This window comes from Aquila chrysaetos, chromosome Z (assembly GCF_900496995.4).
Source record: "Aquila chrysaetos chrysaetos chromosome Z, bAquChr1.4, whole genome shotgun sequence".
NCBI lineage: Eukaryota > Metazoa > Chordata > Aves > Accipitriformes > Accipitridae > Aquila > Aquila chrysaetos.
Genome location: NC_044030.1, coordinates 31,142,573 through 31,286,751, shown reverse-complemented (window position 1 = coordinate 31,286,751; position 144,179 = coordinate 31,142,573). Strand labels below are relative to the sequence as shown.

At 44.6% G+C, this 144,179-nt stretch overlaps 1 protein-coding gene across 7 annotated transcripts; it reads left to right on the top strand.

Moving 5' to 3' along the window:
* Window positions 1–31,462: 31,462 nt before the first annotated feature.
* Window positions 31,463–124,258, top strand: TRABD2A (TraB domain containing 2A). Of its 7 annotated transcripts, none has more exons than XM_030005607.1 (7): window positions 31,463–31,611; window positions 38,564–39,124; window positions 83,514–83,660; window positions 85,844–86,018; window positions 99,888–99,978; window positions 123,488–123,656; window positions 124,067–124,258. In XM_030005607.1, the coding sequence occupies exons 1-7, from the start codon at window positions 31,507–31,509 to the stop codon at window positions 124,193–124,195; spliced, it is 1,377 nt and encodes a 458-aa protein (XP_029861467.1). In that variant the 5' UTR covers window positions 31,463–31,506; the 3' UTR covers window positions 124,196–124,258. The 7 variants fall into 7 exon arrangements, with proteins under 7 accessions (XP_029861467.1, XP_029861464.1, XP_029861468.1 ...); XM_030005604.1 differs by having other exon boundaries at window positions 123,488–123,743; XM_030005608.1 differs by having other exon boundaries at window positions 123,488–123,720; window positions 124,067–124,236.
* The last annotated feature ends 19,921 nt before the right edge of the window (window positions 124,259–144,179 follow it).

Below are 144,179 nucleotides of genomic sequence, written 5' to 3'. Positions count from 1 at the left end.
GTGTTGACAGTGAGTGTAAAACTGACGATGTTTCACTCATTCAGACAAAAGTTTCCTCAGAAGACACAAGTGAGCAATGCAGTTCTTCATCTGTATCATGAAATGGCTTCAGCTGGATAGCATTCCCATTTTGCTTTATAAATATCCACCCTCTTCTGGGTAACAGCAGCATAAGCTGTTCTACCTACTGGAACCTCCTTAACTTCACCTACTTCCTATTTCAGAAGTAAAATGGGTTTTCTTTCCCAAAAGCTCCAAAGTCACACAATGAGGGAGTATAATGGCCTGTGGCTGTTCAGCACTGAGCTGAACACCCGCATAATTCCTGGAGAGAGCAGAGTACACAGGTACAGGATCCTTGGGTGCTGGCTTGCGGAGCGGAGGGTGCAAACCAGCAAGCAGAGAGTGCTGGGTAGAATAACAAATCAACCCAAAAGGTAGCCAGGCACTTTTTGCTGCTCTGGTTTTCTGCTGTGAGCCACCTCCCCTCTGCCAGTACTCTAGGTCCTTCTCTCTGGAAACAGAAAAAAGCAAACACTCTTGTTTCTGATCTCCAGCCTGATGGGCATAGCATCCTCCTGAGTGGCCCCGACTTGCATGGAGCAGGAAATTACAATGCTGAACAGGGCACTGCTAGGGGTTTTGACCTCATCTTCAAATAATGTAGGTGACAAGTTTGAAAATTGATCTCCATCCCACCTAGGGCTATTGGCACCTGTGCACACCAGTGCCTGGCCACACTGTGCAATGCTGAGTAACTCAGTTCTGCTTATGCCTGTAGCCACTGCCAAGGCCAGTGGGACCTGCATCTGCGTCCTCTGGCACTGAAGGCTGGAGGTGAGCATGCGGCTCCAGCATGTGTAGCCTCAGCTTCAAGGATTTGGGTGACCCTGTCATCTTCAAAGTGGGATTTTAGTTTTCCAAGTTGCTTTCAATTTCTGAAGAACGTAGCCCAGGCTCTCCACTAGCGCAAACTGATACAGCTCCTCCCACCCAGCAGGGTCCTGGCCTAGCACTGTCTGTCTCCATTATTCACTGCTCAGTCCCCTTCCTGCTCTGCCCATAGCCAGCTCATCTATTCAGTGAGCACTTGGGGGAGGAAAGTGGGGCATTCTGATTTATAAGTGTAAATTAAGGCATAGAAGTGCAGTTTTAGATTTTTCTAGCTCTACATAAAAGACAGTGTCTCTCCCTCAGGATTTCTGCCTGCCAGTATTGGGGAAGTGGGCTGCGGGTCAGATCGTGTGGCCCTCCAGAAAAAATGCTGCTCACATTATTCACTGGGAATTGTCTGCTTTCGTCTGCAGGAAATAAGCAGTTAATATTTTCATATGATCACCTCAGATGGCCCTTCTGCATTTGCAGCATGGTGGGACTGTGCCTAGGACTTGATTTCTGTGCAAAACAGTAATATGTCCCCACCTTGATCAGCCCCACTGCCTTTTCTGCTCAGATCCTGTGTCCAGGCAAAGACTGTTAAGGGAAGATTCCTGTCTCCTCGCTGCAAACGGGGAGGAACAGGTGGAGCACGCACATAGAGCAGCTCCACTTTCTCTTCCTTCACAGCCAGGGTAGCAGAGCCCAAGTGCACAGGATTTTCGTTGGGTAACAGTGAAGCAATACAACTGGTGAGAAAGGACCAGCAGTTACCCCTTTTCCAGGAGGTAGCTGTTTACCTGCTGCTGTCTGTTTAGGTCTGTACCTAAAGCTACCTTCAAATTAAGACTCTCTGTTGTAGTCTGATCTGTGCCCAAAGGAAATGCAGGAAGTTTTTCTGTCTGCCAAAAATTTTTGTGAATCTAACGACCATATGAGAAGAGGTGCAGTAGCTTTGGGACAGCTCACCCTGCAAAGGATGTGTATACAGAAAAAACATTTGGTATGGTCCTACAAATACAGTAAAGGGGCATCTTCCTCAGGGTTTTGCTCACACATGATTCCATATTCCTTATGCAGCAGTAGACACGAATTGGTCCTGCCACTCACCAGCAAGTGAATTTGAGTGGTGTAAGTAGTTTATGCAGAGAGAGTGTGCAGACCTTGACTCCAAGCTTATGTACACATAATACCTGAGGTAGCGTGAGCACTGCTGGCAGTGCTCTGAGACAGCATGAAGCCTTGGGAGAACCCATTCCAGCCTACAATCTTCCCAAGCAGATTTTCACTTCCTCTGTGAGCACCAGGTTATCTAAATCTACTGTTGCTTATTTTCATGAATAGCCAGAGATGTAATGCACCCTACACCATCCCACAGAGACTGAATCCCTGTCCTGAGAGTGCCCTCACAGGCAGAGTTGACACTGTGACTCAGCTCTAAGTGCAGGGCTATATACACTGCAGGAAAAGGCAGGTCCCATACCTCCTCCTGCTTTTCCACTTTTGTTTCTTTTCTCCAGCAGCTAGAGAGACTCCAATGCCCAAGCACCAGACAAGGTGTTTGCATAGAACAGTAGCATGTGCTGTTCAGCAACCCTTTTTGTATCTTCCCCAAGGAAAAGGCTTGCAGACCTGGGAACAGAGACAACATGAGAGGAGCCACTGAGTGCAATAGTGATGGAAGGTTTACAGAATGACTTTGTAATTAGGGGCTGGGCATGGCTGGTCCCACCAGAAAGCTCAACTCTTCTCTCCCCAGAAGTGTGCGCCCTGGCAGCTCACAGTAAAGGTGACTGTGCACACAGGCTCACAGTTGCCACAGAAGTTGTCTGTGCCCCACTGCACAGCACCCTTGGCCTGTCCTCTGGCCATCCCGGCTGCAGACTCACACTCTGGCCCTGGCAGTATGTCTGCCTCTCCTCTGGTGGAGAGCTGGAGGGACCTGCCTGACCTTTGCACACAGAGTTGGTGTATGGGATGTGCTCGTGCGTAATCTTCAGGTGGACGGTGGGGAGATCATAGGGAAGTGCATGTGGGTGGGATGCAAAGTGCAACCACGTGCCAAGCAGCCCCCCTGCAAGGGGGAGACGTGCACAAGCAGCAGTGGTCCCACTGGAGAAGGAGACCACATTCCCCACAGAAGAAGCAAGCACCAGCTGGGAATTCCTGGGAGGCAGATGCACCGCAATGGGAGGGTGACACCACCAACTGCAATTGTGCATTATCTTTCAGAGCAGTGGTTTATTTGAAACCTGTTTCCAACTGACCTGACAAATTCATTTCCAAGGCAACAACAGATGGCAGCAGACAGATGGCTCAGTAATTTCAAAGCCTCTCCAGAGAAAGGAAGTGTCACTATAAGCCTGCACTATCTTGACATTAGGAATGAATGGGATCTTAACATCTGCATTAGCTGAAAACAGTGTTAGGAAGACATGTTGTAGGCTGGCTTTTTGTAGTTACTCTCACGGTCTCCACTGGCACAGCTCCATGATTCTCAAACCTTCTCCTTACCTCAAAATGGTATTTTGGGCCAACATTTAAATGACTTATTTTGGCTGTAGATGTTTTCTCTGCATCATCTTGGTCAAACCACGTTGTTGCTTGATGCTTCAGTTTCTTGTCTGCAAAACATAGGTAAATATCCTCCACTGGTCCTGTGCTTTTAGATTGCAGACTCCTTGACAGAGAATTTTTCCATATTTTCCTTTTTTTTTTTTTTTTTTCTTTTCCTTTCATGGTGCTGGGCTCTACTTTGGCTAGAACCTTACGCCATGCAAGAAACAATGGTTGGAGGGCTGGATTCCTTTGCTACCAACTGATGAGTAAGGGTACCTCAACTTAGACTGCTTTTTTGTTATCTTTGCCTTGCTTTATTGTTTTTTTCTTATTTATGCTGGTAAGTGTTTGCTTTTCCTTGTTGCAGTTTTACTGCTGCCTGTCCCCTCCCAAGAATGAACTGACTCTTTTGATAGTTTTTTTTCCATTTTCCCTTTCTCTTGGATATTTTGTTGCTGTAGCTTTTTGAAAGAATTAAGTTTGTCCTCCCCTCTGCATCCTCATTGCATGGTAGAAGGCCCATCAAATGCTAGAACCAATAAATAAAACATTCCTTTCCTTTCCTAGAAGTGACCTCTTCTTACTAAAACCGGGTTGCATTCATACTCAGCTCTGACCTGTCCTCCAGAGTACATGCAACTTGCTCATCTTCTGAAAAGGTAATGAAACATGATCAAAAGGAATCAAAGGGCTGGCTCTGTCTTGTCATCTGGTGCATACCCATTAAGCAGAGTCTGGAGAGGGGAGGCTTGTGGCACAGCATAAATTCTGTTTGGGGTTAAATGGAGAGATGAAGTCGTGGTCATGGATAAGCACCTTATTTCTCTCACCTGGGGTAAATCACAGCTCAACCCAGTGGAGCTATATACTTATGAAGTTTGTGTAACTGAAAGGTGCATCAGACCAGTTTTCCTTTTTCCAGGAAGCCCAGTGCCTCCATACCATTGTGGCTGTTCTGCTGGGGTTAGAAAGCAGTTGGCTATCCCGAACTTCCCCTTCTCCTTTGCTAGTGAGAGCAAACTTGGCCAATCAGAGCTGCTGGAGTTACAGAGAAGGTATGGCTTCATCTAGTGGTGATTGAGGCTGGGCTGAGCTCAGGCCCAGAACTTCATTAGGGTTTCAAAAGTAGGAAGGGTAGGGGGTGACAGTGTGGGGGTACTCTGCAGTCAGAGGGAATAATAATAAGGAATAATAATAATAATAATAATAAAGGTATAGACAAAATGGAGGTGAGAAGATCCTCATTATCATTGAGTAGAAAATTACATCAGACACAGAAGGAGAAAGCAAACAGTGTGAGGTTTATTGTCCTGTGGGAGGATGCAAATGGAGTGAGGAAAAGAACCAGTCCTTAGTATGAAGCCCAGGAACAGTGACATAACCTGAACAAAGCAAGGGATGAGCTGAGGAGCAAAACCAGGCTATGCCCATTGAAACTAGCATGCAGAAAATGAGTGTGCTGAACTTTAGCAGTTACCACAGGGCTGTTCAATGATCAGAAAACCCTTGGGTGGCTATCGCAATGCAGACCCCCCGGACACAAAAGGGTAGACCACCCTGAAAGGAAGCCTGACTAGTGTCTGTATGCAAAGGTGGATTTGGCACAGCTGTGACACGAAGGGGAAGAGGTGTGCTAGGATGGAAATGACAGGCCACTGCAAGCCTCCCATAGTGCGGAAGGGGGTTATATCTGCCTTTTGAGATAGAGAGGTCTGGCAAAACTCTGGCTCTGCTTGCCACTGCAGAAAGCATATACAAAGGCAGGAGATGCTGGGAGCAATGCCATTTTGTCCCCAGCGTTTACCAAAGTGTTCTTACTGGCCTGCTACCTCTCATCTTTTCCCATCAGGGCTCAGCAGTAAGAGCTAGCCTGCTTACAAAATGTACTGTAAGATCAAGCAGGATCTAGGGGCTGATGGATATCATTATGTCCCTCTAGCAGAGGCCTACTGTTGTTCATCCAAGTGATGGTTTTGATCCTGGGCTAGTAGCTGGATGAGGTGTGTGGGCTTCCACTGAGAGCAATGGTGTCTCCTATACAATAGAGTCTGCCTTGCCAGTTGAAGGAGGGACGTATAAAAAGGTGTATGAGTAACTGTGGGAGTTGGCACAAGCTACTGTAGATGGGAAAACACCAGTCCCTGGGTGGAGTTAATTCCAAACCTAGAAGTACAGGGACTGAAAAGCACTGTTTGTGGACTGGGAGAAGGGCAGGGGAAAAAGTATAGCAGCCTGACCTTCTGGGAAACCAGCACTGCATAAATTGCAGTCTCAGCTCCAGAAAACATGCAGCTGACTCTACGCAAGCCATGAAATTAGAGAATTAACTGCTGGATCCATTGGAGAGATTTGAAATAAAATGGAGACATCCTGAAAATATTCAATAAAACCAAATGCAGGCTGTTGATGCAATTATGGCTTCCATCATCAGAAACAAAGCAGGGGAGCCCAGTAACTGCTTCAAAGATGTTGGCAAAAATGATGCAGCTGAAGCCACGTTATTTTTCTAAAGTATGTTACTGACTTGTTGTCCCCCAAAAATGAGATTTTCCACCAGAATTCTACCTCCAGCCAGGAGCCTTCCCTCAGTACACAGGGAGCAGGTGCTGGTCTTGCCAGGCACCTGGCTGTGAGGGTAATTGAATAGTGCAGCAGAGCAGGTTTGGGACTTACCAGCACTTGAGGGCTTTAAAATGAGATTAGACAGTTCTTTTAAAAAATCAGCTGCAATCTAGCCTCTAAGGAAAATGCTATTGCTGGATTAATTTTTTCTGGGTGTTTAACAGGCAAAGGGGTAGGGCAAACACATCGTCTCTGTACCCAGTGTGGTATTGGCAAGCCTTGACCACGTGCTTGGGAGCCTGGTGATCACCACGGTTAAGAAACGGAATTAACTCATTCACCTTCTCCTATTTAAGCTTCCTTAGAGAAGGCTTTAAAGTTTCCAGGTGCAAGCAAGTCAGACAAGAGCTAGACTTGATAAGACACTCCTCCGTACATACAGAGGTTATCAGTGGTCCTGCACACAGTCACACCAGGTGTGAACTCTTTCCACTTGGGAAAGGGCAAGTAACTCTCTTCCCAGTCAGTGAAGGTGACTTGTTGGTAGTATGTTTTGTGCATATGTCCAGAACTTGGCATCAGCCTTGTGAGTTTGCCTTTTATTTCTGATAAGTCAGAATCAGATAACTCATTGGAAGAGGAATGACCATGGTAGATGTTGGGGAATTTTTATGGTACCCCTCGAGGTGAATGAAACACATGTTTGTGCTTAAATATAAAAGAAAAATTTAACGAACTATGCACTGGACAGAGTCCTACAGCAACAACCCATTCTACATGGAGTCTGCAAAGATGCATCACAAGCAGATCCCTTATATACACTCGCAGCAGCACCAATCCCAAGAGCGGTTGCACGGGGCACCTCAGCCCAGCTGTGGGTCCATCCCCCAGCCCAGCTCTGCTGCCTGAAGGTGGCTCCCGAGCTTGTCCCTGACTGCTTCCATTCCAGGATACCTACTAGACAATGCTGAGGCTGTTTCTTATCTCATCACCAAGGGAAACTTCACTCCCTTGCAAGGAGTGCTTCTGTCTCTGGCATTCCTGCTTCCAGCCAGTTTAACCCCTTCTTATAGTTGGGCCTTCTTGCCCTCCGTGTCACATCATTCTTCAGTCACAAATTACCACTGCTGAGCAGTTACAATTAGATTTTCCTTTGTAGATCAAACTGGCTGATGAAGGGGACTTGTTAGACTCCTAAAAAATATTCCTGAGCATCATTTTAAGTAGGGGGACAGAGACTCTGAAGTGGGTTTTGTGTCAAGAGAAGAGCCAATGTATGCTTGTTTTGATCAGTACTGTTAAGGAGATGGGCTGCAGCCATTCACAATTTCAGGCCTGCTTTGGAAAAGGGGAGCTGAGGCCAGGCTGTTGCAATTGTTTGGGAGGCACTAGACACAGCATGTGCAAATCAGCACATGCACAGACCGGCTGTGACATGTCATGTACCCCCACCTCTGACCCCTGTGGTGTAAAACGGCACTGACATAAGCCTCAGAGAGGCTATGTGCATTGCCCAAGGTCACACAGGACGTGTGTCTGAGCTGGAAATGGTGTCCTAGTCCCCTGGGACACCACATCTCAACAATACCAGCCTTCCAGCTACCCTTAGCCTGGCTTTTCTCTGCTTAAACACTAGCACGTGTTCTCATTTCCCCTGTAATAAATTAGCAAGAAATATCTTATTCTCTGACAGAAAAACCATCTTTCTCAGCCTGCTGTGTGTTTAGACCACTGTCAGTCTCCTGAATAAATTGATACAATGACTCTGCTGAATTTTTAAATCCTTATGGAAAAGAACCATTATAGTTTTTATGTGTGTGTGCATGTCCATTAACTCAACACGTCCCCAAGGAAGATGGGAGCTGTTAGCCCTGAATAGGCACTGGACTTCCAGGCGGTGAGAGGCAGGGCTGCTGGTGCCTTGCTAGCATCATGCATTTCTCTACCACCTTGCAGGCGAGGAAATTCTGCTGTGGAGCATGCTGGCTTGCACTGCCCAGGGTGGTAATCTTATCCTCCCGTGGGCAGGGGCAATGCAGCCCACCGTGCCCCTAGGCAAGGAACTGATCTGCAAGGAGTGAGTTTGAAGAGCACAGGTCAGAGCAGTGCCCATGCAGCCATCCCAGTGGTACACAGAGGACAGCTGCCCTTACATGCCGTTATCTTCTTTATGGCTACGCTATTTTAAAAACTGGTGTATCTTCATTCTTTCGAAGGTGTGGTATCCCTGTGTTGCTCCGGATTTGCTGTGCTCTCATGCCAGTCTCCAGTAAAGACCAGAGCTGATGGCTTCTAGGACCGCTAAGCTCTTGCTCTGCAGGCTCAGTTGCCTGTAAGCTGCTGTCGCACTAACCACAAAAATTTCAGTGAAACAGGTGGTGCCATCTACTGGGAATCGGGATTTTTACTTCTGTTTGGTTCACAGACAAGACCGTGGAATCTGATCTAATGCCATCAGTCAGACTCCCTCCAGGCTTTATCTGGCATCTTTGCAGCAAGATGTTCATGGGCAGGAGGCAAAACCCATTCCTACTGTCACCATTACAAGTCAGGATCTGAATTCACTCTGTCTGCATAGAAATTTCTGCGGGGCTCTGGTGTGGCATCTCCCCACCACAAATTACTGATGTAAGAGCACATGAAAGGGCCAGGAAGAATTGCTTCTGGCTTTTTGACCAGGGGGAGAAAATATTCATCCTGCTGTGGCAGAGTGGAGATTAAATGCCCTGAGCTGTGACAGACATGTAGGGTGTTAGAGAGGGCTGATAGCAGGTGAAAGCATTGAGCTTGCAAAAGAGTTTTTGGAGAGACTCTCTGTTCTTTTTTTACCCAAGGTATTTTCCAAAAAACTTGATAGAATGCCCTTATAAAATGGGGCACTAACCTCTGTCTCAGTCCCTAAAGTGTCCAAGGAGCAGGGAGCTCTGGGGCCTGGGGACGTTTTGGAGTCCCCCTGTCCAAACACTTGAGATATTGGATGTGGCCATAGTTTTAGTTGTGAAGCAGATTGGTTCAGACTGCTCAGCAGTCCATGTGTCCTTCCAAACAGCAATTTCTCTTTGCTGTTCAATGAGATACAAGTTTTCTGGTCCATAATACACATAGCCAAACATTGAGTCAGGCTTTGCTGCAGCACACTGCCATTTGGTCAGATCCCTAGATAGCTAGAAACTTTAACAAACCATTTGCTGCTGGCTTAAGTTTGTCCCCATTTAATTCAGTGGGAGTTTCATCTCTGATTTCTGTGGGAGAATTATGTTGAATGCCTTATTAAAATCCCTTCTGAACTGTAACTTTCTCTCTTTGTAATGTTTCAAGCCTTCTTCCGTGCATCCATGTATTGCTAACAGCTTTTATCTAACAAGCAAGAAAGCAATTAATTCCTAATATTTTAAATGATGTCTCCAAAAATTATTTTTGATGAGCTATTTGCTGTATTAGAGCTGCAGCCCTCTGTTTTGCTCTCTATAAAAAGTCACAAATTAATCAGGTTGGCCTAGACACAGGATTTCATGAAGGCCATATAAATGCTTAAATGCCCTGCCAAATAGACCTGAGACATTTTCAGAACAACATATTAAGATATGGTTTGATCTTGACTGGATCTGAAGCAGATACAGCATGGAGGTATGAAGGTACACTCCAAACCCTAGTCTAGCAAACTTCTGTTTAAGTGAAATGCGGTCCTGTTAAAGGAGTATCTTGAAAGCAGCTCTTTCCATTGCTCTACTGTGGGCTCAGATGGGTAGGCTTCTTGTCATGTTCAGTGTCCCTTAGCTGGAACAGGACCTTGAAGCTGGATTTCCTCATTGATGTGCTCTTGTTTAAAGATGGACCATTCATCCTTCTGCTCTCTGTTTTGTGGGTTAGTTAGGCTTTTTTTTTAAATCCAGCTGTCTACCCTTGCTGCTCTTACATGTGCCTGAAATAGGTCTCCGATGTCAAAGGGGCTGTTTTGTGTTTGGGTAAGAAAAAGAAAATGAAAAACTACATTAAATTTCTTTGACCCCAAGTGGGTTTTTTTATTCTGAGACAAGTGTCACATATTCAATAGCCCAGATAAAAACTGAGCAGCCTCCTGGTCTGTAAATCTTTCAGTCTTGTGACTTTTTTAGATATAGGTGGGAGAAAAGCCCTTTCAAAATTTCTTACCTCGAAATCCCAGCCTGAAGTACTACTGTTTCTGGAAGAAGCCAAGAACATCTGTAGGAAAATTGCCTTTGGATCTCTTTTGCAACTGATGTGAACAGCTGCTTAATGGGAAGAAGGCAATATTGTCCCAATTCCTGTGCTGCCAGGCTGTTCTAAGAGCTTTAGGGATTTTTATACCTAAGACTGGTTTTCCTCAAACATAGTGACACTTGTAGCCCCCCTCTTAGGAACGCCCAAATGCATACTCCCGTGTGCATAAACTCCCTTGATGTTCTTCCTGTTCTTAATCCTCAACTTTGAAAGGGTTTAAGTGCCCCCTTAAAGGAAGAGCTGGGAAAAATTCTTTATTTGGAGAAGAAATTTAATGCTCCCAGCCTTAGGAAGCAGAAATATACTGCTCTTCTGAAAATCATGCACGAGATGGAGAGGGGACAGGGCAAGAGGAAGTGAAGGGGGTGAGAAGGCTGGGGAGTGCAAGTGGGGACATGACACAAAATTATTTCCTGCTTAACCATGATGTCAGTTTGTGTGTCACAAAGCCTCTTTAGATAGAATTTTAAATGAAAACATGTCTGAATAATTTGTGTGCTTTCTTTCAAAAGGATAAGCAGACTCAGAAAAAAAAATGTTTCTTTCTGCTAGAAGTGGTTTAATTTTGAACTGTGAGGCCTGATGCCATTCTTATTTATGTAGCTTTCACATACATGAAAATAGTTTCACTGGCTCTAAAAAAGTTGCTCCTGATTTGCACCAGTGTCCAGTGTCCCACCCAAAGGAGAGTAAGAAGACTTAGAGGGGAGGAGTGGGAGGGAGCCCAGTGCCAAACAAGAATATTCCCACAGGCTTCAGAGCTGGAGCTTAAAGCAATGTAAAGCATATGTCATATCCCTTGCCCTGTAAGCCAGTGACCTCAGAAACTCCGGTTTATACACCTTCACCCTTCGTTTGCTAAAAGGAAAAGGAAAAGATTGTCATGGTACATTAACATGAAGGCTGTGCGTGCAAGTGGCTCCAGTGAGATTTATAACCATGGAGCTTTCTTTATAAATAGTCCTTGAAACAGTGCTTTGGGAGGGGAGAAGTCAAACTGTCCTCTAGTACCAGATGGAATAAGCTGCTGAGATTTTTTTTTTCTCTTCTTGTTGTGATCCAGGGAGAGTAGAGCTGTTACTTGCCTGAGTTGCCTCACAGAGGCAGTGGTAATACTTACCCTCTGACATTGGTTTATTCCTATGTATCCCTGGAGGATTTGCTGGAGGCAGAGGGGAGTATTGCCTCGTCCTTCCCCTCTGTGAGGAAAAACTTTTACTAAAAGTTGCTGGAGGGAAGTGGATCAGCTGTGAAAAACATGGTATAGGGTATTAGGAGCAATGGAGAGACTTGTACTAGTTTCAAGTGCTTTTGGGCTGAGGATCTAATTCAGCCCAGTACAGGCTGAATTTTGCATGTGTGCTGAAGCCCTGCCAGTGTGGCAGGCGGCAGCAGCGCTTTTCAGCAGCAGCCTGGTTATAAGCATGTGCTAACAAAGCCCTTGTGCCCTAACTCAAATGAATGATTAACTTGTGTCTCCCCAGGCCATGTGGACCATATGCCTTTGCTGGCTAGTGCTGCCTGCTCTGAGAGCATGCTATTCATCTCCCTTAACTCTCCTGACTCTGCCTGAGATGTGACTTTTAATGCTGCTTTCATGACGGCTTTTGCTGAAGGTGGCCTTGTTGGAGAGTAGGCTCTGCTCTGACACGCATGGGGGTCACCAGGAGATGCTCACATATGCACAGGCCAGGCTTTTTGCCACAGGAGCCTCCTCATCTGGTAAAACAAGGGGTATCAAGTGGAGAGCTGAGTGAGTGCAAGACCTTCTGTTTCAACAACATGCTTTGTCATGGCAAATGACGGCACATGTTGCACACACTTCCTCCCACTGCTGACTTTGGGTGGCACCTGTGCCGTCTCTGACAGACAAGGCTTCTCTGGAACTGGCTCACTGCTGGCACCACTTTGGGGAAAATGTGATGAAGTGAGAGTGCAACAACAACATAAATGCTATATTTGAGTTCCACAGAAAAGGACATGCAGGAATTGCGTGATCAAAGGAGCAGTAGGCTGACAGTAATATAATACACAACTTGGAAGTGTTTGCCCTTTGGCTGGTGAGTAAGTTTACATACTGGATATGGTACAACAGAGGGGAAAGGAGGCTGGTGACATCTATCTGCTGTCCTTCCCCAAGAAACACCACTCAGCAAGCATATGTGAAGCTGTGTCAAACTAGCAACCTTTTCATGCTGTGCCTTCTGGTATCTCTGCACAGTAAGTATCTGCATAATTTAAAGAGAAGTGGGGACATCCTAGCCTAAATCCTTCCCTGTCCCTTCTCTGCATGACATCTTTTAGTGGAGCCCTGCACCAGTCCTGCCCGTTCCCCAGCTGGCCAGGCTCGGAGCACCCTGGAGACCCTGGGATGTCATTTCTGGCAGGACTGGGTGAGCTGGGTGCCTTGGAAATTGAAATTCAGGTTAGCAGTATCATGGGACCAATTTGTAAGTGTTGTGGTCAAGTGGCAAACGAGCCTTGTTTCAAATGCAGTGGCTTATGGTCTCCCTTGGCTGTGAAGATGCCTGGCTATGAAAGTCAGCCTTCACACAAATTCTCTCTTGTTCCACTGAGCGCTTGGTCCTGTCTCCCCGTAGCTCTCCCCATACACCAATGTCCCCACCACCTCCGCCATCTTCAGGCCAGCTGGTGGTCCTTCAGTGTTGCTGGGGGCAACAGGGAGCTAGACACAGCTGTAAAGATGCAGTATCTGCTTCTCATTAACTACTAAATGACTTCAAGGATCTTTCCTATCCCCCTTCTTTGGTAGTGAGGGGAGCGCTGCCTGTCACTGCACACCCATCTGTTGCCAGTGTGCTGATGGCACCGCGAAGGGTCCAGGCCCTTCACACGTCCCACACTTCTGTCCTGCAGCTGCTACTGCCTGCAGCACCTCCATCTTCCAGGAAAGTTTCCCTGTGCACAGTCTGTGTGTTACAAAGGGCAAAAGAGCTGCTTGCCCTTGTTGCCTTGCCCTCCCCACATGGGGTTTAGCAGCCTAGGATGGTTGTAGGAGTCCTGAGGAACCCAGTGATGTGAGACTGCAGTATCATGGGGTCAGACTCCCAACTCTGCCTCAGCAAAGCATTGGCACCTGTGTCTAGGTTTTCAGCATATGAAAACCGTTGTTGGCTACTCTTGCATATTTAAGGATTGCAGTGAACAAGGGCCAAGGCAGGGTAAAGCCAAAGGGTTCTCTGTGCTTTTCAGATCTGATAGTTAAAGAGTGCCCATTTGCCTTCTGGGATGACAGCTCCGTGCCTGCAGACTGATTCATGCCATCAACCTGTCTGCTCCCAGGTACAACAACTTGGAATGGATCTGTTTAACTCTTACTGTGGAGGTGACACGCCCTCAGACGCTAAACCCTACTATGTGACTTCTGCAGAGGTCTGTGGAAGTGGCACAGGCTGGAGGGACCTGGTGGGGACAATCCTGCAGGGATGCATTCTCTTGAGGTTTGTCAAGCTGAGAGCACCACACAATATGCACATGGGTTTGGTGTTTTCATCTCCTGCTCTGAGATCATAGAAACCAGAGAGACTAAGAAACTCCTCTCATTTTAAACCCCTTCCTGTTTCACTCTGTTCCCACATGTCTTTGCTTCTTCATGCACTTTTTGTGATCTTTATCACTGTGAGTACATTGTCACAGGCCAGACTTGAAAAGCTGCCTCTAAATGGAAATCACTAAGCAGGAATTCATGTAAAAGACCAAGTGGTGGAGACCTGGTTGCTCATTACCATGCATTGAGCATGTTCCATAATAAAGGAGTTTGAGTGCTTTAGCTTGTCCTCTGGGACATCTCTGTGATGAACAGGTGAAGTCTGATGGTCAATAAGTGTTCAAATGCTATTGAGAAGTCCAGGAAAAAGAGATCAGATTACTTGGTCCTTGCCAAAAGGAGGTTATCCAACAGTTCTCTGAAATGGTTTAATGGTAGTATTCATGGCAGCATGAATGCAGTTTATGCAGAGTTGAGGATTAGCTTCACTTCAGCTGATGGTGGCCTTTGGCTATGGCCGGTTGTGTCAGGAAGTGCAAGTTTGTCTTTGAGAGATATCTGTCTGAAATGGATGAAGGAGTCTGGGCATGTTTGAAGGAGAAAGGGCAAGATGGATCCCTTCTCTGAATGACACACTGGCTACTTCAGTGAGGACCAATGCTGCCTGCTTGCAAGAGTTGAATTTACATCCTTCTGAGTCTGCTATGTAAGTGTCATGGGTGCGGGAAAGGCCAGCAGCCTACCAGTCAGAGAGCACAAATGATGTAGGAGGCATGCTGTTTGAGGCTCCTGAGACAGTCACCATCCCCGCAGCTAGTAAGTATCACTGTTCCCTGCCACAGGCATATAGTTTTGATGAGGTTTTCCTGCCTTCAAAAGTTTTTTGGTGCAGGATTTGATAGCTCCCATGGAGGTAAATAGGACTTTGCATACTTAGTCTACATATTGTCTTCCCAAGCCCAGAGCCACATAGTCCTTGGTGACAAACATGGTTTTCATAAAGCAGCACTGATAACAGCTGTAATCACAGAGAAGAATGTGAAAACTGGATTCATCAAGTACTCAAAAACATACAAAACAAATTCCACTTCTATTTATTTTTCTATCTGATATTTTCAGGCCTGCCTCATGATTTTTCAGGAACCAGAACTGATGGTGCTGATATTGTCAATGCTAAGCTAAAGAGTTCAGTGGTTTTGGTACTGCTGCCAGGCTAGTGGTGTGTCACCCCAGCTGCAGCCCTGAGTGTAGCTGCCCCTTGACTACACAGCACCTTGGACATGTTCTTCAGTGGGCTAGCTGAATGTCCCCACTGAATGAAGAAGCCAGTTTAGCAGCTGTGACTTTGATTTCAAACACAGCCCGCACGCTGATGATAGTCAAAGGTGCCTTTTGAAAGCTAAAACAAAGTTTCCCATGCTTCAGAAATGGCTTCAGGCATTTTCCTTTCAAAGGAGCAACAACTACAATGCAGCCAACTGCAAACCACCACCATCCTAGCTGAGAGTCCCACTTTGTTTTCCATAGGAGACTGCTGCTGTGGCTGACCAAGAGTAAAAGGCATAAATTTATTTACAGTGGATGGAGAAATTTTGTTCTTTTTGCAACATCTGCGAATGATCAGCATCAGGATTCTGTCTGATTGTTGGATAGACAGCAAATCCAAGTTGAAACATCTGTGCGTCAGATATGCATTGCTGCTGATTCATCTGCAAAACACATCAGATGTCAGTTGATTGACTTGCACTTGATTGGGCTGGGTAACCAACCAGTAGGAAAAGAGAAACTACAGAGGACAGTGAGAGTTGTTCCCCCTCACCCCTCCTTCTTTTTAGCTCTACATTTTTGTTCCTCTGTTCACGTTTTTGCAGTTGTTTTTCTTACATGGTGCAGTTATGGTGTTGAATATGGATAGGAGAGTGAAAGCCTACATCTCTAAAAGGCGGGAACACAGCTGTCCTTGGCAAAAATAACAGTTTCTGTGATTACCACCATCAAAAGCATAAATGAAACATGTCATGAAATCTTCCAGAAACTGCTTTGGGATCTCAGCAGGAATACTGGGGAGGGTTTGGGGTATGTTTCTGTAATAGAGATTTGAACACTTTTGGGTGTCTTCTCCTTTGGCTTTTATATCACGTTGAATCAAACACAGTTGTGATACTAGAGTTGTTTGACGCTGAAGTCACATTTTCTGTCTTGCTAATCCCCGATCGCATTTACGCTGGTCAACCCCACTCCTCATTGCTTTCTACTGCTCACTCCCCTGGGTCACGTGCACACGTAGTTGTTGCAGTCTTCATCAGAAATACTCTTGTTCTTCTGGCTGCTCCTTTAGTGACCTCTGGAAGTGCAGACATGCATGATGATGATGAAGAAGACTCTCATTGTTAGTTTTTTGGTGTGATGTGCAAGGTGACGCAGTCTGGCTTATGACTTTTCATATGTGTCATAGCAACCACTGTATCAATCAGTACTGCAAAGTCAGCCTGGAGCTTGGGGCTTATCTCTGCCCTTCCAGCAATTAGTGAGGGATTCAGGCATTCTCACTTCAGTAGCAGGTCTCCTAACAGTGCCTGAGAGGATAAAATAAAAATCTGTCTCACTCACTTGCCTCTACATTGCTTCTGCATCACCAGCCTGTTGCTGCTAGGTCTTCAGGCAGATGTGATCACCCAGACATGATACAGGCAGCAAGTTAGAAGGTGTCAGCTTACAGACATCTTTCTGACTCTAACTGCTGTTGATGTGCCACATCTAGAGAGTCAGCAACCAAATCCTCTGCTGAGATCATGTCATGCCCTACTTCCTTATGCTGCTCTGAGAGCAATGGGAACAGAGTCTTTCTGCACAGGCAATATTAACAAAACTCCAACATTTCTGAGACAGATAGAGATGAAGACTTGCTTTAACAGCCTTGTGGGACTCTGTAGCTATTATAGCTGACAGAGGCGATCTGCCACACAGTTTAAAATCAGAGCCATCACCCCTTTAATGATCTTCCCTCTGCAACTCAAGGATAGCTTGTTAACACAGTACTTCAAACTTCCCAGTATGTCTGTGGTGTCTGGGTAAGTGCTTTGCAGACTGCCTTTTAATCCTGGTAGAAGCAGAGTAGTCATTCAGCAGCTGGCTGGCCCAGCAGATGATTCCCCTCTTCTGTAAGCATCCCCTGCATGAGATCACAGATATCTACATGGGAAAGGAAATCTTCTCATCAAAGGCTGTGGCTCAGGTAAGTGTGCATGAGCTATTTTATTTGTAGCATGTCAGCTGGATGAAGAAACCTCCTTTAGAGGAAAGGTCTTTCTGCATCAAAAAAAAACCAACAGAAAAAACACAAATGGGCGGAAAACTGTGGATCTCGTCAATGCATATAAATACCTGAAGGGAGGGTGTAAATAAGTCAGAGCTAGTCTCTTTACAGTGGTGCCGAGTGACAGGACCAGAGGCAGTGGGCACAAACTGAAAGACAGGAGGCTCCCTCTGAACCTCAGGAAACATTTTTTCACCATGAGGGTAACCGAGTACTGGCACAGGTTGCCCCAGAGAGGTGGTGGATCTCCATCCTTGGAGATACTCAAAAGCCATCTGGACACAGTCCAGGGCAACTGGTTCTAAGTGGCTCTGCCGGACCAGGGAGGTTGGACCAGATGACCTCCAGAGGTCCTTCCAACCTCAGCCAGTCTGTCATTTCGTGACAGTGAGTGAGGGGATCTCTTCAGACCAGTCTGATGTGAGCATGCTCTTCACCCAGATACTGGGAGCAGAGTCCACCAGCTCAGTCACACGTGGCAGTGAAATGCCTTAGGCATTATGCTCTGTTAGCAGTGGTGCTTACTTTTGTACAGCTCCTCTGTGTTAGAGACATGGAAGCACATTAACAACTACCCACATTTAACAACCATGGAAAAATGAGGCACTGGGAAGTTGATATGGGCCATCTAGCTCTAAGACAGCTTCAGAAGCCAATGCACTAGGCAACACCACTTAGTGCATGAGGTGGTTTTGCAATGCTGTCCTTGGGAACAAAGAAGCAATGCATTCCAGTATTTTCTCCCATGAAAACTCTGAGACATCTTCCTTTTACTTCTGCCCTTTATGCCTGGGGACAGTTTGACTGGTACGTGACAAAGGTGAGATTGCTGAAAGATTGCCCAGCTCAGATCTAATAAATCACATAAAAGTAGAAAAGAAACAGAATGGAAGATGTTCCCAAATAATCAGCAGTAGTAACAACCTGTTACAATCTCTTATACTTGAAATACAAGCAAAGATTTGGTCACTTTTGTTTCAGAACTGAGTAACTCTGCAGTACAAACAAAATGAAAAACCAGCAAGAACGTTTCCCTTCCACTATGTGGGGGAAATGTGCTCCAGATGCTTGCAGTCTGTTGGTAACAAACAACAGTGTCATGGACTGGATGGATTTTGAAATGATGCCTCAAAGTGATCTAAAGAATAAGTAATGATAAAATGTCCAGCAACTGGCTAGGTGGAAATAATAAATGGAAGATTGCAATCCAGGCCTCAGAGATGGCTCTCACTGTGCTTCATTTGGAGGGAATTTTTGGAGGCCAGACCCCAAACCAGCCCCTAATGTTGAATGATTCATTCTCTCGACTGATAGACATAGGGGCAATTTTCCAGTGCCTGACTGGTCTAAATCCTACTCACTGATTTGAGCATGCATCACAGGAAATGAAGAAGAGCAACATTACTGCTGAGACAGTTTGCTGCCTGTAGAAGTCAACCTTGCCTCTGTGAGAGCTTTTGGGATCTTCTCCAGCAACAATAATCTACTCTGGAGGACAAACACAGGCACTGAGAAGAACAGTGCAAAGCATCTAAAGACATGGAGTTTCTGAAGCTGATCCAAAAGTGAATTTGGCCTCAGAGCACATGTTATGTGAGATACCAATGCCATTTTTGAGGGATCTTCTCCCTTCTACTGCCACAGCAGAACTAGCTTGGGATTCTGGGTCAACCTAGTCTGTGCATAACCAGTGGCATAGAAAGACCCCACCTGAGATCCTATGTTGTCACTGTTGGTTTTTACAGACTACCTTTAAGATAACCAGGCCCTAGAGTTAGCAGAGGCTTTATGGCTAGAAGACATGCAAATGTGCACATGGAGCAGTGTGGTGACTTTGGCTGAAGAAAGCCCTCTTACCACTGAGCTGACCGCTGCAGCATGGATGTCCCATGTCTCCAGTGGTTTCTGTGGCGACTGACCTCTGCTGCACTCACCTGTGTTATTCACGCTCGTGTAGGTGCAGCCATAGTATTTAGCAAGGTGGGAAACTTTTTGGTACTATAGTTATCACTTAGTAATTTTGCTGTCAAAAAATGTCAGTTCGCCTAGGGGAATGCTGGGAAGACATTGGAATACTTAGCAGTATAAGGCAGAGAGTTTGTCTTGCCTAGCTTTTACCAACTGAAAGTCAATCTTCTCATGTGAGGTACTGTGAGCCTCTGGGCTTCTTTGTACACAGCACGGACAGAGACAGTGCCAGAAGATGATTCTTCTCAGCCAAAGATTTATTCCTGAAACCAGAGGAATTTCTTCTAAGTCCTTGTCATTGCTAAATGAAATGGGCATTACTAGCTCCAGTGAAAACTATGTGAGCTCCAACAGGCCTGTCACCTCCTCTTCCTAGCTAGGTTTGCTTGAACAACTGCTTTGATGAGGGGAGAGTTTTCTCATGTAGGTGGAAAGGAAGTTTCAGGCTGTCTCTGCAGGGGGAAAACTTTGTATAAGTATATGTTATCTGAATTGGACCAGGGGTGGTAAAAGGCTCTCTGCTCAGTAGCGAAATCCAGCTTCACAGAAAGTGAACATGCAATCTGCAAGCAGCTCTGCACAATGTCTCACCTGAATGAAAAAGCATCCAGAAATCCATAATCCTTTTTTTGAAGCAGTCATCACAGAAAAGGAGGTGGTAGATGGAGAGGAGCAGCCTTCTGTCCTCAAGGACTTTGAAAGCAGCAGTTTTCTTCAGTTCCTTTGGGTAAAGACTCAGGAAAACTGGAGACATGCAGGGATCCACCTGCCTTCCACTACTCCAGTGCACAATGTGCCACGAACAGCTGAGAAAGTGCAATTGACTAGATTTCCGATAGCATTGGCCCATTTTCTTGCAGGGTGGAGGAGTGATGTGCCTTTAGAGGTAGGAAATTATTCACCTGGCATACTAGGCATAACACAGCCAGAATATTGAATGTAGCAGTGGGAATTTCTGTATGAAGGAACAGAAGGGTGTTCAAGTCAGACTAAATAGATTTACTTTCCTGGATTTACTTTCGTTTTATTTAAGCCAAGCAAAACCAGCTTTCTAAGACTGAGTTGCCCTCATGTCTTTGTGTAATCAGTTTAAGAGGATATCTTAACGTAAGCTGAAGCTAGTCTGTTTGTGAGAAAGACCTCAATATAGATTTGGATTAGGCAGTAATTCACCAATGTTGATTTCAAGTGCAATATTTGCAGGGAGAGGCGCTCTCTTCTATCACATCTGGTGATGCAGCTAGGGTAAAAGGCAAATGTTTAGGTGCATATGCTTTCAAGCTAGTTAGCTGAGTAAACATGGCTTGTTTACTAGAACACAAGAGGAAACTAGTACAGAAAGTTTCTGCATATTTCTTACTATCGGCTGTAACTGGAACATTCTCTCTCTTGCTAATATTTAAGTGAGTTTACTGTAGAAACAGTAAGTTACAATATAAACAGAGACAGGTCTTGGATCCAATCCTAAAGCTCCAAGGCAACATTCCTATCCTTTCTCTCAGGCTCCCCAGTTTTGAAGGCAGCTTGTGTCTGTTAGGTCTATAAGGCACATACTGTAAGAAAGTCTTAGTCCTAAACTCTTGGTTCTGCTTTCGCCAACACTGAATAATGACATTTGTGACAGTGGTGGTTGCCATAGATGTATCAGCATGCTTGATTGCAATGCTTTACCCCGGGGCACTTTTCATCCTCACTCAGCATTGCTCCATGACCCTTGCCACTGAAGCAGAGCAAGGATCACAGAGACGGGTCCAGAAGTACCATAGCTGCTTCACCACAGTGCCACATGGACACACCACACAATCTGGTCCCTGCATATGCTGCAGAGTTGAGCTTTGCAGCCCTACCAGCCTTTGAACTAACTTTGTTATCTCAGCACATGTAATACCATATTCATCCCACTGTGCATCAAGGACCCTAAACCCCTGTAGCTTTCAAGCAAACTTGAACAACAGTGTGTCAAGCTGCATCCCTCAACTATTCTGAAAACACAAACTGTAAAAATATGATCCAATTTCTTTCACGGGGTGTGCTCTGTTGGTTAGAGCAAGGTGACCAATCCCAAAAGCTGGTTAGACTGTTGTGACACAGCAGGCTGTTTGCAAATACTCACTGCCTCAGCTTTTCATTATCTGCAATAAGACCTGCCTTCAGAAGCCAGAACAGGTGTGTAAGGACAGATGGGTGGGCTAAGTTATTGTGAAAATGCTTCTGGAGACCAGAGCCTGCTTTGGGGTGTGCAGACACTGCTTTACTATTAGCAGAGAAGGGGCAAACGCACAGTAAGTCTCCATCCCTACATTGCAAATTTTCTTGAAGGGGATCAGAGAAAGCAGGCCCATAGAAATCTGCTGGAATCCAGTAAGAAACCGACCTATGGGTAGGTGCTGGGGAGTGAGAAGGGTGCATTAAAGCCAGGAGGACTTGACCCTGAGGCAGGAAGTGACAAGGTATAATTGTGTCACCAGGAGTGATGGGGAGAATCCCAGGAAGCGGGGTGTAAATTATCCCGTTTCCTCCGCTGGGGTCTGGCCAAGGATTAACACCCCTGTTTGCTTAGGAGAGGTCCTGCGGTGCTTTTAATATCTGCAAGGGCCCACACGCTGCTGCTGTCTCACGCAAATCCGCTGAAAGAGCACTTCTAAGCAAGTGTCATGAATCAACACCAGCCCAGACTCCACAGGAAAAACAAATAGCCAGCCCTCCAGCCTATACTGAGGGTCTCTCTGTAATTTATGGGGGCCCAGGGGCACACTTCGTGAGGAATTGCGATCTCCTCCCTTCGTTTAGGGTTACAGCCTGCAGGCCATTTTTAGAACCAGCCGGGAGCTTGTCCTGTGCCAGCACAGGAAGAACATGTCCTGGCAAAACTGAGCCTCGTCGTGTTCTCCACTACAGGCATATTAACTGCTCCTGATGAGCAAGCAGAGAGAGTTTCCTTGGAGGATGATTTTTAGCACAGGCCTGGAATTGTTACCTCCAAGTTAGCCCTTGTGTTTCTAACATCACCACCTTGCAGATGAATTTGTCATGGGGGATGCAGGGGGACATAGTCACCTTTTGCTATTCTGACACACCTAGGATTCACCATCAAAACCAGAGCGGTGGAATCTTCCCTACTCCCCTCCCAACGCACTGGCCTCACCCTTTGTGCCCTACCTGCCACCCCCCATCAGAGATCTATCCTTCAAGTGATGACGTTTTTTAGAAGTGATTATCTTGGTTGACTTGATGTAAGCATATGGTAAGGAAAACCCCTTCCATACATAACTGACACTCCAGTATTCACTGTGGTTTAGTTAGTCTGCAGCTAAACCCTGCCAGTGAGTAGTCACTTCATGGAGCCCCACATGGCCAGCCTGGGACTAGAAGTGATTTTGCTGTGTGAGCCATGCACCAAGCCCAAATTCACAAGCCCTGCCAGGCCTGAGTTGGCATTCTGGCAGTGTTGCCAGGCAGGATGAAGGAGCACGAGGTTGGGAAAAAGAAGTCCTTACTAGCAGAGGGGTGTGCTAACTGCAAACAGGCAGAAAACTTCTCCTTTGCCAGACAGGTCCAGGAAAGCAATCATGTAGGTGATGTGCAAGATAACCAGGCAATGCAAAGACTGGAGGAGCAGCAGATGCAGCTAGGCTGCTGAACCGGTGTGCACAGCAGTCAGAGGGTAAAAGAGGTGGTGAACAAAGCCATGTTCTGGCACCACAGGTTTTGTGACATGCAGAAAAATTCTTGCACCCTAGTCCCAAAATGCAGGATGGCTATGTTGGGCTCTTTCCCCTTTCCTCATCAGGAACTGATATTCTGCTAGGGGCACTTGCCTGGATTCTCATTCAGGCAAAAGCCATATACAGGCTGAAGTAGGGAACCATCCAGGCTGGTTCTCTACTCCAGCCTATATATGACTTTTAGAGACCCAACTTTGCAGGATAGGCAATGAAAATGTTGTTCGGTTTTAACGAGTTATTCACAGTCAAACATTTGGAGAAATGATGCAACCTCTTCCTGCCCTCACTTCCCCATCTATCTGATCTTCTGACTTGAGAATGACCAGGTTATATCCTACAAGATTTAGTATTCAGCTGGAAATATCTTATTAAATTTTTAGACAGTTAGGAAATGCTATTGTCTTTGATGCCATTTCTCTCAAAAATCTTGCTGTCTTTAGCACAGCCTCTGTATTGTTGATATTAAAACATTTTCTGTCCACTTCAGTTGCATGAATGTCACTCCATCTCATTCCTGTACCTGTCCAGAGACAGTCTGACGCATCTAGATACTGATCATTCTTGCTTTTCTGTCATATTGCTTGACAATGGAAAGAGCCACAATCAAGAAGAGAGCAGAGGAAAGAAACATTCTCTAACTGGATTTAAAATGCTATCTGTAACTTTTCTTAATGGTCTATACTGAACTGTCTGGCATTTATAAATCAGTCAAATAGGACCAGAAAGCTACAGTCCAGAAAAACCTAGCACCTCCCTTATTCATCCTAGTAGAACTGGGCAAGATTCCTTCCTGTGCTGAACCCAGCTGATTTTACTTGAGCGTATGGCCCTCCTGCCTTCTGTGCAGAGCTGTGAGAGCTGGCTCACCACGGCACTGAGTGCTTGGTACCAATCTGCATGCTTACTGTTGAGTCTATACGTTGCCCTGCTATTGGCCTGTGATGTTGGCAGCTATTGAGCAGGAGGACCCAGAGGCAGATGGTTCATAATGTCTAACAGACATTGGGGCACCCAGTAAGGCCTGAACTCATGAAGATGGGGAAGAGACCAGCCTAGGAAAAGTACAGTCCTACCCTTTAGGATGCACCCACAGAAATGATGATGCCATCTTCTGGTCAGAGTGTCTTTATGGATCAGAAGAGGAGTAGGGGCAAAGAACAATACATCCCAAATCCCCTTATCTGCAGACAAAGAAGACTGGAGTCAATGTTGAGTGCTCTTTAAAATCTGCCTCAGTATCTTGTGCAGATCTGGCCTGTGCGTGGATATGCACTCCAGCTGCAATCCTGTGACATCTGAGTCAGGAAAGTATGTCTGACCCTTTGTGTGCAGTTCAAGAAAGCTGATGAGATAAGCCTGTGGGTGGGCTTTTTTCACTGATAAAAGCCAACCCCATGGCCTGAGGAGAATGAGGGAGTAGCAGCTAGTTTGACTGCCTCTCAGCTGTGGAGTTGAAGAAGCCTGGGAGATTCATGGAAGTCCTGTTTTGGACCTTGCATTTTCCAGCTATGCAATAAGTGTCCCTGTCTGGCTGAAAGCAGGCTAGATGAGGTCCACAGGTCTGTCTGCTTCTGCTTCATATGTTAGAATTAGGCTTTTCCATCCCGAATTTCACCATGAAGTGTGAAAGCTCATGGCTCATCCTAGCAAATGCCTCTGAGGTTTAAAAAATGAGGCTTTGGTTTAAAATAGTTGCAGATAATCATGGCAACTAAGTAGGAGTTCGCCACCATTGCAAGGCAAAGAAACAGGGTGGAGTAGCTTTAGTGCATGGATCTGGGGGTCCAGGGAAGAATGGGCTGGCTTGCTAATGGTTTGGTACCAGGTCCTGGCTTGCTAATGGCGTGGTACAGATGGCTTTGTACCAGGTCTTTCACCTTCACATGATGAGGAGATATCCTTGCGGAAGAACTGCCTCCCCAGGAACTTCCCTCCTAAATGGTTTTACATGTATTCAGTATTAATCACATAGAGCAATGGAGGGTTCAGCTTCCTTTGATTGTTCTGGTTTGGGTTTATTTTCTGCACAACAGGGTGTTTGACTAGATCTCAGCCTCAAAGTGGAGATCTGGTTCAGCTGTTGTACTGTCCATCTGCTTCAAGTTAAGCATGCATCCAAGAACCCTCCTGGTCTGGAGCTTGAATGTGCTCCCGTTGCTTTCATGACCCTGGCAACTCACTTACTTGAAAGACACTGCAATGATGAAGAAATTTGTTTTATGTCATCATAGTGGGCGCAGAGGAGGTAATTGGCCTTCTGTAGCACATCTTTAACACAGGATTTAGGGAGTAATCCTGTGATTACTGAAGTCCTGGACAGAGCTCTCAGTGGAGAGAGTGCAAATCAGATCCAGACTGGCTAAGAAAGTTACACAGCATTTCCAGTAGAAATGGTCACCTTACCCAATAAGCGTTAGACAGTCTTCTAGCTCCTTGAGATTACCTGTTCTGCAAAGCTAGGTGCAATAACCATGACTAAACAGCAGTTATTAGCCCCCTTTCCCACCCTGAAATGCTGTTTCAGCAAATAAATTCAGCATTAAAAATTGTCAAGCTAGAGTTGTGCCATTACTTGGAACAAGTAGAAAGCATATTTATTGGCTCTTTTTTTTTTTTTTTTTAAATCCTGATGAGAAACTGAAGTAATTTTCTTCACTATTTAGTGGGGAGAAAGAAAATTCTCAGTTGACTGAAAGCAAAGCAAGTGCTGACTAAAAGAAAATTACCAATGAATATAGAGCTAGAATAGAAACTTAATTTCAGCTCTGCAGCACTGATGGGCTGACAAGAAGGATCTCCACAGTCAAGTAAAGGATAATCACTGACAGGCTCATATCCAACTATGCGATCTCTTGAGAGAGCTCGAGGCTAATCCAAAATTGTATGAAACATTTTCAGTATGCTGTTTCTTTAATTTTCCAGGGACATTTTGCAGTGCGTGTAGCAAACTGTCTATATAAATCTTCGCAGGATCTGAGCTTTAAATGCCTTGAGGCAGGGATGGTCATTTGCTGTGCACGTCTGTATAGCAGACAACCCAGCAGGATCACCAGTGGCTTACTGCCATGCAAGGACACATTCAAGTGCTTTTCAGAAGTTGAGTCTGAATGGGTTGGCACATGCACAGCAGTTCTGTGGGGCCACAAATGTCTGACCTGAGCTCCACCACCCCAAGGAAAAATCCCACTGAAGTCGGTATCAAAACTATGCCGTTTCCCTCGTGCTGGAGCTTCACCTCCATGAAGCACTCTGTGGGTCTGTTTCTGCCTTAGTAACTGCAGGGAGATGTTCACCATGTATTTATCTGTTTTTACAAAAAAAAAAACAGGCTACACACTACTAAGAAAACATTTTTTAACAAGTTAGAGCGTTGACTACATTGTGTCTTCAACCCTGACAGCTTTGCTAATATTTTTTTAGAGCCAGCTAGAAAATCAGGACAAAATAGGTGTTTTCTCTCAGAAAATTCCTCCCCTCTTCTTGGAAATCTTTAATTACAGCTGCTAAAAAATCATGACAGCTTTTCTCCCCCAAAGATGTCTTGAAGAAAACGTGCTAATTTAATGGATAACCTGAATTTAATGCATTTCTACCCGTTTTAGATTTTCTTTGGTTGTTCCACAGCAAAGTTGTCCTGGTACTTCCTGGAAAACATCAGAAATCTACCTATGCAAACTCAAGGTTTTACACATTGGGGATCCCTGCTGGGGGCTCAGACTTTCCATCTGCTTCCCAGATGGATGCCTGTGTGCACAGGACCAGGATCCACCTGGGTTTCCAGCACTGATTGCTCCTGCATCTTTCCTCCAAGCCAGTGGAAGGGCTTGAGAGGGAAGTGGGAAAAGAGGGACTGCTGCAACTCTCCTTTCCAACACCTAAGCAGCTGTTTTTCAGCCAGCGGTGCTAAGGGCCATATATAGGTTAGCGACGGGGCTACATTTCCCAGAGAGAGAGAGACAGACTAGCCTTCAGGGACCTACATTTCCATGCCAGCCCTGCAGAGCAGGTTTGGCCAACGTGCTTACTGTCCAGCGTGCAATTTCATGACGCAGCCATGATCAATGCAGAGGAGCACCAAAGCATCAGGTGAGAGGGTGAGCCTTGGGCTGATCGGGATGGAACATCCCTTTTGGTGGAGAAAAATCAGTTAGTTTGACTCAGACTACTTGAGCTTCACCATGGAGCTGTGGTCTGTTTCTGCTTCTCCAGCTGCAATATGATTACAGTGCAACTAACTCCCCTTTAAAACACCTCAGGATACACAATACATTCTATCTGCATGAGATAGGGGGTCCCTGTTTACTGAATTTAATAAAATAATGCAGTAATCATATTTATTTTGACAACCCTTTGCATTTTTTCCTCCTAACATGAATCAATAGCTGAATAATTCACACTATTTTTACTGTTTTGTTAGCACGTTATTCTCACCTTCTAAACAGTTTGGGTTCTGACTGCAGTCTTCTAAAGAATACCTTTAGATTGGGGAAAGGGGTTTGTAAGTTGTCCTTTAACTCTTTCCAGCCTGGCTTAAAATGATCCCCTCCTTTATTTCTGAAGAGCTGCGGCCTAGTGCAATTCAGAGCTCCCTGTTCTGGTCATGTACTTTCTCTTCACCTCCTTTCAATGCCTAAGAGATTTATTTTTGTTTAGCTTTCTCTCTCCATTCAAATTGAGATTACTATTATTACGATGCATTTAGAGAACAGAATTCCACTCTTTACTCTTTATTTTTGGCTTCTGGCTGACTATGCTTGATAATTACATGTAACCACTTCACTTTGTAATATATTCCCCATATTTCCCTTCCAGCTGACCTAACACTTTCATACAGTAACATACTACAAAGTTCACTAACCCTTTTTATCTAGAGGCATAATTGGGGCTCTGTGTTCCTGAATCTCTGAAGTCCACATCAATCCTTCTAAGCAAACTTCCTTTCAAATGCAGATAAAGTAGAGTACTTTTCTCAACTTGATGAAGAAAGCTCCTTTGCCTCCTTTATTATCTGCTTTATGATATCTGTTTCATAATTTTAAATGGTAAGAAATCCTCATGCTTAATTTTCATGGTGTTTAAAATCTATGTTGAATTAAAAGCCGGCCGAATCATGTTCGACAGTGGGTGAATCACAGCTGACCTGCCTGCTAAAGGAGTGTGAATATAATTCTGTCCTTAAGTCTGTGTAAATCTCTTTTGTGGCAGCTTCTTTCACTCAAGGCTCACTGTGTTTGGCTGTATGAGGTGGCTTGCTTTCCCACTGCAGGTTAAGGTTAGGTAGCAAAGGCACATGCACAAGCTGAAGGTCTGTCAGGAGCGTGTGCACTGTACGCACGCTGTGCTGCATGTGCACACAGACGCATACCATCTAAATGAGCATGTGCAGGAGTTTTGGACTGTGATCCTCTGCCGATCTGTCAGCAGTAACACGCACTTGAGGAGACTTATGCCTCTGACAGCCTCTCAGCCATTCCTATGGCCTGGGAAACTGACTGAAGTTAAACATCAGCTGATAAAAAAAAAAGTATCTACTTTTTACACACAGCCCAGGTCACTAGTTGGCCCCACCTGTAGGCACACCTAAAAGCGTGGGATGTGAGTGTGGGCAACTGCCTGTGCACGACAGCTGCTTAAACTAGCTGCTTAAACTCTGCTGTTGTAAGAGACACAGCTGTGGAGCCTGCCCTTTCAGTTACCTTGAATTAACTACCAACCAGACAACTCGCGCCACAGACTCTCTGTGGTCTAAGGCCCTGATTCAGAAAAGCATTTGAGTGAGTGCTTCATTTTCCCTTTCTGTGCAATGTACATAAGCACATGCTTAGCCTTAAGCACATGCTGAAGTCCTATTGAAATCATTTTGTAAGGGACTGGGATAAACAAATCCCAGCCACTCTACAGACAGAATTTTATTAAATAAAAAATGTTGGGTTTATCTCTTAGGTTTCTGTTAATAGGTCTAGGATGTGGCTTTCTACTGAAATGTTGTAGTGAAAGTATAAATTACTTTGAAAGTCTCTGTAAAACATTCCCTTTCTCCTTCCTCATTCCCTATTTTCCATTAGCAATTCACCACAAAGAATGCATTTCCCAGCAATTCAAAAATAAAGCCAAGCAGCATCTTTATCTGCATTGCCTGTATGCCTGTGAGCTGCGTGTTTCAGAAAGTGTTGTCATATGTTTTGCTGCTTTAGAACCAAAAGCAACTAAAAATAGTCACACAGAAGGTACCTAATCAGTCTGGCAGCACATCTCTGTGTCATGAAAGATATATTCTTATTCTCTATAGCTTGATCTAGGTATTGTATGAATGCTATCTGGCTTCCATGCCCAGAAAGACATACGACCAAATGTGGGTCCGGCTTACGGCATTCCAGGGCAGAAAAATATTGTTGCTATGTTTTACACCTGGCTGCTAAGAGTGATGTTTGTTTGGAAAAGCTGCTTAACTGTCTCTGACCGGTGGGCAAACTCACTATTGGAACCCCTAGTGTCAAATCAGGGATTTTTTTTGAGAGGATGATGAAGAAATATGTCTCATCCTCACTTCTTGCTCTGGTACCTGGAGTGCTGGCTAATTGCAGGTAGTGTTTTCCCCTGCTGTAAAAAAGGAATAATAGTTGAAATAGTTAGGGATTATAACTACTATATATTGCATAAATGCCATATTCTTTGTCAGATAATGCTTTTTGTTCTAAATGGTTGGCATGACCTGACAAAAGAAGATGCATTTCATATATTACCAGTATCATTCTCCTCATCAAAACCCACAGTATTCAGAAATATAGTAATGCACATAAGAGAAGACAAGACAATGATGGGTTTTGGCTCTGGCTATCTTCTTCTGGGGGCAGTTACTTTGCACCACAAAAACTAGGCTCTCCTAGCAAACATGAAGAATGGCACCTTCACTTTTTTGGAGTTGGTAGGAAGTTTGCCATTGACTCTGAACCAGAATTTAACCTTAGGGACAGAGATTTGGATCTCTGGGAGTGAAAAAGATGAGTTTAAAAGTAAGAATGGGGTAAAGCTAAAGAAACAATGATTATCTGAGTCTGCAAAAAGCTTGAAACAGTTGGTCTGCAGCTTGCCTGTTGCTTTGTGCATGGTATTTTCACACACACAGCTTCAGAAGGAATGGTCAACATTATAAAGACATTATAGTAGTCTTTTAAGACCACCGTTGTGCATCCAGTGTACCCAGCCCAGGGGTAGGTCAGGTCCACTAGCTATCAAAAACAAAAAGGCAGAAGCATCCCCATTCATCCCCATGGGACAGTGAGCATAACAGTGACTACTAAAGTGGAAATGGTAAAAATACTATTACTGAATGCTGAGAAAAGATGGAGAAATGCATTGTGGAGAAGGGTCTGCATTAAAAGCAACACCATATTCTGCTACTTAAACAAGCAGATGCCAGTTCATAGAGAGGCCTAACTTTTTCCCCTTTGTTTGACCTCTGTTGCCTTTTTATTTACGGCTTCGACGGATTTTGGCTTCTTCTGTTTCAAAGTCCTTAATTAAAACAAATGGGGATGGCGCACGAGGGGAATGTACCATACAATAGCACCATACAACATGGTGGGCAATGGAGAGTTAGTACTCTAAAGGTTTTCTTAGCTTAAGCCCTAAAAGCGCTATTTGTGAATTACACATGCCATATTAAAATTATCAGGAAGATCCTCTTATGAATATTTTGAGAGCTATGAAAGTTCATTCTTTTAATTCACACTGGACTAAAAGCTGGCATATTTCTGGCTTTGCTCTGTTATTTTTAAGACTGTGATTAATAGCAGCATGTACTTTTGTGAGGTTTTAAACACCAGTCTCCTCAGCAAATACAGCTGATTTTTACAATTAAGGACGGTGATATGTTCTTCAGTGCATTTTTGACCTAAATAGATCACACTGCTCATGCAAAGCACACTGGACACACAGTTCTGGCACAGGCGTCCTGAAACAAGAACGAGTCGAAATAGTTTCTCAGTCTGAAGTTGACGGTCAATAAAGAGACTTGGGAAGAATCACAACATCCAATTTTATATTCACCTCAGGAGAGCAGCAGGCTGGGCAGAGACCGGCAGGCAGAGCAGGGGGCAGGCAGGAGCAGGGAAGCGGAGGCAGGCAGGGCAGGGCAGGGCAGGGACAGGCTGCGCAGGGCCCGGCAAGGCAGCGGGCAGGCGGGGCAGGGCAGGGCAGGGCAGGGCAGGGCACGGGACAGGCAGGGCCGGGGGCGCTGCGCTGCCTGCGGGCCCCGGGCGCGGCGGGGGCTGCCGGGGCGGGGGGCGCAGCCGCCCCAGCCCCCCGGGGCCAGGCCGGGGTCTCGCCACTATGCGCGGCGCCCGCCGGCCCCGCCGCCGTCTGCCTCAGCCAGGCGGCGGCGGTGGGGCGCGGGGGACCCCCCCGCCTCCGCCTTCGCTGCCAGCCCATCGCCCGCCCCCGGTGCGGCGGGGCCCGCGCCCTCCCCTTCCTCCCCCCCCCCGCCCGGCACGGGACCCTTTAAGAGGAGGGGGCAGCGGCTGGAGGGCTTGGCCAGGGGACGGGGCCACTCCTGCGAGGGCTCTAGGATTGGGTCGGCCGGGGGAAAAAAAAAAGGGGGGGGGGAGGGGAAAAAAAAAGGCAAAAGAGGGGGAATTAAAAAAAAGGGGGGGGCGAAGAAGGTGTGGAAGCAGGACAAGGGGGGGGGGGGATAGGAAAAAAAGCAAAGGGAAGCCGTCCCCAAATTGTGCCAAGTGTGGGAGCAAGCAGAGATGGTGCACCCCGGCTGGCTTTGCCTGCTGCAGGGCTCCCTCCTCCTGCTGGCCAGAGCGAGGCAGAGCCGTGGCCCCGCCGGCGCCTGCCCGCTCCGCGGAAAGGTAAGCGCCCGCGCGGGGGGCGGTTCTACCGCCCGCCTCACCGCGCCGCACCGCACCGGCCGCCGGGGCCAGCAGCGCGGGGGCTGCCGCGTCCCCGCGGGAGTTGCGTGGGGCTGGGGGGGTGGCACGGAGCGGCCGTCGCTTTTCCCCGGGGGGCGGTGGCGAGAGGGTGGGGTGGGGTGCGACGGGCCGGGCCGGACCGGGCCGCCCCGGCTGCGAGTGAGCCCGGTCTGCGGCGGGCGCTGGGTGCGGAGCTCGGGCAGCGGCCGCCCGGGCACGGGTGGCTGGCGGGAGCGCGGAGGGGAGGGTGGTTTCTCAGGGCCGTGCCCCAGGTAGGACGACCACCGCTGGGTGCTGACGGAGGAGGAAGACCCCGCGATGAGCCCCAGCAGGACCTTTTGGCTGCGCCGTGCGGGACGAGCTACGCCGCTCGCAACAGGACAGGCTCGCCTGGAGCGACTTGCTGTCAGCATCCCTCGCTGGGGGTAGCCTCTTGCCTTACTGCTGAACGCCGAGCGTGTCGGAGCTGGTTCCGACCAGCAAACGGTCGTGCCCCTGAAGTGGAAACACGCTTCTAAGTTGTGTTACGTTTTGCTCATCAGCCTGACTGTAGTGACCAGGAGCAGCATCGGCTGTCCTGGCTCCGGTGGGTGGTAAGCACAGCTGAGGGTCCCTGCTGCAAGTTAGGGGTGATGATGTTCTGGCCAGTGTGAAGCTTGTGAGCAGGATGTCATTTCCATTAAAAATCAGACACTGAGAAAAAACAGTTCTCACTGAAGTTTCTGAGATAAAAGTACTGAAAATCATGTAGGGAAAGCCTTCCTGAACTTACTTTGTGTTAATGCATCTGTTAGTGTTAACAGACCATCTGTGCTGTCTGTTGGCATCTGCTTGGACTTAGAAGCAGCCTGACTGGAGGTGCTGTGTGCCTGGGAGCTCCTGGGACATGTGTCTTGCCATTTGTGTTCATCTCCTGCCCCAGGCACCGTTACCTCCCCCAGCACAGCTGTTAAGGGAACTGGAAGACCTTAGAAGTAAATGCAGAGCTGCTGCACTGGGGAGGTGCCAAAGCCACAGTGGGCTCACTGCAGGGTCGGTGTGCAGGGGTAGGTGTGAGAACTATGAAGAAGGTCTGCTATGTGACCTTTCTTCTCTCTCTCACCTACACATGCACCTACAGGTAGCCCCTGGTCTAGGGGCCTTGCTGCCTCCAGCTGAGCATGCTGGCCCCCCTGCTGACGTAGAGGCTGAGATGTCTCCTAGGATTTAGGGCACTGCTGATTCAACCATATGCCAAGCAACATGTGCCTCACTGGAGGTGTCTGCCTGAGCTTGGGTTAGAAAGCTTAACCCTACCCTGGGGGACGGTGCCTCACAAATTTGCTTGTGCCTGGAACCAGTTTGTCAACTGGAATTTTAAGTGTCCAGCCGTGACACTGCCATAAAGCCAGGTCAAGCCTCTGGAGTGTGTGCCCCCTTCCCCTTGAGGGCAAGTGCAAAATCTGTTAGCTGGCATTAAATCTACTGCAAGGAGCTAGTGAGAGCAAGAAGGAAGGGGACAGCCCCTGAGAGCCTAAGCAGCAGAAGTCCTACTTACAGAAACGGGTAACTCACTGATTTGGTGGGACATGCAGGGAGTTTTCCACAGGAGGCATTGACTGGACTTCTGCCAGTTACCAGGAAAACTGGGGGTGAAATGTGTTAATGGTAGCTCATTATCTGTTAATTACTCTGTCATTAAAATGTGAGACCACCTGTAGTTCTGGTATTGGAGGCTGTTTCCTAGGGTCATTAGGACAGTGATGGTAACCACACTGTCTAGGAATGGCATCGTCTGCCTTACTTGCAAAGCTGTTGAGTGTATCCTTATGAATAATTACACCAACCCCTTGGGAAAAAATATTCTTCCTTGTCCCTGCATCATCTGGGAAGGCTTTTTTGTTTGTTTTTATGGGATCTATTTTCTTACCTCTCTAGATTACAGGTATACCTTTCTTCTTTTTGTCAGGTTGCCTAAAGCTTCTGTCATGAAAGAAATATATGTATCAGTGCCTGAAAGAGAGAAGCTGCTATTTTAAGGAATGTACGTACAATACTTCAGAGGGCTTTCTCATCACTCCAAATTACAGTTAAAGCTGCAACCAATAATGTGCCCCATCATTCTTTTTTTAATAGGAAAAAAGAAAGGCTTTGAAAACAGTTAATCTAAAATAAAGTATGCTGGAATCCTTTGGGTTATATTCCTGTTACTAAGTAACGTGGTCTGGTGGTGCTTTCTTTTTGCTTAACATAGGAGTGTACTGGTAAATTTAAAGTCAGAATCCAGGGATTAACAGCAGAATGCTTGTGGTTGTAGCTGGTTAGTATTTTATGATGCGTTGTTCATGACAGCAGGCCAATTAATTTAAATGGCTACCTTTCCCCATATATGCACTTCAGCAGAGCAAGTAATCTGTCATCTCTCAACCCTTGCTTTTTTAGTTAAAAAATTTGATTTTTATTTTTCATTTCTGGCAAACAGAGACTGAATGTGTGTTCTTTTAATAGTTGGAGCCAGTACCGTGTTTATCCCCAGGCGAGTTCTGCTTGCAGTCTTAAGCTGAGTTTGAGAGTGTCAGTAATGCAGGTGGGCAAAATCTCAAGAGAATCACTATTAAAAGTGTGCCTAGTATTTCTCTGTGCGTTACTGTAGATGCATGGGACACTTCACATGGTGAGTAAAGGCACAATCTTTGCCTCTACTAGGTATAAATGAACATGACAAGATACGACACCAGGATAGATAAGAGGCAGGGAGAAAGCCATATAGGGAGGGTTATAGGTCTGCCTGCCTGGGTGAAATATTGCATGCCACATGCTCTGGCTTCTGTAGCAAGCAAAAGAATTTTAAGAGAATATTGTGGATTGAGAAACAGTGCAATCCTGCGCTGAGGTTTGGAAGATGTGGTTGTGGGACCAAGTAGTGAGTATGAGGGTTAGGGGGCAGACAAGGCACAGAGGGCACCTACCTGCACAGTGAGTTATACGCTTTGTGCTGGAAAATGTATAGTCTACATCGATGAGACAGACAGAAGATGGAAGGAAGCAGAAGTGATGTAGAAGGAAGCAGACCAGGTGTAGGTTTCCCATGTCTGGAGTTCACATTCAGTTCCTCGGTCTTTGGACAGCAGTTTTGCTTCCCCTCTGAGCCTCCTTTCTCTTTCTCCTTTTTCGTTCCAAGCAATTTTTTGGCTGGGCTGATACTCTGAATCAGTTCACAGCCAGCTGTCATTCACCTAGGGAGGTGAGGTAGGGGAGAATGCACTGTGTCATAGTGCTGAGCATTCAGAAATACCTTGATCTGGGACTACATAGTGGGAGATTAAACTTGAGGGACAGAGGAGGTGTGGTATGGCTAGTGTGACGCTGCCTTAGATCTTTGTGTGGCAGCAAACTGGGAGACCTGTGTTCTCATGTGGGACTGCTGTTCTCTTCCTTAGGCTGCCCCTCCATTTTTTCCTCTTGCTCCTAGTTTCTCCCATCATGACTAATGCATTAAGTACCACCCATAAATGGAGAGTGGAGACAGAAATATGCATCTTGATCTATACGTGAACCTGACTTTTTGTTGTTATGGTGCTGAAAGTGAAATTCCTGGAGCTATACAACCCAGCTCTCTTAAGCCTCCAGGACACCACTTGTGACTGTAATTTATGCTGGTTTTAGAGCACCCCTTTCTGATGTAACAGCTGTGTAGAAGGATCCTACTGCAAAGGAAAATTGGGTTGTAGCACCTTTATCTACTGCACGCTCTCAGGGAAGTGAGGTGAGAGAGACGCACTGCCAGTGACGGCATATACTGCGATGCTGAACAAGCCTCGGCACTGCTACTGTGCTATCTCACAGCCACCTAGAGCATTGTTTAACAGCTTCCCTTTTACAGTGTTGGGGAGAGATTATACCCTTGCTTTTCCCTCTTTGAAACTGCGGTGAAACATGCGTGAACTCCAGGAGGTGCACAGGGGTGTGAGAGTGCCAGAAGGTACAGCAGGGGAAGCACAGAACTGCTCAGACACAGCAAGGACTTTGGCCCATTCCCTCTCACGCACAGCAGTAGCAGGCTGTTTGCAGGGGTCTGGCATGGAGGCAGAGCAGTGCTGGGACTCCAGTCTTCACCTCCTGAAGGAAAAGGAGATGCCAAAGGAATGTGAGGCACTAGCATGTCCTGAGCAGCTGTCATGCTGCCTGTTGGAGGGAAACTGAGCTTCGTGAGCTGTGGTTGTAGCGTCACCTGGTGATGATACCCAACTGCTGGTGCTCAGAAGCTGGCTCTGCAGGGTTTGGGGAGGTTTCCTATCAATTGTGGGGGACTGAGGCTTGTTCACTGTCCCCTCGTGCTGGCTCCAAGGAATTCTGAGAAGGGAGGTCTGAGTGGCACTTGGGGTGAGTTGCTAAGCTCATGACTGCTCCTGTTGGCATGGAAGTGCCAGCAAGGGTGCTCAGCTGTTCTGCTTTGTAAGGTCTCAGTCTCTAGGACTGTGTGAGAAGTTTTGCTAGGTCTCAGGCTGCTTTCTTCTGCCTGTGCTGCAGACTTTTTAAAGGAAAGCATTATTTACTCTGTGCCAGATGGCCTGTGTGATTTTCTCAGTGGTACTACTAATAACTGGCAGTATTACTCTGCTTTCAGTATCCGAATGTGAAAGCTGGGGGGATTTGCAGAGCAAAAAAAGTGAGAGTGCAATGCCAAACACCTTTCTAGCTGGACTGTGTGCAGTAGTCTGGAGCAGTGCTGATGATCTGTGTTAAAGCCTGGTACCATCCATCTGGGCTTGAGCCTTCTGGCTGGGTTTATTCAGGAGCTGAATTGAAGTTTTAAGTTGGCTGGTGAACACTTGTTCCTCACAATTCCCCACAGTCATGGCTGTTCTTGTGTACATGTACATGATCAGACTTGTGTGAAGTGAAGGAGTGTTGACCTCCCGACCTCGTGCCTGTCCCAGGTGCCTCTTTTGTCTTTTCACTTGCTTGTAGATAGAAAGCAGCACTTCTGGTCCTTCCTCCTTGCTGGCTGAGGACTACTTCCAGTTCATTTCTCACCACAGTGGTGTGTCCTTCCATTTCCCCCCCCCCCGACTAATGACAGGAGGGAACCCTGTCTTGTTTTCCCTTGTTTTACTTTGTGTATTCATTTTCCTATGTTCTTTGTGGGTCTGTGTCAGATTCGTACTCATCTGTTGCCCTGTATCTTCTTTACCTCTCAGTGCTCCATCATGTTTGTTCTTCCTTCTTCCCATGGTCTTCAGGAGAGTTTTTATGGTCTGTAATTCAGGAGTGCATTCCAGGACTGTCCTATAGGATCCAGAGTTGTAGTATGGTGTTACCAAGGTCTGGGGTATCCTTCAGACTCTTGATGTGCTGCAGAAGTGTCTGAAGAGCTCTTTGGAGTATACCTGGTTTGTCAGTCCACGCTAGTAAGCCGGACTGGTGGTCGTACTTTGCTGAAGTGCTGCCTGATCTGTGGCCTGGGTTTGACGTAGAGAGCTGCTAAAGATGGTTGTCTGGGATGAGCCATTGCAGAGCAGTCTTTAAGATTAACCTTTCTGACCCTGGGTCTTTAGTATCAGAAATTTATAGGCAATGTGCTTCCCATAAATTCCTCCAAGCAGCCTGTTCTGCATTTGGCAGTCAGGCAGGCTTCTTAGATCAGCACATATGCACACTTAGCCTCAGAGCTGAAGCTAGAGTTATCTGCTGGCTAGAGGCTGACCAGATGTTTGAGTGCATCTGGAAGCCTGTCCTCTTACTTAGACATGCAAAGGCTACCTCTTCCTGTCTGTGCAGATGGATAGAAACTGCTTGTGTCCATTGCTCCAGTAAGGACCACTGCACCAGCAGGGTCCATGTTGCAGGTGATGAAGGTCATGCGTGCTGCTGGTGTAAAGTGACTTGGCAGGATCGATGCAGGATCCATTTTACCCCATCTGCTCTCAATGTCCTGCGGGATTGCTTAGGGCTTAAGCATAGCCTTGTACTCTGGTATTCCTGGGTATGCTGCAAGGCACATTTTGCAGCAGAACAAATTTAAAGTCTGATTCTGACTTCCTGATGGCTGTGGTTTTTGAGAGGTTTTAAAAGCTAATGTAAAGAAAGAAACTTTTTTGTCCTCTGTATTTAAAAGAGTATGCCCTGGAACCACAGGCGGAGTTTGGCCTGCAGAATTTCTTCCCTTATTTTCCAACGTATTGCATGCACTTCTCTGGTCCTTAAGAAAGATGAGAACTGGGCTGTGAGGGGTCTTGACTGTGTGTCTGTCTGCCATGTGCTACATCCCTGTAAAACTGTACTTCTACCTTCTCCAGCAAGTCTGCCTGCAAGCTGTGTTTTGTGTTACTCATTAGTTTGGTGTCTTGCTCGGAGCGGAAAGTTCTCCTGAGATGCTGCGGCACCATTTGACTAAATGTCACAGCAGTTTCTTTGACGAAAGGTGCCTTGCTGTACTGAAGTGAGAGGTGTCAAGGTGAAGGTGATTGAAACCCTGCTGTCCTGCTCTGCTTCAGCAAAGTGATGCCAGTTTTTGACTTGATAAAAGGCAAAAGCTGGGTAAGTGTCTTGCCTGGAGCACAGCCTGCTTGGGCTGTGATGCTCCGGTGCTGGTTTTGGCAGATAGCCAGGTAATGAGCCGGTGTAGCGTTACTGTTGAGAAGACCCAGTGTTGGCTTTCAGGAGGAGAAAGCCAAGGACAATCTTCTTGTGTTTTTAATTAGTGAAAATTGAATTTTGACCTCAAGACCTGAGAAAAAGGGTGGTCAACGAGGACTCTGTGTGAGCGAAGCAACTTTAGGAAAAGTCGATGCTGGCAAGCTGCTGAGCCAGGTTACGTGCTGGCTTGGCACCATGTTTTCCTTAAGCCCTGTACTGCAGTGGCCCAGCGTAAATGTCTGTACTTACTCAGCTGTGTCTCCCTCTCCCCCAGCAAAGCGAGCTGAACTCTTTCCTGTGGACCATCAAGAGAGATCCCCCATCTTACTTCTTTGGCACCATCCACGTCCCTTACACACGTGTCTGGGATTTCATCCCAGAGAACTCCAAGAAGGCCTTCCAGCAGAGCCACATCGTGTACTTCGAGCTGGACCTAACCGACCCCTATACCATCTCAGCTCTCACCAGCTGCCAGCTCCTGCCACAGGGGGAGAACCTCCAGGATGTGCTGCCCCGCGACATCTACCGCCGGCTCAAGCGGCACCTGGAGTACGTCAAGCTCATGATGCCGTCCTGGATGACCCCAGACCAGCGGGGCAAAGGGCTGTATGCAGACTACCTCTTCAATGCCATTGCTGGCAACTGGGAGCGGAAGAGGCCGGTGTGGGTGATGCTGATGGTGAACTCTCTGACGGAGGTAGACATCAAGTCGCGAGGTGTGCCCGTCCTGGATCTGCACCTGGCCCAGGAAGCAGAGCGGCTGAGGAAGCAAACAGGCGCTGTGGAAAAGGTGGAGGAACAGTGCCACCCGCTCAATGGGCTGAACTTCTCCCAGGTGAGACAGCGTGGTGTGCAGGGTGCCAGGCTGGCTGCTCGGGTGGAGGTTGCAGCAGCAAGAGGATGGGCTGGGGTGTGGGTAAGTGCTCCCTACCCGGAGGCTTGCATTTGCTCCCTGCAGCCCATGCCTTTACCTATGCCTTCAGGGGAGTTTGCTTGGCTGTAGGAGTTCAGGCCACGTCCTAAATTAATTTAGGCTTGGCCTGGGGAGACCCCTGTCCTTTTCCCTGGGCAGCTTTTGGCAGGCTCCACCCTAAGAGGCACTGGACCTTTGGATGTCTGCTGTCTGACCCTGGCTGGGCTGCCCTGCAGGAGCCCCTGGCAGGCTGGGGCTGGGTGTCTGAACTTGCGTTGGTAATAGCTAGTTAAGAAGAAAGGTGTGATCTCCTGGGGAAGCAGGGGCACTGTGAGTAAAGCTGAGAAGTAAGTGCTGGTTGGAAAAGTATCCTGGTGGACCTCTCAGTGCCCTCAGAAATAGAGGCCCATCCTCTGCATTGGGAAAAGTGGGTTTTGGGGTTGGTTGGTTTTGGTTTTTTTTTTTTTTTTTTTTTTCTTCCCCCTTCCTTTGAGACCAGGTGAGGGTCAGCACAGCTTCCTGCAGGATGCTCCACAGGCTATGGCAGGCCCTTGTGCAAGTGCCTTTGTGTTTGCAAACCAGCTGGACTTTAGCACCGTTGTTCAGGTAGTGTCATAACCAGGCAAGTAGAATGACTTATGTGTTGTCCCTGTGTTGGATGGGGGCAGTTGTGGGCTCTCCTCTCTGAACTAAATACACCAGGGAGCAGCATCTGTTGCTGTCTCTGCCTGCCCACTGGGATCACAAGCAGGCATAAGGTTGCTCTCTGGCCTGGGGTACCTTTGCTGCAGGGAGGTGCTAGTTTGGGAGGAGGAAGTGGCGTTTGCTTAGGAATAGGTGAGACCTGCTGTTGCAGCATGCCCTGGTAGTCCAAGGTGGGACGACCTTTGGTCACAGGGCTGGGGAGTTTCGACTGATGCCTGACCCTTTCCCCTGCCTTCTGAAGCCTGTTTGCTGATCACTGATGCAGAGTTTCCTGTGCTGGAAAGGAAGGAGCAGAAGGGGAGGTGCAGCCCAGCAAGGGCAATGACAGCAGTTCGGGGCTGATGTCAGAAGTGCTGTTACCCCGGCCAGTCTTGGTGGGGGACCACAGTGCAGGGAATAGCATGGCAGCCCAGGGTGGATCACCTGTGCAGTCCTTAGGTGTAGGCAGGGCATCTGCACTCCTCTCTTCCCTTGTTTGGAGCTGGTCAGCCTCTTTCGCATCTCCAGTCTTTTGCTTAGCTGCTTTGAATCCGTGTGCTGTCCTTGTTTGCTTGCAGTCACGCTAGGAATGGGCTGGGAAGGCCCATCTCCTCCACCTCTTATCTGGTTGAGGCTTTATTATGTTATTGCCTGTGTTTTTCTTTTGCCAATGCTGCCACTCTGTTTTAGCATGGTAGAAGTGCTGGGGGGAGCATGTGCTTTCTCCACTGCCTTGTAAGAAATTGGTAGGGAGGCTGTGAAATATAGGTCTTGTTAAGCTCATGCAACTGTTGATTCTTACTTTAGGCCTTCACACAGCTTGCTTCACAGAGTGGCTGTTGCTGTGCTCCTTTGCAGGTGACATAAATACCCTGTGAGCTGGGAAGCTGCATGGGGTGGGGACATAGAGCTGCAACATCCAGAGTTGCCCAACCTGGTGACATTTATTGTGAGAGCCCAGCTGAGGGGGCCAGGGTAACCAGAACTGCTGGAGAAACTTAGCGTTAGTCAGGGCAATCACAGCCTGTGATTACCCCACGGTGGGTGGAGATGTGCTTGTGCATCATGCAAGCTGTGGCTCCTGCCATGTCTGCTCACTTCCAGGGGGAAGGAGCACGCTGTCCCTTGTGGGAGCAGGTCTGGAGCAGCTACTGCACTACAAATTCACACCCTCACTTCTGCCCATTGCAGATTTCCAATACAGGCAGCTCGAGGAAAAGGAGAACCAGAGGCACGTGATTTTTATATTTCTAAGCCAATTTCATGGTTGTTTCAGAACCTGACTTGTGAACTCTCATGGTTGGCAGTTCTGTAGATCTTTGATTTCAGAGCTTTCTTCTCAGTTTGTTCAGGCAGTTGAGTTAATTATGTGCTTAATATAAACCAAACAAAGACTTTAAAATAGGCTCTTTGAAAATTATTTCCTTTGGTATTGTGCTGCTGCCTGGGAACCCCCAGTGTCAGACCACTGCTGTGTCTGCCTTTCAAGTGAGCAAACACACGGGAAGGACTTACAAACTTACGCTGGGGAAAATGGGGACACAAAGCCATAAGGAATGGTCTAATCCTGTGCAAGAAGTGCTTTTTTGTTGCAGCAGTCACAGAGAGATGATTTACTTGGCAGAGAAGCAAGTTTAGTGCTCTCAGTTTATGTTTCTGCATAGGCTTTGCTCTTTCTTTCACTTGGGACATGGTTGTACTACCTGGTGAGGAGGACTCCCGGGCCACTTACAAGCAATACATTGTTATTAGCTAGGTCCTTCTATTGATCCATACTGTGGGACAAGGCCTGGCTGGTGTGGGTATGTTATTGCAGGTGAAGGTCTGGAACAGTTTATCATTGTCTCCATGGGGTTGCACAATATTCAGTAACTGCAAAGTGCAGACAAACCCAAGCTAGAGACTTCCTTCTTCTCCTTTTGAGGAGAGAGAAGAAAAAAATAAACACCACCACCACTACCACCCCCCCCCCATACAACAGCTAATGCTGCCTGTCATAGTGCTCTTTTTCTTTGGCTCTATTGGTTCCAGTTGCCTCTATCTTTTGTTTTATGACTTATTTTACCTGCCAAATCTCTCTGTTCTTGCTCAACTCAGGCTGGCTGCCCGCATAGCTGGGCCATAAAAGTATCATTTCTATATGGTACACAATGATATGTACACAATCTGTGAAATACTTTACTGCCTCCTCAATCCCCCTCTCTTGTTCCAAGATACATGCAACTTTAGGGAGTATGGGAAAATCAGTCTGTCTTCATGCCAGGGCCATGGTGTTTATTTTCCTGTTTCATGCTGTTTCTATCCTAGTTTGTCTTCAAGACTTTTTTCTTCCACTTTTTTTCTTTCATGGGTAGTGCCTCTCCTGTTGCCATACCCTATAAGGATGCAAGTCTCATTCCTAGTAGCATCTGGGCTTCTAGAAGATAAAAGGCTTTCTAGCTATATCCAGTCTGCCACTGCTGACTTCCAGCGCTGGAGTCAGTCCCTCAGACCTCCCAACTATTCCTTTCAAGTTATGGATGTGCGTACATGTTTGCTGGATTGGAGGCATTAGTGCTCCAGCCTAAAGCCTGTGCAGCTTTGCTGTTGGCTCCTGCTGTTGTGTCATGAACATCAGTTTGGTATTGGCTCAGAAAATGAGCTGGCCTTGGCCCGACCTGTGTCATGCACTCATAAACAGGCTGTGCTTTGGCACGCTTGGGTGGTGTCCAGCCTGTGTTTCCCACAGACCTGTTTGATCTTGAACACAAGTTTGGACTTGTGTCTACTCTCTGTGTGGGACTGAGGCTTAAGTGTGTAAACACTGTCCAGGCATGACCACTTCCTAGCCAAGACCCTGGCCAGTTTGGATTCTCCAAGCTTGGGACACTTGATGGAAGACTCCACCTGTTAGCTGTTCTTGATTTGAGAGTTATTTTCCCCACGTGGCTTTCCTGTGTCCAGACCTTGCCACAACACTCTGTTCCTAACTAAGCATCTGAATACATGGCTACATCTTCAAAAGTAGTCTTCAAAGCTGCCTTGGGTGGCAGTAGAAAGCAGGAAGCCACTAAGGACTGACTGCTCCTGAAATCCTGGCTTCAGCTCTGGGACTGAGCACTTGAAAGTTTTATCTTTTGCATGTTTCAGCCATTTCCTCATACAGTTAGTTACAGAGAGAAAATGAAGCAAAGGCTTCTAGGGTTGATCATTTTGTGTTACTTAGGACACTAATTGTCCATGTTTCTACTCAAAGAGCAACCTCTGCAAGCAACAAAGCGCTGAGAGATTCCTGCTTTTCTCTAAAGGGTTCTGGACTCTTCTAAGTTCTGGACCACTAACAGGACTCTGAGAGAGCTGTAGACTCCTGCTTAGCAAATACAACCCTCCTGACATAACAGCAACATAATTTTTCTTGCTTGATCTGTGTACCTACTTGGGTGAGAGGGCCACCCTTGATAGCCCCTGGTATAAAACTACTATTTAGGAGGAGACCACATCTGTGGGGAAAGTAGGAAGCCGAGACACTACTGCCTTGTTACATGTGGAGAGAGCAGTTGGTTGGTTTGGTTTTTCCCCTTCTAAGGAAGTCAGAGAAACAGCAGTGATGGCTTGATATTAGGCCCAAAAGATATTATATTAAATTAGAGAGAATTATGCTAGTCTCTTCATTTCAAATAAAGGGCTTTTTTTCTACATTGAGTTGATAAATTATAATGTTTGTCTTAAATTTTGGGGATGATGAGGTGAGATCTGGCAGTGTTTCCATTCACAAGACCCCGGTTCCATTCACCTTTGACAACAGCAGTGACAGAGAACCTCAGAGAAAGAAAGGGCCCGGAGAGGCATGCAGTGGGAGCTCTGCAAGGAGTAGTTCAGATCCAAACTTGAAGCAAAGCGAAGAGCAGTTGCTTGATGAAAGAGCTGACAGAGGAGCAGAGCACTCACTGCTGAACAAGTTGGATGGGACACTACTTGCAGTAACCTTGATTGCATCTTCTGCCCCTGATTGCACCTTCTGCCCCGAGGGTGTAACTTCAAGATGTACCTGTCAGGAACAGCCCTCTCTCCTCAGGTGATGGGAACATCAGGGTTTTCTGCACATGAACTGGAGCTGAAACGACTGAATTGATCTTATTTGCATCTTTGGCTGCTGGAGTCTGTGATCTAGATTTGTTTTTGTTTTCCGTTTGTGTGTAGACACACCTGCAGCCTCCAAGTCTAGACATCAGGAATGGGGAATGGGCTGGCTAGTGGGAACTGAAATAGCTAAGGCTTTGCATTTCTATTGGCATAATTAGAGTTTAATTAAGATCTTATTAACTACCTGGGGAGTTCAGGGTTCTTCCCTCCAAGAGAGTAAAAGGGGAATTCAGTTGCTGATCTGCTGTCTCTGCATTCAGAAGGGCGAAGATTTTGTTTCAAACAGCCTGGACTCTGGAGTAGGGCTTTGAAATCCCAACTGTAGATTTTGCTGTGGCACCGGCTTGCACTGGTCATATGTGCCATTATAAGCTCCTTGCATCTGCAGTCTGCACGTGTATCAAATAGCTGGATTTTCCCATTAAAAATGCCCTTTGCTCAGCACACTACATAGCAGAAACAGAAGATGTCAGGCAGTAAATGTGGCTTCGTTTCTTCTTGCAGCTCCCATGGACTGCCCCTTGCCTGTGGCTGGCTCCCTGTGTTACAGTGTGAGCATGCCAATACACTTTCCTCTTTTCCCGGTTATCGAGGGCTGGGCGACGAGTTGTGTACACTGATCTGAGAGTGCTCGTGACTGGGTTAACCCGCTGTCCTCTGACAAGTCAGCAATAGGCTGGTTGGCAGACACACTCTGTGACACTTGAGCTCCTCTAGCTTTGGGTGAGAGTACTGTTGCTGTGGAGAAGCATAGCACTGTCAGTGGGCTGAGAGGAGTCCTAGGCATCAGAGGCTACTCAAGGTGTTGTCGCAAAACAGGGTTCTTCACCTGGTGTATGAAGAGCCAATAACACGCAGAGTTGAGATATTTGTTTATTTCATGTCTGTGCAGAGATGGGTGCTAGGTGGTATCTCCACAAAGCTAGCACACACTTGAAAGGCAAACAGGGTCTTATATACACATCAGGATGAAAGAAAAAGTGGTTACAAAATACATGATCGGTTGCAATTTATGTAACAAAAGTACTTCTATGCCTGTCTAGGTAATTACCTAACTCATAAGTTGGTCTTACATTTACCTGCTCATTACGCACAAGTGGGTGTCATTTTTAATATTAAAATCAAGCTAACTTAGCTAAGATCACACTTTTTTCTTGATGCTACTCCGGAACTGGGCACCTGTGATATAAATCAGGAGTAAGGCAATAGCGTTGACAGAACCTCATTGTTTCACCTCTTTGCTTCAGTGGATTCAATGCAGGGACCTTCCATTCTTGCTCCTACAGTTTCAATAACAGATTGTGCTTCTGACATCGAAGGGAGCACACAGAAGCTCTGGGCTGGATGCTTTTTTGCAGCAACTCAGCCGACAGTGAGGAGTTGGAGGGGATGTGGGCTTGGCTCATTCAGCTGGGTGCCTCTGTGCTAAGCTTTGGTCTGCATGTTCTCAGGTGTTGGTGCAGACTTATGGTGATCAGCCTGATGCTGCAGCTCCATCTGACACTTGATCCTGAGGGTTCACTACTTACTGCCTATTACTAAACCCAAAATGTGGGACTGTAGCTGCCAGCTTTTCCCTTGGACAGCAAGGTTGCAACGAGTCTGGACAAACTAAAGGCACTTGCCTGCAGAGTTGTAGAAGACAGCTTCCTTTCTGATGTAAGAACTGGACTGCACTGCTGTCACCCTCCCATCCAGAAGCTGTAGGACGGTTCCTTTTTGGCCGAGACTGGATTGCCAGGTCCACGGGGATCCCACTTGGCTCCTGCATCCCAGTGACAGGGTTTCTGTCCCATGACAGTGGTTCTGAAGACTAATTTTTAGTTTTCTTCAACAAACCTGGACACATTTACCCCAAGAATACAGCCCAGCTTCAGCTTTCAACCATTTAATTTTGTGAGAGTTTGTATTCCACCAAAGAGCCTCAGCTATCAACTTTCTCTGCCTTGTGCGGGTACTGCAACTGTAATCAGTTTGTCCTTTAATGTTCTTTTTGTTAAATGAAGCAAAGGGAACCCGTTGAGCCTTTCCCAGCAGGGCACGTTTTCTACATGTTAACTATTCCCTCAGCTCTTCCCAGACCTAGCAGCGTCTGTCTTACATCATGGCAGTCACGCATGTGCTTGGCACAGTGGTATTGTCACTATCCTCATCTTTCTTTGTTTATGCATCTGAGTTTGTCTGTGGTTCTTTCAGGCACAGTGGCTTTCTGAGAGCTCATGCTTGGGGGATTCAAAGTCCTTTTTACTCTCACTGCTTCCCAGGAAAGAGAGTGTTACCCTTGTTGTTGTGGTCCAGTCCCTGTCTGCTCTGTGGAGAAGACGAATTGCAAGCCAGCAGACAATATTTGTTTTAACAAGAGATCCAGATTACACAGCACCTCTGCTCTTTTGCCCCAATTATTTTGCTCCCCTGACCTTTGTTTTATCTGCAAAATCCATTAATGATAAAGTTGGGGTTTGCTGGTGGTTTTTTTCCCTCTGGGTTGTTGACATGTATGTTGAGTGCTGTATGGCAAAGAACTTCCCCTGCAGAGGTCTTCAGTAGCTTACACTGTTGTTTCTCATCTGCATTTACATTTTCAGGTCTACTAACTACCATTTCTCTTTCCCCTGTCTTCACTATGTGATGTGTTGGTTTTGTATTTCTCTAAATTCCTACTGCCATACACTCTATTCAGAAGTCTGTTCACTGATGCCATTGCCTTTACCAAGTAAACTTGAAAGCTGGCAAAAAGCTATCAGGATTTTTGGAAAGGATATGTTTTCCATTACCCTTGTTGACTTGCAATTTTCTATAATCCTATAATTATTTCCTATAATCTTCATGAAGGCTCTTATTAGCTAGTAAGAAAGGTTGATTGCAAGTAGGATGAGGAGGTTGAAACACCATTTTAAGATGTCTATTGCTTTATCTGCCCTAATGCAGAAAGGGAGCAGCAGGAACAATTCTTCATTGTTTTTGATAATAGAGGAAAGATTGGGTCCCTCAATCAACTTATTATCATGCAGCAGGCTTAGCAGGTAGATGCACATCCACACAAGACATCATTCATTTCCAGTGTGCCTGGATGAAGCATGCTTGGACACCAAGACGTGCAAACAGTTTCAAAGGGAGTAGACAGATGGATGAAGGATAGTCACACCAGGGAGTCTCATCCATGTCCCAGGTGCCATCTCTGGCTCAAAACATCCCTCAGCCCCTGACAGCTTGAATGGGGGGCAGGTGCCAGGGGAAGAGCCACTCTGTAGGTGCTCTGCCTTTGTTGGACATAAGGTGCTGGACTCCTGCCCCAAGGGGCAGGTGTGGGCTGCATTTCCCAGAGGGGTAGCTGAATTGAGCACCTGAAACAAAGGGCATGACTTCTCTCTGGAGATGCTGAGCTACGCCAGCAGTGCCAGTGGGAACAGAGAGCGTGCATCCACCTGGACCTGGCTAGGTGTCCTGTGCAGGACTTGCCGGCTGAGAGCGCTGGTAGCTGGCTGCCCACTCTCCTTCCTCCTGGTCGTCCCACTCGCTTTTGGAAGAGAGATGCCAGGGCAGGCTGGCCTTCTGGGTTAGTGTTGCTTTCACCCCTGCATGTGCTGTGCCCTTGGAAGGCAGCAACTCTTCCTGCCTGGCAACCTGGCAGTTGGTTGATTGCAACCCAGAGATGGTACTCTTGGGGATGCAACAGCACTTTTCCTTCCAAAGCCTGACCCTGACACCTGTGGTGGTCCTGCACACAGCACCTGCAGTCTGGGTTATGCTCTGGGTTCTCATGCATCTGTCCAGTCTCCTGGAGCATGCAGTCTGTGGGTGGATGCTTGGAGACTTGACCTGAGACAAGTGGCAGTAAAGGTTGGTGCTCAGACACAGCAGCTTTCAACCTCCATCAGCTCGCTGGGAACGGGGAGTGGGCCTGGAAGTTGATAAGGGACAGGTCAGCTGACCTAAGCTTGTCAGTGTCCCTGCTGGAGCATTCAGATGTTCACATTTCCTTCCTTTTCATGAGGCTTATCTTTTTTGAGCATGCAGAGGTCAAATGGGGAGCAGTTGGCTGTGCAGTCTGAAACCAAGGAGGGGTTTATGAAGGGATCCATCCATGCAATTTAAGAACAGTCCTGTCAATTAAAACCAAATGTGTAATAGTGTTTAGTCTGCGATTTATTGTGATGACAATCTTGTCATATAACTGTGTAAGGGAAGATTCAGGTAGCTGGCCGTGTGCATTTCTCAGACTCTTTGCTCTAACAAGGTTAGCAGGATTGCTAGCTTTGGCCAGAACTCAAATTAATCTTTGGCAAAAAAAGATACACTGTTTTAGACTTGACTTATATGAAGCAAGGAATGGTCTACCAAATCTTTTTTTTTTTTTTTTTTTTTTTTTTAATGGCAGCTTTTACATGTTTTTCAGTTGACCTATTTTGCTTTCTGAGCACGGTTCTTTTTGCACAGAGGCTGCATCATCAGTGGACTCAGTGCTAGAGTCTGATTTTCATCTTATTTACTCAAACGCTTAATTTCTGTGTGGATTACTTATAATCTATCAGTGTGTCCCACTCCCCTTGTGTCCCCCAAACAGTACCATGTGAGAAAAATATTTGTACATCTTTATGGACCATCAGGCTGTCAAAGCTCAAATCAACTGGGTTTGCAACTGTGCATCAACTCTGGCTGATTTTGCTGCAAATAAATTGGTGCTATGAGGTGCTACTTGAGCCAGACAGCAAGCATCATCCCATGGATGTTTCTCTCTCCCAAAAGTAAAAGCTGCGGTGCTGGCTGCCTTTGCTGGGTATGTCTGGGAGTGAGGTATCCTCACACTGGCTGCTTGCAATAGCTGTAGTGAGAGACCTCACTGAGAAGCGTGGCTTATGGGGAGAGTATCATGCCTTGTCACTGTCTTGAGAGCACCCCAAGTATGGTTAGCCCCCTTCACCTTTCAGAAGTGGCACTTGTTGGCTTACTGGGATGTCACACAGGATAAGCCAGCCTACACCCACCAAGGAGATGGGTTTCATGGTGTGCTGCACTTGGCTAAGCAAGAAGCCTGCTCCAAGCACGGCTCAAGCCTATTTTCGCTCACACTTGAGGGAAGACAGCTTGAGACTGCATCACTACAGCTCCCTGGCTTTGCTTTTCTGGCACCTTGTGGCATTTTGAAGAGCTTTCTGCAAGCTCAGAGCAAGTGTTTGGAGTTCTTGTGGGAACGAATTACATAAATAACACCAGAAGCTCTCAACTAGCAGGAGAGCTGCAGCCCTGCAGTGATGTGCTGCTGGATGTGTCCCAGCACGGGTTGTTGTTGAGGAACCTGCTACTGATGCTACAGCCCTGGATTCCTCTAATTCAGTGTAGGCCAAATTTTCAGTTGTTTCAGGTAAAAGCTTTACCTTTGCTGGGTGTCCTGGATTAACTGCTTGAAGATGATTTTAACTGCTGAGAAAATCTGAACTTTCATCTGGACATTGTCCTAAGCATCTTCCTGCCTCTCCGCCTGCAAACCTTTCATCAGACCATTGAGTCCTGGCTTCTTGGTACACCTGAAGAAACAGGGTGAAAAGCAGTTTTTGTTATTGCTTTGGGCTTCTTTTCTACTTGTTTCGCAGGGGGAAGCTGGCTAAATCACTCAGGTGCTCAAAATCCACTGGTCTCTTTCTACAGTTTTACCCCTCTGATGAGCACCCAGAAGGACAGGTAAGTTATGTCAGAATCTAACGCTAAAGAAGGCTAAAGCAGCTTATCTTTCCACAGTTGCACAGGATCAGCACAAAACTAACTCTCCCAGGTCTTTCACTAGGCATCTCAGGGCTGTGCAGCTTTGGGAAGGTTTGACACTGTGGTTGCTAGCCCACTTGCCCAGGACCGTCCCAGGTGGGAAGGCATGGCCTGAGCCAGCACTAGGTAGTCAGAGGTTTGCTCCTGATGTTCTGCGTTCCATTTTAAAGCTCTTACCTTACTCTGGCCAAAGCAACCCATTCTGCTAGGAATGTGCAGCAGTTTGACCACCTGTGTGTATTGATTAACCTCAGCTTTGTGATATCCCATGCCTATAATCATACAAGAACCCCCACTGACTTCCCTGTATGGCTGGGGAAGTTCCTGGCCGTGGAGTTTCAGGGTATCCCCCAAAGTGCAAACATACCAAATTCCTCAGTAGGTCTTTGAGAGAGGAAGTGAAGGCCTGTCACTGTTGGTATGTCTGGTAAAATGGTGTCTGGGGATTTTTAGGACTGAGATTTCTGTACTCAAGCAGTTGTAGACATCCTGAGGCGAGGTATATCTATATTCTTATTAAGACCATGGTGGGTACCTGGTAGACAGGTAGTGTACCTTCCAGTCTTTCACTGGTGAGAGGTGACTAAGCAGACCCATTCCTCCCAGTCTGGCTGCTTGCTCCCAGCGTCTTGCCAGTGTTTCAGCAAATTGCACTGGGCACTGCATTCCCAGTTTCCTGAGTGCATTTCCAGCTTCCCGAGTGCCTGCACAAAGGCTTCACCCTGCAAAATGCAGGCATGTAAAGAGTGGTTGGGAGCTGCTGGTGGAGGCATTACTGCTGAAACAATTCCTACAGCACGGCCTAAGTCTGGGCTCCTGGACAGTCTCTGCTGCTCAGCCAGTGTACAGTGACTTGCTAGGCTAGGGTAATTTGATCACAAGTTCCATCCCTGTGTGAATTTATAAGGCCTTTTTATTAAGATAAATGGGCTATTGTTACAGCTGGAGTCCAGAGGGATGAGTTGCCTGTTTGGAATGTTTAAAAATAAAGTAGCTACAGCCATGCTTTCTAGGAAGGATTGAAGGAGAAAGAAAAGAGGGTGACACCACATATCTTTTTATTTGCTGTCAAGCTGTTGGTAAGTCAAAAGAAGACATGGAAAGCTCAAGGTTGTAGCTGATCAACAGTAACATGGGGCATGGAAGTACTTCTTACCAGTATTGCACAATGCCTGGGTGAGCAGCTCCTTGGAACTGTGCCAGAGGAGAAGAAAGATAAAAATTACACTTCCATGTAGTTATTTCAGGTATGTTTTTGCAGCACTGGAAGAAACATATTCACCTAAAACATATAGGTGAATAACACTCTATCTAGAAGGTATCACAGCTGGCTTGGAGTAATGCAATTTCAGGCCTCATCCAGGTTAATAAAAAAGAATTAAGCACTGAACTGAAAAGGATGTTTGCTTAGGTACAAGTAATCGTGATTGAACTTAATTTGCGATGTGAAAAGGGAATATATAGTCCCAACCAGTAATATGTATGATTGGTGCTTTACAGGGGCCTAGTTTCCCCAAACTGAGAATAATTATAGGCCAAATAAAGTGGGAGGAAGAACTTAAGCATAAAAATATGAATAATAATTGGGAGTTGTTCAAGAATCCTATATTAGGTCCCTGAGAAACCACAATTCTGCATTTGTGAAGATGAATTCTTTAGTTAAAAAAAGCTGTTTTGGGTAACAGAGGAGACGAAAGCAGCAATAAAAAAACCAAAATACAATGAATGGAAAAATAGAGGAAGCGATGTGGACAAGTAATCTGCAAGGAAATGCAGACAATTGATGAGACAACTGAAGGGTACCAATGAAGAGCCTTTGGGCAGCGGGTTTGGAACAATAAGAAGGCATTCTTTAAAATGTATCAGGGATTCATGAAATCCTAGCAGTGGTACAGGCTCCATACTGAACAGGGTTGCAAAATTGTTGCTTATGAGAAAAAAAAGGCAGAAATAATCAGTAACTATTTCTTGGTGTTTGGAAAGGAGAAGACTGCGTATTCATAGCTTGGTCATAAGGGAGTATTTTCTGCTCCAGTAAGAAATTACTTCCAGTAATTAGGAAAAATGTTACATGTCAGTGTTTTTAAATGTACAAAACATTAACAATGGTTAGCTTACAGTCCAGAATATTTAGAGACTAAGCCAAGGAGCTCTTTGAAACATTAATATAGGCACTTGAAAAACTTAAGGGGAGTGGAAAAAACCTACTGTATCAGCATTATTCTGGGACAATGAGTGGGAAGCTTGTCAGGCTACCCAAACTTCAGTTTGCTCAAAGCGCAAAAAGGCTGATAGGCTCTGCAGCTGGTAAAGAGCTGAGAGAAGGCAGGGTGATGCTAGCCAATTTCCCTTGAATGGGAAACTGGCCTTGTCAGACAAACGTGATCCCACTTCTTGATAAGAGTATGATTTTTTGGTGATAAAAGTCATCATGTTGACATAATTATACATAGATTTGAAGGCTACTGACTTTGTTCCTGGTGATACTCTGATACAGGCGTACACACGAGACAAAATCAAAGTGGCTTGCTGTAAACAGCCCAGGGGAAGTGATCATTCTCATAAAATGGCTGCAGATGGAGAGTCATCCTCCACCAGGGAGGAGGGAAGCTAGAAGATGCTCGTAAACTACTGAAGGTGTCTGCTTCTGGCCCTGCAATACCTGGTGACTTTGTCAGTGATGTAAATACCAAATAATTGTTTGCACAAACATGGAGATCCTGCAGATGGAGGGGAGGTAAACAACGGGTCAGTTGTGGGAGCACAGCTGAGTCGCCTGGAAAGCTGGGCTTGTCTAGTGCTGTTAAATGCAAAGCCGTGCATCTAGGAGCAAAGCATGGAGGTCAAGCTAGTACGGCTGGAGGCCTTATCTGGAATGCATTGACGGCGCAGAGGGCTTGGAAGATAAATAGCTAACATGACTGCCAAGCCCAGTACTGCAGCTAAGAAAGAGATTGCAGTCCTCAAGTGAGTGGTAGGAGCAGGGGAGAAATGTGCTGGGGAGCCCAGTGCAGGAACACTGCTTAGTCCTGGTGTCAGCACTTCAGAGAGTGTTGAAGAATTGGAACGGGGTCAGAAAAGAGCTACACAATTAATTTTGGACCTGAAGACCATGCCTGTAGGACAGGAGAGTAAAGAAACTTGATCTACAAGGTTGTTTGTAGAGAAACTGACAAGTCATTTCATGGGCATGCTCAGGTATCTGTCTGAGGAAGAGGGACAATGCAGCAAAAGCCTCCAGTCCAATGGCATAGCTGTTGCGGATACACGCTATCAGAATCAATATAATTGTTTTCTAGTGAAGGCAATTAGGCCGTTGAACAAATTTCCTTAGGACCTGGTGGAATTGCCATCATTCAGGATTTAAATTGCCACCAAATAGCTCTCTGAAACAGAAAAGATTGCTAGGTAGTGTTCAAGGGCTGCTGATTCATGCATGGAATCAATGTACATTTTGTTCTGTCTTACAAAATACCAATTTGGGGCATTTAGACATCTGCAATTAAGGCTAGACAAGCAGTTTCAGGCAGCTTCCAGGTTCTCTTTTTTTGTAGATCTTTTTTGTAGATTCGTAACTTTGTTGTCAGTGCCAATGTGAATTTCTTTATGCTAATCTGAAACCAGGCTATTTTTTTTTTTTTTTTTGACAATGAGACATAGGACAAGAAATTATTCTAAAACAGAAGTACTGTGACAGGCAGGGGCAGGCAGGAGTGGGGGGCAGCTGCAGGTCAAAGCTGTGTGCTTTCTGCTTCACATCCTCTGCAAATGGGCTGAGTTCTTAGAAGCAGTGAAACACCACCACCAAGCAGAGGGGTCTACTGTCTGATTGAGGTACTGGAGGCCTTTGCTAGCCAGTACCAAATGCCTTCAGGCATCAGCCAAATGTGTGTGTACATGTGAGTGACCAAAAGACTTGTAAGGCTGCATTCAGTGCTGCAATACCTGCAGAGGAAGATCCCTACGAGCAGGCACCAGCTCTTCTGGGCTCTGTTTACCTGCTTAACAAGGAATGAAGTGGGACCATAAAGCCATAATGCTGCCTGGAAGCCACGTTCCTGCTCAGGCTAGTCAGGGGTGAGTCGTGAGAGTTCAATGCCTCCTTCATTTCACTACACCCCTGCCTTAACCTCCGTGGTTTACATCTGTTCCAGGTGACTGTAAAGGACAGGGACTGCTGTCCCTGCCTGGGGCAGGGCAGGGGATGGTCCCCAGGCTGTGGCTGGTGTGGAGTTGGATGGCAGGTGGCACTGAGCGCCCTGGCCTGTGAGTGTACGGCATGGCACTGCTCCCCTTACGTTCACAAAAGCCCTCGCCATACCCTGTGCTGTCAAGTGGAGGGCTGGGATTTTGGTAAGTGCCAACAGCCCTTGCTGTTGGTTCCATTGGCTTGCCATTGATTGTGCCACCGAGCACAGGGAACAGCAGGCAGATGAAGAGTGATTTCAAAAGCACTTGTGTTGCTAGGTCCCTTTAGTCTGAGGCTATCCTGGAATGCAAGACACTTTTCCTGGGCACTCCTGTGAAGATGGCTTGAATTGGTCCCCAGAGCAGTGTTTTGAAGTAGTTGCTGTGACAGCAACGGTGGCAGGGAGCCTGGGATGCATACAGGTGGGAAACCGAGACATCAGTGACGCTGGTAAGTAGCAGAAGTCGCTCCTCTTGTTCATACTGCCTGGGAAAGCTACAGCATGTCTGCACAGTAGCATTGTAATGAATCCTCTGGGAATAATCCAGTTTCCCTTGCCTAAAATTTGGTTGTTATTTTGGGCGAGTCCAGTTTGAAACTAAGAGCTAAAATTTCCAGGCTGGATTCTTCAGTCTGCACTGAATCCTGGCCAGCTGGCCAAAGCAAGAGCTGGAGCTCATTATGGCTATTGCAAAACTGTTTCCAAAATGTCATTGTGGTGCCACTGTTACAGATAACATCACGGATAGGTGGGCATGTCTCTTCTGTCCTCCCCGTGTTCAGTGAGGATTGGGAATCTGGCCAAATGCATTGCCTTGCTCAGACAATTTTCAGCTGGTAGCATTTCCAGGCCATTATGGTCTTTTGAAGACCTGTCTTGAACATATCTGTTCCCTGTCGTGGTGGATTAGGGAAGCCAGGTCACCTGCATAGCAGCCCATTGTCTGGCTGCTGGAGTGTAATGTTTTTGTAACTTCCAGAAGTCATGGGCTCACTGGGGAAAGTCCTTGAGAGAAGGCACTGTTTCCTTTTCACAGTGCCATCATATGTGATTGTGCACCTGCAGTAGGTAAGCAGACATCTAAAATTTAGAGGAATTGCATCCTTTGGCAGCTCAGGAACCTAAGTGAATCAGAGGCTGTGTGACTGTGAGACAGGAGAAACAGGTGTTTCCAGACACTGTTGTTTTTAAGAGATGAGTACGGGTCCATAATTGATGCTTCTATACATCCTTCTACCAGTGATGTCTCTCTGGAAGGAGCCTCCCTGCAAGGCTCTTTGCTGAGCTCGGTGCTGGTGGCTGTGGTTTGGAAGGGGTTGTGCAGGACTGTATGCCGGCATAAAGCCAGTTCCCAGGCAATGCAGTGGAGTGATCGACGGTGGTGACTCGATGGTATCTGCCTCACCTACACAGTGATCCCATGTGCTGCATGCTTTTCTGATATTGCTTTTAAGATAGGTGCTGGAGATCTCTTGAGAGGCTGTTTGTCCATGTCTGTAGAAAATGATGAATTGGCTGTAGAGCTGCTGCGTGATGCTAGATCTCCCTAAATAAGGGGGTTTGCGATGTGATGGTAGAGCCAGAGTGGTGGATCCAGAATGCGTCCCCCAAGCCAGAATAGGCTTGGCTTAGGAAAGACTGTGAAAAAGGAGTCCTGCAGCTTTCAGGCAGTCCTTGGAGGGTCCTGTGTAGCCAGACAGAAGGTGAGCTGCTTCAGATCTATTCCAAATTTTGCAGGGAAGCTGCCCTAGCTTGTGGTGCCATTTTCCTTTTCCTCTTCTGTGACTAGAGCCTGGCAAAGAGCTCCCTCTGCATGCAGACCAAGTTGGCCAAGGGTGAAGCAGGTAGACCGTGGATATTGGAAAGGTACCGATAGTCTTGTCTTAATGGATTTTGTGAAAAGTCAGCTGCTGTTTCTTGATGCAAAACAAAGCTTGTGTAAGTCAGGAAAGGATCTCCTGGAGACATCAGTGGATTTCTGCTTCAGTCCCTTTAGAAGAAATGGGAAAAATCCTAGGAATAAATTCTGATGTTAGATCTCTTTATGCAAACATGGGACCCATTGGCCTCATGGAGAGTATCTCTCTGGAAAACACAGTTGGTGTACACTGAGTTTACAGCCACTCCTCTGTGCAGGTAGTCAGGCTGATTTTTATCCCTCCTTGCACACTGCTTTCCTGACATGTGTCCTGGCCAGGGAAAGCACCAATTCCCTATATCAAGCATGTTATACACGTTTCTGTAGTACAACATTGCAGGATACTAGTTCGGTAGTGACATGCCTTAGTCACACTGGTTTACATCCTGAAATCTGCCGACTCATTCAAATGCTCAGTGGTTGCGAATCAGCATTGATTGATTGATTTTATTAGAAATACGCAAGTTTTTCACACTCAGCTCTCACTTTTTAGTCCTTATATGGGTACCCATGCATACAGTGCCTGAGTTTTGAATGGGCACTGAATGACTGCATTACAATGGCTAGAACCAGCTCAAATGATCTCAGCTCATTAGGAAACTTGTAAGTGACCCTCCTGTCTTCCTGCTGTTTCAGGTCAATCAACTTTTCCCTGCTGTCCCTAAAACTTCACTCCTTCACCAGTTTATGTGGTCAAGAGCCTTAGACATATCGTTAAGAAAAACACTATATGCTTAGTTCTGCTTTCCCTTGGCTTGCTTTTTTTTCTCCTTCCTCTCTCCCCAGCTTAACATAAATGCGGTCTAGGGCAGACTTTGCTGCTGAAGTGGAAGCTAAATGAAATGTTACTTTGCACTCACATGGTTGCAGGCACAGCACCAGCCTGCAAGGTGTGTGTGCAGCAGAAGGGGAAAGGCGAAGGGGTGGGGATTTGAGTTACTCCCAGTCTCTGCCTCGGGCTGTCATTCTGCACTTAGTCCCACGTCCAGGGCTTGGTTTTCTAGAAACTCTCAGCCAGGTCTGACTTGCCTGGCACCCTGGTACTATGGCACACTATGTAGGATCCTGATGCTTTCACTTTCCCCACTGCCTCCGAGCTCCACAGGCACTGGGAAATTCAGTCCTGTTCCCCTTCAGGGTGAGTAGACTTCTTTTTTTTTTTCTCTTTTCCCCCCAAATACTGGGCTCATGCCCTTTTTTGGAGTAAGCGCACAGGGGCAGAGCTAGAACTGAGTTTTAACTGCATTTCTGCCTGGGTCCTTTTCCAGTTTAATATCAACACTTGGCCAGAATTGGTTTGGGGTTTTTTTTTCCTTTTATTTCTTTTTTCCTGGAATACACAGACAGATTTATTCCCAAGATAGTCAGACAGGTCTAACGCGAACTGGTAGAGTGCCTGAGAACTGACTCTAAGCAAGCAAGCACTTTGACCTCCGCCAGGGTTCATGTTTAAAAACAAAGGCAACCGTTAAGCGAACTTTCCTGGACCAGTGGGTGACAGGCATCAGCTCTGCAAAAGCATCACTGCTCGAGTCAAGATACTTCAGCTTTGTGCTGGAGCACTGCAGGCCTCCTGGGAGTCTGTGTCTGTTAGAGGTTTCCTTCTCCAGCATCAGGTGCAAGCATGTGCGGTGTCCTGGGAGATGGGTGCAGAACTGCGGGCAGCAGGTCTCCCCTCTGTGCTCCTGCCCTCAGCACGTGTGCACTGGGTGGTGTGGTTCTACCTGCGAGGAGATGACAGAGAAGGAAGCCTAGATTCCTGCCAGTCCAACTGCCTGTCTCCCACGACCTTGTTACACACTACATGGAAATGGCCCCCGGGCAGGACTGCGTTCCTGGCCCGATTCATACATCTGCATGCTCTGCAGGTTGCACAGCCAGAGCTGCCAAGAGGCATCAAGAGGACGCGGGGAGGGGCTGGATAAGGCTTAGGTTTCCACTCACTGACACCCCCTTGTGAGGTAAAAAGGAATGCTCTTTCTGCCAGCTGGGAAACAGAGGTGAGGACAAGAGCATGAGCGGGTGAAACGGGTTCACCAGGGCTTGTGCTGTACATAGACAATGCCATCCCACAGAGGGTTAAAGAGCTTCCCAGGGTCTGCAGTGGTGGGAGCTGCAGGGACAGCTATCAACTTTTACCTCCTAGAGACAGCAAAAATGTAACCTGTTGCAAGGCTGGGGAAGGCAGTTGCTCTGGTGCTGCTGAGTTTCCTCTGCGTTTCCTCCCCAGCTGAGGTTCCTGCTTTCTAGGCTCACCTGCCTTTCTCAGGGACTTCCACAATGAGCTGCAGGTTGTCCACATGGCCTTTTTGTCCCAGGGGACAATGTAGTGCTTCTGTTCAGACCCTGTCTGTAGGCTTTTGATAAAGAGCATTTTCCTTCCTTCCTTTCTTCTCATGTCACCCATGCCAGGCAGAGGTGCAGCATGGCTGAATTAGGAGGAACATCTGCTTTGAAGCTGGGATCTCACACTAACTGAGCAAGATCCTCTTCAGCCCCAGCATCTCTGCTTGCAAATGCCTACCTCTGCACTCCCAGAGTGTGAATGTGTGTTTCGGCACTGCTGATCTGCTTGAACTCCGGTTTGTTTTCTGTTCCCACTGCTTCTTAATCCAACTTGGCTCCCCTAGAAACTAGTCAATTTATGATCCAGGGTCTAGCCACAGGTCATGTAATGGAAACCTGGAGACCCACCAATGTATGAGTCTTCACCTTAGGTATTGTAAGCGTATTATGTGGGGCTTTCAAACATCCTGTAGATAACTTACTCTGTTTCTAATTGCATTTGCCCTGGCCAAGGTGCTTTCTTCCATCCACTTTAGTCCCTAGAGGAGAGTAATTGCAGATAAGTTAGCTGATAACAAGAACTTTATCTTGGCCACAGAAGGTTCCAACAGAGGATTTTATTGATGGGCTTTCATAGCTGAGAGTTAATGCTGTTGGGAAAGCATCTTTCTGAAAGCTGTGCTGCATTTACTTTTAATGAGGGCAGAAACTGTACCGATTTAAGTAGAAGCAGTTGTCCCTTATCTCTGCTATGATTTCTAATAAGAGTGGCAGGGGAAAATTAAGGTACTATCTTGTTGCTAAGACTCACAGGAATGAAAATTGTGTCAAGTTTCTAGGTCTTAGATAGTGGTGCCTGAAGACAATCCATTTCTCAGCCTTAGCTCCTACCAGGAAGATGATTTTATTTTCAGTCACATGCCATCTTATTTATTGAGGAGCGGCAGAACTGTGGTAGGAAACAGTTTTGTCCCAGCATGAGTCAAACAGCAAAGGGATTGCTGGATTAAGCTTCAAAACTGCACAGTATGAGCAGCCATGGGAACATGGGTTGTGAAATGGTTGGTGCAGGAGTGGAGAAGGCTGAAGTAAAATTTCTCAATAACAGAGACTACTAAGCCTCAGAGGTATTGCAGAGTCATGTAGTAAGTGAGAGAGTGGGCAGGGAAAATAGCGCAAGAGACCAGCTCCTAGTTTTGGCATCACTGCTTTCCCCTCTACCTCTCCAGGCTATGCCAATAGCAGTCACTTAGCATGTCCTGTAGGGGTCTCGTTGCTCTTAAGTGTTTACACTTCGTGGAGATCTGCTCATACAGCTTTGCATTCACTGCTTAACTATAAAAATTAGGTGTCATGGTTCCAGCTAGATTTCACCCACAGGGTACTCAGGGAACAAGCATAAGAAACACAACATACATAAATTTACTTGCCGCTGCATGATCTCCCAGTTTCTGGTTATCAGAGGCATAGGGGTTGCCTGAGCTAGAGGTATATTCTTGCTGAGGGATGGTGAATGCGTTACAGCTATTCTGCTGAACTTGGCTAGCACAGAGAAGATGCTGACCAGGCAGGCACAGAGATTAAGGAATTTCTTTGTTTTACTGCCTTCTAATAGGAATTAGAGGAAGCTAGCCTACATTAGCAAGGCAGGAACAGATAACCTTTCTGGAGCCACATATCAAAAGCACTCTGGGTTTGGAGGTACAAAACACAGACTGGAATTTTTAGCCACAGGAGAAGTCCTGAGAGGAGGTTATAGGCAGAAGACAGTATGTGGGCGCAGCAGAGAACTGTGGGATGCAGTGTACCACTGGGTTGCAGGATAGTCCAGCAGTTAATGGCCTTGAAATCCTTGCTGGCTTGTCATTTCCAAATCTAGGTTTTGGATTACTGAGAAAACCCTGCAACCATCCAGCCCTGTTGCTGCTTTTGTAGAGAGCCACACTTCAGTGGCATACAAATCAGAGAAGGGTCCAGTGGTGACACACAGCATGGTGGAAAACGCATACAGGAAAACGCAGTCAGGAGCAAGGAGAGAAGAAGGGATGAGAAGGAGAGCCAGATATACTCTTACCAGTGGTGTACTGTTAAAATAGATCGTTATATCTTCTACAGGAGAATGAGGTTTGTAACAGACTGACCCCTTCATCTGTTGTCTCCATTAATCTTTCAAATTGGAAGTGGAAAACTTCACTAGAAATGAGAAACCAGCCCACGAAAAGGGGCTGGTTTGGGACTGCATCTACAGGAGAAGAGTTTCCATTCAACTATCTTCCTTGTAATGTGATTTTTGTGGCTGCTGATCTGGACCTGCTGATAAACAGTGTCACCTGTTCAAACAGGTCAAAGCATGTGAATCAGGTCAGCTGAATTAAATAAGTGTTGGCCTCTTCTTAAATGTCTTCCAGGTTTAGTATCCTCTAAGGTGGCTGTTTTCTACCTTTTATTTTGTCTGCTGCAGGCAAGGAGTGTGGCATTTCACTAGCCAGCTGGGACGCAATGTGGTCGCACAAGAGCAGCACGTAGGCTGTGAATTCCCAGCAGCAGGTGAGCTGGTAGCACAGTTGGTGCATCCAGCCGAGGCCTGGCTAGCAACTTTCCCTCCTGTTTAACCAGGACAAGATGACAAAGATGCAGTCCCTTAAAGGAGTGAATCGGGGTGTAACAAATGCTATTGGATAATTAGCTCACTGTAATTCGGTCAGAGGAACAGCATGCTGACATATCCCACTTAACTATTCACTTATAATCTAGGCTGGCCTGGGCCCGGCACTGCAGTGTGGCATGTTTTGCAAGTGCCCTACTGTTGCAAAATGCATCTGCCCTTGAAAAGAGAAGAGCATAGAGCACCTATGCTGTCGTAGGACTGGAGTGTGTGAAGTAGGAGAGGAAGGATCAGATGCTCCAAACACATATTCTGGGTGTCAGGACATCTAGTTGCGTGGTCTCTTCTCCCTTACCTCTCTCTGTGTTTGTCTCCTCAGAGTGATTAGTTCTGACACATACCAGAGAGTGGCCACCAGACAAAAATGAAAGGAGGCTGAGCGCAGAGGAGGTGTACAAGGATGCCAAGCAGAGCTTGCAAGACAAGGTCTAGAGGCTTTGGTAATCAGGAGAAACACGGAGAGCTTTACCTGCAAGTGGTGACTGGAGGCAGGTTTCTGCAAACAGGTAGCCCACAGCCCCTCTGTGGGCTAGAGTGGAAGCAGATGCTGTTGTGCTCCTGTGGACTTCCATGTGTCTTGTTCAGGATGACAACGTGGTGTAGTGCCCTCCACGTCTCACCCATCGTTTTTTTTGTGGGCCAGCTCTGTGGCAGCACTGTAATTCCTCAGTGGCAGTTCTGTAGAGGGCTTTGACTAGGTTCGCTCTGACGATTTGAGGTGGACTCTTTTCTACGATAAGTTTTGTCAAAAGGCCAGGGAGCCCTCAGTTTGAAAAAAATCCTGTCAAATGTAGTCTTGATGATGGTTTGGAAGAGACAATTTCTAGGACTACCATTTGGGGTTTTTTGGCAAAAGCATTCTTTTCCTTTGAAGGATACCATGGCATGGTATGTGATGGAAAAAGAGCCTAGTGTCTCTAGGATGAAACCTTATAATAGGAGGACTGGGCTTTAATTCCCAGCCCTGCCACTGCCTTCCTGCTTCTTCTGTGTCTTCTGTTCCTTGTATAACATCAGGATTAACAGTGCTGTGCAGAGCTGGTATGAAGGTGGTCCAATGAATACACTGTTCCAGTACTTGGAAATAGCAGTAGCAAAAGAGTTCACAGGAACAGAGGGAGTGGTAGCATGCTGCTTCTGCTGTTGGCTTTCCAAAATGGCTATAACCTGTCCTCATGCTTTAGTCACAGTCTGCGTTCAGTTTTTTTAAGGACTCCTGAGAAGCTGTTCCTTTCTAGCTTGAGAATCCAGTTTCCTGAGTAGTAACAAGCCATTCCAGTAGCCTTTTAGAGAGGTGGAAGTGGGGTTGTTACTGCAAAGCAAGCTGAGGAGATATGTGAGGTAGCAGACAGCTTTGAATGAAGGTGGATTTAGCCCCCCAGTAAGTCTAGATTTTCACATGCAGTGAAGCTACGTTACTAAAATAGATTTCAAATGTTTTCTTTTAGGAGGTAAGAATGTCTTTTTGGAATGGCAAAAAGTAGAAAACATGCATTAGGATTACAACAGATGTGCTTTTGTGGATGGGTACAAAATCTGTTCTGTAAGCAACAACTGAATAAGTGCTTAGGAGAAAAGGAAATACCAGAATAGGGTTGTTTTGCTTACTTGCTCCACTATTCTGTTAATGTGTCTGTTAACCTCAGGTGATGCTGGTCTTGTTTGTGATGTCTTCCATTTTAAAAAATGTTTTGCCATTAAATGATTTAGTGAAGGTGGATTTTGTTCATTTATGTTGGTTTAATTTTAGCACAGATTTTATTAGGATTGACAGTAGCCCACCATTGCAGAGACCCAGCTGTAGCATGTATTTATTGTGTTTTGCCTCTTAACAGATCTCTGTTCCTCTAGCAGGAATTAGATTGTCATGTTTGAGAAGATTATCTGCTAAAACATAATTACTTTAGAGCATAGTGCTGCACCACAGTGACTCTCTATATACTTCTGGTGGGGGGAGAGGGGTAGGTGATGTCCCAGGATTTCTCTGTTTTCAGGGCTGTGATTAGCATAAATTATTTTGGAGACTGGAACAGCATTTCACACTTCTATCACCAATGGGCATGTTGAAAAATAGCGGGAGGGTACCTCCCTTCAGATTAGGGCGCCTTCTGGCAGATGCTCCTATATGGCCTGAACCTAATGTTCCTGAGTGATTTGTCTCCCATGGTTAAATGAGTGACACTGGCTAATGGTAACTTTTAGTTCAAGCCTATGGGTCGTGTTGGTGGGTTTGTGCTTAGTGCAGGGAGTGATGCCAAGTGAATGCTGGTACTGTAGTAGATGCAAAACTGAAGAGAGGAGCATTTGACAACGTGTGCTAAACACCAGCTGGCAAATCAGTGCAGATGTCACCTGAGAAGTAACTTGTAAGTGCTTCTGAAATTCCTGTACATTTTCCTATAGGCTTCTTGCAGTGTGAAGGCAGAACACACCGTTTGCTCCTGGATGTGATGTTTGCCAGATAAGTAAATATGTTTTGGCTGAAGCAGATTTTGGAAAGTGCTAAGTGGATCAGAAGAACAAGTCCTATTAGTCTCAATGGGATTTGGACTCCTATGTCCTCTGTCTGTGTCTGAAAACCTTTGCTCATTAGGGCTGTCTGGGATAGACCAAAATCTGTATAGTGCTGGATTTTGAAGCAGCTATTTAAAGCACCCTTGTTCTTTCCAGTGATACAGTTTGTAAGAGGATGTTAGGTCTGAATCTCCTCACAGTTACTTTGCCTGTGTTGTGACAGCCCCATCATCAGTGTCAGTGCAGAAGGAGCTGTGAATGAGTGATTTTTCCAGCTGTTAGGAAAGTGCAATGTATCTGCCTAGATTCTTGGGGGTGAGAACTCTTTGCTTCTTGTTGGTTTGGCTTTGCTTTCAGCTGTGTTGCTATGTAACAAGGATGCAAAGGAAAAGCGTCAGCATACTTTTTGGCCTAGAGCAGAGGTGAAGGTCGTGGATGGGAAAGCAAGTGCTTTGCTGAGTATCTTTTCCATGGATTATGCTTATAGCAGAGACAGCAGGATGGACAGAGACAGATGCCAACATCTTCCAGTGATCCTGGGTGGTGGGGTTTTTTTGCTTTTTGAAAACGTAAGCTTGGTGTAACTCAGATCAAGGGAAATTTGAACCTTTTGCACATACAGTTCATGCTTTTTGTTATGATGTAGCATTGTCCTTACAGGAAATAATACAGGAGGGAGCCTGAATTGGAGAAGACAAGCCATGTCCTTGAGTTCTGCAGCTTAAATGGTCCTTCAGCAGTCCTGGTAGCTGATGCTTATTCTCTCTCCCTACTGGATGGTTCATAGCCCCAGGCCAAGGAATCATATTTTCTCAGCTATGGCTTTTAATGTTACAAGGGAAATTGTGTGGGAAAGAGTTTCTTTTTGCATCAGAATTTTCCAGGCTATGGAAAGATCTCTCTGTTTTGAATAGCAGTGTGTGGCTGTAATCTCAATTTTATGAGAATTGGAGACCTAGAATGACTTCGACTTAGCTGAAAATCCTTTTGGTAGTTCCAGAATGATTTATTTTTAATTTGTTATCCCATTATATTTGTTTGTAAAAGTTAAATTTTCTTATAGAGGTACTGACTCCCAATGATTTGAATTGGGCTGAAAGAGACGCAGGATTTTTGAAATGCAGTCTCTTTATATACAGAAACTTAATCATAGATTGACTTTGGAGAACCAGTTTTGAAAAATCTCACTATGACTTTCAGAAAGCTGGCTGGATATGCCTTGTGCTGACTTCCTGGGCTTGTTCTGCAGCTCTAATAGCTTTGATTTCCTTTGGTGGAGCATTTCCGAGAGCACCTGTTTGCTTGCTGTCTTGGCAGTTGTTAAAAGATGCAGCTGTTGTATGCAAATTTCTTCTGGGCTTTCAAATCATTGGTTGTGTAAGGCAGTAGGGAAAGTCTGGAAGTGTCTACCTGTGAATTGCTCTGAAAGTCAGTACTGAGGAAGGCAATGCGAAGTTTATCGTCTACACTGAAAGAAGGCTAGTGGATATATCTGAAAGTTGCAAGCAATTTTGGGGAGAATTTGAGGTCTGTGTAAATGCTATGGCACAGAATCCTTTTCTGTCTGCTTTTTTCTCCCATAATAATGTGATTTCTATGATTCAGGGAAAGGTAAGAGTGGCTGGTGCCATTCCAGTCAAGGGAAGCACGCACACATGGTAAGACTAGGCATGCCTACCAAATCCCATCTGCCACCAAGATTTAAACTTGGCTTTTGCTTCTGCTCTGCAGCCTCTCCTGCCAGTCCTCTCCAGCAAGATCCTTTCCTCCTGCAGCCTGCTGATTGCTGCTGGCAGTGTCAAGCTTCTGGCTACCGAGCTTCTTGCATGTGGGAGCTGGCTTTGTGGCAGCATGGCAAAATGTGGGCAAATTGCTGGTTACCGTTATTCCTTGTGATGTTCAACCTGCTGCCCAGGTTCCATGCAGCGTGGCAACACTGGCATCTAGGTGCTTGCATGGTGCACACATTCTCATCTTGCTTTTTAGCTGTCTCCAAGTAAAAACCTCAGGCAGTCTGTGCTAGGGATGCAGCTTCAGCTGCTGCTGCTGCTGCAGTTGTGGCTTTTGTGTGTGTGCATGTAAATGTAAGCTTGCTAACGTGGGTAAAGTCTTGCAGCTGCTGTTCTGCCTCAGCAGCGTTAGGACTGGCTGTTAGTGCTGGGTGCATTGCCTACCACGTCTGAGTCTCAGGGGGAAGGTGAATGTGCTATATCCACCTCTGTTGGAGCTGTCCTGTGCTGGGGAGCAGCCTGCTCCGTAACACTGCTCTGAAACGGCATTCGGACTTCCCTTGGTGGTACACGTTTGTGTTCAAGCAGAGCGTGTGGGTGCACGTGAGCATGAGTACGAGGTCAAATGTGTGAAGAGGATCAGAGAAAGACGTGGAGTTGAGGGGCAGGGCTTGGAAGAGGTGATTTATCAGGAAGGATTGGAGTACTGGGAAATAATAACTTTTCTTGTGAGACTTTTTTTTTTTTTTTTTTTTCTTCTGCCATAAAGACTTGTGGATGGTACCCATGTGTGGCAGAGACCAATGCACTTACTTGGCTGCAGTCACGCTCTCAGCAACCTTTTCTGGTTGCTGGAAATATGTTGTCAGTCTGTCTGTGCTATAGGAACAAGTTGAGTGGCCTGTGAGCTCTGTGGTTATGCACGAATGGTTTCTGTTCAGTAACTAAATTAACAGCTAATTTAACAACAATACTTGATATGTTAAGTAGGTTTATCAGTAAACTGTTTTATTTAATTAATTTAATAAAATTGAAATTGAAGGACCAATTAACTTCCTGCAGTTGGCAGTTATTAAAATTCCTGACTGAGCTGGTTTGCAGACCGCTTCTGTGGGTACTGAGCTCATATGATGTGGATGATTTTATTGTCACCAGGTGTCATGATCTGGAAAAAATGCTAACCACCACTATGTAGATAATCTCCAAGATGAAATTATTCTTTCATGTAACAAACAGAAACATTTCAGATCTTGTGGGTTTACCAATTTTTAACAAATTTACCAGAGAAAGTATGCTTCTCCATAGCCTGTCTTCTCAGAAATTAATCTTCAGGAATATTATTTTATTATTTTGGACACTGACTTTGCATACATTTATTTCCCCCATACTAGATGGCTCTTAATTAATTATTGTGCGTACAATATTCTGTTCTTTAGCCAGTGTCAGTTTCATCATACAGCAACATCTGGAACTTTTTAAATAGGGAGACACAAATATACAAAAAACCCTAGAGATCGGAGCAACCTGTCAGTTAGTACGACTGTTGGCTTCATTTCAGTGCTCAGTTTTCCAATGCTGGAAAGATCCAATATTCAGGTATCACTTGAAACAAGAAAGTTCTGGGCAAAGTAGCTAGGTCTAGAAGATGGGGAACATTGCAGAGATAACTGGGAAAGTAAGGCAACAAACATTTTAAAAAGAGAAAATCTTCAAATATTATGTCAGTTCAAAATGGAGATGGACTCGAACAATTCAACTGATACTACTATAGAAGGAAATGCCAGTTTGAGACGCCTTGCTTGTTTTTTGTCTGCGCTTTCTAATGCGGTTTATAAGAACAGAGCTTGCTTCCTTTTTGTCTTTGATTGGCTGGACACAGGTAGTACCTAGTATTTTACTTACTGTACTGTCTGAAATGAGCCATTTTTTTGAGCATCCTTTCCTTAAAAATACAGCCTGAGGAGGATGGTAAGCGGATGATGGTTTAGGCGTTAAAGCCTGAAAAACTATCACATGTATGTTGCAACACAGAAATGTACAGTAGAAAACATTAGCAGGCCAAGTCAAGGCATCCCCTATGCATGGGGTCCTAAAGACAGGAGACAGCCTTAACTTCGTGGCTATCAGGGAAACCATTTGAGTGGCTGATAGGGAGTTACAAGGTGTGGTGGGAGCTCAGTGGCAGGAGGACTAGGTGTGCTCTGCATCCAGGCTCTGCTGAGCACACTCAGCCTTTCCTAACAGCAGTGTGTCTCTCTGGCTGCAGTTATTGTCTTCTTACCTGAAGAAGCAGTTGTTTGTAGCATGTGAGCATTTGGTTATGACAGCTAAAAAGACTTGCTGAAGCTGCAGAAACCTAATCCATCTTATTGTCCCAAGGCAGAAGTACACCAAAAAGATGCCTGGGAAATGAGGCTAATGGTGTCTTAAATCCAGTGGTAGAGACTGTACAGTGACTCTGGAGAATCCATTCCTGCTTCATTCCTTCCCATCTTAGTTTCCCCCGGTACCTAAAACACTTGCTGTTGCAAGCTGTACTGATGTCTTCTTGTCGTCCCCAAGCTGTGGACCACAACTTGATGTCCTTTTCCTTTGTTAACCACCTTTTTGTAGGCAGGGTGAACTGTGGTGACTCCTGTCTCCTTCCTCAGGCTTCTCTTTTCTGAATTGATTAAGCCAGTTTCTTCATCCTTTCCTGTAGCTCCTGTACTGAGGTAGAGAGTCAGGAGTTTGCAATCAATTTTATTACTTTCAGCTCCTTAGCCTATTACAGAAAGGCACATTCAGTTTGCAGTAGGAACCCCTATCCTTGGAAGACATCATGAATTAGCTTGCTTAAACATATTGCCTGTTTGTAAATATGAAAAGTCCATTGACTTCAGTGCCCTTTTGGTTTGGAAGCTCAAGAGATACGACAGACGTGAGGCCAAATTTGTCAGAAATGTTGCAAATGAATTGTAATTACACATTCATTCCATTAATGTAGTAAATCCCAGAAGCTTTTGCTGGGTAGGAAATACTTATTAAATAGTGTTAGGACGTTATCAAGAATAAAATGAAATGTGGAAGGATTATGATGTTTTAGTGCACTCAGCTGTACTGTTTGTGCAGTGATCCTGGACGGAGTGCTTGGATCACGGTATCTGACTTTTTGCAGTGCTGTATAGGTCACAAGCCCTGCATGACTACAGACTCCCCAAGCCATGGTACAGCCGTAGCTAGTAGCACAGGGTGGTATGTAGACTCTAGCTGAAGTCCATGTTTGGCATGTGTTGCTACATGGAAAGAGTTGCAGCAAATGTTTTGGGAGCTCTACCCTAAACAGCTGTAGCAGTGTGTCTGAGATCATGTTATTTCACATCTGCAGAGGAGGAGGAGGACCTTTGCAGTTAGAAATGTTAGGGCCAGCAGCCAGCCCATGGTCCAAGTTTCTGGTAGTTCCTGGTGAGCTGTTTCAGCAGGCTTGGTGCACCCGTCCAGTCACTCTTTGTGAAAAGGGAACCTGATGGTAGCATTTGGTCTGTTTGGGTACATCCCCCCCCCCCCCCCCCCCCCCCCCCGGCCCTGGCCTAGAGTGTGTGCTTTCTGCAAAGGCTTCTTTTGTGTGTTAGCTGTAGTGCTTGCCAACACCTTTGAAAGACAGCCCGTTCTCTATTACGGGGTTTTAAAGAGAACAGGGCTGAGGATGAAGGCCCTCATGACAAAAGCAGAGGTATTTTCTTGTGTCAGCAGTTAGGACTTTAAAAGACAGTAAAAAAACTTTACACATGCAGATGTGGGACTTCCCTTCTACTGCCCCCTCCCACCCCTCTCGAGTAGCCTGTAAATGTCTAGCTGCCATTCAAAATCATGGAAAAGTTTCAGAGGACTTTCTGGGTTTAACCAAAACAGTTATTGCTGCAGCTGATGCTTTGTTGCTTGTGTTCCCTTCCAAATGAAGGAAATTGACTGTACAGATTTGTGCTGATTTAAATCCAGCACTTTTTACTTGACTTGTTAAAGAAATTGCTTCTAGGGTGGATAAACCCATGCAGTCTAATAAGTGTGATAAGAAAATGGAGTGGGCAGAACCAAGAAGTGTTTTAAAATGGGTTTTCTGGTGGCCAGATTTTCTGAGAACTCTCCACCAGCAGGTCTGCACTGGTGCAAAGTCTCTTGTGATGCAGAGATACTCATTGCACCATTTTGCAGCAGGGGAACAAAATCTGTGGAGGTAGGAAAGGAAAATAAAAAGAGAGAAGCTCTCAAAAGGACAGCTTTGGAGTATCTGAGGATGGCAGAAAGGCTGAAGCAAGCAAATATTTTAGTGAAGACCAGTGCTGTTATGGACCGTCAGGAAAATAATAGAACTGATGTTGGTTTAGCTGTAAAGTTATTGATGAGGGGAGGGTGAGAGGATACCTGGTAAAACTAACCATTTCAAAACCAGCAGAACCACATGACACACAGCCAAGGCTTTTAAAGGAGCTAGCACAGGATACCATGAACTGCTAGCTAGCCTTTTTGAACATTCATGGAGAACAAGGGAGATCCAAGAAAACTGGACTACACAAATGTAGTAACAGCCTCTAAAAAGATAAACACATATCCTTGGAAATTGTTAACCAGAAAGTTTGAATTAAAACCATTTTGATATGTAACAAAAGATCAAACATGGCAGCATTCATACCAAACAGTGTTTTTCAGCTATTTTAAATTGAAATTGAATAGCCCTTTCTGGTGCTGGAGAATTGCAGGCCACCTTGTGCAGTGCTGTTGCAACGATTCCATCAGCAGACAAAAATATGCTAGGTTATGCTAGTGTTAATTATTTTTATTTCATGATTGCTTGGGTCTAGGTTTTTGATGATGGCTTTAAAATGTGCAGTCATTTCCATGGACCATCATCTGATGTCCTTGGATGACTGGTCTGTCTGACCAAAATTTAAAATAAACACTGAGCTGCACCAAATACATCCTTGACACAATGTACTGAGGGTTGGCCCAGTGGCTTTTGAGTATCATGAGGTCATTCAAGATAAAAGATTGTGCTGACAAAACTTTGACGGTCTCTGGAGCAGCATTATGTGATCGCTGAGTGAACTGAAAACATGGGGCTGGATTAACTGGACTGTAAGTAAAATTGCCTGTATGTTCCTTCCTAGATGCAAAATAAAGATGCTAATAAATTTTTTAAGGGCCTCGGCAGAGGAGTGAGATAGTCCCAGCAGAAGCTGGATATCTCTAGCAGACAGACTTAGAATGGAACTATGATTTGGATTGACATTTGATTATCTTTCTTGCAAAAAGAGAACTTGGGCTAAGTCCCATGACCCAGAGCTGGGGTGGCTTGTCAGTTCCCATAGCCAAGGATGGGGAATGAGGGAGTTATTTGCCAGAATGTACAGCCTTCAAGTTTTGGTTTGAAATGTTTAGGAATGTATATGCAATTTGACGTATTAGCTGTAAGCCTGGTGCATGACTCAGGTTTGCACCTCTTGACCAGTGGTGCTGCTATTTTTATGTTTGTAAACTCACACTTTCCTGGTGCGCACATTAGACAAGCAGGACACTTGTCAGGTAGCAGTGCTGTCCGCTTCATCTGAAAGGTCTACTGGAAGGGGTTGTAGAAGGAGGTTGCAGTAGAGGCTGCAAAGGATTAGGGCTCTGGGTTTGGTACTAAGCTTTGGTGCTCACCAGAGGACATACCAAGGCAGTGAGTTGTCTCCCTTGGATCTCACTCTCACCATTTATGGTTGGGTGTGGAAGCACTTCACTTCTCAGCGCTTCTTGTCAACTGGCAGAGCATCAGTACTCTCATGTTAGAAGAATCTGATGCATCACCATTGCAACTCGAATTTGATACCGAAATATTGACGCCTATTGCTGTTGAGTCTGGAAGGTACAGCTAGCCTGATTATGAAAAGCAAATGTGACAGCACTTAGCATATAAGGTCGAGCACTGAGCCTGTGACCATCAGGAATGGATCCTACCCTTCTCCTCCCCACCTTTTGGAGCAGCAAAACCTGGGAGCAGTTAACTGAGTGAGTTCTGGCTGAACTTGTCAGGTCTCCAGCCCACCAAGGGCACTTTAACTGACTCAGGGGCTTATTTGGATAGTTAAGCAATCAAGTTGAATGCCAGCAGGTCACACACAAACAAGCAGAAGAGGAAGACTAAGTCTGGAAGAGGGGGCTTGGAACAGTAAAGGAAGGGAACTTATGTAGACCTCAGGTTTGTGCAGTAGGAAGAGAGGCTTCAGCCAATGTATCAGCACCAGCTCAATGTGCTCATACAGTGCCAAATTCTATTTCTGAGTGCAAGAAGGACAGTAGAAACAATGCAGTGAGATGCTCGCAAGAGTGTTACACGTAATTTGCAGCACTGCTCAGCTGGAAGGCTATAGCTGGTTAGGACTGAATTTTTTTGACAGTAGTGTGCATGCACATGACAAAAGGCTTTAATGTCCTCTATCCTTGGAATTCATGTGTGTACCCATAGAGGTTTATAGATCTCCACTGGGCTTAGAAAGATCACAGTGGGGTTGATGTGCAAAGCCTCCAGGGGCTTCCAAAACCTCTTAGGAAACTTAAATTTCCTTTTTGCATTAATTCCAATTAAACTGCTCAGCAGTTCCTGGAGGTTTGACAGCATTTCAGTTTTTTGGGGATTTATACAAGAGTTTGAAATGCTGTTCTTGAGGGATGGTGATTTCATTCCTTGTTTTATCTGTCACAAACAGATGTTCTTCTGTGTAAGGTTCGCTAGCAAAATGTTTGTTTGATATGAATTTACTTTTCAACACCAAGTGTGTTTAACAACATAATAAATATGACATGTTCTGAACAGGAAATCTCTGTTGTCCTGGTAGGTTTGTGTTTAGTTGTGTTTAATCATGAATGGTGCAAAGCCTGGAAAAATGGCATCATTGGGAGCAACTCATGTCTGGTATTGATTGATGAGTGGTTTTGGATGGGTGTTCTTAGGGCAATGTCTAGGAAGATTCCTACACCAGCAGGGCTCTCATGGGCTTTTCTTCCAAGCTGAAATACTGCTATGTCTGGAAAAATTAGGGAAGAGGTAATACTGACATTTCTCTGTTGTCAGTGAGTTCCCTATCCTGCTCATGTGTTAGGAGGCAAAAAAACCCCAAAGATGAGCTCAAGTAAAAAAGCAAGCTAATGCCCCTGGGAAAAGAGTAGCTACTAGAAAGGAAGGGGAGATTTGGACCTAGGGTTGCTTTGAAGGGCAAATGAGCACCAATTTAGAAACAGAATCCTGATAGGGTGTGGTGGAAAAACACACCAACATAAGGATGCATTGTGTATCGTGGCATACTGGTGTGTGTAGTCTTTGAGAAGGGCTGGGTTGAGCTGCCATTGAGCTGTAACATGAGGTAGTCCAGTGGGGTCCCTCACTGTTAATGACTGTGGTAAAAGAGTGTTGCTTCCTAATTTGGGGATCACACATTGCAGGGTAGCAAATACCAGATGTCCTGTTTTAAGGAGGCAACTTTGTCTTAAGAATTGTTTCTAGTTAGAAAGGTTAAAGATGAAGACTGATCAGAAATACCAACAGGGCAGCATTTTTCCCAAGATGATAAAATGAGGAATTTGTAGGAGTTCATGAATATAAGAGATTGTTTCTTCTGTCTGTTTGATTTTGACACGAGATTCTCAATGCCCAGTTTATTTTCCTTGTATATGGGTTTGGGGATAGCATTTTAGTCCTTTCATGAATATTTAAAAAAAACCTGTAGGAGCTTTATGGGGGAGATATGTAGTGTATTTGAAGGGATGGATAGCTTCTTTTTGTTACCTGTTCTGTGTCACAATCCAGAGTGAGGTAATCACTGAACTCTTTTAATCCTTAACCCGGTGTCACAACACTGCATAGACACATGGCTTGTGGAGCTGCATCTCAGATTTTGACTGAAGAGACATGAGCATAAGGAGTTCCAGTAGATGTTGCTTGACATAGAGAAGATGCACATTAGTAACAACGTGTAAATGTGTAATGATGCAGGAGGGAGGTGTAATCATGCATAAGGGAGGCATCCTGCTGCAGATATTTGAGGTGGATAGTAGAAATGTAGCTTAACCCAAGACCTTGTATATGGTGTGCTCTCATTCAAGCTTAAGTTTTCAGACTAGGCTTTTTGGAGTGCAAGCCTCATGCCTGTGCTTTACAGGCCTTCTAGAGGGTTTGTTGTCCAAAAAATGGAACTAAATTACTCGGGAGTCCCTGGGAAAGATCCCATTAGTCTTAAAGTACAGCTTAGCAGAATTTACCTTCGTTGGGAGGACGAAGAGTTCAGCCACTTGAATTTTATAGCCCTGGTTACCTGCTTATTGTTTTGTTTCTGTCACAGTTTTAGCAGATACTCACGAAGCAACGGCTGTTGTACAATATTGTTTGTCTGTTATTTCCAAAACTGGATTTGGAGAATGGTGAGTCACATCCCATTATGCCTTTAAAATTTTTTGCACAATTCTGAGTGCACCAGAGCTTTTTGCTTTGGTGCTGAAAGTTACAGACCTTAAGCCAATATATTGCATTTTTCCATACATGGAGTTGCTGGTTGAGTTGCTACCAGTTGCATTGCAGCTTTTCCACATAACTTCTGAAAAAGAATTGCCCTCTCTGGCCTTGGAAGGGAACACCTGGGTAGTTTTCCTAGGCTAAAGTATAACATGACCATGAAATAAATATTGCCATGCTTTGTTCTTGTTTTACTACCACATTTCATCACACCCCAGAGCCTTCCTGCTTATCTTAGGCCTTTTTAATGTTAACAGTGAGACTTTTGTAAACCTGGTGACTTTGTGAAAATGATGAGCTCTTGGCAGATACCTCCGCTTTCTCAGGGGTCCTTGAGCAAATGTTTATCCAGGACACTTACTGTGACAGTGAGTGTGTGTGACCATGTGCTGGAACTGCTGTGGGGAAGGTGACCTGCCCTGGCCATTAACAAAATGATTTGACTATCTAGGGCTCAAAAGCGCTAAAGGTGACCAGGTTAGCTCATTGTTGGGACTGCTGTCTACCCTGTTCACTGAGGTGATTAAGAAATCTCTGTTCAGTTGGTCTGAAGGGTATGAGTTCAGAGGTACTCCATGGCTTTCTTGCCTGACAAAATCTTCAGCTAATTTTTCTGTTACGCTTTTTGTTCCAATCTGTTCCAAGTGGCAGTGTTGGTAGATGCCTATTACAAAGCTACTGCAATCCAATTTGAGCTAGCATCCTTCTGACTTCATATTTTGATGGACTGCAGTTACTTTTTGGTGATTTTAATACCTTTTTAAAAAATGTAGTCAGCAGGGTAAGGAAAATAATAAAGGCCTGTTGTACAGCGGCTCAGTCTTGGGGTTAGCAGGGGAAATAAGAATCCTTTCTTCTGGCTCTGGATGCATTGAAACTGGCACAGAAGTCCATGAGTTACAATATTCCATACTTTCAAAGCAATAGCTTACCTGATCTGTGAGATTTCTTGCAAAGCAGTTGAACTTAGACATTCACTTAAAATTCCTGAGGGGTCCTTGTTGGCATGCAGCAATCCCTTTCAAGAACAAAACTGAAAGAGGAAAACAAAATAAAACAAAAAACCCAGACACTTTTTAACAATAAACAGCCTATCTTTCAGAAGTGCCAAACGCCCAGCAGTTTCCTGATTGCATTGGCAGCAGGTGGGTTTTCATGGGTCTGAAAATCAGAGTATTTCAGATTTTTCCACAAAGGCAGCTTGGTGTGTTGGCTAAAGTAGGACATGACCAGTGGTCCCAATGTGGACAGCCTGGGAGGTGAGGGGAGGTGCTGTCTGGCAGTGGAGCCAGCTGGCTCATTCCAAGAACATCCTCTCAGGAGGTTTGCATAGAACAGCTGGTGGCTTGTAAATTCTCACACTACCTTGGGATACACTAATTTTTCTGTGTGGCTGAGCTCACAGTTACTGTGAACAGCACAGATTTAGGCCTGTGTTTCACTATGTGAAAATTTTGTCAGCTATTTCTCTTGGAAAGCTTTTTGCACGGAGAACTTCCAGCCTCTGATCTGCCTGAAACCAGCTACGGCCCATTTCAGCAGTTCTTGTTTGAGGTTTTTCTTGGCAAGTCTACCACTAATATAAACTCTCCCTTTCACCCCTGTACCTTGAAAAGGTCATCTTGCTCTGCTGTGCTCCATTTGGAAGCCAGAAGCTTCTCTTAAAGATGCTCCAAGTTGCTTTTGACATAAACACTGGTTCAAAGTTGTTGTTCTGTTTGGAACAGCAGCCAGAGTCCTGGCCAAATTGTTCTGTTGAGTGGAAAAATGTTTTATCAATGCTGAGTGTTTTATACGGAACATGCTTTCCCAGCTGGCAGAACTTCAAGAAAATCCAAAGTACCTTGTTGCATGGTTACCAGAAGGCATACGATAACTGTCTGACCTTGTTCATCACATTGCAAGGCTAGATCATTTACTCTATTAACTTTGTAGTCTTGATTTGCTCATGCTTACATGAATTATGCAAGTAATGTACATCAGTTTTACAGAAGGAGCAGGAAGCACTCAAGCCAATGAAAAGTTTCTTTTCTGAATTATTCCATTCCACCAAAAAAGGTGCACAAGAACTAGTGAGAGTTGTTTCAAACTTCAGTATTCTGCTTTTCTAAGACATGCTACTTCTAGCAATCTCCTGAACTGCTGTCAAGTTTAGTCTTAAGCTATGCATAGCCTGTGGTAGAGAGGACAAGTGAAAAAATAATCAATGCAGGCAAGAGGGGACCTGTAAGGCTTTTTCTTTCATCTAGCAGCATTCCAAGGAGCATCTGTGGTTGAGTGAAAGAAAACTGGAGGCCAAATCCCAGGTCATCAATACCAAGTTTGTTTAGTTTCAGTGATTGTGTTTTAGGAAGATAAAAAGTACTACTAAATGTTGTCCTTGAAGCTGTGGAGGTAGGTTGGGCTTTGGCTGTGTTACTAGCTTACTCCTTACAGTGGCAGACACAGTGATGTCTTCATAGTTTCTAATTTTTTTACATCATTTCTACAGTTTGGACAGCCAAATTGTTTCCTTTCTAAGAGAATTTTCCTGTACGGTTGTTTAAAAGTTTAAAAAAAAAAAAAAAAAAAAAAAAGCCGTTTGCTTTGGTAACCTCATTATTTTAGTTTTGCTTCCACTAAATTTAATAAGAGTATCCAGTGGAAAAGAATGAAGAGGAGGTGGACTAAAGCAACTTATATTTTAGTAGAAGGTGGTGTTTTTCTTTTTTTTTTTTTTTAAACAAAACAAACAAAACATTAATTGCAGGTGTTGAATTTTAAAAGTATAGCCAGTTGCAGCCCAAGGAACCCTAATTACAGATTTTTTGCTTTGCAACTCTGTTATTTTAATACAATTTTGAGATGGCTGTGTTAAGTGTCTTGTAAAATAAATTATTATGCAAAAGAAAGAAACCCTTACTACTAGTATACTGGTTAGACAGTCCTGTAAATTGGAAAGTGGGCATACCTTAAGAGAAATCTGGATTGCTAGTAACTCTTTTTCATTTGGTTAACTGTTCCCAAGTCTGGTCTTGACCTGAGTTTAGGAGCTACATTGGAATGCTAATCCAAAACAAGCTGGACATCGCTAACTGAAGAAATGCTGAGTAGGAGACAAGCGGGAGTTCTAAGTGTAATGTGTTGAAAGTCCACTTTTTGCTTTGAACTTCGGTACAGGACTGTAGAAACCTGAAAATTACACAAAAGGCTAGTCCCTAGTTCTGTTTGATGAGGTAAAAATGTATCTGATGAAGGTTTGATTTGTGAAGGTTTTAAAAACAAGCTTTGCTAATGTTTACAAAATCCTTAACAAAGGTTGAATTAAAAAGTTTAATCCTTCTCTAGTAACATGCAAATGTGCATCACCAGTTCATTTCTAGCACAGAGCGAAGATTTTCCACACAAGGATGAACTTCACAAAAGCTTCAGGCATTCCTGCAGCATGAGGAAGAACCCCAGTAAGCGCTTAGATTGAGAGCTCTGAGGGATGAGGTGCAGCAGCAGGTTCATAGCCACACTATTAGCCTGCAGAAAGACAGGAGCAAGTCCCAGCGAGGTCGTGGAGGTGTCCAGCTGTGAACTGCAAGCTGACCTGTGAAATGGGAACAATCTATTCCACTCCTGGTCTTATTCCACATTAGCACCTAGTGGGGTGTTTATTTCTCCTGCTGTCAGTAGAAACATAAAAGCCTGTAAATCGGTGTAAATTAATCAGGCAAAAGGCTACATATTAATGCAGTCTGTTACAAGTAAATGAGTTGCACTTCTTCCAGCAGTGCTGTAAGCAGAGTTTGTCTGATTCAGCATTATCTACCATCCTCCTGCATCAAGAGGAGGATGATAAATTCATTCACTGCTTCAAAAGTGCCTGATAAATTATTGGAAATCCCTTGTTTTTATAGCTCCTAGTTGGAGAAGGGTTGGCTTGTGAATTCACATACAAATATTTTACATTTCCTTTTGTTTCAGTGACTTCTTGTAATGTTCGTCTCTTGTCCTCTGGGCAAATCCCTCAGGTAACCTGTCTCTAGTCATCTGAATCCAATCTTTCTCACAAAAGTGGTCCAAGTTTGGGAAGTTGCTTCCTTTTTTCTCTCCTCTTTACAAAAGCTTGTTGCAGGGGCCACAGAGAGCATCTCATCTGGTGCAACAGCCCTGAAAGTGACTTAGGCTCCACTGAAGGCTGCAGATGGTGGGTTAATTCTCCTATTGGTCTCCTCAGCACCTGCGAAAATCAGACTTCTCCTGCCTGTGTGCTCAGGCTGGTGTTTGCAGGGCTCCTCATGGCAGGTGGGTTCAGGTTTCCAGGCTCTGAGAATGCCAGTCTCAACTTTCTACCTCGAAGGCAGCTGAGGCACGGGCACCAGACATCTAAGGAGCTGCGTCACATTGGAGTGGGAATCCCGCTTTCTTCTCAGCACTTGGCCTGCTGGACCATTACCATGACAAAGGAGGATTATTGACTTTCATAGTCACGATGCCTTTGATTTGAGGCTCACTTTGATTTGGGGTAGTAGTGTTCGCTGGCCTGGAGAAGCAATGGTCTCCTCCAGGTGAAGAGCAAGGAGGGAAACATGCTTTTGAGCAGGAGGACGAAGAGGAAAAGAATTGGCTGAAGAGGCTGAATGGATGCAGTTAGTTGCTGGGAAGGGCCCAAAGCAGCCCATGATTCCTTAAGACAATTAAAAGCAAATTGTCCGGCTGAGCGATCCCAGAGCAAGGAAGATGCTCCCCCAGACTATAATTCAAGGGGCTGAATGGCCCTCAAAAACTGAGAGCTGAGAGAAAAAAAACCAGAAGATGAGGCAAATGATGGAACAGATGTGAGGGCTTTTGTTGGGAAGACTTGGAGGCTAGCGGGATGGCGATAGGCTAATTTGAGACGCATAATGCCAGGTTCCTTTCATATGCAGAATAGCTCTTTGATCCAATGTGGATGAAAGTGCTGAAAAGTGGAGAGGTTGGCAGGGGGTCTTTTGTCTTTGACAAAAAAGGCATCTGCCGGGCTCTAACCCCCTTTTCCCCACCCCCTCAGCCTAGCAGGCCACTCCAACAATGCTAGCAAAGGGGACAAGTGTCTCCTGACAGCTGAAGAAATCTCCAGGAGGAGAATGAGGCTTGCAGCAATATGTATACCAGAGAGCTTAATCGATTTTTTCCACAGTACAAAAAGGGAGAGGGTTGGGGGAAGACAGAGAGATCACAGTGGAAATAGGAGGTGGGAGGAAAAAAATCCCTTTCTAATAAACTTGTTACTTTTGTTCTCCGAATACATCTTTTCAGGAGATGCTTTGATGCTAGTATGAATACACTTAATGGAGCAGAGTAGGGTAGAGTTGCTGGGAGGGGGGGGGGGGACAGGGAGGTGTGAGGTAAGGAAGAATAGTTTTGCAAGGAGGATGAATGTGGAATAATTTCTGTGGATTCCAACATAGGAAAGATTTTGGAATTAGTAAAAGAGTGCAGTGTAAGAGATACCTGCAAGACTGATGTGTACTTTCTGTACCACCTGTTGGAGAAGCTCAGCTCAGCACAAATTCTTGATTTTGATTTCTAAGCAAAACTGAAAATTTCTCTTCAACCTTTCCTTCTTTTCTGTTATCTTCTTCACTCCATGGACTTACTAGAAACGAAAGGACTGCAGGACTGAATGGGGAGCTAGGAAGGCAAGCAGTATTAGTGCCAAGCAAATATAGCAGCTGCAGATCAACTACTGATCTGGTCCCTGCTTCTCATGCTCTGTCGACTTTCTTCAGCTTTTCACATTTGGTAAACAAGACTGGGATCCAGTCTGCAGAGTTTGATGGCTGTGGTCTTTCTTAAATATCACTTTGCACCTAGTCTTCTAATGTTTTCTTTGAGAAATAATGACAGATAAGTTATCAACCTGAGCAAGACCCACCTCAGCAAATTAAATCCTTTAAGAACAGTAGGTTCAGGAATCATCCTGCTCTTGAGATCCTGACAGTGTTTATCCATTACTATTTACTAAAGATAACCTTCTTAACAGGGCACAGCTTTAAGCAACATCTGGTACTGCAAACAGCTTTTTACCCCCACACCCCTTCTGTTTCTTCTGGGGAGTTACAGTTCCCCTAAGAACGTACAAGTGATACGGAAATGGAGAGAAGCTATCATGTTCCTTTGACAGGCTCTACACACACACCGATGCCAAATCATAATGCTGTGTAGTTGTTCAGTAGGTGTGCCATGATCCCCTTCCAGCAGATGCCACCATTCTGTTCAGACCAGCTGATGTGGAGAGTATTTTTGGCAACAGCATCTCCTGCCCTCCAGCTGTGCAAAGCCCGATAACATGAGTTACTGTAACTCATTAGAGAGTGCTAATTGTCAAGGACATTGATGCTTTTTTGATTTCTGCCCATTTGTCATATCTTGACTTTTCTTGCTCCCAGTGCTTGGGCTGTGGTTGAGAATGGTGCAAAGAGACTTGAGCTGCTGCTGCTGTTATCAAAGGAGCTGAGAAAACTTCTGTCACTCATAATGCCAAGGTGAAAGTCCCCTCTCTGGGTGGGCTTCAGGTGGTTCTTGTGTGACTTCTCTCTCAGGTGCTATGCACAGTGATAGGATGCAGGTCTAGATCCAAATCGGGAAAGGTGTTGCTCATGGGGAAGTCTGACCTGGTAGGGAACAGCCCTCTGTAGTCCGTGCCAAAAGAAAACAGCCCATGCAGTGCCATGCAAACCCACCGACTGGGCTATGGGGTCCATGGCAGCCTGCTGGATGCTCCGTCCCCAGGCAGCTGTGGTCAGGATGGGGTATAAGAGTCTCGGGCAGTGAACTTGCACGCTGTTTGTTCTTTGCAGTGAAACATGAACCACCTCATTGTGAAAGGTCTTGTGCTTCTACAGCTGGGCAGGCAAGTCCTTCAGCTGCTGCCATCCTGAGATTTCTTCACGTGTCCCGAATCAACTCTCCCACCTCCACACCAGAAAGTTATACTCTTAGCAAAGACCAGAGAGCTGCTAAAGCTGCCTCATGAGGACAGCTTTGTGTCATGCCAGCAGTGAGGTTAAAGATATGAGGGGGCAGGGGGTGAGTTGCCCGTATTTCTGTATAAATATGTGTGGTAATCCTCCATAAATGCAGGTAGTCATTGTGGTTTTAAACCATGCTCTTGAGATAGATTTATTTAGCTGTTTGCAGTTTACTGTGTGCTAGTTTCTCATGGCCAGTGGGTGGGCACAAGGAAGGAAGATGCCTGTATGGCTCGACCCTGCTGCTATGGTCCAGGCCAAAATCTGTTTGGAGGAGAGACTGAATCTGTTTCACCTGAAGCACACTGCAAGGGAGGAGGGAAGAGATGTTCATGGAGTAGAGGGTAGCATGCAGAGCAAGTGACAGCAGGAGTGCAGGCTGTGGGAGTACAGCACAGAGAAGATTTGCTTTGTTCACACATCTCACCCAGCAGGCTGGTGTTTTCTCCACAGAAGCTGGTTACCCTCTGCTGGTTTGCCTTTGGATGAAAATCAAATGGTAAAAATTGCAAAGCCTCTTTGATGTGCTTACTCTACATTGAGTCAGAGCTACCTGACCAGCTCAGGAGACCGTCGCAGGTCTTATTCCTGCTCTGTGGACAGGGACTGTCTGGTCATTGTCTCAGAGGCTGCAGAGTCTAGAAAGGGCCATATTGCTGTAATGGTAAATTGTCCAAGTGGATGCCGCTATGGTAGTCAACTTACAAAATAATCCATTCCCATGGAAGTGCTTTTGGCTGGACTGATTGTACATACAAGAATTTCCTGGCATAACCTATCAGTCCTGGCTGTAGAATTCCCACATTTTCAGCATGGATTTGGCTTGTCTCTCAGTGAATCTTGTCTGGTCATTAACATCCATTAGGGCTTCTCTGTGTCGCAAGTGAAGCCAAACAAATGGAAAACGATGGCTTTGGAGTGCAATAAACCCCAGCCTGCATGCAAACTTTTGTTCAGACATAAAGTAGTTTCAATTTATTTTTGTTCATTTTACTTCCAAATTAAACAGAGTTCCTTTGCAAGATGGCCATTGGTTAGTTTGATGTAACTGTCCTGAGTGTCTACCTGCAGGTATTCTTTTAATCCGGTGTAGTTAGTACCAACAAAGTGAATTCTTGCCCTTTTAAAAAACGTGAGATGGCAGTGAATGTTTCTATTCATGAACACCCTTCCAGAACTAATGCTAAGTTATGTGCTTTCATATTTGGTTAAATACGCAGTAGTTTGGATCCAGACAGGCAGCTCTAGCTGTAGTGGGGGCAGTGTGATTTCAAGTTTAGCGGGACTTGCACCTTTCTGCAGGAGACAGATTGGTGTGCTGGAGGACGGCAAATTGCACCTGTTTGTTCCCACATCTGCCCTGTCCTGTAATCCCAAGATTTGGTTCACATAATCTCTGTACATTAAGGGTATGCTTATTCATGTGTGAGTTTCATGGTGTTGGTGAATACCTCCAGTTCCAGAGTGCTTTTAATGGTGTTTGAGGCAAATATCCAGGAGGAGTTAATTACACCGAGGCCTCATCAGGCTGCAGAGTCACCAGAGCTTGGAAAATAACCCTCCCTGGGGTAACTTTTGAAATGTGTTTCAAGACCGCAGCAATATCTCACGGCTTACTGCCTTTAGAAATAAAAAAACCACGCTAGTAGGTAGTAGGAAGGCATGTTGCAGTTGTCTAGTCTTGCTGTGCAAACCAGCGGTAGCTCAAGTGTGCGTTCAGGAGAGATGGTAGTGTTTTACTTGCCACATGCTGACCGAGAGCTGCTGTCTGCGCAGGCGAGTAGCCAGCTCCACGCCCCACCAGTGTGCCCACTGCATCCCGTGCTCAGCCTGGGGGGTTTTTGCCCCAAGTGCTTCCTTGGCTCCCTGCCTTTCTGGGGCTTGGTGGCTGCCTGCTGCAGCTGCTGGAGCAGTGAGGGAGAGGTACAGAGGTGCTGCATTGGCTGTTTGGCTCCGGAGGCCCCTGTCAACTGTTGCTCCAAATGGCTCTCCTGTGCCTTTTAAGTGGCGGTCATCCTCATGGGGTGTTCATTGCCCCAGGCGGGAGGCAGCTGGAGCTGCAGCTCTCTCTGGGTCAGGTCCTGAGGCCGCCACCCTGGAGAGCCGTGCTGTGCTGGAGGTGGGGAAGCAGCAACACCTGGAGGACACCTCTGCTGATCCTCTCCTTTCCGGTCAAGGGAGAGGCGCCCTGGCGGTAGGAGCTGTGGCAGCCACGCTGGTTCAGCTTGAGGCGAAAGAAATGGGAGTGTTTGCATTCCCAGGTGAAGGTCGAGGAGGAGAAGAGGCATGGCAGTGGCAGCCCCTGTGCCTGCGGAGGCAGTCAGCAGGGGAGAGTGCTGGGCAGCTGCGGGGCTGCTGCCCTCAGCCTTCGCCCGCAGGGAGGGTGGCTGCCTATGTCCCGTGGCAGCTGCCATGCTTCCCTGGCCTGCTCCAGAGAGCCATTCCTGCCTGAAATAAGCTGGGTGGGTGGGAGAAGGAGACGCAAAGCAGGAGACGACAGCGTTAATGTTCTTTGTGGGTGAGGAAGAAAGGGCAAGATAAGCCGTGCTTAATTGAGGTAGGTGGCTGAGGAGCTGTGGGGATAGGAGCCCGTCAGGCCCTATGGCTCTGTGGTGGTCAGGCAAACTGTCGTCTAGGGGAGCAAGATTGCCCCTGTTTCAGTCTGCCCCTTTGTATCTTCTGTATTAATCGCATCAGGGGCAAAACCTCCTGGAGTTACGTGTGGTGAGCCGGTTCCCTATGAGCAGGCCCGTGGGACCTGAGGTGTGAGTATCTGCAGGCCTGGCAGAGGCACAGGTTGGCAACATGTGGACTGGCGTTCTTGGAGCGGGAGCAGCTTCAGAGAGCCCTTGGCAGGCGTTATATGTCTGTGACCTTCTCAAGGGGCGAGATGAGAACTCACCAGGAACTCTGTCTTTTCCTCCCTCTCCCCCTCCCTCAGGTGGTCTTTGCTTTGAATCAGACTCTCTTGCAGCAGGAGAGCCTCCGAGCAGGCAGTTTCCAGATCCCCTATACGACAGAAGACCTTATCAAGCATTACAACTGTGGGGACCTCAGCTCCATCATCTTCAACCATGACACTTCTCAAGTGAGTCTTGCCACTGCAGCCCTTTACTACGCACATGTCCCCGTAGCGCTAATCCCTGTCTCACTCACACTTGTCTCTCCTCAGGCAGGCCCTTTGCAGGTGAGGGCCAAGGGCATGTTGCTGGCTTTCTGGTGCATCCGCTTTCCTGCGCCTCCTGTCCCAGGAGTCTGCACCACCTCACCCCTGTCTTGCTGCACGCAAGCAGCAAAGGCACACCTGGCTTTCGCTTTTGGATGAGTGCCGTGTTTGCTTTAGCGTCAAAGCTCTACGACTTAATCCTTTATTTTCTTAAGGATCCTGTGGAATTACGCTAGCTTAGGTATGAGTGACCTTAGCACCAACAGAGAGCAGCAGCAGGCTCTTTTGTGCAAGTAGTGACAGAGAAATGCACTCGTGACTTGGATGCTTGTGTAAGGCTGGGCAAGTTGCAAGCTTTTTAATGTCCCCTATCACTATGATTGTGTACTGTGGTCAAGGCCCAAAGAAGAGAAATCGAGTGAAACAAAGAAAAGATAGATTTAGACTGAATGTTAAGGAAAAGAAAACCTTCTGAGGCCTCACAGACTTGGTTTATGGAGACGGTTTCCTAAGCAGCACAGTGGAATGCAATGCTCTGATCTTTAAACCACGAGAAAATGCCCAGCAGGGACCAATTTGGCCTGTTTGGGCTGTTAGATTAGCTAACCTCAGACTGAGACATCAGGCCTCTCTATTCTTGTCCGTGGGGTACTGCCTGGCAATTCATGCACATCAATGAAAACATAGGCTCTAGCGTCACAGTGCTGAACAAGTGGGTGTTGGTACCTGGGCTTTCCCTGCTGAATAACCATTTTCCTACGGCCTTTTGATATATACGGTGCAGTGCTGCAGAGCTGGGAATACTGTTGTACTAACCCTTGCTTCTCTGGCACTGAGCTTTGCGCGCGTGTTGTTACCTTCCCGTCCTGCACACCCCTCAGCCTGCACGTGCAGGCAACCTGGTCATTAACACTGCTTAGCTCTTACACAGTGCACTTCATTTGTAGATTTCAAAGGGCTTCTCAAAGGAGGCCAGCACTATAAGAGCATACAGATGCTGCATCACTATTCTGCTGAGGTGTTACAGACTGCAGACAGCTGGCATTGCTTTAAGGTCCTTGGAGAGAGCAGCTCTTGCTGAGACATGCATGTCTCTGAGGGAGCAACTGCCCTTTACTCACATGAGGAACTCCACTGCAGAGCGCTCTCCCTCACAACAGAGCTGAGTAGTAATAGTCTGCAACACTGTCAGCTTATGTTTTTAAGCAGAACTTCTCTGTAAATTGTATTTGACCCCATACTTGCCCAGTAGATGACCCACTGTGGGCTAAGAACACTTTGGAAACAGTCGGTAATAGTTTCTGAGTGGTTCCAGAGCCTCTTCAGCTGCTGCAGCCTTGCAAGGGAAAGCACCTGGTGTAGTGGCTCTGCTCCCCAGAAGCCACTGCTTGTAGGCCCTTTCCTTAGCAGTCCCCATAGCTGCAATGCCCAAAGCTGCTTGTCAGGAAGCCAGGATGGCTGCAACTCCAGACCCATGTTTCCCTCCAGTAGCAAGAGCTCAGGGTAGTGTGCAGCCACAGCTGTCCTGGGGGCCCCGGGGGAGGAAGCCAGTATTTTAAAAGATACCTTGAGGACAGGGGAATTGGAGGTGGTAATACTTTCTTTCCTGACAAAATCTGGCCCTCTTTCTTCTGGGAAGTTTGGGGAAGTTTTTGTTAACTAGTTCAAATTGCAGTTATTCTTTGACAGCCTGAGTCAAACTCTCTTAGAAGAGTGCAGTTATCATTATAGTTATGTCACACCTATCGCAATTTAAGGAAGAGGTATGTAGCTAGAGATAGCCAGGGACAAACATTTACTTTCTTCAGCTGAGCAATCAGGATTCGGGATCTACCATGTGGCAAACTGAAACTATTTGTTGACTTTGCACCAAAAAAAAATTCAGCTGGCTGGCTTATGAATTATATGTTGAGAGGAAAGAAGCACTATGCATATTTGAAGTTTGCTGAGTAATTTTTTAGCTTTCTTTGGGTTTTGTCATACTGGATGTGCCTTGAGGGACAAGGCAATTGCCACATTCAGTGATGGAGCAAAATGCCTGTGCATGATGGCTGCCTGTAAAATAAATGCCCCTTTCATGAAGACATTTTTTTTTCCTACCTTAGGTCCCAAATTTCATTAATGCTACACTTCCAGCCCATGAACGCATTACTGCCCAAGAGATAGACAGCTACTTCCGTCAGGAGCTCATCTACAAGCGAAATGAGCGAATGGGCAGGAGGGTGAAGGACCTGCTGGAAGAGTACCCAGACAAGAGTTTCTTCTTTGCATTTGGAGCTGGTATGTGATTGAGGTGTTCTACAACCTGAACACATTCTTCCCATGGCCATTAGAAGCTTTTTACAAATGTTTGCCTCAGTACTGACTCTTCTTTAAACTTTTTACCATGGTAGGCACAGAACACAGCTTTGCCCTCATAGTTGTACCCTAGTAGGAAGACTTTTTCAGTGTATGAGACTGTTTTTCTTCAGTATGCAAAAAGCTCACAGTGTATGCATTGATTGCAATATTTATTAGTTACAGACTTATTTGTTATATGCATAGCCAAAGATACTGAACCAACTACAGTGCATACAAAAGGAACAGTTCTTAGACATACGTGTTTATGGTGTGGCCAACCAAGACAGAAAGATAGGAGAAATAGGGAGCTGAGATGAAACATAGCAAGTCACAGGTTGCACCAGTGCTTGAATAAACCTTTCAAGAATGCATCCAAAAGAATAATATGCCAAATTGTGTGAATCTAAGGGGTTCAATAAATGCAAAGGGAGGGGAAGGCATACTTTCACCTTTCTGTTCCGGCTGCAGCTCCTTCCCTCTTTCACTGTGCTTCCACAACTACTAGGAAATTGTGTCTGCCACTATTTTAGAGCAGAGTATTGGGCCCAGCTGGGGAAAACCTACTCCTTTTTCTGCCCCTTAGTAGCCAGCAGGCATCTATAGGCACATCAAGCAGCTCATCAAACTCAGTGAGGTTAACACCCACACTTCAGACTAGAGCTGGATCAAGGGTGTAAACAGGATTGGTTTGCCATGACTCCCATCCTTTGTTCTAGCTCCAGGGAAAGGAATAAGTGAGGATAGGTGTTTGAAAAGACAGGTGTTGATTCCCAGAGAAGTATTGCATCCCCACCACCATAAACCATATGGGCCTTGGGAAGGGGGAGAGCTGAAACTGGTGTCAGGATCCATGTGATGTTTTCCAGTCTCAGTGGTTACTGCTTTAGTGATGATGGAAGATCTAGTCAAGGCAAGGAACATATTTACTTAAACACTCTAAAAGCATTGGTATTCGAAGTCTGTGAGAATCTCCTCACTTGCAGCAGGGAGTTGTGGTTACAAACTTATCATAACAAGGGTCCTGTGTGTGAGGGCAGAAAGGTAATGAAAGGTGGCTGATAATGTCTGTTCAGGCATGCGTGAAGATTGTAATGTGTTATGTTCCTGCAGTATCACTGCTCTGTGCAACTCCCTGTCATGAAGGACAGTGAAGCCAGTGTAGGTTATGTAGATATTGGTCATGTCTGTCTGTCTCTAAGCTAAGATCAGGGCTTTGCTGTACTCCACTGCTGTTGTTGTTCTGATCACCCTTGTCGCTGCCGGACTGATGTTCCTGACCAGTGCGTATGTCAGCCCTCAGTGCCAGCTGCGTCAATTGCAGGTAGCTAGTCTTCTGTCAGGAGGCTAGTCACAGATGTTGGGGCTCCAGTAACTGGGTCACAACTGAGTGATGAGCAGCCCACGCAAATGGATAGATGCAGGTGCAAGTGTCACTTTGAGTCTGCCCTGTCCCAGGAGCAGCATCCTTTGAGAGAGGAGAGCCTCTTCCCCTCCTTGCGCATGCACCCTGCATCCCATTGGACAGCTGCATTGGACAAATCACATGTGTTCAAAATGCTTTTGTGTCATTTGTCTCCCCTGCCATCAATTTCCTTCTCTTCCCACTTTTCTGCCCCAGACTGTCTTCATTGTCATTAGTGTGCACAGCTCTGTCCCAGAGCCCAGAAACACTGCAGGAGCAGGACAGATCCCTGCCCTTCACAATCTCTCTTGTTCTCAACCTTCATGACAGTACTGAAATCCTTCCCAGGTTTTCTGGATTCTTGCTTTCCTCCTTCTTATTATTTTCTTTTTCCCAGTTGCCCCCTTCTTTGTCTCCTGATTGCCTCTTCCAGTAGAGCAGAGTCAGGATTCACCCAACACTGTTACACTGCAGAATTGCCTGGAGCCTTGGGCCTGTATGAATACCCTTGATCTGTGGCTTATGTGCACATGGCTTGATCTCCAAGCATGAGGCGTGCTCTTCTCGTGCTTTTCCATCATACTTTTGAATCCAGACAGGTTCCCTCTCTTCTCTGGGGCTTCAAGATCGACTTCGAAAATCTCTCTAATTACACTCTGGCTTTGATACCAGTCCAACCTCTGTTCTCATCTGCTCTTGCAAATAGCTGTGCTCAAAGGACAGTGCCAGCCTCCCACTTCTAGCAGCACAATTCCTCATTATTCCCTTGTTTGACTGCATGGGGGTTTCTTTTTATTTGTGTCGTGGTTTAACACCAGCCAGCAACTAAGCACCATGCAGCCGCTTGCTCACCTCCCTCACAGTGGGATGGGGGAGAGAATCAGAAGGGTAAAAGTGAGAAAACTTGTGGCTGAGATAATAGGTAAAGCAAAAGCTGCGCACGCAAGCAAAGCAAAACAAGGGATTCATTCACCACTTCCCATTGGCAGGCAGGTGTTCAGCCATCTCCAGGAAAGCAGGGCTCCATCACGCATAACAGTTACTTGGGAAGACAAATGCCATCACTCTGAACATCCCCCCTTCCTTCTTCTTCCCCCAGCTTTTTATTGCTGAGCATGATGTCATATGGTATGGAATATCCATTTGGTCAGTTGGGGTCAGCTGTCCCAGCTGTGTCCCCTCCCAACTTCTTGTGCACACCCAAGCCTACTCACTGGTGGGGTGGTGTGAGAAGAAGAAAAGGCCTTGACTCTGTGTAAGCACTGCTCAGCAGAAACGAAAACATCTTGGCATTATCAACACTGCTTTCAGCACATATCCAAAACATAGTCCCATACTAGCTACTAGCAAGAAAATTAACTCTATCCCAGCCAAAACCAACACAATTTGTTTGTCTAAATGAGAAGTAAAATCACAGGATATAATGCAGAAAACAGATCCATTTCTACACAGTTCTGAGGTTTTTATGAGTGCACATTACAAATATGAATGCAGGCTTTTATTTTTTTCCAGCAAGCTTATTTAGCCTTTTGCTTATCCAGATTGCTGTATGCGATAGATAATTATGTGGAAGATTTATTTTTATGCCAGCAAGCAGTGAAGATGAACAAATGTCTTGTGTTCAGTTTTGAGCATTGCTTGAGTACTGTACTGTTGTTAATTACTGGAAAAGGGTCCCAGGAAAGTGCTCGCACAAGACAGGTTAGAATGAGCTGTAGAGGAAGAGAAAAAGAAAGGCTATAGGAGTGGGACTAAATCATAACTGCATTGTGTTTTTCCCTCTTCTGGCCACCATTGAAAAAAGTATCTCCCAGCAGTGGCTGATAAACTGCAGGACGAGGTTGTGTTAAAATAGTAGTATGATATCAAGGGGTGTCCAGGTTAGAAGGGGGAAAAGACTTTTAGTTGTTTCTTTCCAGATTTTTTCACCTTGTGTTTTTATTTTTAAAAGGCCTAGGCTTTTTGTAAGGGAAGTTCAATTTTTTCCATTAACCAAACACCATTGAAAAAACACTGTTATCATCAGTAATATCCAAACAAGGTCATGGTTTGTGGGTGACTGCAGTATTACAAATACCCCCTCTTGTTTTTTAAACTACTCTTTGTAGTTTTATTTTAAATGGGGGAAAATCAGAAAAGATTGATGATTTATTTTATATTCCAAGTGGATTGATGTGGTTTAGAGATGTGTAATACATTGTGCAAAAAAAGCACCTATCTCTTTCCAGGTCTTAATACAGCTGCATGGCTATAGGTGTTGATTTCTTACATGGAATTACATGTTGTAATTTGGACTGTAATAGATTCGATCATTAGATCCAGCGTATTTTATGCTTTTACTACATTTTAACAGATCAGACAAACTCCCCCTATATTCTGTTGAAAATGTTTCTCAGTCAGAGCTCATTTCTGGAACTATTTTTGTTTGGAAGTAATTTAAGCTTGCACAAAAGTGGAGAGCTAAAAAATAACAGATTTTGCTGAAACTATCCAAAAAGCTTTGCTTCTGGCCGAAGTGCAAACATGGAAAGTTTCAAGCCAAAATAAGTCTGTTTGAGGGAATTAGAGGAAAGTATGGGAAGAGAGATGTAGTAATGCCAGCAGCATTCCACTAGGTTCAATAAGGATTTTATCTTAATTGTGGACAGGCCTTTTTGTATGGCAGCACTAGAGTTACAAGCCAAACCTGCTTCCTGTTGCTAGTGGAGAACTTGTGAAGCAAAGCCAGCTATAATCTTTCACAAGCAGTCTTGCTTCTATATACATTTTTAATTTCTCTGAAATGTAAGTGGAGCGTTCAGGATCTGAATGCTAAGCCAAAGTAAGTGATGGGGCATGTGATTTCATAGGCAGCCAGCTAGATAACACTATAGGTTTCTGGTTTGTTTGAGAGGTGCACATTGACATAGAAAGGGCTGCATTGTCCTACTGTGCTGTGGAGAGTTTTGCCACTTGTACAGGTCTTACAAGAGTGCTGCCTGCTGGCTAAACCTTCACAGAATCACAGGATAGTTGAGGCTGACAGACACCTCTGGAGATCATCTGGTCTGCCCCCCTGCTCAGAGCAGGATCATATAGAGCAGTTTTCCTAGGACTGAGTCTGGTCAGGTTCTGACTATCTGCAAGGATGGAGACTCCAGAACCTCTCTGGGCAAGCTATTCTAGTGTTTAACCACTCTCACAGTAAAGAAGCTTTTTCTTATGATTAAGTGGGATTTCCTGTATATCAATTTGTGTTCATTGCCCCTTGTCCTTTCGTGGGGCACCACTGAGAAAAGTTTTGCTCTATCTATTATACAACCTCCTATCAGGTATTTATACATCAATTATACTGCCCCTCAGCCTTCTCTTCTCCAGGCTGAACAGTCCCAGCTCTCAGCCTCTCCTCATATGACAGATGCTTTAATTGTTCATCATCTTTGTGGCCCTTTGCTGGACTCTCTCCAGTATGTCCACATCTCTTTTGAACTGGAGAGCCCAGAGCTAGACACTGAACCCAGATTTATGTCACCAGGGCTGAGGAACAGGGAAGGATCACCTCCCTCAATCTGTTGGCAGTGCTTTTCCTAACACAGTCCAGGAGGCCGTTGGCCATCTTTGCCACAAGGGCACATTGCTGGCTCAAGGTCAACTTGATGACCACCAGGACACCACATCCTTTTATGCCGAGCTGCTCTTCAGCCAGTTGGTGCCTAGCCTATCCTGGTGCTTGGAACTAGTCCTGCCCAGGTGCGGGATTTGGTTTGCTGAACTTTGTGAGCCAAGATTCTCTCATCATAAATCCATACTGACCACTCTCAATCATCCACTTGTCCCTAACACATTTGGAAAGGGTTTGCAGGTTAATTTGTTCCATCACCTTCCCCAGGAATAGAGGTGTGGCAGACCAGTTTGTAGTTTCCCAGATCCGTCTTCTTGCCCTTCCTGAAGATAGGAGTGATACTTGCTTTCTTCCAGTCCTCAGGGACCTTCCCTAATTGCCACAACGTTTTAAAGATAATCGACAGTGGTCTTGCACTGACACTGGCAAGCTCTCACAGTTGCTCTGGGTGTATGCTACCGGAACTTGTACCTGTCTGGTCTGTTTGAATGTTCCTTAACCTGATCCTTCTCCACCCAGGGTGAACCTTCTTTGCCCTGGGCTTACCCTCTAGTCATAGGAACCTGAGATTCCTGAAGGCTGGTTTTACCAGTAAAGAAAGTGACAATGGCCTTTTCCATATTCTTTGTCATCAGGTCTCCTGCCCCCTTCAGCACTGAGATGACATTTATCTAGTCTACATTTTACTGCTGAGATATCTGGAGAAGCACTTCTTTTTGCCCTTGATGGTTCTCACCAAATTCAACTCTAGATGGGCCTTCCTTCTGCATAGTCACTTTTACTCCAGGATGAGCATGGCTTGTTTGCTTTAGCTTACTTATGGTTTCTGTTGAGTGGGCTAAAGAATAAGAGATAAAAAAAGAGTGGGTTTTTTTTTTATGCAGGAAGAAGCATACTTAGTGGCATGAGATCCTGACTTCATTACGAGAGGCAAGGCCTCAGGTGAAGCCAGAGTTTCTAGGAGCCAACTTTAAATTCCCTCCAGTCTCGCCTGCCTCTTTGAACAGCTGAGAAACTCCAGAAGTGCCAACTCATGAATAAGAAGTACAGAAGGATCTAAGATGCCTTATATCCCTGTGGATGAAATGACTGACTTCACTGAGAGATGCTGACTGATGTGACAACTTCAGAAGTTGGTCCTCTTAATCTTGTAAACACTGGCAAATTTCTTTTTCTCTCAGAGCTCTTTTTTCTTTGCTGCTGCTGAAAAAAACCATCATTCTGAGGCTTTAAAGTATAGTGGATGTTGGCCAGCCACCATTAACACTAAGAAAAGAAGGATGATGGTGAAAAATTCTTCAGCTACCAAGTCTTCTAATTACTAAAGGAAATAATGAATGTGTTTCTTTAGCATTAATTACTCAGACTGTATGGATTCAAACTTCCAGGGACTGGCTGTTTTTTTCCCACTTTACTCCTCTGCCCCCAACAAGACCTCCCAGAAAGAAGAATTGTTATGAACAGACTGATGAACCAATATCTAAATTAGCAATCCAGCTAAGAGCTCCAGATCTTAGTTGTCTTCCTCCCAGCAGCTGAGTCCACTGATAGCTGCTAAACTAAAATTAACTCTTGGATGGTTGATGTGTAATCAAAAAACATGTAGAAGAAGGGTTTGGACATCGTTGTAGAAGTGTAATTGACCCCATTGGAGCTAAGATGGGTGTGTAAACTTTAATCTTAGCCACCTGGACAAGGAAAAGAGAGAACATGCTACCACTTATGGTTACCCCAGAGTCTGCCATAGTCCACCAAATGGCTTCCTCCAACTTCTCTAGGTTTTGAGGTAGTCCTTGGGATGTGGGGGATTGGTCAGTTATGTGTCAGCCTTGGGTGCCAAGTGCATTGGACTCACAGGCATGTCTGATGCCTTTTCCCTTGCCCCTTACGTCATAAAAAAACCAAAAACCAAACCCCAAAAAACCCAACCGACCGATTTCCAGGGGAAACTGGAATTGTGCTGAGTCTGTGTCCTGAATGATGTTAGGTGATGTTTTTTTCCATATAGAGCTGTTCGCTGTTACGTCTTGAAATTTGCTGTTCCATCTGGCATTTTTTTGATAGAAATTATGCAAGAGGAACAAGATTTATTGTCTCTGGTAAAGAAAAGATTGGAGAAAGGACCTGTCACCAGTAAACACCGGTAAAAATAATCAACAGTGCTAAGCCTAGGATGTCTTTGTCCGTCTTGTGTAGGTGTTTATACCTGTAAAACAAAACCAAACAAAAACCTGCCACGGGAATATGAAAGTTGCCCACGTAAATGGGTATCAATTTGCCCTTGAAATTCAGTGGGAATTCAGAACCCAGCATGGAAACTTTGAAGCTGCCATCAGCACATTTGCGACTGGAGGTGTGGATGTGCACAGGGAATGTAAATTTATCTATGCCTTATATAAAGGATTTGAAATGTGTAATGAGGAAGTTAATGAAAAATCTACAGGAAGCTGAATCTTGTCAGATTCGGGAAGAGAAGTGGCGGCGGGGGGAGGGGGTGCAGGAAGATAACACAATGATAAAACAGATTAAATGAGTCTTGTGGGGCCATCTGACTTCTCCCTGGGTACAAAGGGCTTGCTGATTGCCTGCTTGCTTCTTCTGTCTTTGGAATGCAGCATCATTTTAGCCTCTTCGGGTGGAAGAAAAGGCTGAGTCCCTGAAGGTGTGCCTGTACCTCTGTAATCTGAGAATGCCAGATACAACCCAGCAGCTTTGAGACCGTTTTCCTTAGCAGGCTCTTTGAGTCTGCAGAATGCTAATGACAGGGTTTATTAGAACAACAACCCCCGAAGGGGATAGATAATGGTGTGTGGAGGCAGCACCCACATCCAAAGCCCCAGGGTTCACATGAAGGGCACTCCTCCTGACATCTCTGACACATGAAGTGAGGAAAGCTTTGCATTTCTGCATTAGAGGCAGAAACCTCTGTTCCAATGTATTAGTTCAACTGTCAAAATTGCCCAGGTCAAACAACTGTGTGCTGTTTCTGCTTAGGTACTGACAGTCTGATGATCATCAGCTTCTTATCAGTGCTGGGGTCTACCCATTGCTACCTTTATTGGGCAGCTACAGTAGGAAAACTTTCATCTTGTAAGGTATGTTTTAAGGTAGTGGGGTTTCAAGTCCTTTTTTTCTGGAAAGGAAGTAGTGGTGTGGAATGGGAGCAGGTCCAGCAGCAGAGGTGGCTGTGAATACTGCAACTCAGACATGGCACTGCTATTTCCTTTCCTTACTAGTCACATAATGCTGGCTGCTAGCATAGTCACCTACATGAGGGTCTCCTTGCCTAATGAGCCTAGGCCTTCAACAGTGGAAAACTCTCAGTAAATGCCAGTGCAGATGGAGCCCCAGTGGCTAAGGCTGCCTGAATGGAAGCTGTTTCTTTGAACTTGGTTTTTACAAAATAAGCGATATGGGTTTGTAAACTTTTTCCTTATGTTAACTTTGCTATAAATTTGGCCTTATAATCAGTGGAAAACCTTTTTCTAACTTCAGTTTGTGTAGTTATCAGGGGTTTGACTTTGCCCAAAGGTAAAAATGGGAATCCCCGGGACCAAAAATACTCATGTCATACATTTAAGAGACCTAGTTTTTGACAGAACCTGGTAGATAAGAGTGTCTGGTTGTCTTTCACAAGAAAAATGCCAATTGTAATTTCATATGTTTCTTTTCTGTGGTATTAGGCAATTTTTCCCATGCTGTGCAAGGCCTTCAACATCAGCTATTTTTAGAAGGATTTCATGTTTACATGATTCTGTTACAAACAAATGTGGAAAATGAATCCTAGTAATTCCATATAGGTGAGTTAATTAGCAAAGCACATCACTTTTAAAGAAATGGAAGGTTTTTTGTTTCCTCCTGAGTGAATACAGGTTTGAGGCACTTTTTTAAAGTTTCTCCATGTGTAGTGAAAGTATTTTCTTTGGCATAGAGAATGCCAGTGTTCCACAGTCCTGCCCACCAGATTTTCCCCTTTGATTTGAGAGTGGTGAAGTATGATCCACTAAGATTTTATACTAAAAAAGTGATTTCAAGGAAATCATGTTTTTTTGAAGACAAACACTTGTCCTGGCCTCAGTGGAGTAAAACCTCAAGTTCAATGTTTATGGAGTAATATTTCATTAATATTTCATCTTACAGGTCATCACAGGAAGGAGTACATTTGGAAGTCTGCAGTCTCAAAAAGATTGGAGGAGTAGGATGTCTGTTTTGCAGTTTGGCTTCCATCCAATGAAATGATTTAAGACAGTACTCTGCCTTCTCTAGATCATTGGTTGCATCTGCCACATGCTGAACTTTCAGCTCTTCACTGCAGATACCTTTGGGACTGACTTGGGCCATGTATGTCCCTGCTCTCCAGGTCATCAGAAATTCTCCTTTGCTTGTGTTTGCATCCTTTGAGGGAGCACTGGCAGTTTTGAACCCTTCTCCATGGATTTATTGGCTCACAGACTGCTATGGGAGGATACTTCGATTATTGAAAGGGTAGAAGAACCCTGCCATTGGAAGCACATAGAGAGGGATGACCTGTCCTTTGTGCCTCGTGGTTAAGTGATAATTTTTCCTGAAGTTTCTCTTTTTTTGTTTGTGGGTAGCAGCCTCATGTCATGCCTTTTCTACAGACCAGTAACTCTAATCCAGTCACCTACAGGTGTCCTGTTCACCCTTCTGGGGTATGTTATATGAATTTATCTATATAATTCTTGGAAGCAGTCTAAGAAGAATGATAATAGATGATCATTGCCATGGGCATTTCCAGGCAGTTTCTAAATAACTGTAAGATCTGTACCTCTAAAATGTTCTTGAAAAGATTTGTTTCAGTGACCCATAGAGTCTCTGGCACCAAAAGCCCATCTGAGCACTCCCAGCCCAGTCAGAGATAAACATCCTGGTTTATGATGTCCCCAGTGGCTAGAATCGTTTGTGTCATTTTGTGGTTGCACTGTTATGATCATGTGCTGTAGCTGTTCCCACCGCTTTTTGGAGGTCAGCAGTGCAGATCAGGTTTCCTAACAGTTTTGTTTCTTTACATGTATGTCCAGTGATTCATTGTCTTTGGATATTTTAAATGGTGAGGTCCTGGCATGTTTCTGGGGCAGATGGGAAGTGCCATCTTTCTACTAAGGAAAACACAGCAGACATAAAGAATTATGTGGGCTTGGGGGTTTCCTTTTACATGACTCTAAGAGAAGGTCAAGGAAGTTAGTGTATCAGCTTGGAATTGTGGATTTTGTTGACATTTAGAGGAACAAAGTTTTCTTCAGTCTTACAATCTTGCTTTACATGAAAAATAAAAATTCAGGAACAGAAACAGAACTTCTGTTGTGCAGTATTTCCTTGTTCATTTTGTGAGATGCAGAAAATTTTCAGCCTTGTGATGGCTCAAATTTGGGTTCATGAACCTCTGCAGGAAACCACACTCCTAGCACAGTTGCCTAGATGAAAACACTTCTGCGTGCCCTGGCATTAAAAGCTGCAAGCAGGAGACATGGATTTCATGGCAATAGTAGTAGCCTGTGTTCTGCAAGATTGGGTATTGCTACTGAGGAAGGTCAGGAGTGCTCAATGCATGTCAGAGTGTGTGGACTGGTCTGCAAGTGCACGTTAGTCAAACAGCATTGTTGTTTGCGCATATTGCCTGTTGCGGTCCCTGCATGCCATCTCCTTTCAGTGCAGATTAAAAGCTAGGGTCTTATTTACTCTCCAGTAGAGTGCATGGCTGAGCTGGTGCACACAACAGCTTCTTAGTTTCTCTTTGAGCTTGAACACAGAAGAATAGAGATTCATGGCTCCCCACCCCCTGCCAGAGTAAATTGACCTCTCAGAAGCATCTCTTCACCTAGTGGTGTGAGGATAATGCAGCGCTGTGTACAGAAAGAAAAGAGCAGGCTTTCTGATGGGACAGGGCCCGGGGCTTTTCTTTTGGGGGGCATTCAAGTGTGTTAGGCTAAAATAGAAAACAGGTGAAAGAGGCCTACTCCCTGTCATGTGACTTTGGGCTAAGTCTCCCTTGCAGCATAGCTGCTTGATCTTAAACCTTGGAGAGTGAATCTTTCTCGTGTTTCTTACAGATGCTTTTGGTGATAAGGTCTCTCACAAACCACCAAGCTCTTTCTGTGACAGTTCCCAGAAAAGAGGCAAAAATGGTGACTCTAGAGAGGCTCCTGGTGGAGTCCTGTACATCAAACCCTCACCCTTCTGTCTTTTTTTCATTTTGCACTTAGCTCAGGTTGACCCTGTAGGTCCTTTGGGCCCCCGATCAGCTCTGTCTCACAGAGCACACATAGCCCACCTTTTGGATAGCAAACACTAACATCTCCTAATCCTTTTATGTGCCTAGCCTGAGCAGCTCCTGATTGAGCACATCTTGTGAACAATCTAATATCACATGCCTGTTTGTATTTGTATGCATCTGTTTTACACATATCTATTCATTTGGTCTGTTCTCTTTTGCACAATATTAGCACAGCATTTTTCTCTCACATGCAGACATAACTCATTGCATTGGCAACAATGAGCAAAGGCTCCCTGTGAAGGCCTGTACCTGTGACTGTGACAGAAAAGATACTCTTACCACTCCATCAAATTCCAAAGATTAAGGCCCACCTTCAGGAAATTACTCGAGCAGGTTGACTGATTGAAATGAGACTCAACCATGTGCTACAGTAATTTCCTACATACCAGTCTAAATCACTGCTCTGAGCAAGGGAAACTGAAGATCAACGGGGGATAGTGCATTTGATGGTGTGATGTGCACAGCTATTCGCTCTTGAAATGAGTGAGACTGTAAGCTCTTAAACTTATTAAGACTGTAGATTGCCCTATAGATTGCTTATCTTTATGTTTTGTCCCTTCTTCCTGAAGGACTTGGATTAAGAAAATACAAGTTCAGAGCCTTGGCACTGCTTTTCACTGCTGAGAATAGGACTCGGCTCATCCAACATTGCCCACATGAGATGGATGCCTAGTCTGAACTTGCAATATACACTGCCCCTATCCTTATCAATAGACTCTAAAAGTCTAAGTTGTCCTACCTCACTTTCACTTACAAGGGGTGGATCACCCTTTGGAAGCACCCCTTTCTTTGCTGTCTGGAGGCAGGGGAGGAGGATTGAATCCCCTCTCCCCTTCCTTTTGCACATACCTCTTCTCTGTGTTAAAGGTGAGAGATAGCAACTAGGTCTGGCACTTTATATACCTAATGTTGGCCTTCCAGCGGCTAATTTTACTCAATTACAATGTTTAATTACAGTCATTCCTGTTTCCTGCTGCATCAGGTCTTTTTGCTGACATGAGGAATTCTGAGTTAATTGCACCTGGGGCTGAACATTTTGCAAGCAACAGACACCAACAGTATTAGGTTAGGTCCACGAAATGGCACATTATCTTTACTGTTTCTGAAGTTAGGCTGAAGACCTGGGGGAAAATCCAGTTAGTAGGTGAGAAAATACGTACCCAATGGGTGTGCACTGCAGTGTTTGGTTAAAAAGTTTCATTTGAGCTAGATCTGTTTGTGTTCTTAGCCTCCTGGGGAAACTTCATCTTGATAAATGTCTATACTGAAATGATACCATCCAACTGTCATGCCTTAAGCCGGTAATTCATGAGCCCTTTGCTGTTGTGGCATAAGAAACTGGAATTTTGTGCTCCAATTCATTGAGTGCATTTAGGAATGAAAAAATCATAAAAACTCTTGGGTTTAGTTCCCTGTTAATCTCATTACCATTGGACTTCCCTTTCTATCTCCTTGCTTTTCATGGCTACTAAAATAATTTTGGTGGTTTTATTGCCACATATTTATGAAGAATATTAGCTGAAAACAGTTTTTCTGTAGTTATTTAACAGTTTTAGCACTGCTTACATCTACAGAGGCAAGGGACCACACTAATAAGTCATGTGCTCAAGTCTAATTTTAATTAATGTAGGCTGTTACATGAACAAATGTTTTCAAGAAAGCTAGATCTATGAGGGACTGTGCAAGGCCTCTGCTGTCCATCTGCTTCTCAGCAGCCTTGTCTGATGAGGTGTTAGAGTAATGGTGGAAATCAGTCAGTGCACAGAGCATATAGTCCTTCAGGAATAACTCCTGCACCCTTTGAGTAGTCATTTATTCACTGTGATGCCAAACTATGGGCTGACCAGCCACCACATCTGTCTGAAAATGGAGTAGAGACATAAATCACAGAATTAGGGCAGAGCTAGCTAAATCCTTCTGAAACTTTTGTCAACACGACTGAGGTGGAGTTTATGTCCCTGGTAGCTTATACTGAAGGAATGAAAGGGGTTGATCTAAGTCATTGGCTCTCAGAGCTGTTTTCTGTTCTCTGCAGTTGGATGATTCTTAATGATTTAAAAATTGTTAATGATGTTGACCAACATCTCAGGCAGTGCCTTTATGATGCCAGAGGATGTTAAAATTATGTATATGCTGTGGCCAGATTCTGGCCTGGTTTGCACCACCACCAGTTGCAGACTTGGTACTACTCCTGAGCAGGTGTCTCCCAACTTCATCTCTTATTGCCCCAAGAAAGCCACAGGGGCCTGATAATGCAGCAACCTGTAGGACCAGAGTAATTTCAATCCTATTTTAATTTTAGAAAGGCATAATGTGGTAATTGAAGTGACCTTGGGAAAGTTCAATCATTCATTAGACATCCTGTGTTTCTGGTGCATGCTGGTGGGAAGTGATATAGCACTGCCTGCCCTGAGTGTGGCACACCTCCTGTGATGAGGAAGGACTTTGTTGTTCTTCTCTCTCTTTCCCTGTGCTCGTTGAGTTCTGATGTCATTTTTCTCTCAACTGCAGGTCACTTCATGGGCAACAACACAGTGATTGATGTTTTGAGGAGAGAAGGGTACGAGATAGAACACACTCCAGCTGGACAAGCCATCAACAAGTAACGCATGCTTTTATCTAGCTGAGCAGCCATTGGGAGGGTGGGTTTGTAAGCAGTCATGAAGAGGTAGTGGCAGCTGAAACTGAGCTGGGATCCCTCTCTCCTCCCCAGCAGTTTGCTTTTATCTTCTATGAGCTAGTTTGGAAACAGGATTTCATTTGGTTTGGGTTTGGGTTTTTTGTGTTTTGTTTGGGCGATTTTTTGGTTGTTTGGGTTTTTTTAAATAAGTAAAAATATTTCCCCCCTGTAAGTTTTTAACTCTTAAACTAACAGCCATAGAGTATGCATGCTTGGTTCATCAGATCTGGATGCTGTCTCATACCACATAGGCTTCCAGGCTCCTCCTTCCTCCCTTTTAAGTGTTTGACTGCCCTGCCTTTTAACACTCTCCTTCTTTTACACTGCTGTTTTTGATTCTTTGTGATTACTCTCTCTCAGCTTGGAACCTGACTGCTCAGAGTCCACCCATCCTCTTTGCAAGCTGTCTCCATAACTGACTGCTCTCATATCCCCTGCTCTCTTCAGCATTTTTAAGCCGAAGTGCTTGCTGTTGTGAATCATCTTGCAGCTGTTCTTTGGAATATACCCTTACTGCCTCTTTTTATCTCTCACTGGGTGCCTTTATCCATCCCCATGGTTTCAGTAACTACAGAATGCCAACTAATCCCTTCCTTCACACTGCCGAGAATTACATGTGCTCTTGACTCACCTCTTCCTGGACTTCTTGCCACCAGCTTTGGGTCTGCAATCCTTGTCTCCCCCTTCTCCAGACTCTTGCCAAACATGTGCTCTTATGTCTCTCAGATATCCCCACTCTTCCTTACAGTCACTGCTAAAAGACCACAGTGGAAAAAAGGTTTGATCCCAATTATGGTACTGTTTCCCTTTTATCCTCTGTGCCAGGCATGCTGTCCTTCACTGCTTACACCTCTGTTCCTCCTCCCCCAGATTTCTGATACAGGGCTCTCAGGCAGGATAATCACCTTCTGTGCAGGGGGCACAGTGCAGAGTCTTGGTCTCTGCCAGGGGCTCCGCAGATGTGGTGCAAAATAATAACAGATGTTTTTCTCATACTTTGGTTGCTTCACCTTTCTCTTTGCACCACTTTTGCGGCCTTTTTCAGACCATGAGATTCAAACTCTGGCAGGTCATGTTTTTGTTATGATTCTTGACATGGACATACATCATTAACTATATGTGCACTGAAACAAGCTGAGCCAAGACTCATCCCCATGAGTACATGAATGCAATCCCTAACCCTGTTGCCACCAATGAGCAGGTAGTCTGACATGGAGAAGCCCCCTGTGCTTCAGCACAGGACTTAATGATCCTGTAACACTTGAGTCATGCTAGACAATCCAGTGTATCAGTGTTTACAGGGATAATCAAAAATATGCCTGCACTGATATTTTTGTGTTGATTTCCGCCTCCCCCCTGCCCCGCAGAACATTCTTAGCTTAAGGATTCCTAAAACCAGCCGTAGCAGCTTCTTAAAGCTTAATGAAAGAGAGCTTAATATGTACTTGAGAATAAACAAAATCTGATACTGCTCTTTAAAGATGTAGCTGTAAGGAAATCAAGGGCAGACAGCTGTGGAAAGGAGGGCTAGATCTTCACCCATCAGGAAGGTAGGTATCAATGATACTAGGGGTAGCTGGACATCCAGTTCTCTGACCACATCATGGGAGTTCATTGTCCGGTCAGTGACTCTTGTGCCTTTGAAAGCCCTCAGTTTGGCACTAGTTGCATCTCAAACCTTTCATTAGGACTACCGGACAGAATGTCTTTCTTGGAGTCTTGATTTTAAAGCTGAGTGAAGAAGCTAAAGAAGATGGCACTTCAGTGTTTTCTCTGAGAAAAGGTGTTACCATTTTTGGATGAGTTGGAAACATTTAAAAATATGAAACGAGTTTCAAGAAAAATGTGAGTTCTGAAGGAGAAGAGCATTTGAGGTGCGGGAAGGACCTGTGGCAAGAGTATGTCAGAGTCCTGGGGGTTGGATGGAGGGTTTCACTTGATTGGTATCCTGGGCGTGTTCTAGGAGCAAATACCAGGGCAGTCTGTGTCAATAAATGCAGTCCAGCCCATGTAAATGTGGAACCATATCCAGCTACTGTCCTAGATAGCAGTGCTGCATGCAGTCCAGTCAGTACCTGTGGACTATTTTACAGGACAAAATTGACAGAGGAAAAAACTGACAAGTGGTTGAACTGAGAGAGAGCACTTAAATGGCTGTTTTACTGTTGGACACAGTAGGGGATATTAGCTGAGCGGTCCTAAAACAAGAGGATGAGGAAGTCTGCAATTGTCTCCCTTCCCTGCAACATGACATTGTGCAGTAGCAGTAGATTCTGCTGCTTCCTGTGTTCTGGCTAAACAGAAAGTCCCTTCTGAGGTATCTGTGTGTAGGAACACAGAAAGACAGGGGATCATTATGCATGTTTTCCTGTAACGAGCAAACTGCTGGGTCCAGTCACACAATTTCACCTGCAGACAGGGCTGCCTGAGGTGTCCTGCCCATCTGCAGTGGAAAGGGGTGAATGCCCATATTGGAGTATGGAGGCAGGAGGACTCCTTTGTGGTGTCACCAAAGCAAGGAAGGCACAAGAAGGTGCTCCAACTGTGCCGCAGTGCAAAGGACAGTTTATAAATAGTGCCACAAATTCAATCAAGCTCGTACTGTTTTATTTCGTGCTTTAACTGTTGTTCCTGATTTTAGAATGCATATGTATATTGCAAAATATTAATCATATAATCACAGCTGTAATTAAGGTGCTTCCTGATTCCTCCCTTAGCTGCTGTGCTGGGAGAGGGAACTGGCCTTGGGAAGAAGGACGTGCTTTTGCATTTTGTGCCTTTTCCTGTGGTTGCTTAGTTGGGCCCTGGAAGAATTACCTGCAGAAAGTATTGAGAAAGAGGTTATGTATATGAGTGTCTGTTGTTAACAGTGTTCTGAGGCTGCAGGTATCAGAATAAATGACTGGCCATGCAGGATGGACGTCATCCTGGCTGTGCCTGTAGCAATGCTGAGCTCCAGCATGGTATGGCCATGAGTTTGGTAGGGGAGGCTGCAGGCAGCAGGGCACACTAATCTACAGGGGAGGGCTGTTGCCCACTCTGTGACTTTCACAATTAAGGAACAGATACAGTGAAGAGAAATTGGGGAAAAGGAAACCATAAGCAGAGGACCTTCAGAGACACAAATCAGGACACTGGAGACAACTGGGGAGGGTCACTCTGTAAGGCAGAGTTAAAGAGTGGTGATGTGAAGATGTTGTGGAGGAGAGCCAAAGGGTTGTGACGCTTCAGAGATGATGAAGTGAGAGTGTGACAATTACAAGGATTTTGAAAGAGTTTGATAGCCCAAAACCCATTTTGCACCAGTCTGTTACATAAAGTTCACCATGTGATCAGTCTGTGATTTTCCTTGCAGGAAATAAGATCAAATTCTCTTCATTTTCTATCTACTCTCTTGGTCATGTTCCAGTCCACAACTTCACTTCTCCTTCTCCAGGATGGACCCTCTTTATTGTCCATCAAGGAGATGTGCCCACAGTGATGGGCTAGCTTGAAAACTGCAGCCACACTGAAACACATCTCCTCCTGGACCTCCTCCTTTCGATGCCATTGCAAGGCAGAAGGGAAACACACTATAGTTCTGGGAAGGTTTCACTGATTGAATTCAGGTTTCTGCACAGTGGTCTGTGGTCTTCTGTTACATTTCCAAATTTCAGGCCAAGCCAGGCTCCAGTTTTGCCTTGTTACAGAAGACTGCTGCATCTCTTCTCTTTATGAAGTAGCCATAAAGATCAGTCAGATATTTTTGTTGTGCTCTGTGTATCCGTAGAGTGGATTGAGTTTGTGAGTTTGTCCCAAGATGCTGATGAACAAGTAAAGAGGGGTAATCTCTTTGTTCCAAACAATGAGAAGTATGGGCCAGCAAAGCCATGAGTGGATAGGAGACTGCAGACTGCCTGCCTTGGGGTACAGATGAGGAGATGTTGCTTGCTCTAAGGATAATGAAACAGAGCTTAAGTAATCAGGGTGAAGCTGATTGTTTCTTCAATGTATCACCTTTGCGCTAACCTCGGTAAGCATAGCCCTTAGAGCTTTTTCTGGGGGTTCCACTGAGTGTTCCTTCGGACCTCCAAGATTTATCTTGTGAGAGAGTTTGTATGTGCACATAGTCTCACTGCAGTATCTCACTTGCTGGAGCTGCTTTGAAATTCCAGATAATGCTGCCAGTCTAATACAGGATCTGTGCAGCTAGAAAGCTGAAGGCCTGACTCCTACTCCCTCATTACTTCCTATAAATGTGTGCAAAACTCACTTCTGTGTCATGGGAGAGCTGCGGTTGCTTAGCCTCCTCCCATCCATGTAGACCTCCATACTTGTCTGATACAATCCTTTAAAACCACCATTTCATGCTCCTTGGTGTGCTTATCTGAGTGGCAGGACAGCATTATCTCCTTTTGCAGATCAGCATGAAGACAGTAAATGCTTAGACTAGAAGTCAATGCCACAACAGTGAGTTGAGCTCTGGTCTCTTATGTGTCAGACATGCCCCCTGACCTGATGTTTTATACAGGCTATGCATTCACTGCTCTGTACCATCTGGCTTCATGAAAGAGGAAATGAGATGACAGTGAACTTGGCACTGCCACAGCTAGTCTACTTCCAGTTGCTGCAGACTAGATGGCCCAAAGGGTTGCTTAATGGTATATTGAGCCATTCCCTTCGAAGACAATAATTTGCAACATCCATTTCTGCAGCCATGACCAGAGTCTGTGGACTAGCTTATTACTTACCTTCTCCACCAGTGACAGTTGTTGATCTAGGACTGGTTCCATCAGCTAGTTTGCCTTAGTTATCCTGTCCCTGCCCCTTCCCCCTGCTCCCCAGGTTAGTTGGCGCTGGGTGGGTATTGCTGAAAGGAATAATCTGGTCTGTTCTACAGTGCACCAGGCTAGAGAAGTATGGTTTGACCTCCTCTGACTTTGAGGGTGATTCCTTTTTTGTCTCTTTCTAGACACGCAAAGTTATTCCCAAGAGTTATTCCGCTCTGGGCCAGACTGCATTCTTACCTCAGTTTCAGATTACCTGTTTTCCAAAGCTTTTTTCATTAAAGAGAACTATTTTGATCAGAATATTGACTTAAGGAAGAGTGGGCAGGAATACAAGTCAGAGAAAGAAGCATCCAGCCAATATGCCAGGGAGAAACACCTGTTTTATATGTGCCTTAATAGTATCTGTACCAGGATTCTGCCTCAAAGCCCTTTCAAAAATTTCTGTTTTCCCTCCTTCTTCCAGCAGAAACCCCCCCAAAACCTTGTTAGCCTTTTCATCGTCATCACCGGCACACAGCCCATATGTTGCATCCCAGGAACTCCCACTGCCATTGCACCCCCGGAAGGAGGAGGAGGAAGAGGAGGAGGAGGAGGAGGAGGAGGAGTTCCTGCCTCACCTGCTGCTCCCTGACAGCGTTGATGTACTGGAGAAGATAGACAGGAAGTACAAAAAGAAGAAGAAGAAACAGCAGAAGAAGCAAAGACTGCGACAGTTTAACGACCTCTGGGTTCGCCTTGAAGAAAGGTAGCTAATGGCTGGGGAGGGAGGAGGGTTTGTCATGCAAACTGGACTTTAATTTAGACTGATTAATCCAGTATGCCAAACTTCTGCAGGGGCTAGATACATGCTGAGGGCAGGATCTGACCTTCTCCCTCACTGTGATTCTTGCTGAAACATTTACTCAAGGCTGCTTGTGCTTTTAGTGACAAAATAGCTTCTTCTGCATGGTTAGGTTTGTGGAAAATTAGGCATAACACAAGTGGAAGCCTTGTCTAGACCATTTTGCATTTGGGCTTGAGGGACTGTGAGCATATGGTAGTCCTTTTTATCACAGAAGGCTGGGTCCAGTGGTAGATGGTACAGATCAAAACCTTGGACCTTTATCCAAGAGCTGCTGTGTATGTGGAAACTGTCATATCTGGCATATGTGCTCCTTGCATTTGGACAGTATTTATACAGTATTTCCAGTCTCTGTATTCTTGCATATGAGCCCCATAGCATTACTGGAGATCTGGAAAGTGGGATGGAAAACTAATGGATGATGGAGTTAATATAAAAAATGGAGTGTGTTGTGGTGCAAGGGTTCACACATACCACCTAGTTTTCATCCAGAAGAGCTTACTCACCTACAAGTACTACAGCAGTCTGCAAAGAAAAAAGCCAACTTCTTCCTCACTAGCTATACTTAGGCTTGTGGCTGAATGTGTACCTTAATGTTTCCCTCCTGTCAGATAACACACAGACCCAAGTCTGCTCTCTTTTGTACTTTGTGTCTCTGTTTGCATCTCTGCCATACTCAGGTTGAAAGCATTTTATTTTTGTGGCACTGTAAATAACTAGACAGGTCAGGTTGATGCAGAAAAGCCTGTAGCTCCCGAAATGAAGCCTGTATATTCTTTTTTTTTTTTTTTCCTCTGAAGAATATTTCTTCCTGCTCCTCAAGGTACTGAGTATATCAGGGTTCTCCTATGCCTCTCCTATCACATCCCTTGGCCCCAGCTGTACCACTGCTTTGAGTAATACATTGCTCGGGCTGGCTGCAAGTGGCTGCAGCAGTTGTTGTTCTGTTCCATTCAGCCATTGCCAGACTTTTTAGACCAGAGTCCTTTTCCTCTTTTGTAGAGTAGTTTTGTGCCTTCTCTTTGGTCCTTCTTCCAACCTAAGTGTGAGTACTTTGGAGAGAAAGGGAGACAAATGCACATCGCGGTTTGCATGCCCACTGACAGACCTACACACAGTCCAAGATTCACCAGTACAACAAATCCTCATATTGATCAGATTTGATTTTGTCTTTTATGGTATCATTTACTTTCTATTAATGCAGTTGATACTAGCTGTTTGTGAATAGGTTTTTGGAGCTTCTGTTGACAGCCCGATTAGTTGAAACCCTAAGGAATGATCTGGAGTCTTTATAATCTCAAGCTCCCACCTTGCCTACACACTGCCATGTTCAGTTTTCACACACAGTTGTTCCCATGAATCACAGGGAAGTCAGCGGGTGCCCTGATGCGAGATATGCATACACTTGCAGCATCAGTGCCTTCAGAAGGAGAGGGAAGATGGGAAGATGTGCTACTGTGCCTAAATTGGATGTATATTAGGGCTACATACTGGATTGCAAGTACTGCAAGGCAATAGTGAGGTAAAAGCAAAGCTGATGATGACAGCTTTGGAAACTACTGCATAAATACAGAAGCAGCAAATGCCTCCTTTCCTTTTCTTCTTTTGTAATGTTTCCTTTCTTCCCCTACTAATTAAGTCATCCTTTGTGCTAGAAACTTACCCAGGTGCTAGGTGACAAAATTCTTTTTAGAGGTGAGTCCTTAGTAGCAGAGAGCTTGAACGTCTGGAGATGGAGCTGTTGTGTGATAGAACTGGGAAAGACAAGTGATGCTTATTGCTGCCTGGGAGACTGCTGCACCCTTACTGCAAAGGGAAAGCCGCGAGTGTCAGAGAGGCAGCTGTCATTCACGCACAGCCCCGGCCCGTGCTCTGGGTTTAGTCTTTGTAAAGCCAGGGGAATCGCCACCCTCTCTGCCCCACCACCCGCGTGTGCAAGCAGGCTGTGCCGCTGCAGGCTGCCCGGGCAGGCGTGGGCTGAGCTGACAGCCCCACCTCGTGGCACAGCCGAGATGTGTCCCCACGGAAATCCAGACCCTCTGGGCTCAAGCTCGCACGTGTGCAGGGCACGTCTCACTGCGAGTCTCAATCCTTGCTGTAAGCCTTCCCCGGGGTGCCCAGGCACAGGTAAAGCTGTCGGGTTTCTTATGCGTGGGCCATTCACAGCTTTCCTCCTGTGAGCCTGGAAATGTGAAAAAGCGCAGCTCAAGTGATTTAATACAGTCCTGTAGTGGGCTTGGCAGAATTGCTTTGGTTCGTGCTCCTGTATGCATCAGCTGTCAGCTGTATTTCTTTCATGTGCTGCCAGCTGGCTTCTCTCCAGTTACTGTTCAAACCTTCTGTGTGGGCCTTTTGGGTATGGAAGGGTAAGTGTTTTTAAAAAGGGTACTAATTGCCTTCAATTTCCCAAAGCATTTTTGCTTAATGCAGCTGACCAAAATAAGGCGAGAATGGTGCACAGCAGCTGGGGAGCGGGTGCAGGAGAAATGACTCCTCTTTTGTGTTTGGCAGGTAGACTTGCTTTTAATTTGTCCAAATTTGTCTTCTGGTTCCACACAGCACCATGAGGCTCTGGGGTGTATGTCAGCCTTAAAGCTGTGGGGTCAAGAATGGCTTTCAATCCATTGCTGAAGAGAACAACACCTGTGTAGTATCAGCCCTTCTGACTATTGACCTGCCATGGTGTGGGAGCTCCCCCAATTCAGGACAGTTGGTGTCAGCAGTCTGGAGCATTCAAATTTCTTTCCTTCATCACCTTGCCATAATGGGAGTTCGGCATCATGTAGGCTCTGACTCAGTTCTTGTTAACCACCACCTCGGAGTCCTCACTGCCACTGGGAGATACTCTGGGATGTGATGATCTTTTCCCAGTGACTCTAGGATGTGTTTCTGGAAGTGGCTCTCTCCTTAAAGCATGTAATGTAAACCTTTTGTAATTCTTGATCTGTGGAAGGGACCATGCAGTATTGGAACAAGTTTGATCCACACTAAGATGCATGTACAGAAGCATGACTGGGGAAGATGGATTCAGCTGAAAGCAGGTGCCTCACTACTGCTGTGCTCAGCAAGTGTCGCTGCAGGGACACTCCTCTGCGACAAAGCTTGTTTTGTTCTTCTTAACGTATTTTCTGCTTAGCTGAAATGCGCTAGGAATATGGTCACCTTATCCACCTGACTGACTGCGTGGGAGCAATGGGCAGGCTGGCTGGGTAGACCTGAGTACAGGGCAGGTGTTTTGGTGCTGTCTCCACCCTCCTCAATCTCTTCCCTGTTCCTGCTCAAGACTGCTTTGCAGTTCAGTTGGGCAGCGCCCTTGTCCGTGTGGGCTGGCATAGGAGCTGCCCATACCTGTGAGGAAGGGTCAAGTCAGCGCTCTGCCATTAGGAGACACAGTCCTTTGGTGAGCGTGGAAACAGTACAAGAGACTGTTGCCAGGAGCCCAGAAGACTGACAGTGGGGCATAGAGGCTGACCACTTCCTGGTCTGTGGGCATCAGACTGGGCCGGGTCTGGACTGACGTTCTTCTCTTGCCTTGCAGTGCTACTGATCCTCCTCCCCGGATCCGCATCATTAACGGCTACATCACGGTCGAACCCCAGCCCCGGGGCCATGGACGGTCTAGTCACTCTCGTGCAGACACCGGCAGCGCTCACCAGCTTTCACATTCTCTCTTCCTCCCGCTACTGATTTTGACTTTCCATATGATAAGACTGCATTGAAACACAGGGGGAGCCAAGCTGCAGGGCTCTCTCCTTAAAAAGCAAAAAAGAAACTTATGTGAAAAAACAAAAATAGAAGACTATGAGTGGGACGCCTATTCTTTGGGGTGTTCTTAAGCTGCCTCCTTTTCCTGAATCTGGATCATTAACACTATTAACTGGTTTGACCTGCCCAATACAGGAGAAGATATTTTAATGAAAGTGTTATTTATCCTTCTCTTGCAGAAGAATGATTTCATGTTGTCCCATAATGCTTTGGGGAGATTATAATGTCGCTATAACATAGCTGTCATTTAGCTGTATGAGCCCAGCTAAATTACATTTTTTTCACCTTCAGTGCCTTGTAAGAAGATTTACACACCACTAACTTGTTTATTAGAACAGAATATTTTGGTCACATGAGCACAGCTGGGAAAGAGGGGTTGGTGTTTTAGGTCTCTACTGGTAATGCTTTTAATTCTTGCTTGTTAGGGCTCCAGATTACATATAAAGGTTCATGACAACACCTTCTACAATAGAATAAAACAGTAAAGACTTGTGAACAGAATGTTTCTGCCGTCTGTTTGGTGCTGTTGTAAGATGGGTACACCTGAACCTCCAAAGGCCAGACATGTCTCCTAAGCACAAACCAATGTACATTTAAGAAAAAAAATTGCCTGGGGAGCTTCACAATCATACTGTTGGACCCTTCCAAGTTCTCAAAAGGTGATTTGAGAAACCTGGATGCAGGTTTTCCGTCTCTTTTTAAATCACGAATATAATTGTTATTTTATAGCTGGATTCACTTTTGGGGAGAAAGGGCTTTCTTTTCCTTTTCTACACAGTTAGACTTCATTATAGGAAATCCTTACAAGTTTTCTACTGATTTCAATGGAAATTCTCAGACCTTCCAAATTCTTTTAAGCCCTTCGTTGTCAAAATGGACATGCTGTTGACTGTTGGATGTAGGAAGCTTGGAAGTCATGTTGAATGGTTTTCTGTATTTGTACAGGACATCCTCTTGTGATCATACTGACTTAAATTTTGTCAGCAACATTCCCTCTTTCGTGTTATGGGGGTTTCATTGCCTGGGAAGGTCTCATAAGATTCATCCATGGGAGGATGTGGAGCCAATGTGCTGAGCCTGGTACCTTGGAAACACAGCAGTCACCTGCCCCAGTGAGACAACAAACCCTCAGGCCTCCCTTCCTGTGCATGTGCATGTGCTTCACTACTTTCTTCATTGCCTATATAAAGTACCTCTTTTTCTCATCCTTCTTCTGCACATTGGAGGAGGAGTAAATGGTTCTAGCTTTCCTAACAGGCTTTTCATCTCTTAACCTCAAATTTCAGGCCCCCTTCAGAAGGACTGAACCTGAACAAAGCCTCTGTTTGCTGAGGAAAACAGAGAAAGGAGAGGCTAAATATTGAAGTTTGCAGCAGCACTGCGGGGAATGAAATATGTCTGGTCTGGGCTAGAAGATGGCACCGTCTCATTGTGTATTCCTTCTTAAAGGGAATACTACAAGACCTCAGGGTCCCAAATGCATTCTGGCTTCCTTGGCTTTACATAGCAGCCAGGCTGGTGATGTGCTATCCCCTGTCTCTCTCCCTGGTTGGTCTTTCACTGGTGTAAACTGTCACAGACCTGGTGGGTCCGGAGCTATTTTCCTTGGCCTGAATATGACCTGAGGGGAGCAGATTGGATGAGGGATAGCTTAGTTAAAAAGATGCATTGCAAGCCTGACAAACTGAGCACATAACTTGTGTATTTACCACTGCATCTGAGGGGGCCACCAAAAACATTACGTCAGAGTGTGTTCTGCCACTTGCTAGCCTACGCATTGGTATTGCTTGTCCTCTCCCCATCCTCTGTCCTTCAGAAGTGCACGATGAGGTGTGTGACACAGGTCCAGAGGGCTCTGGAAGCACTGGGAGAAGGGGCTGAGGCAGAGCTTCCATCTCTTTTCTCCATTACAAGACAAAGGCTGCTGTGTAAGATACCACCAGGCTGACTTTTTTCCCGTTGTTCCCTCCTCTTGTGGTTGCTCCTGAGCTTTGTCTCTGTGAGGGGAGGTGAGTCGAGTGGAACAGCCACCAACGTTTTTCTTAGGTTGGCATGAGGGAGGAGTAATTATACAACACTCAGGAACAATAGAGACCTGAAGTAGCACTATGGATGATTCAGTTCTGGTGATGTAACTCACTTTGTAGCCTGTTTCCAAGTGCCTGACTGTGTCAGGGAAATAAAGATGTCCTTAAACAGTGGTGGATTGTGTGCCTACAGAGGCTGCATCCTGGGAGTCTTTCTGCGAAGTAATCAAATTCTTTCAAGGTATTTTTGAGGGTCTCATGGGCTTGGCTTGATACCTGTGAACTAAACTAGTGGCTCATACCCCTCACTTTTTCCTCCACACCAGTCATTGCTGACTGGCCATGGGACACTGAAGTCTTGAAACTGTGACTGGCATGGAGAGCAGAGCCTTACTCCAGCTGCATGTGCTACTCAGCTGTTTACAGTGACCACTGGGGAGTGCTAGGTTTGGGTCCAGTTGTTTCTCCCTAGTTCCACAACAAGAAAAGTTTGCCAAAATTGGAACAGCCTGAGGAGCCATCTTAATGGCCAAGGTCTGCTCAGGTACCTCCCTTCTCTGGGCCACAGAGCATCAGGAAAGCAAGCATTCCCATCATGTGCCTGGAAGACTTCACTGTCCCTCTAGCTGTCCTTCCAAGCAGCTGAGGTAGCTTTTGTTGCCTTGCAATTGAGATTCAGTTAGGCTTGTGATGAGTAGCAGACTTCATCAGAAATCACTGTGAAGGTGCAGGTATTTCTTTCTTTCAGTGCAGAGGCTGAAATCTCCTGTTGTCTCCTGAGCTAGGTGCTTTCACATCCTGTAAGTGCTAAAATAAAGTGTTCTTTCTTTTATCTGAACAACCTGGTCTCCCTTTTCCGTTCTCTTTTCTTTGTACTTACTAATTAGCCTGTGCATTTTGCTGTTCCTCTACTTGCTTAAATTGTTTTCATTTGTTTTGAGATGATTGAGACTCTTGCCATGGGTTCTTTGAGGTCAAGATTTCTTTCTCTGTTGGGAGGCTGTTATTTGCAAAGTTATTAGCAGAAATCAAAAACCTACCCACTTCAAAATGTTCTGGTTTGATAATATAATTCCACATCCCCACCCCGGATTAACTTGTAGTGTTGGAGAACATAGGTTATAACCATCACTGATGTTCAGCAGTGTATTGTGAATTCTTGTGAATATTTGTTGCTTGACTGTGCTTAGCTAATGGACTATTGTGTTATGACATATATGCTTTTTAATTATTATAAAACTTCACATTTATGTATATAGCTAGGAAAAACAGGCAGACAAACATCCTCCTTGGGCAAAGGGCTTGCTCATAAATTCCTGTTTCTTGAGGTAGTCAGCACTTGCACTTTATTTCTACTTGCTGATGAGATGGACCAGGTGTTAGACACCATTTATTTTGAACTTCCAGCTACCTCCTGCAATTTCACAGCTTTTCCTTTCTGCTGGTGGTCGCTTTTAACACATTGAAGTTTTATTTTCCGATATGATATTTGATTAGCAACTGGGATTTCTTGTGAAGCATTGCAGGAGGCATGAGTTCACTCAATGTGCTTTCATACACAGTAATGTGCTCTTACCTGATACAGCTTTTCTGTGAACTGCGAATGCCCCTTAGTGAGCTGGCAATCCAGTGCTGGTTTACTTTCAAACCTTTTTAGATTAGGATGTGAAAAATAAAATTACTGAAAGAAAAAAAAAATTCTTGTTCTTCAGATAGGGTCTAAAAATGTACACATCCCTCCTAAGCAATAATTATAACAATGTGAGAGGCGATGCATAAACTGTGTGGATTACCTCACTCCAACCTCTGACACGCCTTAAGGATGTCCTCATGCTTGTGTTATCTTAAAGGTGCAGTAGCATAAAAGAACACAGAATAATGCAAAAAACCTTGCTCAGTGATCCACTTTTCTTTCTTCTCACTTTGAAACTTTGGAAAGAGGGTGTTTTTTCTGTTTTTAACCATTCATATAGCGAAATTATACTGATAAAACGGACCAGAGGGAAAAAAGTGCAGGAGTTACAGAAGGCAGGTAAATAAATAGAAATGAAGAAATCTAAGCGTTTGGTTTCTTTTTTTTCTCTGTGCTCCTTTTGTAGCCTCTGCAACAAGGCTTCAGGGGAAAATACAGTGCTCTTCAACTGGGGAAAAAAGAGACAGATACTAGAAGAGCAGAGCCCTCTCTTCAAACACCAGGGTAGTCTTGTGGCTGGTCTGTTCTCTTCCTGGTGGAGTTGAAGCTCCAATTACTCCATTAGTAAGATAACAAGCTGGTATAGTTCAGTAGGTTGTTATGGTCCCTTTTGATCAGCTATTTAAAACACTGTGCCACAGTCAGTGTGTAGAAATCAGGCTGAAATCTCTTACTTAAGAACCAAGGAATGTGCTTTAGAAGATGTATTTCTCCAGTGGCTTGCTGTCTAGAAAATCTGGACAAAACATGTCATTTACCCTTTATCACAAAAAATAAAATCTAAGCCATGAAAATTAATAAAAGAAAGGGTGATCTTGTTATAGCCATTGTGAAACTGATTACCGTTTTCTACCGTTCTACTCTGCTTCATCCAGACTGCTGTCCTGTAACCACCAATGAATGCACATGAGGTTTATTCAGGTCAGGTCTCATGCTGAATTTAATTTACCTTTCAAGATCACAGTTACCCCTGTTACAGCGCAGGTTTGTCCTTATTGAGAAGACTGTATGTATTAGTAAAGGCTGAAAAAAGTCCCTATCACAATGCATTAACATTCCTGCCTGCAAGCAGGCCACAGCTAGACTGAGTGTGTTAAACAGAATAAAATAAGAAGCACACTGCATTGCTAGGTGTTTCAGGTGCTTCAAAATGGTAACAGTCATCCAGCATTTATACTCTGAAGACTGCTCTGAAGATACCTATGGTCTAGGCAAAGAATTGAGGCTTCTGCCTTTGGTCCCCTGAATCTTTCTGAGGTGTGTGTCTTTCCATATAGGTATTTCCAGCAGTGTTCAGCTATACCTTTTCCAAGAGCTAGGTTTTCCAGTCCTCAAGCAGCCAGCTATTTCCTGTTGGTGTACAGGGAACCAGGCATCAAACAGTTCAGAAAACCTCCACCCCACAAACATTCTGATTGACCGTGGCTAAATTACCTCTGATTATATGACTTGTATTTCAAGTCACTTAATCGTTCAGGTCACAAAACCTATGGAGAGTTAATTCCCTCCTGCACTGCAAAAAGCGAAAGCTTTGGATTTTAAAACATCATTTGTATGTGTCTTGATATCATTTGTCAGTAGATGCATAAATAATTGAATAGGCAGTATGACTAATCCTTTGCTGTCATAGCTCTCTCCCTGATGCTTGCTACAAATGACTACAGGTCTTTTGTGCATTCTCTTTTATTTTGTTTAACACCCTCCCTTCAAGTCACTATAAATTTATGCAGCTGAAGACAAAAAACAGCATTTTGCCTTTGTTTCCTGACAATTGTTACTATTTGTGCATTGTCTCAGTTCTCCCTCCTCTTCCACTCTGCAACTCCCACCTGGCTCCACATCAGTTTGTGCAATTCTAGGCAGTACCAGCAGAAGGTCAGGGGACCTGCTTTCTACATGTAGACACCCAGTGTGGGAACTGCCTCTGGGGACCTCACAAAACAGGGAGCAGAGCTAATGCTTTTTTGCTGTCAGGTAGCTCTGGTGTTAAAATATTGGGTAAGAAAGACCTGTTTTCTGCTCGCTCTCTGCAGGAGGGGGTTTGAAGCCACAGCTCCTCCAGGTGCAGTCTGGCACCCACTGAGAGGTTAACTGGGGGGAGATAGTTCCTCTCTGTTTAGGGTGCGTGGAATAGATAAGTATTTCTTCAGCAGCGGGTGAGCATGACTTAAGAGCTTAAGAGCTGATTACCAGCATCTGCCAGGGATAGCTGTGATCAGCCGCTGGAAGGCCACCTTCCTGCAGCCATTTCTGTACTGTGTATTTGATAGTCATTGGATACAACACGTAAACATTCCTGGGACGTGTTTGAGGTTATCAAGTGGTGGCAGAGTATCTCAAAAGATGCCCACAACACTGATGATCAGCCCTCTGAATGATTCAAACCTTGCATACTTGCAGTATTTACCATTCTCGGTTAGTGCATATGACACAACATACACTGGGAATATCAACCCTGTCCAAAATGGTTTTGCCTACTGTATGTCTTCTCAGTACAGTAAGCCAGGTTGAGACTGGTCTGATTAGCTGCTGGTGGAGCCAGAGTCCTTGAGGACTGAGAGCTGGTGCTCCCTTTATGGAGTTGCACCAGGTAGTATAGATACACTTAGAGGGACAAAGCAGCTCTGACCCTGTGATTAATAGGGAAATAGAGCTCTTAACAAAGCTGCACTGATCACTTCAGATAAAAAAAAACCCATAGAGTGTTCATCTCCTTCTTCCACCTTCTAGAAACCAAAGCTTTGAATTTTTTAAAGCCCCTCTTATTAAGTTAGTATTCACTATAATCTTATAAACATTTGTGTAGAATTCAATGGAAGGAGGTGGCCCCTTCTAAAGAAATGGTAGAAATCAGATATTTTGATTATATTCAAATTAGCAATAGAAGAAAATAAGCCTGTCTTTTCAAGTTGCATTGCAATAGATGTGCTGCTGCACACTGTCACACCTTATGTTACTGTGATTGTCCATGTGGTACGTGGCTTTTGAAGACATACCAGGAAATGCATTTCATATGTCTGGTTTGAATATAGTGGAATGTTATAAATAAGTATGAACTCATTGGCCTGCCCCAGAGTTTGCTAGAGGGCAAGGCAATTTTCTGAGACCTTCCAATGGTGGGTGCTAGGCTTCAGTTCCATGTGGAAGGCACATGAAGTTTTGTGATGGACTTTTGCCGTGTGGAAGGCACATGAAGTTTTGTGATGGACTTTTGTGGATGTAACTTCTGTAATACATTGGGTAGTTATTTGCCCAAGGATATAAACTCACACCTCAGTGGCTCAAATGGACAAAGGCTATTAAAAGAATTGGAGCAGAAATACAAGCCACAATAATCTTGAAGATCAGGCTCCTACCCTGTCATGAAAGGAAAAAGATGTGTAATGTAAGTAAGTACAGCATTTACACATCTGTACTTAGCAGGCCACGTAAAACAGCCATCTGACTTGGGGCTTTAATGTTTCCAAGCACTTCGCTACTATACAAACACCCCACCCATTCAGAAGAACTTAGGCATTTCCATTACTAAGTAGACAACCCATATCCAAGTTTCTGTGATACGTGCATGTACACAGGCTGTTTTCCCCACATCAGACTTAGGCTGAAATGTTAGCTTCTTAAATGACATGCACCACTATTTCTTTTCTGCAGTGTTGGGTACTTCCTCTGTAGCTTACATTGCTCACCAGTAAATTTGTGCTGCCTATGGCATTAGATTATAATCATGAAAATAGTGCTTTGCGAAGGAAGTTGTTGTCTAGTAGATAGCTTAGGATCAGTGTCACTCTGGTGAAGTTTCTTCTTATTCACAATGATACAAGAAAATATGAAGTCTTTGCCACCAGAAATCACCAAATGTGGCCTAGGATCCATTCATATTTTGCTGAAAGGTCACAGGCTGCCAGGAGAGCCTCTTCAAGCTTGTTCAAGCTTTTTCAAGCTTGATGGTTGAATTGCCTGGATGTGTGGGAGTTTAAACAGAATAAATGTATTCCACTCAGCTGAATTCACAGCATTGTTTATTTATTGATTATTGTGGGTGCAGTTGTCCATTATCTGCTTGGGAGGTAAAGCCGTAGTGCTGGAGTTGTTTTATGTGGTAAGAGATTTGAGGAAAATCAGCTGTGTTGAGAATTCTGAAAATGTCACTTGTAGTTAGCCCAAGAACTCAATAGCTAGAAAGGAAATTAGGCAAATAAAGCAGTTTACAGAAGAGCTGACAACCTCTGTCTCAACAGTTCAGGACCTAGACAGCAGGAATGGAAACTGATAATCCGGGAAACATTTAGGTGTACCACTGTGGACAAATACACAATAATTTGTCCAAGAAGCCAGGTGTCAGTGATGAACTACAGAGTGGTTTATGGCTTAAAAAATGATAAAATTTTCCAAAATTTCAGTGGTGGCTGCTAATAACAAACTGAATATTCTTCAAATACCCAATTCTTTACTGAATTTGTTACCTATTTAGTCTCAGTGACTTCTTCCTCTGGCAACGTGTTCAAGATCTGACTTGGAGTTTCCTACACCTGAATTTCATTAAAACTCAAATTTATTTTGAAATTTCTTCATGCTTGCAATTTGGGGACTGCAATTCTTGATGTATTAGTTCTGTTTTTTTTAATTCAGAGTGAGTGTGCTGTAGAACCAGAGGTGTTTAAAGCCAGTCTGTTCTTTGTGTGGAAACACATAATGCATTAGAGGTCTCTGTAGCACCTCTGTCTTGCTGCACATATCCTGCCAGACCTCTCTGGGAAATCTGTTATTTCATGACCCCCTGTTATCCAAAAGAATTAGGGTTCAATCCAGACTGACTGGTGGACTAGCAAATTAAGGACGAAGGAAGTTTCAGTGAATTTTATATCCTCTGATATGATGACGTCAGCCTTCAAGTTGGGAGATGAAGAGGTGAGTTAGAATTTAGGCTTGAAATGCACAGACACATGTTAAGCAGTATTGTAAGTTGCCACCACCTGTAGCAGTTCGAGATCCTGGGGATTCCTCCTGCCTGGCAGCTGGAGCCTGGTCCAGGGACCCAGAGGTCTCTGTCCCAGACTGATGGATGCTGCTGCTGCTTTCCCATTTGCAGGTTCAACCAGTAGCAAAGCTAAGCACGTATCGCAGAGGCAGACAAACAGGCACACACACACAGACAGAGGACACTGACACACTGCCACAGATGAGGTGCTGCCTTCAACAGCACCCACATACAGTACTCATATAAAACATAAGCACAGACAAGTCCCCTCCTCCTCTTCAGCTGGTAAAGGTGGAAGTTCACTACTGAAAGCGGGTGCACTCCCACCTCCCTCAATTCACAAGCACACACACAGCTGTGGCTTGTACTGGCATGGCCCACCCCTCTGTCCATCCCCCCCCATGCAGATCCTGACCCCTTTTATGTGCTTGACGGGTCTCCTACTCACCATCTCGTCCAGCTAAAAAGGTCCAGAACTCACACTCATATCACAGGTACCCCACACTCATGGGTCCCCTCAGTTACAAGCACAGACCCTCTGCCTACTTGTTACCTCTGCCCAGACCCAGCACCTCCTACTCGCTGGCTGGTACAGCTAGAGGTTTGCCAGTGAAGTACACCCCACCCCTGCACACAGCAGGTTTGCAGAAGATACAGACCCTCTTCTGCCCCACAGCAACTGGTGCCTGGCACGTGTGCCTGTAACTTGAGGTCCCACTCCAGCCACTGGAGCTGAGCCACTCACCTGCTTCGTTCTCCCCAATTCCTCATAGTTACTGGTTTCAGGACACACACTGTTCCAGTCCCAATGGCTGGTGGCCAAGACCCCCACCCACTGTAGTTAAGAAAAGATTTAATAAGAAGATAGGACCAACTTCAGTGATCAGGGACAGGATGTGGTCAGACAAGCATGCTGACCAGCAATGTTTTATGTGAAACCGGCCCCTTTTATACCACTGTCTATTCCCCTGCTTTGTTCCTCCCCAGTCCCCTTCTACTAAACATTCCTTTGTAAATTTTGCATAGTCCCTCAGACGCGCTCGAATATGTCAAATCCTCACAGTCCTCTTTTTTCCCCTTTCTTATCAGTTACAAAGTCCAGGTGGCCATCTCCAAAGCTGTGCCTGGGAGTTTCTTTCAATCGTCCAGCAATTAGTAACTAGAGACTTTTAATCCTTGACAACATCTCTTTTATCTGTTTTCTACCAGGTTTGTGTCTTTCTGTGTTCTTGCTTATCACTTCCCCTTTTATTTATTATTCCCTTTGACTGAAAAGGTCCTTGATCAGATAACCTCAATGAGGCAGACACTCTTACCTTCCACATACCCTTACAATACCTACTGCACTGGACATTCTCTAAGTCAAATGACAGAAAGACAAGTGATTTTTTGGTTGTTGGCAGCTTGTATTTGTGTCACAGCAAGAGCACAGTCCAGTGCACAAAATGTATCAAACTTTCACCTTAAAGTTTCCTTTGCCAAAACCAAGTCCATGGTGCTAAAACCAAGAAACAAAACTGTACCCCTTTGGAAATGCAGCAAGGAAGGACAAACTGCAGGTGATACTGTAAAGATGGTGACAGCTGAAGCTATTAGCTTGTCTGACCTCCCGATGAAGCTGTAGCGACCAGCACCTTGCACTGAGCCAAATGGGCTGCATCAAGGTGGTGTAAAACAGGAAGCTGATGACAGCATCTCAAGATCTCTATTTGTAGCTTACTCATAGCTTGCAAACCACCTATGGCTTGCTGGGACTGTGGCTGCTAGCTGGCTCCCAGAGCAGATACAGGGATAAGTCTCTTCAGGGACAGGGATTGAGTTCTGATCCTGTCAACAAAGCTGTGGGATTATCCCCAGCACCTCATAAGCTATAGTTTGCCACGCAAGCAGGTGCTTTTGTCTGAACACACCACATGAGCAGCATATGGGATGTGCCTGCTGGAGGCAAGTATCTGTATATCTTGGACTTTGGGACCTGTTAGTCTCAGGCTGTAACAACACATTTTGTTGTCTGGGGAAATAATACCAGCTAAGCACATCCTGCCTTCTCCCTCCCCACCAATTTTTATCTTGGAAACAAATGTCAAGGTAAAGATCATATTCTTCTCCTAATTGTGAACAGAGCTGTGATGTAAAACTAGTGAATATGGTGTTTGGCCTGACCAGATTGTTGGGGTTCAGCAGACAAACACTGTCAGTATAATGTGCTGCTGAGAGAACAGATTCTAGCCTAGTTTTGAGGCCTGGATAAAAGTTTTGGGGTCCCAAATATCTCCCCAAGTCTTAGTACGTGGTCCCCAGACAGGGCAAGGGAAAGATTCTCACCAGCTTAGACAACTGGTTGTTCTGGAGCAGCAGGGGAAGGCTGGACCCATACAAGAAAAGAAATAAGCATCCCTTTCAGCCACAGCTTGATTGTGATCTCACCAGTGCTAACCCTCTTCAGAAAGTTTGTAGACATTTGCTGGTCCTAGGGCCTTGCTGTCACACTGTGGAAGAAAGATGGTCATTAGAGAATTTGGGTCACAGATGATGAGGGACAAAAGTGGGACAAAATGGGCTGACTAGTACCTCAACAAATGGGGTAAAGGCTCCTGTGGTAGCAGGAGGGTCTGACCTGTGCTGACCTCTGCATGCCAGCATCAGGTGGCTTTCGATTGATCTCCTCTGCAACACAGCCTCCTCTCATTCTCCATCATCCTAAAGAGCATGTCTGGAGAATGCACATCATCCCCTATGATCTCTTCATTCCCTGCTTGAAGCTCTGGGCACACTATATGCAGGTCCTGCTTTCTTATGTTCCTTCTACTTAATCAAGCCATCCATCCACTCCTATTCAGTAATAACCTTGTTCTGCATGGCAGTAATTCTCCTCCTTTCAAGGAGGACCAGCGTATTTCTGGCTTCTTGGACTGTGGTCATCACCATAGACTGATACAGGAGAAAGAAATTCTGCATGCCTCCACATAGACTTTCTAGGATTTGCACGCTAAATGATGGTGAGACCTTTGCTATTCATTTTAGCTAGTCCAACATAGCATTACTCATGTGGATAAAGAACTTGTTTGTCTAAAACACATCACTTCTGAGTCGATACTGGTCCTTTAACCTGCTTTCCCAAGGCTCCTGACGGTTTGTTTATCACTAAGTCTGAATGGGAGGGATACCAACAGAACTGACCACTAACAGCATTCAGGCATTGAGGAAAAGCAAGCAAATACATGATGTGTGCCTTTTGTGGTAATGCCTGCCTGGTCTTTGGGACATATCATCTTGACCTGAGGTAAGAAGACCTGGTTTTCATAGAAACTCTTTTGTAGTCATTGATTCTGAGTGATTCAGATGTTTAGCCATTCATGAAGATGCCAGAATATGCAGTATCCCTAAGCCAACACTAGATGTTGCCCACGTGCTTTAGAAGCTGATAGTCATCATGCAAAAGGGAGCAAAGCTTGCTTGAGGGCTTTAGAAGAGCTAACCTGGGTACAAACTATGGGCATCTTATTCCAGCATTATTTCAGTTAGCAGTACAAATATATCTCAGCCTCACTTTATCTGGCAGTTATTTCTTCTTATTTTTCTCACCACTTTTCAGACCTGGCTAGTCCCATCTGAATGGTGATTTGGAAGGAAATTCTTAACTGTTTTTTGTCACCCCCGTAGGAAGCAGTGCTACCCAGGATGGAAATACGTGCACTTCAGGTGAATATGCCAAAGTTGTTACTAAGCCTCCAAAACACCCTCACTGTTTTCTATACCACACAGAACATCTTTGTGGTATGTCTGTTGTTCCGTTTGTCACGTTGCTCCCTCTGGGACAAGAAAATCTGTATGGTTAAGACACTTAAACGGAATGTTGGAGTACTTTGTTCAGGTCCTTGCTCATGCACAGGTCTTTTAACTGTTTTGGATGAGTAGTTTTGCTCTGTTTGTGCCTCGCTGTCCCTTTTCTTAAGAAGGGACCTAGGGTGCTTCCTTCCCACATGGGGGTGTTACATTCTTAAATATATATCTAAGTACTTGGATGGGAGTGGTAAAATCTTGTGGGAGAAAAGTACACTTAGAGACTAAACCATTAGAGGCATCATCTGTATTAAAGATGGGAAGTCTAGCTCAGAATATTCAGCTTTCCAGAGTATCATGTATTTGGGGGAATTAATGGCCAGTGTACAGTCTTGGCAGCTAACTCCCCTGAATCCTGGCCAGACCGCTGCTCTTCTTCTTGTGAGGGATACCTTGAAGTGAAGTCTTAGCCATCTGCAAATCCTTCAAAGTGCTTTTATCATCACTCTTTCAGAGAAAATCAAACTACATGTGCTCTGAATTCCATCCTGACCATAAGGAGGCATCAGACTGGCTGATTGTACGCTGCATCTTGATTCTGTATGTCATGCAGCATTTCCAACACAGCCTCTCTGGGTGATAAATCTACGCACGCTGTCAGAAATGCTCCAAGGCCTGAGCAACTAGCAATTAACAGGCAAAACATATCTATGCAGTGCATATCCTCCTGTCCAATGCTGTCTTCTTAATTGGTGCGCCTTCTCCAGGTCCTTTGAATTTCAGAGCTCTGGGACATGAAGGTGTTCTGCCTTCCAGATGTGGGGTAAACACTTTCCTCTGTCTCGAAACAAAAGGCAAGGCTGCAGTATTTGGCCACACAAATGCCATCTTCAGCACACTTCTGATGAGCCCACATTAGCTACACTGAAGCCTCTCAAGATGAAAGAAAAGAGGTAGAGCTTTTTTCAGATTTTAGAAACCTGAAAATATGGCCGTTCTTGAAAAATAGCCTCCGCAAGTAATTTTACGGAGTGTTTTTTGTTGGATTAATTCATTATTTTAATTCTTGTGGTAAGCACTGGTATTCTGTCACAGGCAAGCGGTCTCCACAAGGGGGTTCCTGGATCTATGTTTAGTCCTACGTCCTCAAAGCTACACAGTGCCTCACCTGCCAAGGGAAGGCAGGCCTGCCTGTAACCGAGGGATCGAGGAGCCGGGCCCTGCCCAGAACTCCTCTGCTCTCCGGAGTCTCTGTCCTCAACCGGCATGGGCAGATTCTGCTCGGCTCCCTCTGGCGGTACCCAACACTTACATCTTCACCAGCCCTCACACGCAGCCCCTCACTTCAGACGTCCACGGCGGACGGCTCAGCCCAGCTCCGCCGCGCTCGCAGTTTCCCGGTGCTGCCGCCACCGCAGGCCGCCGTCGGGTGCCACCCGCCATTTCAGGCGCCAGCACCCGCTACACCGCTAGTAGGGGCTTGGGCGGGGCTTGTTGCCAGGCGGCCCGAGACGGGCGCCTCTGATTGGTTGAAGGCGGCAGGTGCGTGATGAATGTGTTTTACCGTTGCCGTAGGATACCGGATCCTCCGCGAAGGCTGTCGGGAGCGCTGAGCGCCGTTGCCTGGCAACGGACGGACTCGGTTGCGCCCGCGGCGCCTGTCCCCGCAGTACGGGAGCGGAGCGGAGCGGCCTGGGGACCACCGGCACCTCGGGCCTCCGGGGCCAGCTGCTGCGGACAGGAGGTGGCCGGTGTTCCTGTCGTGAGAGACCCCCGCCGACATCCTCGGGGGACTGCCCCCGGGAACTGTAGGCCTCCTTCTCCAGTACACGTAACTGGGAAGCTCCGCGCCGCCCCCTCCGCCACCCATCCCCACCCCGAGTCAAGTGGGATACCCACACCTCGGTGGCAGACACGGTCAAGGTGATGAGGGTGATTACCTTGGTGCTTTCGTCTCCTGTGCCTTGCATATGTAGGCAGCTAGGCTCTCCGCCCCCACTCCCAACTCCCCCTGCCCCAGTTTTTGGGTGCTCCAATTTTCTCTTAACTTTCAAGCACTACCTGCTGACCTTTTTGATTCACCTTGCCTACAGAAAGAGGTCCTTAATAGGGTGAAGTCAATGACCCATTAATCAAGATTCTCTGACTTTGCAGACATCTCTCCCAGGTCATTCTGTTTCCTCTGGGCTGGGCTGTGAGAGGCTTCTCTGTAGTCATAGGAGGTGGAATTGGAAAACCTACAAGCATAGACTTATGCTTAAAGAGAGAAGAAAGAAGAATTGACATTTAACTTCTGCAAAATTAAACAGCAGAATTGTTTGAACTATTGTTGTGGGTTAGCCCTGCAGGCAGCTGAGCCACATAGCCACTTGCTCAGTCCCCTGCAGTGGGATGGAGGAGAGAGTTGGAAGAATAAAAATGAGAAAACTCGTGGGTTGAGTAAAGACAATTTAAATAGGGAAAGCAAAAGCTGTGCCAGCAAGCAAAGCAAAATAAGGAATTCGTTCATTAAGTCCCATAGGCAGCCAGAAACAGGAAAGCAGGGCTTCATCCCATGTGATGGTTATTTGGGAAGACAAACACCATAACTCCAAATGCCTCCCCTTTCTCCTTCTTTCTCCCAGCTTTTATTGCTGAGCATGATGTCATATGGTATGTCATATCCCTTTGGTCAGTTGGGGTAAGCTGTCCCAGCTGTGTCGCCTCCTAGCCTCTTGTGCACCCCCAGCATACTCACTGGTGGAGCAGCATGAGAAACAGAGAAGACCTTGATGTTGTGCAAGCACTCTTCAGCAATATCTTAAACATATCTATGTTATCAACACCATTTTCAGCACAAATCCAAACCATAGCACCATACAAGCTACCATGAAGAAAATTAACTCTATCCAGCCAAACCCAGAACAACTGTGGAGGAAGAGAGTATCTAGGCATTTAAAGTTGTACAGATTAGATTTGAAGTTGCCAAACCATCGTTATTTTTTCTTTAACAGAAAATGCATGTTTGATTTGTAGGTAATGATGTCTAAGAAGCTCTCCCTGACATCCTTCTCCCCTTAGTCATCCATGAGTGAGAACAGCAGGAGTAACAAATATTAAAAAGAGGAGCTACTTAGTACTGTCAATAATGCCAGCAAGCCAAGGGAAAGGCTCATTTGTATGGCTCACAAACACACAGCAATGAACCCAAGTGCTTTGAGGTTTGTGGATAGCACAGAACTACAAGACAGAACAAGGAAGAGCAGCAAGCTGTAAGTGGGGAACCCTTGGATGTTAAAGGCTTTAATATGGTTTAAAAAATCTGCAGTGGGAACTGCTGCATTTATAGTCTAAAAGTTTAGGACAAATGTTGTCAGAATGGTTCTTTTAAAACTGATGGTGACTCACGGGAGGAATATTCCCTACCGAGGTCCTAGTGAGGATGACCTTGTGCTACCTCCTGGGAGCTTTTCTCTAGCTACTAACAAAAGTCAGTAGTACTGATGATTTTTTGTATGTATAATATTCAGCAACATGTTGATGTCATCTTTAGTATTTCTTAACAGAATGTCTTTAGCAAAGGTTAACTGTGAAAGTATTTGCCCTAACTCTTATTTTTCATTCTAAACTTGGATCTGTGCTGCTGCTGGTGTCTGACTTTTAAATTGCTTTGATAGCACATACAGTGCTACCACAGCTTAGGTATCTCCAAGGGAATGTTTTTGTCAAACAGAGGTAATGGTAAAGTTACAAGCTACCCGAAAACAAAAATTTATAATGGAATTGTTAAACAGTATCAATTTCAGCTACTTTTGTTTCCTCCATTTATAATGTTTCCTTGGTTATATGGGTTTGTAAACAAATATTTATCTTCTGTTACCGGTATGAATTAATTCAAACACTGCATAACATTCCTGTGTATTGAACCAGTTTTTTGTTTCTTGTATTTCTCTGCAAGTTTATGTATTTTGCTCTATTTTTAATGCACAGCTGCTAAGAACAAATAGGATAAGACCTCCAACACCTCCTGAACAACTTCACCCTGCTTTAAAGCCAAATGTTTGTAAACCATCTTTCTTTCTCTCTGCTCATGTATTTGAAGATGCAGAAGATGTAATTAAAGCTAATATTACTGATCCTCTGAAAATTATTCAAGTTACTTGTGAAAATGAAAAATGTTTCTTTCTTTATAAGACTGGTCCAGTCCCTAAATTTTCAATTCAATATAGTACATTAATCTGAAGTGAGTTATTTTTCAAAACATAGGTTCAGTTTATATGTCTCAACCTGTGTTTCTCTCTTGTAGTTCTTAATTGTAAGCACTATTATCCATTCTGTAGCTAACTGCCTTGCTAAAAAAGGCATAAATCTTTATGTATGTTTTACTGTTCAGTTAATTTCTTCATATGTTATTTTAGTTATTTAAAGTCAGGTAGTATTATGAAAATGCTATTTATTGGGAAAGATTTTTTTTTTTTTTAATATGTATAGGAGCATACGAAGTGAAAGCCAAAACTGCAGTCTTCATAGATAACACAACAGAAAGTTTGTTAATGTTTGAAGAAAAGCATACCTCTTTTAGGACTTAAGCAACCCAGGGCCCCCCAGAATTGTACTTTAATTAACCTGGCTACAAACTAACAAACTATTGGTCTGCACATCATTCATTAAGCTGTAGTGCTACACATTTCAAACACTGAACATTTTGTATGATATGGAGGCTTCGTTCTCCAGAAAATTCCAGGTGGGCTAATGTTTTTAAAAATATAATTAGTGAGTTTCCTTTCAACTGTTGGTTGGTTCTCTGTGATATTATACTTTCAGAGCTTTTTGATGTGTGTTTCCCCTTTTTGTCAAAAGTCAGGTGAAAAAGGTATCTTTGTCTCCCCTCTACCTTACATGACTACTAAACAAAAATTAACCACACAATCTATCTTTAGGTTTGTGATCTGGGAGATCAGTGGCAGTCAGCAAACATCCTTCAGGGCTAAGCCTGGCATCTATGCTCAAATTGAGATTCTGGACACTAAAGTCATCATCATCTGCACTAATATGCAGACAGAGGCTTAACTCTGTAGACTGTTTACAAACATCTGACAATATTATTGCTATTCTGTCACCCACATTGCCACATCTGGCAGGTCCAGGCTTATTCCAGTAATATCCACAGAGACTGCATCCTAAATTCCTCTCTCATGTTGTCCCGAGGAGATTTACAATTTTTGTGGTGGCCTAGTGGATTGGAAAGCCTGCTTGAAATCTTGAACTATATTAAATAGACTTACCTGATATTTTTCCTTTTTCATATGGATAGTATGTATATAATTTTTGTATACAGCTTATGTAACTTCTATTTCATGCACTTTAATGAGTGGTATTGTATTGGGTTTACGTGTCTTCAGGGGTTGGTAGCAGAGAGCGGATGCAGGGGGACCTCCATGAGGAGAGGCCAGGGCAGCCCTGTGCCAGACAGAGCTGGTTCCAGCTGACCTGACCCAGTGGATCCACCACAGGGCACATCTGAGTCCCTTAGGCAAGATAGCGGCACCTCGGGGAAAGAGTATTTAAGAAAAGTAAAAAATGCCACAAAGGCAGAGGAAGAAAGGGAAAAAAAAGTGTGAGAAGCAGCAGTGTGAACACCAAGGTCGGGTTAGGAGGAGGGGGAGGAGGTGTTCGGGGCACTCAAGCAGAGATTCCCCTGCAGCCCATGGAGGACCACGGTGGAGAGCGTATCCACACTGCAGCCCATGAAGGACCCCACACCGCAGCAGTGGACATGCCCTGAAAGAAGCTGCAGCTGCTGGAGTGCCCACGCCAGAGCAGGTGTATCCTGAAGGATTGCAGCCTGTGGAGAGGATCTGGCACTGGAGCAGTCTGTTCCTGAAGGACTGTACCCCATGGAGAGAACCCACACTGAAGCAGTTCTTCAAGAACTGTATCCCATGGGAGGAACCCCGTGCTGGAGAAGGGGAAAAGTGTGAGATGGAAGGAGTGGCAGAAAGGAGCTGTTACAGGTTGACCACGACCCCCATTCCGAAGCCTCTTGTGCCGATCATGGGGGAGGAAGTAGAGAAGTTGGTAATGAAGGTGTGAAGGGAAGGAAGTAGAGGAGTTGGGAAGAAAGGAGTGAAGTTGAGCCTGTGGAAAGGGTAGCGTGTTGCTTTAATTTTTTTGTCTTTGTTTCTCAATACCCAAATCCATTTTAATTGGCAATAAATTAAATTAATTTTTGTCAGGTCAAGTCTGTTTTGCCCTTGGTGGTAATTAGCGAGCAATCTCCTTGTCTTAGTCTCAACTCACAAGCTTCTTCATCCTATTCTAAAAAATACATACTTGTGAAAGCGTAGCTTTATCTTCATAAATTGCGTTTATTGACTGGCAGCCCTTGTAATCAGGACAGGTTAACATTCAAAATATGACATCAAATCAGTGGCATAGGGCTTTGCCAAATCTAAAAAGGTTACACATGCAGCCTGGAGAAACTTGTTCCCAGCTCAGACGGCTGGAGGAGGTAATTGATTGTCACTGGCTCAAAGGTCTGGTGTTTTCTGTTTGTTCTATTAGGGTTTTGGTATCGCGGTTCCTTAAGTGCACTACTGCTTTCAGGTCACAATCTGTCTATTGAAATCCAGAGAGCTTGCAAAAAAAAAGTTGTTGGAAGTGCTTGTGAGGCTTGGGGTGAATTTGGATTAACTCCTGACAACTACATGTGGAAGAGAGATTACAGGTGTAAAGGTGGCTGAACATGGTGGAAGTGACTCGTGCTCAGATACAGCTTTCCAGTACACTTTTTCACAGATAACTTAACATTCTCTGGAAAATTTAATATTCCAGTTACTCAGCTTGTGTTTTTATAATTTTGTAAAGAAATACATTTAGCTGAACATTGCCAAAGAATATTAAATTCTTGGAGAATTGAATAATAGTGGTTGTGAGTGCTTGTTTGAAGAGGCTCCTCTTGCCCTTCCCTTTCATCAAAGAGGTTCTGCATTACCACTGCTATAGGATAAGTTGGAAAAGTTCTTTTGCTGGCTTGTGTATCAGTTAAATCTAGGAAGTGGGAATGGTATAAAGCTGCATTTCTTCATTCCCCTTTTTTTTTAATTGGAGCTATCTTGACCTCATTATCAAATGCTATCTGAAAGTCTGTACTACAGACATTAAATTCTGTGCCTGCACATGTTTTTCTGGTTATGAATTGTCTCCTATTTTAAATTTGTTTGTAAATATACTGTCTCGGAAAGGCAGAAGAGGTCCTTTCCAAAAAAATTGTAACTGTGAATAGTCACTGCAGGGTCACCTGACATCTGTCAGAAAGTCTAAGCAATTTGAAGCCTTGCTGTTCTCTGGAGGAGTCATAAAGGGCTGGGAACTGTGTAAGGGGGAGATCCACAGAATTGCCTGTAGGTGCTTCAAGGTCCTCTAATATTGTGGTTTTGCATAAATCACAAAAATTGGCAGTTTGTTTCTAATTCAACCCAGAAATGTTTGAATGGTTCAGTTGTGTATTTTAATGTTTGCGATATTTTTCTAACAGACTTTTTTTTTATTTCCCATATTGAACAGGCATCAACATTTTCATACGGTGTATCATCTAGACTGAAGGTCCATGTTTCCAATTCTATAAAAAATCACTGCAAGGAATCAGCTGTAAAAATTATCTGTGTGGAGCAGGCCATCAAAAGATCTTGTTGCAGGAGGTTAACCTGGTTAGTGGTTGCTGCTCTTCTTAGAAAAAAACTATTTTTCTGCTTTCTCCTCTATTATTTCATTATCATTAAAGTATAAACATAGTGTTCTTTATAAATTGCACAATAGTAACTGCTGAGCTGGTTAATTCTCTAAATTCTGAGCTAATTAATTATGTAAATAAAACGTGTATAGTAGGTCAAACCACACACCAATTTAGTCTCTGAAAGGACTGAATATTAAATACTTCAGAGTGTCTGTGTGGTTAAGATTTATCAAATAGCAACAAGATTCTCTCATAATATTTTTAACCAGTTCTTCAAACCTCATGTAGATGATAGAAAACTACACCCTGATCCCCTCAGTTAAGAAACAAGATCCTAAAATATGTTGACGTTGTTAGATGAGCTCATAGCTGCAAAGGTATGTTTTGTGCTTTATTCCTTCATTTTATCACAAAATTCTGTATGTGTATTATATTATTATTTACATTAGATTTTAAATGTCCAAATGACTTCTGCAATTAAATTTGCTCCAGTCGTTGTTTTAATTACAGCTGGGAAAGGAAACTAAATATTGCTATGGTTATATATCTCTGCATAACTATATTGAACACTGCACTAGGTTTCTTTAAGAAATGCATTTCTGTGTGGTCTTGTAAAAACTATGGTGAGATCCTGTTCTTCACTCACAAAGTTTACAGTCATGGTCTGGGCTAACAACACGTCTGGGCTAACACCTTTCAGGTCCCTGGTTCTGAGTTTCACTAAGAGATAGAGACATTTATGGTATGAGTTAAAATTTACTATGGATCTAAATGACAGTGGTTTTTGTGGGCAGCCCTTTGAGTGGCAGCATGGCCTGGAAACTGCAGAGCCATGACCCTGACTATGGCATTCCTTGTATCTATAGCTGCACATCACTGAGTCTTCTTAGTGCACACTCACTCTCTGAATTTCAGACGTCCTTCAGAAGTAGCATTATACCTGTCTTCTGTCTGTACCAATGGTCAGAATCCTCCTCTTCATGGAGATGAAGCTTTCAGAACATCTGCTTGTGGTAGAGAGGAACCAGAATAAGGCTGAAGATATTACTCTATGATTGTCTGATGAGAGTGCTGAGACTCCAAAGATGAGATTCAGACAGTTTAAATCTTCTCTCTGCCTGAGATTTTCTATTGCCAGTGCTTCTGAAGCCTGGAACCAACCCGAATGAAGTGTAGTCCGTGGAAAGTCAATGACTGACTGACCATGAGGCTGGTGCTTAAATTAAGTAGTCCTAGCACTTGAATATCCTGGGGCTTCTCCTACTTTCTCCCTTGCTTCCTCCCTTTCTTCTGTTGTACCTCTAGTCCCAGACTGCATAATAAATTATGTTAATTTTTATGTTACTTAGTTTTCGTTTCCATTATGTCAGACTATTTACCATCCTTTAAATCCTCCTGGGTATTTCTGTCTACATCATCCTCTTAGACACTTTTGTAATCCATGTGAGGGCAGTGTCATAGTTTTGCCATTGCTTTGTGTATCCTGTAATTTATGTAATTAATCCTGTAATATCCTATATATTTCAGCATTGCTGAAATCCTGAATCTTTCTATCAATCAGTTTTTAACAATGCCAGGATTGTGTGTTATGTCTGTTTGTGACTATACAATTGTCTAACATGCTTTCGGTCTTATGCTACCACTATAAATAGTAGTAATTAGGTTATTGTAATATTTTTGATAAAAAATATTTTGAAAGTCATTGAAAGCTCAGGAAGGATAGGTCACTTGACATCTATTTAATATAATGGTGATGCTATGTCTTTGGTACAGGAAGTACAAAGGACTGGGAGGATATCACAGAAGAATAAAAACAACTTTCCTTCAGTTTTATTCTGTATCTATGAGTGTTCGGTGCTGGAGATAATATCCAAAGGGATCTTTCATCTTAGCAAAGTACTGGGTTACTTATATGCTTACCACTTACATCTGTGTAATGACTAATGGGAGAACCAGGGAACTTTTTATGCCCTGGTAGAAAATTCAGACTCTGGGTGGTTTGGAAGACCTTTGCCTGCCTACACGTTGTCTTCAAAAGCACACTCGGCAGTCCAGTTCTGGAGGTCCTTTATGCACGTTATACATTAAAACTGCCATCATCTACTTTTGGGAACAAAATTAATTCATCTTATTTTGGAGATGCTCAGCACCATATGATCCCAAACAGTGCTATGAAGTACTTAGCTCTCATCTCGCCCCTGCTGGGCTTCAGAGGTTATGTATTTTTCTGCCTGTTTTTGTCAGCAGTACCCATTTGGGTGAACAGTTCAGAGAGTGCCTGAGAGAATGCTCACTGCCTGCTGGGGCAGCTATCCTCTTTACCTGTGGAAGGGGAAGAAGAAGTAACGCTCACTGGAGCTCAGCTCAGATGTGTTCCCCTGGTGGGTACACCTGGCTGGAAGGCAGTGGCAGAGCATTGGAATAACTCAATTCCATTACTGGGGAGTTGGTGAGAGATTTCCATTTATGTCAACATCTTTTGGACTTGGGGGCTTATACTTTCAGTAACAACCTTTTTGGATGAATTTTATATTGTTTTTTGTCTGTAAAGATTTTACGTATACCTATTAGAAATTCTTCATCTTTGATACTTTAAACAAACAGTGATATTGACACATGCCTGGTCTAAAGTTTAGTTGTCCATCTAAATTCATCATGTCAGTAGACAGTTACTGGTAGTTCTTTACAAATACACTACCTTGGTCCCCAGATTTTTAGTAGGTATTCTTACCTAAAATTCTTCATTTTTCAGATTTCATAAACACATAGGAACAGTAAAGAAATGCTTAAAAGAAAGAGCTCTACTATCATGCTTTGAGATATCAACCGCTCAGTAATTCCCTTGGGTAATGCTGAAGCTTACTTTAGGAGTAGGTTACTTCAGAGTACAATTTCAATGTTACTTTCCTCTTCTTTTCAAATATGGGGTAAAGATCAGTGCTGCAGAAAGAAAGGTATTAGAAATGAGTCCCTAATCTGAAATGGTAAAACAGTGCTAATGCTAATATCATAAAACCAATATGAAACCGAATTGTGTCTGGAATTGCTCTCTTCAGAATTGTGTAGAGCTGTGTCTACATAATATAGTTGGGGTTTACTTCATGCAGTTTATATTGCATGATAGAAATTCACTAGGTAGCTATTCTTCAGTCACCCAGTGGGAAATCAGCTTCCAAACAGGCTCTCACATATGGAAGGCCCATAGCAGATCTGTTCATAATAGGATACATTTTCTCATGAAATTAATACATTACTAGCATAACAATTACTAATGGGACATCCCATAACTCCTTTTTTTTTTTTTTTTTTGGTATTATTTTTCTGTATACAGCTTTAGCTTGCTCAGACCTTCGGAACTGAGATGATCTTTTTCGGTGTGCTTGCTTGTGTGCATGCTGCAAGAGAATACCAGGCTAAATGAACCATTAGCACTGCAAGAAGGATAAAATTACTTTTGCCAAACTGAATACCAGTGTTGTATAACAAAGAATAAAAGTGCAACCTGACATTTCACCAACATTTATTTTATATATACATTCTAATAATAAAAAAGAACTACAAAAAGTGCAACTGAGCTCAGCTTTCCTCATGCTTTTATAGCTACTCTGAACTCTTTACTCTCCTGTTCTCACCATCCTAACGCATTACCACAAAAGGATGTTTTTGATGCTAATTCATGCAGTATCCTGCCATGCTTCTTTCTTCTGGGGGAAAAAGGCCCACTGCAATAATGCCATTGTGAAGGGGAAAAAAAGAGAGAAACAACTTTTTTTTTCTTTTCCTGTAAATATCAGTATAATCTTCAAGACTACACAAGCTAACAGACATTCCTTCTATCAGCCTTCCCATATTGAGAGGATAAGAGATGATTCTATGCATTGTTAAGGAAAAGATAAGAAGAAATCATCCTAATTAGCAAAAAGGAAGTGTTTCTTAGCACACTAAGAAAAAAGTCTTCTTTATGGAGAAGGTGACAAAATTCCACTCAGAAAAGTGTGGAATTTTCCTTCCTCTAAGCTTTTTTTTTTTTCTTGTTGGTTTTGTTATGAATTATTATTATTATTACTACTACTACTACTATTATTATTATTATTATTATTGAATAAATTTTGTCATTGTTATGAATAGCAATAATTCCTAACAACAACAATAACATATTAGACAAATGACTGTTTAGAAGATCTAGCTTTTCTTAGCTTTCTTCAGAGCATGTTTTGGTTGGGTGATTTCTATAGCCCTGTGTTTCTGTTTCTAACCACACAGGAAGTATATGTCAGAAGTTTTTCTGCCTGCACATGGGCTCAGATTCTCCAGCTACATGAAGTTTCTGAAGAGTTTTAACATGAATCCTGTGCCAGTGCTGAGTGGTTGTGAGGTAATACAAGTCCCCGCCTGTATAAAGAAATGACCAGAGCTCATCTATCTGGATGGCTGTAAGGCCTTTGACACAGTCCCCCATAACATCCTTCTCTCTAAACTGGAGAGATACGGATTTGATGGGTGGAAGGTTTGGTGGATGAGGAATTGGCTGGGTGGCCATGTCCAAAGAGTCGCATGGATGGTCACATCCAGAGGGTAGTGGTCAACGTCCAGATGGAGATCGGTGACAAGTGGTGTCCCTCAGGGGTCCCTGTTGGGACAAGTACTGTTTGATATCTTCATCAATGACAGAGACAGTAGGATTGAGTGCACCCTCAGCAAGTGTGCAGACAACACCAAGCTGAGTGGTGCAGTTGACATGCCTGAGGGATGGGATGCCATCCGGAGGGATGTGGACAATCTTAAGAAGTGGGTCTATGTGAACCTCATGAAGTTCAACAAGGTCAAGTGCAAGGTCCTGCACCTGGGTCAGGGCAATCCCCACTATCAATAGTGACTGGGGAATGAAAGGATTGAGAACAATGCTGTGGAGAATAACTTGGGGATACTGGTGGATGAAAAGCTGGATATGAGCCAGCAATGTGTGCTTGTAGCCCAGAAAGCCTACTGTATCCTGCACTGCATCAAAAGAAGCGTGGCCAGCAGGTCAAGGAGGTGATTCTCCCCCTCTACTCTGCTCTTGTGAGACCCCACCTGGAGTACTGCATTCAGCTCTGGAGCCCTCAGCACAGGAAAGACATGGACTTGTTAGAGCAGGTCCAGAGGAGGGCCACAAAAATGGCCAGAGCACTGGAAAACCTCTCCTATGAGGAAAGGCTGAGAGAGTTGGAGTTGTTCGGCCTGGAGAAAAGAAGGCTCCGGGGAGACCTTATTGTGGCCTTTCAATATTTAAAGGGGGCTTATAAGAAAGATGGGGACACACTTTTTAGCAGGGCCTGTTGTGATAGGACAAGGTGTAATGGTTTTAAACTAAAAGAGGGTAGCTTTAGACTAGATAGAAGGAAGAAATTTTTTACAATGGGGGTGGTGAAACACTGGAACAGGTTGCCCAGAGAGGAGGTAGATGCCCCACCCCTGGAAATATTCAGGGTCAGGTTGGACAGGGCTCTGAGCAACCTGATCTAGTTGAAGATGTCTCTGCTCATTGCTGGGAGGTTTGGACTAGATGACTTTTAAAGGTCCCTTCCAACCCAAACTATTCTATGATTCTGTGATTCGCTACTGAGGCTTCCCTACAGCTGGGGTCTGTTGCATTTGTTGTGAAGATTTGTTATGCTGCTCACAGGGACAGGAAAGTTGGACATCTCTGTTGCATGATGTTGCTACTGTGCAGAATGTAGCTTATATTCTAAACGAAAGGGTGCAATAATTGTGGGTTTCTAAGCTTTAGCTTATGTGATTTCCTTTCACATTTTTCCACAGCCCGAAGCTTCTTAAATTTTTCAAAATTCTGTTTCTATTTGTTCATTTTTTAATAAGTCACAATACCATGTTATATGATTTATCATTAACTACTTGTGTTTTGTTTTCTACTTTAATTCCAGTTTGATGTGATTCGTCACTTGGGAATAAAAATACAGTAAAGAAAATGAAATAAATAAATAAATAATTTCTGTACCTCTGTAACATGTTCAGTAGCACACAATTCTTTTGAGCATATCTCAAAAGAATTGACCTGCCCAAATTGCTGATACTTCATGCTTTGTCTTGATTCAAGAGGTAATGGAATGCATTAGAGAAAGCATGTGCAGAGCTGAAACTGAAACAGCTGCTTTTGGATTCTGTTGCTAAATGGGAAGGACTCCAGATAGAAAAAACATAGGTCAATTAAATACACTGATTCTTGAGTGAAATACTATGCAACAATGTATACTGAAGTTAGTAGTATGAAATTATGTTCTATTATACATATAAAATTGAAAAGCAAATACCATTTTTCTCCAAAAATGTTGTTAAAGGTTTTACATCACTGAACCAAATAGAGGTTAGCTTTCCAGATTATGCTGCTTAGATTTCTCTCTGACCTAACTGATGTTCCTAAAGCATAGTTAGTACCTTAGAATGATTTAGGCCTGAGTAATGGAGGTTACTCTGTGCAAGTCCAACCCCACACTCCAAGCAGGGCCAACTTTGAAGGTAGATGAGATTGCTTAGGGATTTCTCCAAGTTTTGAATCTTTTGAGGGATGGAGGTCCACAGCCTCTCTGGTGCACTATTGCAATGTTTGTCAATGCTGGCCATGAAAGATTTTTTTCCTAATATCTAATTGTAATTTGCTTTTTTGCAGTTGTGCATCCTATCCTTGTCCTTTTGCTGTGCCCCTGTATGATGAGACTGTACTTTCCCATTAAGCAGCTGAAGAGAGTCAGAAGATCTCCCCTTGGCCTTCTCTTCTCCAGGCTGAACAAACCCAGTTCTCTCAGCTTTTCATCATGTGTCGTGAGTGCTCCAGCCCTATCTTGCTGTTGGCCTCCACTGGGCTATCCGATACGTAAAATTTGTCTTGTATTGAGGAGCCCCAAACTGGAAACAATCATCCAGATGTGGTCTTGCAAGCATTAATGGAACAGAAGAATCACTTCACTTCCACAGCTGCCTGCAGTCTTGCTAACACAGCCCAGTGTGCAGTTAATTTTTACTGCCGAAAGGGCACATTGCTGATTTGTGCACAATTTGTTGTCCACCAAGACCCCTAGATTCTTTTCTGCAAATATTCTTTTTAACAACTCAGTGTACAGCCAGTCCTATTGCATGAGGTATTGTGTCCCACATGCAGGATTTATCATTTGCATTTGTTGTTCAACTTCAGAGATTGCTGTCAGTCCATCTGTCCAGACTGTCAGGATCCCTCTAAAATGCAGCTGTGCCTTCCAGTGTTTCAATTACTCCCCTTACAATTAGCTGCCATCTACAAACTGGATGTACTCTCCCACCACCCTAGTCATTAATAAAGACATTAAAATGTGTTCATCCCCCTATGAAACTCAGAGATGCACATACAGATTGCTGTAAATTGAGTATTATAAAGAAGTAATATTTATTCCAGCTGTTTAGAATATAAGTTCAGTGGGTCAGTCTAGTGTTTCTTGATACTTCAGTGCTTCATACTCACAGAGGGGCAGGGGGAAAATGCACGAAACCTGTAGGGTTTGTTTCACTTTCCTAAGGGTATCTTTCTTTTGCTTGTATTCGGAAGTAAAGAGTTGTTCCATTTATAATACCTTCTGGCTCCCTTTTCTCCCATTGTGTATTTTGACAGACCATGCTTCTGCAGCAGTGAGTTTTGCAGATAGATTACACAGGTTTCTAAAGAAACACTGTTCCCTATCTTTTAAATTAACCCAAATAAGGCTGTCCACTTCACAGTTACTATGCATGGTTTACTCTGCAATGGCATTTCTGGCCACGTAGAAATACTGTTAGTGTCTGTTTGGTCAGTACCTTGTATTGATCACATGGATGTACAGGATGCTACCACAATAAGGCCCTTCTTTTCAAGTACTATTACACCACAGAAATTTATTACTATAATGTGACAGCTTGTGAAGCCTCCATAGTTGTAATAATTCTTCATTTTTGTGTTGATATTCCTTCTTCCTCAAAAATAGGAACTGCATTCACTTTATAGTTTTGGGACAGACCATTCTGTCTCCCAGCATATGGGATGTTCTAGCTGCAGCGTGGAGAAGCCCATAGTCCTTCAGCTCCCAGCCCCTTTTTCACTAATAACTGTGAGACAAGTTCCCCATCACTTGCTGCAGCTGCATCCACCTGAAATACCCAGCATTTTATCTGCTTTAAGGTATTTATTACAAGTTTTTCCTCAGAATTTGCAGTAGTTTATGTAATTATCTTTGATTCTGCCTGTGGAAACACAACTGATATAAAAGGGGGAATGTAATTATTTTTCTGACTCATGTCCCTTATACATCTCCTAAACCAGTGTGCTATTGCATCAGTCTCTACATTGATGTTAGTCTCTCCAGCTTTCTGAGATCAAATCTCAGAAAGATGATGTGGTTTTGCACAATCATAGTGAAGTAGATGTCTCATGGTATAGTGAACATTCCTCACAATAAGCTGTCTTCCAGAAGAGCTCAGAGATATTAAATATCTGTGTAATCTAAGATCTTTGTCATCCAATTGTATGGGATAGTTGATGTAATCGTGTACTTACTTGTAGTTATTAATTTCTAACTAGGCTTGCCCTGTATGGTATATAAAGTTCTTGACTAAGCATGAACCTAGTAGATGAAAAAGGTGGTCCTGGGACTTGGATTTTTTTGAAACCTCTTCTTATCTGTGGTTTCTTGCAGACATAAAAGCTATGTTTCCATAAATTGTGACTGAAGAAACAAAAGAAAGAGGCTTTGCCTACAATCTCTCAGAAGTTTCATTTGTTTATGAAATTCAGCAGTTCAGGAATGTCTGTGCTTTTCTTGCTCATGTCAGTCATACATTACTTTGTGAATAATTGCATTTATTTCTGTTGTTTCCTGGTGAATAAAGTTTCCATTCAAAGTGGATTAAGGTGGCAAATTCTTATTCCATGATCGTAAATGAATACATTTGTGTATGTGCTTAATTTTCTAGAGTGTGAATTTCAAAGCTTGGATCCAGAACAGCTAAATTCCCCAGTTTCCAAATACGCCAGATTTGTGAATCAGCTGGATTCACACTGCCTAATAGGGTGCCTAATAGGGTTGCCACCTAATAGAATCATAGAATCATAGAATCGTTTAGGTTGGAAAAGACCCTCAAGGCCATCGAGTCCAACTGTTAACCTAACACTACCAAGTCCACCATTAAACTGTGTCCCTAAGCACCACATCTACACGTCTTTGAAAGATCTCCAGAGATGGTGACTCAACCACTTCCCTGGGCAGCCTGCTGCAATGCTTGGCATCCCTTTCGGTGAAGAAATTTTTCTTAATATCCAATCTAAACCTCCCCTGCTGCAACTTGAGGCCACTTCCTCTCATCCTATCGCTTATTACGTGGGAAAAAAGACTGACACCCACCTTGCTACAACCTCCTTTCAGGTAGTTGTAGAGTGCAATAAGGTCTCCCCTCAGCCTCCTTTTCTCCAGGCTAAACAACCCCAGTTCCCTCAGCCACTCCTCATAAGACTTATTCTCTAGACCCTTCACCAGTTTCGTTGCCTTTCTTTGGACACGCTCCAGCATCTCAGTGTCTTTCTTGCAGTGAGGGGCCCAAAACTGAACACAGCATTTGAGGTGCAGCCTCACCAGTACAGGGGGATGATCACTTCCCTAGTCCTGCTGGCCACGCTATTTCTGATACAAGCCAGGATGCTATTGGCCACCTTGGCCACCTGGGCACACTGCTGGCTCATATTCAGCCGGCTGTCAACCAGCACCCCCAGGTCGTTTTCTGCCGGGCAGCTTTCCAGCCACCCTTCCCCAAGCCTGTAGTGCTGCATGGGGTTGTTGTGACCCAAGTGCAGGACCCGGCACTTGGCCTTGTTGAACCTCATACGATTGGCCTCTGCCCACCAATCCAGCCTGTCCAGACCCCTCTGCAGAGCCTTCCTACCCTCAAGCAGATCAACACTCCCGCCCAACTTGGTGTCATCAGCAAACTTGCTGTGGGTGCACTCCATCCCCTCATCCAGATCATTGGTAAAGATATTAAACAGAGCTGGCCCTAGTACTGAGCCCTGGCGAGCACCACTTGTGACCCACTGCCAGCTGGATTTAACTCAATTCACCACAACAATCTGGGCTGGTCCATCCAGCCAGTTTTTTACCCAGCAAAGCGTATGCCTGTCCAAGCCAATTTCTTCAGGAGAATGCTGTGGGAAACAGTGTCAAAGGCTTTACTAAAGTCAGTAAACAACATCTACAGCCTTTCCCTCATCCACTAAGTGGGTCACCTTGTCATAGACAGAGATCAGGTTAGTCAAGTAAGACCTGCCTTTCATAAACCCATGCTGACTAGACCTGATTACCTGGTTGTCCTGTACATGCTGTGTGATGGCACTCAGGATGATCTGCTCCATAACCTTCCCCAGCACCAAGGTCAGATTGACAGGCCTACATAATAACATAGTGCCACAGCTCGAAGCAAGGGTAGAAAAGATGCAAAAATAGAAAAATTGAAAATAGAAATTTGAATGTTTAAGATAAAGTGTATTTTTAAATATACTAACATGCATGGACTTTGAAGAGATTTTCTGTTTGTTGGTTTGTGGAGAACTAACTGCAGAGAGCAGAGAACTTGCCAGCTTGTCACATTTGAAGGTCAATTTTTTTCTAATTGTGCTCCAAATTGTAAAAAAAAACCCCAAACAAAAAACCCCAAACCACCTACCCATAACAACAACAACAAAAAATCAAACACATAAAGACCTCCAACAACACATACCTTGCTCAGTTTCCCACAAAACCACAGTCTTTTAAAGCTAGAACTACTCTCAGTTCTCAATGCCTTTTTTAAAAAGGGCTGAGTTTTCTAGGTGGTCAAGGCCGTAAGCAAAGCTATATTGTAAGTGTTGTTTTACTCTTCCGGGTGCCAGTTATTACAGACATGAGAAAACCCTTTTTGGAAACTGAGACATTGTGCAGTTTTGGACAAATAGTTCATGTTGCTTTGATTGATGTGAAAAAATTAACTATCCTTAGCTTGACTTGTTGAGCTCAATGCTTTCAAATTTGCTTAGTAAATTCAGGATATTTCTGGTGAAGCATCTGGCAAAGCTTCCCTGGAGTCAGTTCTCAAAAAGGTACTTTTAGCAGAGAGATCTTTGGTTTTGATCTTTGTGGTTTTCACAGTTCTGGATCATAAAATATTAATACTACATTCATATTGTGATTATTATAGCTGAAAAAACAAAAACCCCAAAACCACTTTCTGTTATTGTACCTGAAGCTGTGATGAGAGAAATTTACAGAGAGTGCTACTACCATCCAGATTTAATCTGTAGTTGCACAGTGTTATGGTAATTAGCAGTTTCTAATTGGAGAATATTTTTTTTGCTTTTTGCAGTTGCTAGAGCAACAGAACACCTATAATACCTCTAAGTCTAAGTTACAGTTGTGTTTTGGACTGTGAAGTTCCTATGTGAATTGACATTATTGCAAGTGAACAAGAGCAAGACGCATGCAATTTCTTTGCTTTGCAAATGAGAAAATGTGGTGCTTACTCAGTTAAAGACAACAAAAGTAGCTGTAATTTTCCACTGTGTGTTCTGACAAAAGGAAACAGAAAAAATAACAATCTTTTTAGTGTCAGTTTAGACAAAAAGGGAGTGTTTCAATCATCAAAAGATTTTGTTACTTATATATAACTTGTAAAACCTAAACATTTCAAGATTATAACTAGATTTAGAGATCCTGTAATTCTCTCAGGTAGGTGGAACATTCCTTGGAAAGCAACTGAATTTATTGTTCATCGTCACCATCATTCTGCAGTTGTATTTATCTTTGGTGCCACAGACAATATTCAAGCATGTAAGAAACATTCAGAGTAGGACAGATGAAAGTAACAGCAGTAGTTATAACATGGTAGCATAGTCCAGTAATAACACATGTTAGCAAAAATCTTCTTAACCAAAAAATATCACATACAAAATTTAAATGCATAGAGTTCCTCATAATCATATGATGACAAAATATTTTCTTAAGGCAAAACTTATTTTCATAGTTGTCCCACTGTTTCATTAACAGTTATGGTGCTCATCACAAAATTACATTTTTCTCAGTTAAACAGAAACACATTGACTAGCATTGAATGTTTGCACCAAGAGAAAGAAGCAGCAGTTTGCTGACTCAGAGCCCTGTCTGAGAAAGCTGAGTTCAGTCCTGTGCAGACTGACCCTGACACAGGCATTTCCTTCCATCTGGGCAGAGCCATTCAAAGGCCTGGAAGCAGATCTGCCATTTCTCCTTCTTGTTGATTCCTGGTAAAGTTTGAGGACCTTGGAATGAAATTGAGAACTGTTTACTGCTTCCTGAACGTTACTCTTGGTGACAGCACTATTAAAATAGCAACTATAGCCTCCTCAAGATATATGGGTCCTCTTAAAGCACATGTAGATGAATGGCAGAAACAGCTCCTTTTTCAGTCACTGGCAGATTACCAAGGGAAAAAAAAAAAAAAAAAAAGGTTTGTACTTTTGGGTTTATTTTATTTCATAAAATCAACTGGATTGAGATGACTGAAAAGAGAGTACTTTGTCTTCTCTGATAATGGTTTTATAGCTAGCCTCTGTGTCATAAGAAACCTGTTCATCTGGGGAAAGTAAATAATCCTGTAAAGCATGTCATTGGCTTTATATGAAGTAATGGTGGGATTATTTATAGTTAAATTTTATCTTAAGAAGGTTCCTTACCTGGCAAGCAAATGGCTCTGGAAACTTGTCATATGTGCTGATTGTAGGGGCACAGAATTATTGTGCAGTTGTCTTTTCAGATGCTGTAATTGATAGGTAGGTTTGCCTGCTTAGTTAGATACAGTATGTAAGTATTTTAAGTACTCAGTGTCTTAATGCACAAATGGTTGAGATCTGGACTGTATGAAATACTTCATATTATGAAGACCTAAGTACTTCATGGTACAGATGCTTCTCAAATGTAGGATTCTTGGAAATTAAGTGATTTGAATGCATGACATTTATAGGAGAGTGGTGAAGTGAGACATCAGTGTTACAATACCAGGAAAAATTAGTTTTGTACTCACAGGGTAAGTTAAAATTGTAACCATAGGGAATCGTGTTATGTGCAATGAATCACATTAGGTGTAATCACAGAAACCTCATATAATTTCTATTGAACTTTGTGTTTGACTATGGAGCTAACGTTATGATTGAAACAATAGAGGTAATTATAAAAGTGTTGTCAAGTGATTAACTATTAATTACTCATAAGTTTTGCAGTTCTTTGCTCTCCTGACTAGATGTTCCTGTACCTTAGATGAGAACAATATTGGAACTGACCACCTGTGACTGAAACTGTGTTAAGCTTCAAGATCAAAGAACAAGGACAAGAAACTAAGGAGACCATCATGGACACCAGTTATGCTGCTTGGAAATCCCCTTACCCTTCCCATCTTGATTTGAATATCAAGGATTCCAATCAGTAGAGATAGGTCTGAGTGACCAATGGTTGTTTTTAAATAAGAATATTGATAAGGTTATGTAATCAAAGGACGATTCATTATAAAGGTTAAATTTAATAGTAGACATAGTATGCATTTTTATGTAAAAGAACTTATGTAACAATGACTTGACAAAAAAAGTATATAAAAACTGATGGATTTTAATACTAAGTTGGACACACCTTTGGAGGAGCAATCCCCCATGTCCTCAGCGCTGCAATAAATGAAGTGCCTGCTTCTTAATGTCACATTGGTGTTAAGGAGCTTTTATTCCCGATTTTGGTAACATGAGGAGGTAGAAAAATATTCTGCTCTGCAAGAAAATTCCTCAAATGGGAGAGCATACAACCACTTTTTTTCGGAATAGTAAAACAATTTTGTAAATCTGAATTTTGCAACACCCTTTGCTGCAATTGGAAATAACAATGACAGAATAGATATTGAAAAGGATAATATATTTTTTTAAATGTAGGAAAATGCAAATAATTTTTTTTAAACTATAAACTCTCCCACCAGTATTAGTTATCTAGCTGTCAGAAATATTGCATAGAACTTATGCTTAATAGTAGAAACACAAAAATCAGGTTCTGTTTTAAGTTATCTTCCGTGTAAGACTGAAGCCTGGGAAGTAATTGCCAGTTTGTTTGCTTGTTTGTTTTTTCTTTTTTTTCATCCTTCCTTCGGAAGAGTGGTAGAAATGTCAGAAAAATTGGCTCTACTTAGGAAGTATTTTTAATGCTCCTGATATACAAAGATACCTTCCTGGCAAGGCAAAAATGTTCTTACACATCAATAAGTCTTGGAAGGAAATAATGACAACAGTTAATCATCTACCAAGTGCTCTTCATGCTGCTATTCAGCCTGGTATAAAATAATAGCATGACATACCAGTAGATGCATTATGTATTGTAGGCAGTGTTTATCTTTACTCAAAACCTACAAGTTTCAGACTAAGCCAATCAGAGATTAAGAATCCACAGACCATTTTCTTTGTGACAGTTCTTTTTAGGGCTTGTATCCTGTTCATTGTTACTTGCGTTTCATTACCATGTGTTT

What these genes read in the sequence shown, in the direction of transcription:
- TRABD2A (XM_030005602.1), top strand. Translation starts at nt 31,507, where the DNA reads ATGGTGCACCCCGGCTGGCTTTGCCTGCTGCAGGGCTCCCTCCTCCTG. An exon ending in CCTGCCCGCTCCGCGGAAAG is followed by an intron (nt 31,612 to 38,563) that starts GTAAGCGCCCGC and finishes CCTCTCCCCCAG; the next exon opens with CAAAGCGAGCTGAACTCTTT. An exon ending in CTTCTTTGCATTTGGAGCTG is followed by an intron (nt 86,019 to 99,887) that starts GTATGTGATTGA and finishes TCTCAACTGCAG; the next exon opens with GTCACTTCATGGGCAACAAC.